We start from the raw sequence: 144179 nt of genomic DNA on the forward strand, positions 1-144179 counted from the left end.
ACCCAAAGCAATGTACACATTCAATGCAATTGCTATCAAATAGCACAAGAATTCTTCACAGAGTTAGAACAAACAATCCTAAAATTTGTATGGAACCAGAAAAGATCCTGTTGGAAAATAAAACCAAAGCTGGAGGGATCACAATTCTAGGCTTCAAGCTATATCACAAATCTGTAATCATCAAGACAGTATAGTACTGGCACAACAACAGACACATAGATCATGGAACAGAATAGAGAACCCAGAAATGGACCCAAAAATGTATGGCTAACTAATCTTTGACAAAGCAGGGAAGAGTATCCAACAGGAAAAAAACAAAACAAAACAAAACAGTCTCTTCAGCAAATGATGTTTGGAAAACTAGACAACGATATGCAAAAGAATGAACCTTGACTACTTTCTTACACCATACACAAAAATAAACTCGAAATGGATAAAAGACCTAAATGTAGGACAGGAAACCATAAAAATCCTAGAGGAGAAAACAGGCATACAACCTCTTTAACATAGGCTGCAGTAACTTCTTACTAGACATGTCTCCAGAGGTAAGGGAAACAAAAGCAAAAATGAACTATTGGGACCTCATCAAGATAAAAAGCTTCTGCACAGCGAAGGAAACAATCAACAAAACTAAAAAGCAACAGACAGAATGGGAGAAGATATTTGCAAATGACATATCAGATAAAGGCTTAGTATCCAAAAGCTATAAAGAACTTATCAAACTCAACACCCAAAAAATGAATAACCCAGTAAAAAAAAATGGGCAAAAGACATGAATAGACCCTTCTCCAAAGAAGACATCCAGATGGCTAACAGACACATGAAAAAATGCTCACCATCACTCATCATCCGGGAAATACAAATCAAAACAACAATGAGATACCACCTCACACCTGTCAAAACCTGCTAAAATTAACAACTCACTAAACATGAGATATTGGTGAGGATGCAGAGAGAGGGGATCAATTTTACACTGTTGTGGGAATGCAAACTGGTGCAGCCACTCTGGAAAACAGTGTGGAAATTCCTCAAAAAATTAAAAATAGAGTTACCCTATGACCCAGCAATTGCACAACTAGGTATTTATCCAAAGGATATAAAAATGCTGATTCCAAGGGGCACATGCCCTGCAATGTTTATAGCAGTGCTATCAACAGTAGCGAAATTATGGAAAGAGCCCAAATGTCCATTGACTGACAAATAAAGAAGATATGGTATATATACACAATGAAATATTACTCGGGGATCAAAAAGAATGAAGTCTTGCCATTTGCAACAACATGGATGGAACTAGAGTGTATTATGCTAAATGAAATTAGTTAATCAGAGAAAGATAAATATATGATTTCACTCATATGTGGAATTAAGGAAACAAATGAACACAGGGAAGGGAAGGAAAAATAAGGTAAAAACAGGGAGGAAAACCATAAGAGATGTTTAAATACAGAGAGGAAACTGAGGGTTGCTGGAGGGGTGTTGGGTGGGGGATGGGCTAAATGAGTGATGGGCACTAAGGAGAGTACAAGTTGAGATAAGCACTTGGTATTATATGTAAGTGATGAATCACTAAATCCTACTCCTGAAACCATTAAAAAAAAGATTAAAATAAACATAAGTGGTTGGTATAAATAAGAGGTTCTAGATTGGTTAATAATCAACATCTGCCATGGATAGGTGAAGGTGAATTGACCAATAGAGCTGAATTTTATGCTGATTATCAGTTTTTATTCTTTTGTGAAGTTTGACTTTTCAGCTCTCTCAATTTTTTTTAACTTCTTCATATATTAATATGATAAATTTCTATTATCTGAATTAGGTTTTAGATGACCTGGCAACCCAATGGAACTTTAAAATGCATGCACAGATCATATAAGGTGCAATTATCTGTTTTTTAAAGGCTAGAAAGATATCAATGTTATTTTATTCCATATCCTTATTTGGATGTAATTTTTGAATTTTTCAACATTTTTTATAGTTTTCGATTTATTCATAGTTTCTCTTTCTTCAGTCAATTTTGTCTTTTATATTTAGGAAAATCATTATCTTTTTGAGATTTCAAATTAATTAGCCTGTATGTAGACATAGTATTTCCTTAAGATGTTACAAATCTCCTTTACATATGTTGGAAATGTTCATACATGTACTTTTTTTTAAGTTAAAGCACTGTAAGATTTGGAGAAAAAAAAGACCAAGGTAATGTCAGACTAGACTCTTAACAGCACAGGTATCAAAACCTCCCCAAAATAGGCCAAAGGGGTTATGGCAACTGACTGTACTGAAGCCATACGGGTTCAATCACAACAATAGGGTGCACAAAACACACAATACACACACCTGAAGGCCTAGTTCTGGTGAACATGGGACATTGCACTACAGGACCTCTTCTTCATAAGGCCACTAATTACAGGATCACGAGATGTAGCTCACTTTCCTAATATATACAAATAAAGAGGGTTATACAAAATGAGACCAATGTATATGTCCCAAATGAAGAATAGGACAAAATCACAGCAAGGAGTTAAATGAAATGAAGATAAGCAGTATGCCTTATAAAGAATTCAAAATAAATAGCCACAAAAATGCTCAATGAACTTGAGAAAATAGTGGAAAATCTCAGTGAAAACTTCAATAAAGAGACAATATTAAAAAATAACCAATCATAGATGAAAAACTCAATAACTGAAATTAAAAATACACTAGAGAAAATAAATATTTGACTAGAGAAAGCAGAATAATGCATCAGTATCCTGGGAGACAAAGTAATGGAAACCAAGCTGAAAAAGCAAAAAGAACAACAAAAAAATGAGAATAGGTTAAGGGAACTCAAGAACATCATCATGCATAATAATTTTTTGTATCATAAGAATGCCAGAGGGAGAAGAAAGAGAAAGAGGGGCAGAAAAGTTATTTGAAGAAATAATAGCTACAACATCCTTAATCTGATATAGGAAACAACACCAGATCTAGGAGGCACAGAGAATCCCGAACAAAATCAACCCAAGGAGGTCAACAATGAGACACATAATATTTAAAATTTAAAAAGTACTGATAAAGAGAGAAATTTAAAAGTAGCAATAGAAAAGAAAACAGTTATGTATAAGGGAAATCACATAAGGCTCTCAGGGAATTTTTCAGCAGAAACTTTGCAGGCCAGAAGACAGTAGCATGAGATATTAGTCAAAGTGCTAAAAAGAAAAAATCTGCAGCCAAAAATACTTTATCCAGCAAGGCTATCATTCAGAATAGAAGGAGAGACAGAGTTTCTCAGATAAACAAAAGCTAAAGGAGTTCATGACTACTAAAAAAACCATACAAGAAATGGTAAAGGGTAATCTTAGAGTGGAAAAGAAAAACCATAAGTAAAAGAAAAGTAGGAAGCACAAAAGCAGTAAAATTAAGTATATCTGTAACAATAAATCAAGAAACTAGCAAAATCAAAGGATGTGAAATATGACACCATATACTTAAAACATGGGGAGGAGAAGAGTAAAGAATGGGTTCAAACTTAAGTGACCATCAACTTAATATAGACTGCTATATGCTGAAGTTGTTATATACAAACCATAGTAATGATGACCATAAGTCAAAACCAGTTATAGAGATATAAAAAATAAAGAGAAAGGACTACAAGTATATCACTAAACAAAGCCAACCTATGATGAAAGAAGAGAGCAAAGGAAGAAAGAACAGAGAAGAACTACAAAACCAACCAAAACCAAATCAAATAGCAATAAATACACACCTATCAATAATTACTTAGAATGTAAAAGGACTAAATGTTTCAATAAAAGACATAGGTTGACTGATTGGATAAAAAAAAAAAAAACTATGTACTGTCTAAAGAGATTAATTTCTGACTTAAAGACACATGTAGATTGAAAGTGAGGGGATGCAGAAACATTTATAATGCAAATGGATGTGAAAAGAAAGCCAGATACCAATATTTATATCAAACAAAATATACTTTACAGCAAACTATATTTTAAAACAAGAGTTTTAGGGGCACCTGGGTGGCTCAGTCAGTTAAGCATCTGATTTTGGTTAGGGTCATGATCTTGCAGTCTGTGGGTTGGGGCCTCACGTCAGGCTCTGTGCTGATGGCTCAGAACCTGGAACCTGTTTCGGATTCTGTGTTTCCCCTTCTCTCTCTTCCCTTCCCCCACTCATGCTCTGTCTCTCTTGCTCTCACAAATAAATAAAACATAAAAAAATTTTAAACAAGAGTTTTAAATCATATTTTAAATTAAGATTTTGTATCAAGAGACAAAGAAGGAAACTAATAATAATAAAGGAAACAATCCAAGAAGATATAACAATTGTAAATATTTATGCACACAACATGAAAGCACCCAAATACATAAAACAGTTAATAACAAACATAGAGGAACTAACTAACAGTAATATAATAATAGTTGGGGACTTTAACATCCAACTTACATCGGTGGACAGATCATCTAAACAGAAAATCAGCAAGGAAACAGTGGCTTTGAATGACACACTGGACCAGATGGACGTAACCAATATATTCAGAACATTCCATCCTAAATCAGCAGAATGCACATTTTTTTTACAAGTGCACACAGAACATTGTCCAGAATATATCATATATTATCCCACAAAACAAGTCTCAACAAATTCAGAATATCACTAAACAATGAATGTTTCAACCAGAAAATCAAAGAAGAAGAAAAAGAAAAACAAGGAGACAAATGAAAATGAAAACAAAAATGTCCAAAATCTTTGGGATGCAGCAAAAGCTGTTCAAAGAAGGAAATTTACAGAAATACAGACCTGCCTCAAGAACCATGAAAAATCTCAAATAAACATCATAATATTACACCTAAAGGAGATAGAAAAATAAACAAAACCCCAACCAGCAGAAGGAAGGAAATAATAAAGATTAGAGTAGAAATAAATGATATAGAAACTAAAAAAATTAAAATAAGAGATCAATGAAACCAGAAGCTGGTTCTTTGAAAAGACAAACAAAACTGATAAACATCTAGAAAGATTCATAAAAAAATGAGAGAGGACTCGAATAAACAAAATCAGAAATTATGAGGAGAAATAACAACTGACAACACATAAAAACAAAAGATTTTAAGAGAATATTATGAAAAAGTATATGCCAAAAAATTAGACAACCTAGAAGAAATAGATAATTTACTAGAAACATACAACATACCAAAACTGAAGCAGGAAGAAAGAGAAAATTTTAAGGGACAGATTACCAGCAATGAAATTGAATTAGAAATAAAAAAAAAAAAGAAAGAAAAACTCCCAACAAAGAAAGTCCAGGATCAAACAGCTTCACAGGTGAATTCTAAAAAACATTTAAGGAAGAGTTAATACCAAAAAAATAAATAAAGAAGAGTTAATATGTATTCTTCTCAGACTTTTCCAAAAATTAGAAAAAGGAAAACCTGCAAATTCATTCTATCAGGCCAGCATTACCCTGATACCAAAACCAAATAAAGACACGACAATAAGAGAGAACTCCAGGCCAATATCATTGATGAACACACATGCACAAATCAACATAATATTAGGAAACTGAATCCAACAATACATTAAAAACATTACTCACCATAATCAAGAGGGATTTATTTTCAGGATGTGTGTGTGGTTCAATATTCACAAATCAATCAATGCGATACATCATATCAATAAAGGAGAGGATAAAAAACATATGATCATTTCAATAAATGCAGAAAAGTCTTTTGACAAATACAACATCCATTCATGATAAAAACCCACAATAAAGTAGATTTAGAGGAAACATACCTTGACATAATAAAGGCCATATATGAAAAACCCACAGCTAGCATAAAAATAAATGGTGAAAACTGAGAACATTCTAAGGTCAGGAACAAGACAAAGAACATCACTCTTGGCACTTCTACTTAACATCGTGCTGGAAGTCTTAGCCACACCAAACAGGCAAGAAAAAGAAATAAAAGATATCTAAATTGTTAAGAAAGAAGTAAAATTGTCATTATTTGCAAATGATATAATACTATATTCATAAAAATCCTAAAGGCTCCACCTAAAAACTATTAGAATTAATAAATAAATTCAGTAAAGCCACAAGGTACAAAATCAATATACAGAAAATCACTGTATTTCTATACACTAATAATGAATCAACAGAAAGAGAATTAAGAAACTATCCCTTTTACAATTGCACGAAAAAGAATAATATACCTAGGAATAAGCTTAACCATGGAGGTTAAAGACCTGAACTCTGAAAACTATAAAATATTGATAAAATATATTGAAGATGACACCAACAAATGGAAAGACATTTCATGCTCATGGATTGGAAGAATAAATATTGTTAAAATGTCTATACTATCCAAAGCAATCTACACACTTAATGAAATCCCCATCAAAATACAAACAGCATTTTTCACAGAACTAGAAAAAACAATCCTAAAATTTGTATGGAATCACAAGTACCCCAAATAGCCAGAGCAATCTTGAAAAAGAAAAACACAACTGGAGGTATAATAATTTTAGATTTCAACTTATATAACAAAGCTGTAATAATCAAAAGAATACGGTACTGGCACAAAATAGATTGATAGATCAATGGAATAGAATAGAAATACCAGGAGTAGACCAGTGATTATATGGTTAATTCATCTTCAACAAAGGAGTCAAAAATATGCAATGGGAAAATGACAGTCTTTTCAACAAAAGGTGCTGGGAAAACTGGACAGCAACACACAAAAGAATGAAACTGGACTACTTTCTTATAGCATACACAAAATTAAACTCAAAATGAATCCCACTATGATGGGAATGCAAACTTGTGTGCCACTATAGATAGCAGTATGGAGTCTTCTCAATAAGTTAAAAACCGTATTACCATATGATCCAGTAATTGCATTACTAGATTTTCCACCATATACCTAAAAAGTGGGGGAAGGGGGAAATAAAAATTAAATGCTTTCAGAATGGGTTTAAAATTTAGCAACCATCAATTTAATATAGACTGCTGTATGCATAGGATATTAAAAATAAATCTAATGATAACCATAGATCAAAAACCTGTAATACATATGCAAAAAATAAACAGAAAGAGATCCAAGCATATCACTAAAAAAAACGCATTCAAACCACAAGGGAAGAGATATAGAGAAAAAAGGAACAGAGAAGAGCTACAAAAACATCCATTAAAAATGTAACAAAATGGCAATAAGTACATACTTATCAATAGTTACTTTGAATGTAGCTGAACAAAAAGCCCTAATCAAAAGACACAGCATCACTGAATGGATAAAATGCAGACCCATATTTATGCTGCCTACAAGAAACTCACTTCAGACATAAAGACACATTCTGAAAGTAAAGGAATGGAAAAATATTTATCATGCAAATGGAAGTGAAAAGAAGGTAGGGTGACAATACTTATATCAGACAGAGTAAGCTTTAAAACAAAGACTGCAACAAGAGACAAAGAAGGACACCACATAATGATAAAGGGGACAATCCAAAAAGAAAATGAAACAATTGTATTTATGCACCCAATATGGAACAACAAAATATATAAAGCAACCATTAACAGACATAAAGGAAAACATCAATAGTAATATAATGATAGTAAAGGGCTTTAATACTCCATTTATATAAATGGATAGATCATCCAGACAGAAAATCAACAAGAAAACAGTGACTTTGAATGACACATTGGAACAGATGGATCTAACATATATATTCAGAACACTCCAGCAAAAAACAATGGAATACATTCTTTTCAGGTACACATGGGATATGCTGTAGAATAGATCATGTTAGGACACAAAAGAAGCCTCAATTTTTTTTTAATTTGAAATCATATCCTGTATCTTTCCCAAACACAATGGTATGAAACTAGAAGTCAATACCAAGAAAAAAATCTGGAAAGGACACAAGTACATAGAGGTTAAATAACATGCTACTAAACAATTAATTAGTCAACCAAGAAATTAAAGAAGTTTGTAAACACATGGGAACAAATGAAAATGAAACACAGCAGTCCAAAATCTTTGCAATGCAGCAAAGGCTGTTCTAAGAGAGATTACAGCAATACAGGTCTACCTCAGGAAGCAAGAAAAATATCAAATAAACAACCTAACATTACACTTCAAGGAGCTAGAAAAAGAAGAATGAACAAAACCCAAAGCCAGTAGAAGGAAGGAAATAAGAAAGACTAGAGGAGAAATAAATGAAATAGAGGCAAAAAAAAAATGACAAAAATTCTATCTATTCAGTAGGATAGATCAATGAAACCAGGAGCTGGTCCTTTGAAAAGATCAACAAATTCGATAAACCTTCAGCCAAACTCAACAACAACAAGCAGCAACAACAACAACAACAACAAAGGAGATAGAAAAAGAGAGAGAGTACACTCAAATAAAATAAAAGAGAAATAACAACTGACATGATAGAAATAAAAAGATTATAAGTGAATATTATACAAAATTATATACGAACAAATTGGACAACTTAGAAGGAATGGAGGAATTTGTAGAAACATATAACTTTACAAAACTGAATAAAGGAGAAATACAAAATCTGAACAGACCAATTACTAGCAATGAAGTTGGATCAGTAAAGAAAAACTCCCAATAAACAAAATTTCAGGACCAAACATTTAAAAGAATTAATACCCGTTGTTGTCACACTATTCCAAAAAAATACAAGAGGAAGGAAAGCTCCCAAATTCATTCTATGGGTCCAGCATTGCCCTGATACCAAACCCTGATAAAGATACCACTAAGAAAGAAAACTACACTCCAATATTTCTGATGAACCAAATTCTCAACAAAATATTAACAAACAAAATCCAACAACACATTAAAAAAATCATTCACCATAATCAAGTGTGATTTATTTCCACAATGCAAGGGTAATTCAACATCTGCAAACCAATTAAAGTGATACATCACATTCACAAGAGAAAGGCTACAAACCATATGACCATTTCAATAGATGAAGAAAAAGCATTTGATAAAGTACAATATCCATTCATGATAAACACTCTCAACAATGTAGGTTTAGAGGGAACATATCTCAAAGTAATAAAGGCCATAAATGAAAAACCCACAGCTGACATCATACTTAATGGTGAAAAACAGAGCTTTCCCCTAAGGTCAGGAACAAGACAAGGATGTCCTCTCTCACCACTTTTATTCAACATAATACTGGAAGTCTTAACCATAGCAATTAGACAACCAAAAGAAATAAAAGGTATCCAAATCAGTAAGGAAGAAGTAAAACTTCCACTGTTTGCAGATGACATGATACTCTGTAGAAATCCTAAAAGGCTCCATCAAAAATTGCTAGAACTGATACAGTTCTAAATACGAATTCAGTAAAATTGCAGGATACAAAATCAAAGTACAGAAATCTGTTGCATTTCTGTAACCTAATAATGAAGTAGCAGAAAATAAATTAATAAAGCAATCCCATTTACAACTGCACCAAAGAGAATAAAATACCCAGGAATAAACTTAACAACAAGGAGGTGAAAGACAGGAACTCTGAACGCTATAAAACTTTGATTAAAGAAATTGAAGATGACACAAAGAAATAGAGGGATGTTTAATGTTTATGGGTTGGGGGAAACTATTTTTTAAATGTCCACACTATTCAAAACAATCTACACATTTATCAAATCCCTGTCAAAATAACAACAGCATTATTCAAAGAAGTAGAATAAATAATCCTAAAATTTGTTTGGGACCACATAAGTCCCCAAATAGTCAAAGAAATATTGAAAAAGAACAAAACTGAAAGTATCACAGTTCCAGATTTCAAGATATGCCGCAAAGCTGTAGTAATCAAAACAGTATGGTACTGGAAGAAAATTAGACACATAGATCAATGGAACAGAATACAGAGTTCAGAAATAAACCGATGCTTGTATGGTCAATTAAAATCTAACAAAGAAGGCAAGAATATATAAAGGGAAAAAAGACAGTCTCTTCCAGAAATAGTGTTGGGAAAACTGGATAGCTACATGCAAAAGAATGAAACTGGATCATTTTATTACACCGTACATAAAAATAAACTCAAAATGAATTAAATATCTAAATGTGAGGGGTGGCTGGGTGGCTCAGTTGGTTAAGCGTCCAATTCTTGATTTTGGCTCACATGATCTCATGGTTCATGAGTTTGAGCTCTGCACTGGGCTCTGCACTGACAGTGTGAAGCCTATTTGAGATTCTCTCTTTCCCTCTCTGTCTCTTCCTCTCTTTCTGTCTCTCTCCATCTCTCAAAAATAAGTAAATAAACTTAAAAAAATACCTAAATGTGAGACCTGAAACCATGAAATTCCAAGAAAATATAGGCAGTAATTTTTTGACATCTGCTATAGAAACATTTTTCTAGATATGTTTTATAGATATAAAGGAAACAACAGAATTAAAGTATTGGGACTACACCAAAGTAAAAAGCTTTTGCACAGTGAAGAAAACCATCAAGAAAGCAAAAAGGCAACCTACTGATAGGAGAAGGTATTTGTAAATTACATATTTGATAATGGGTTAATATGCAAAATATATAAAAAGCTTATACAACTTAGAATCAAAAAACAAATAGTCCCATCTTAGCTATAGACAACAGATGGTTACCAGAGCAGAAGGGGGTAAGGGGATGGATGAAATAGGTGAAGGGATTAAGAGTATATTTTTCTTGATGAGCATTGAGTAATATATGAAACTGTTGAATCACTATATTGTACACCCAAAACTAATGTCACAGTGCATGTTAACTACACTGGAATTTAAAAACAAACAAAAGAGCATCATGGCACTAAAAAAAAAATTGACTTGAATAATGCCATTAAAATGGTCAGAGGACATAAACATTTTCCCAAAGATGACATAGAGATAACGAACAGAGACATGAAAAGATGCTCAACAACACTAATCAGGGAAATATAAATCAAAACCAGAGTGAGAAATCACCTCACACCAGTCGCATGGCTAGTATTGAAAAGACAAGAAAAACAAGTCTGGCGAGGATATGGAGAAAAAGGAATCCTCGTGCACATTGGTGAGAATGCAAACTTGTGTATCCATTGTGGAAAACAGTATGGAAATTAATCTAAAAATTAAAAATAAAATTACAATATTATCCAGTAATTTCCCCACTGGATATTTACCCCACCCCCCCCCCATAAAATCATTAATCAAAACAATATATGCACTCCAATGTTTACTGCATTGTTATTTACCACAGCTAAAATATGGAAGCAATCCAAGTGACCATCAATAGATGAGCAGATTAAAAAATGGTATATATATGTGTATATATATATATATATGTGTGTGTGTGTGTGTGTGTGTATGTACACATATACATACACACACACACACAATGGAATATCACTCAGCCATGAAAAAGAATAAAATCTACCCATTTACAATAACATGAATGGGCATAGAGTATAATGCTAAGTGAAATAAGTGAAATAACATATGAATTCATTCGTGGAATTTAAAAAAAAACATGAACAAACAATGAAAAAAAAAAAGAGACAAAGAAAAAGACAGACTCTTAAATAGGGAGAACACACTGGTGGTTGCCAGAGTGGGGGTCGGTGGGGAGATGGGTGAAATAGGTAAATGGGACTAAGAGTACACTTAACTTGATGAGCACTGAGAAATGTATAGAAGTGTTGAATCATTGTGTCATACACCTGAAACTATATAGCACCGAGTATCAATTATACCTCAATAAAATAAAGAGAAATAAGAAAATGGTCCAATTGTACCAAACAGAATAAAATATCTAAGAATAAATTTAACCAAGGAGGTGAGAGAAATTGGGGATGACACAAATGTAAACATACACCACGCTCATAGTTTAGAATAATTAATATTGCTAAAATATTCATATGATGTAAAGCAATCTACAAATTCAATGCAATCCCTTTCAAAATACCAGTACCATTTTTTTCCTTTGCAGAACTAGAACAGAGAATTCTAAAATTTGTATGAAACCACAAAAGACTTTGAATAGTGAAAACAATCTTAAGAAAGAAGAATAAAGCTGGAGGTATCATAATCCTAGATTTCATGATATACTACAAATCTGTAATAATCAAAACAGTATGGTACGGACACAAAAGTAGACACATAGGTCAACAGAATAGAATATAGAGCCCAGAAATAAACCCACATCTATATAGTCAAACCCACATCTTTGTGACAAAGGAGATGAAATTATACAATGAGGAAAAGACAGTTTTTCCATAAAAGAATAAAATTGGTTCACTCTCTTCTATCAAATGCAAAAATAAACCCAAATGGATTAAAGAATTAAATATGAGACCTAAGAGTATAAACATTTTAAAAGAAAACATAGGCAGGAAACTTTTGGCTATCAACCTTAGCAATATATTTATGGATATATTTCCTCAGACCAAAGACAAAAGCAAACATAAACTATTGGGATGACACCATAATAAAAAGCTTTCACACAGCAAAGGAATCCAATAACAAAAAAAGTGTAAGAAAGTGATCTAGTTTCATTCTTTTGCATGTTGCTGTCCAGTTTTCCCAACACAATTTGTTGAAGAGACTTTTTTCCATTGGATATTCTTTCCTGCTTTGTACAAAATTAACTGACCATATAGTTGTGGGTTCATTTCTGGGTTTCCTATTCTGTTCCATTGATCTATGTGTCTATTTTTGTGCCAGTACTATACTGTTTTGATTACTACAGCTTTGCAATATAACTTGAAGTCTGGAATTGTAATGCCTCCAACTTTGTTTTTTCTTTTTCAAGGTTGCTTTGACTCTTTGGGCGTCTTTTGTGGTTCCATAGAAATTTTAGGACTCAAAATGGATTAAAGACTTAAATGTGAGACATGAAAACATAAAAATCCTAGAGGAGAACACAGGCAGTAACCTCTTTGACATCAGCTGTAGCAACTGCTTTCTAGATATGTTACCTGAGTCAAGGGAAACAAAAGGAAATATAAACTATTGGAACTTCATTAAAATTAAAAGCTTCTATACTGCACAACGAAGGAAACAATAAAACGAAAAGGCAACCTACAGAGTGGGAGAAGGTATTTGCAAATGACATATCTGCTAAAGGGTTATTATCCAAAATATGTAAAGAATTTAAAACTCAACACCTCTAAAATGAATAATCCAATTAAAAATGGGTAGAAGACACGAACACACATTTTTTCCAAAGAAGACATACAGATGAAAAGATGCTCAACATCACTCATCATCCCAGAAATACAAATCAAAACTACAGGAAGCTATCACCTCACACCTATCAGAATGGCTAAAAATCAACAGCACAGAAAATAATAGGTGTTGGTGAGGATGTGGAGAAAGGGGATCCCTTGTGTGATGTTGATGGGAATGCAAACTGGCTCAGCCACTGTGGAAAAGAGTATGGAGGTTTCTCAGAAAGTTTAAAAATTAGAACTACCCTACAATCCAGCAATTGCACTACTAGAATTTTACCCAAAGAATACAAAAATACTAATTCAAAGGGATGCATGCATCCTGATGTTTATACCAGCATTATCTGCAATAGCCAAATTATGGAAAGAGCCCAAATGTCCAATGAATGGATAAAGAAGATGTGATATACATATATACACAATGGAGTATTACTCAGCCATAAAAAAGAATGAAATCTAACCATTTGCAATGACTTATATGGAGCTAGAGAGTATTATGCTAAGCAAAATAAGTCAATCAGAAAAAGTAAAATACCATATGATTTCACTCATATGTGGAATTTAAGAAATAAAACAAATGACCAAAGGGCATAAAAAAAGAGAGAGAAACCAAGAAACAGACTCTTAACTAGAGAGAACAAAGTGATGGTTACCAGAGGGGAGGTGGTTGAGGGGATGGGTTAAATAGGTGATGGGGATTAAGGAGTACAGTTGGCTGTGAATAGCATTGTGTGTAGTATGTAAGTTTTGAATCACTAAATTGTACACTTGAAATTAATATTACACTGTATGTTAACTAACTGGAATTTAAATAAAAACTTTAAAAAATTTGCTACCATCTATCCTCATATAATACTATTAAAATATCATTGAATATATTACCTATGCTGTAACTTGTGTGTGTGTGTGTGTGTGTGTGTGTGTGTGTGTGTGTACCACATCTTCCACTTGGATTACTTCCATATCTTGGCTATTATAAACAATGCTGCAATAAACAGAGGGTGTCTATATATCTTTTCAAATTAGTGTTTTAATTTTATTTGGGTAAATACCCAGTAGTGGTATTATTGGATCATATGGTATTTCTATTATTAACTTTTTAAGGAAATTCCATACTGTTTTCCACGGTGGCTGTACTAATTGACATTTCCATTAGGGGTTCTTTTTTTTCTTCGTCCTTGCAACATTATTTCTTGTCTGTTTGATTCTGGACATTCTGGTAGGTATGAGGCAATATCTCATTGTGGTTTTGATTTGCATTTCCCTGATTATTAGTGATGCCGAACATCTTTTCATGTGTCTGTTGGCCATCTGTATGAGGAGGAGATAATAATTATAAACAATTACCCTCCTAATAACCAATCCTCAAAATACATGAAACAAAAATGAACAGAATTGAAGGGAGACACAGACAGTTCTTCAATAAGAAGTGGGAGGCCTCAATACTCTATTTTCTATCATGGATCGAGTAACCAAACAGAAAATAAGTAAAGAAAACGAGGACTTGAACAACTCAATGGACCAAATAAGCCTAAAAGACATATGAAGTACACTCTACTCAAGAATAGGAGAATAAACATTCTCTCACATGTACATGGAACATTCTGCAGGATAGAGTACATATTAAGCCACAAAACAAGTCTCATTTTATATAAAAAGATGGATATTATACAAAATATATTAACTGACCACAACAGGATAAAATTAGAAACCAATAACAGAAGGAACTAGAATATTCACAAATATATTAAAATTAAACAACATGCTTAAATAACCAGTGGATCAAAGAAGGAATCCCAAGGGAAATTAGAAGACACCTAGAGACGAGTGTAAATGAAAACACAACATATCAAAATAATGGGATGAGAGAACACAGTTCTCAGGGAAATTTATAGTTGTAAATGTCTACATCAAAAAAGAATAGAGATCTCAAATCAATAACCTAACTTCAACCCTGAAAGAACCAGAAAAGTAAGAGTGAACTACCCCAAAACTAACAAAAAAGGAAATAATAAAGATTAAAGTGGTGATAAACAAAATAAAGACTAAGCAAACAATAAAGAAAATCAATGAAATAAAAAATTATTCTTTGAAAGAAAAGCAAAATCACCAAATGGTTAGCTAGACTGAGAAAAAGAAGAGAAGACATAAATAATTAAGTGAGAAATGAAAGTGGTAACATTATTACTGACTTTAACAAAGTTATTGTAAGAAAATAGTATGACAAATTGTACACCAATAAATTAGAAAACAGAAAAATGGACAAATTCCTTGAAATACACAACCTACCTAAACTAACTCAAGAAATAGAAAATTTCAATAGACCCATAACAAGTAAAGAGATAGAGTAACTAATATAACCCCCCAACAAAATAAAATCCTGAATTATTACAATTATAATTTACAAATCAATATCCTTTATGAATATAGATGCAAAAGTATTCAACAAAATATTAGCAAACCAAATCCAGTAGCATATTAAAGGATCATTCACTATGACCAAGTGGAATTTATCTCAGATATGCAAGACCCATCTATTTTCTGTCTACAAGAGACTCATTTCAGACCTCAGGACACCTTCGGTTTGAAAGTGAGGGGATGGAGAACTATCTATCATGCTACTGGAAGTCAAAAGAAAGCTGGAGTAACCATGCTTATTTCAGACAAACTAAACTTTAAATTAAAGGCTGTAACAAGAGATGAAGAAGGACATTAAATAATAATTATAGGGTCTATCTATCAGGAAGAGCTAACAGTTATAAATGTCTATGCACCGAATTCGGGAGCACCCAAATATATAAAACAATCACAAACATAAGCAATCTTATTGATAAGAATGTGGTAATTTCAGGGGACTTTAATACTCCACTTACAACAATGGACAGATCATCTAGACAGAAAATCAAAAAGAAACAATGGCCCTGAACGATACATTGGACCAGATGGACTTGACAGATATATTTAGAACTCTACATCCCAAAGCAGCAGAATATACTTTCTTCTCGAGTGCACACAGAGCATTCTCTAAGACAGATCACATACTGGGGTCACAAAACAGCCCTCAATAAATATAAAAGAATTGAGATCATACCATGTACACTTTCAGACCACAATGTTATGAAACTTGAAATCAACCACAGGAAAAAGTTTGGAAAACCTCCAAAAGCATGGAGGTTAAAGAACATCCTACTAAAGAACGAATGGGTCAACCAGGCAATTAGAGAAGAAATTTAAAAATATATGGAAACAAATGAAAAGGAAAATACAACAACCCAAACTCTTTGGGATGCAGCAAAGGCAGTCCTAAGAGGAAAATACATTGCAATCCAGGCCTATCTCAAGAAACAAGAAAAATCCCAAATACAAAATCTAACAGCACACGCAAAGAAACTAGAAGCAGAACAGCAAAGATACCCCAAACCCAGCAGAAGAAGAGAAATAATAAAGATCAGAGCAGAAATAAACAATATAGAATTAAAAAAAAGTAGAACAGATCAATGACACCAAGAATTTTTTTTTTGAAAAATTAAACAAAAGTGATAAACCTCTAGCCAGGCTCCTCAGAAAGAAAAGAGAGTGGACGCAAATAGATAAAATCATGAATTAAAATGGATTTATTACAACCAATCCCTCAGAAATACAAGCAATTATCATGGAATACTATGAAAAATTATATGCCAAAAAACTGGACAACCTGGAAGAAATGGACACATTTCTAAACACCCACACACTACCAAAACTCAAATGGGAAGAAATGCAAAATTTGAACAGACCCATAACTAGTGAAGAAATTGAATCAGTTATCAAAAATCTCCCAACAAATAAGAGTCCAGGACCAGATGGCTTCCCAGGGGAGTTCTACCAGATGTTTAAAGCAGAAATAATACCTACCCTTCTCAAGCTGTTCCAAAAAATAGAAATGGAAGGAAAACTTCCAGACTCATTCTATGAAGCCAGCATTACTTCGATTCCCAAACCAGACAGAGACCCAGCAATAAAAGAGAATTACAGGGCAATATCCCTTATGAATATGGATGCAAAAATTCTCAACAAGATACTAGCAAATTGAATTCAACAGCATATAAAAAGAATTATTCACCATGATCAAGTGGGATTCATTCCTGGGCTGCAGAGTTGGTTCAGTATTTGCAAATCAATCAATGTGATATCAGTATTTGCAAATCAATCAATGTGATACAATAACATTTAAAAAAGAAAGGATAAGAACTATAGGATCCTGTCAATCGATGCAGAAAAAGCATTTGACAAAATACAGCCTCCTTTCTTAATAATAGCCCTCAAAAAAGTCTGGATAGAAGGAACATACGTAAACATCATAAAAGCCATTTATGCAAAGCCCACAGCTAATATCATCCTCAATGGGGAAAAACTGAGAGCTTTCTCCCTGAGATCAGGAACACCACAGGGATGTCCACTGTCACCGCTGTTGTTTAACATAGTTTTTTTTGGAAGTCCTAGCATCAGCAATCAGACAACAAATGAAATCAAAGGCATCAAAATTGGCAAGGAAGAAATCAAACTTTAACTTTTCACAGATGACATGATATTATACATAGAAAACCCGATATTATACATGGAAACCCACCAAAACCCTGCTAGAACTGATATATGAATTCAGCAAAGTCTCAGGGTACAAAATCAATGTACAGAAATTGGTTGCATTTTTATACACCAATAATGAAGCACCAGAAAGAGAAATAAAGAAACTGATCCCATTCACAATTGTACCAAGAAACATAAAATACCTAGGAATAAATCTAACCAGAGATGTAAAAGATCTGTATGCTGAAAACTATAGAAAGCTTATGAAGGAAATTGAAGAAGACACAAAGAAATGGAAAAACATTCCATGCTCATGGATTGGAAGAATAGATATTGTTAAAATGTCTATACTACCCAAAGCAATCTACACATTCAATGCAATCCCAATCAAAATTGCACCAGCATTCTTCTCAAAGCTAGAACAAACAATCCTAAAATTTGTATGGAACCACAAAAGACCCCGAATAATCAAAGTAATATTTAAGAAGAAGACCATACAGAAGGCATCACAATCCCAGTCTTCAGCCTGTGTTACAAAGCTGTAATCAAGACAGTATGGTTTTGGCACAAAAACAGACACATAGACCAATGGAATAGAATAGAGAATCCAGAACTGGAACCACAAATGTATGGCCAACTAATCTTTGACAAAGCAGGAAAGAGTATCCAATGGAAAAAAGACCGTCTCTTTAACAAATGGTGTTGGGAGAACTGGACAGCAACATGCAGAAGAATGAAACTAGATCACTTTCTTACACCATACACAAAAATAAACTCAAAATGGATGAAAGACCTGAATGTGAGACAGGAAACCATCAAAACCCTAGAGGAGAAAGCAGGCAACAACCTCTTTGACCTCAGCCGCAGCAATTTCTTACTTGACACATCTCCAAAGGCAAGGGATAAAATCTATAAAGAACTCACCAAACTCCACACCCCCCCAAAAAATAACCCAGTGAAGAAATGGGCAGAAGACATGAATAGACACTTCTGCAAAGAAGACATCCAGATGACCAACAGACACATGAAAAGATGCTCAACGTCACTCATCATCAGGGAAATACAAATCAAAGCCACACTGAGATACCACCTCACGCCAGTCAGAGTGGCTAAAATGAACAAATCAGGAGACTATAGATGCTGGCGAGGATGCGGAGAAATGGGAACCCTCTTGCACTGTTGATGGGAATGCTAACTGGTGCAGCCACTCTGGAAACCAGTGTGGAGTTTCCTCAAAAATTTAAAAACAGAACTACCCTATGATCCAGCAATAGGTCTGCTAGGAATTTATCCCAGGGATACAGGAGTGCTGGTGCATAGGGGCACATATACCCCAATGTTTGTAGCAGCACTTTCAATGATAACCAAATTATGGAAAGAGCCTAAATGTCCATCAACTGATCAATGAAGAAAGAAGATGTGGTTTTTATATACAATGGAATACTACTTGGCAACGAGAAAGAATGAAATCTGGCCATTTGCAGCAATGTGGATGGAACTGGAGGGTATTATGCTAAGTGAAATAAGTCAGTCAGAGAAAGACAGATACCATATGTTTTCACTCATATGTGGATCTTGAGAAACTTAAGACCATGGGTGGGGGGGGGGGGAAGTTACAAACAGGGTTGATTGGGATTGGGGGAGAGGTGAAAGTGGGTGATGGGCATCGAGGATGGCACTTGTTGGGATGAGCACTGGATGTTGTATGGAAACCAATTTGAGGATAAATTATGTTAAAATAAATTCTAGTTAGTTAACATATAGTGTATATTGGTTTCAGGAATAGAATTTAATGATTCATCACTTATACATATAACATCCAGTGCTTATCACAAATGACCTCCTCAATACCCATCACCCATTTGGCTCATCCCTGCCCACCTCCCCTCCAGGAACCTGCAGTTTGTTCTCTAGAGTTAATAGTCATTTATGTTTTGTTTTCTTCTTTTTTCCTTCTATGTTCATCTGTTTTGTTTCTTAAATTTCCATATGAGTGAAATCATATGGTGTTTGTCTTTCTCTTACTGACTTATTTCCTGTAGCATAATTCTAACTCCATCTGAATCATTGCAAATGGTAATATTCCATTCTGTTTGATGGCTGAGTAATAGTCCAGTGTGTGTGTGTGTGTGTGTGTGTGTGTGTGTGTGTGTGTGTGTGTATTATATCTTCATCCATTCATCAACTGATAGACATTTGGGGTCTTTCTATAATTTGGCTATTGATAATACAGTTATAAACATTGTGGTGCATGTGCCCCTTTGGATCAGTATTTTTGTATCCTTTGGATAAATACCTAGTAGTGCAATTGCTGGATCATAGGGTAGTTCTATTTTTAGTTTCTTGAGGAACCTCCATACTGTTCACCAGAGTGGCCACACTAGCTTGCATTCCCAACAATATTGCAAGAGGGTTCCCCTTTCTCTGCATCCTCACCAACACCTGTTGTTTCTTGTGTTGTTAATATTTGCCATTCTGACAGGTGTGAGGTGGTATCTCATTGTCGTTTTGATTTGTATTTCCCTGATGATGAATGATGTTGAGCATTTTTGCATGTGTCTGTTAGCCGTCTCTATGTCTTCTTTGGGAAAAAGTCTATTCATGTCTTATGCCCCTTTTTAAAACTAGATTATTTGGGGAGGTGTTGAGTTTGGTAAATTCTTCATGGATTTGGGGTACTAACTCTTTATCTGATACGTCATTTGCATATATCTTCTCACATTCTATAACTTGCCTTTTTCATTTTGTTAATTGTTTCCTTCACTGTGCAGAAGCTTTTTATCTTGATGAGGTCCCAATAGTACATATTTTGTTGTGTTTCCCTTGTCTCAGGAGACATATCTAGTAAGAAGTTGCTATGGCCAAGGTCAAAGAGGTTGCTTTTTGTGTTCTCCTCTAGGATTTTATTGGTGTTTTGTTTCAAATTTAGGTCTTTCATCCATTTTGAATTTATTTTTGTGTATGGTATAAGAAAGTGGTCCAGCTAAGTAGGTTTTGAGGGTTCAAAGTCCTTTTTTTTTCCTTTTTTGTGGTGTTTCTGTCCTTGTTAGTAAATTTGGTGATATGTCTGGAAACATAATTCTTTCAAAATTATTTTTGATATTCTATGAAGAAACACCAATCCCCGAAATCTCTTTCATTAAGCCCCGTTTCACCCTGGTCTTCTTTTGGGAGTTTTGTATAATAGTCTTTACATTTCTTAAAAGCCCTATTGTGTGATGAAGATACTCTCCCAGGCACACCCTTAAACTTTTTAAAGTGCCTTTGTCCAGCTTAATATTCTGAGGCACAACATTTTGTCTTTCTCATACTTTAACAAAGAATTTTAGCACCATAGCTTCAGCTTCACCTTGAGACCATATTTTCCTGGCAGGATCTTGGATTTTCTCTTTACTTGGAAGACATAACTTAAACATAGTTGACCTTCAGGAGATGCTAAAACATTTCTAAACCATTAATTAGGTCTAAACTCCTTTATGATTAATACTCCTTTTAGTTTCTCTTTTCACATTTCATTATAAGCATCAAAACACCAGGCAACAACTTTAGCACCTTACACATTTTCTTCTTTCTTTGTTATTTCAGTCACCAATGTTGATAAATTGTTATTTTAATTAGGATACAAGTTCTTGACATTTTTTTCCCTTTAGTGGTGCTTTCTTTAATGCCAGAATTTGCATAGGTATTAACATAATTGACAGGTAGAATTGACATAGAACAAAATGTACATGTTCAAAATGTACAATTTGATAAGTTTTTACATATGCAAGACTATCACATTCAAGATAATAAGCACATCTATTATCAGGAAAAGTGTTCTCTTGTGCATTTGTAATGCCTTCAACAACACCCCCACATATCCACTGGTAACCATTGACCCATTTCTGATCAGTATAGAATAGTTCTCATTTAAATAATTATATGATTAGAAAACAATGTACCCAAAGAAAATAAAAACTCTAATTTGAAAAGATATATGCAGTCCTATGTTTCTTGCAGCATTATTTATAATAGCCAAGATATGGTAGCAACCTAGGTTAAGATGTGGTGTGTATATATATATATATATATATATATATATATATATATATATAATGGAATATTAGTCATAAGAAAGAATGAATATCTTGCCATTTGTAACAACACGGATGGATCTGCAGGGTACAATGCTAAGTGATATAAGTCAGTCAGAAAGACAAATACCATATGATTTCACTCACAAGTGGAGTTTAAGAAAAAACACAAATGAACAAAGGAAAAAAAGAGAGAAACAGGGGCGCCTGGGTTAATCAGTTGGTTGAGCGTCCGACTCTTGATCTCAGGGTCATGGGTTCACCCTGCTTTGGGGTGATTGATGGTCATGAAGCCTAATTAAAAAGACAGAGAGAGAGACAGAGAGAGACAGAGAAAGAAAGAGGAGAAACAAAATACCAGACTCTTATATATAGAATAAATTGGTGGTTGCCCAAGGGGAGGTGGTTGGGTCAATAGGTCAAGAGGATTAAGAGAACACTTACGATGAGCACTAAGTAATCTGTAGAATTGTTGAATCATTATATTGTACACCTGAAACTGATATAACATTGTATGTTAATTATGAATGAATGAATGAATGAATGAATAAATGGAATAGTACAGATATATTCATTTTTCATTCGGCTCTTTTTAAAAATTCTTTTCTTAAACATTTAAATCCAAGTTAGTTAACATATAGTATAATAATGATTTTAGGAATAGAATTTAGTGGTTCATGGGGCGCCTGGGTGGCGCAGTCGGTTAAGCGTCCGACTTCAGCCAGGTCACGATCTCGCGGTCCGTGAGTTCGAGCCCCGCGTCAGGCTCTGGGCTGACGGCTCGGAGCCTGGAGCCTGTTTCCGATTCTGTGTCTCCCTCTCTCTGCCCCTCCCCCGTTCATGCTCTGTCTCTCTCTGTACCAAAAATAAATTTAAAAAAAGTTGAAAAAAAAATTAAAAAAAAAAAAAAAGAATTTAGTGGTTCATCACTTAAATATAACACTCAGTGCTCATTGCAACAAATGTCCTCCTTAATGCCCCTTGCCCATTTATCTCATCCCCCCCACCTAACACCCATCCAGCAACCCTCAATTTGTTCTCTGTATTTAAGAGACTCTTATGGTTGACCTCTCTCTCTGTTTTGTATTATTTTTACTTCTCTTCCCTTATGTTAATCTGTTTCATATCTTAAATTCCATATGAGTGACATCATATGCTATTTGTCTTTCTCTGACTTATTTCGCTTAGCACAATACACTCTAGTTCTATCCATGTAGTTGCAATTGTCAAGATTTTATTCTTTTTGATTGCTGAGTAATATTCCATTGTGCATACATACCAACTTCTTCTTTATCCATTCATCAGTCGATGGACATTTGGGCACTTTCCATACTTTGGCGATTGTTGATAGTGCTGCCATAAACATTGGGGTGCATGTGTCCCTTCGAAACAGCACACCTGTATCCCTTGGATAAATACCTAGTAATGCAATTGTTGGGTCATAGGGTAGTTCTATTTGTAGTTTCTTGAGGAACCTCCTGACTGTTCTCCAGAGTAGCTGCATCAGTTTGCATTCCCACTAGCAGTGTAAAAGGGTTCCCTTTCTCCACATCCTCACCAACATCTGTTGTTGCCTGAGTTGTTAATTTTAGTCACTCTGACAGGTGTGAGGTGGTATCTCATAGTGGTTTTGCTTTGTATTTCCCTAAAGATGAATGATGTTGAGCATTTTTTTCATGTGTCTGTTAGTCATCTGGATGTTTTCTTTAGAGAAGTGTCTATTCATGTCGTTACCCATTTCTTCAGTGGAGTATTTGTTTTTTGGATGTTGAGCTTGGTAAGTTTATTTTTAGATTTTGGATACTAACCCTTTATCTGATATGTCATTTGCAAATGTCTTCTCCCGTTCTGTTGGTTGCCTTTTAGTTTTGCTAATTGTATCCTTCACTGTGCAGAAGCTTTTTATCTAGATGAGGCCCCAATAGTTCATTTTTGCTTTTGTTTCCCTTGCCTCTAAAGACACGTCAAGTACGAAGTTGATGTGGCTGAGGTCAAAGAGGTTGTTGCCTGTTTTCTCTAGGATTTTAATGGCTTCTTGTCTCATGTTTGGGTCTGTCATCCATTTTGAGTTTATTTTTGTGTATGTTTTAAGAAAGTGGTCCAGGTTCTTTCCTCTAAATGTCACTGTCCAGTTTTCCCAGAACCATTTCCTGAAGAGACTGTTATTTCCATTGGATATTCTTTCCCAATTTATCAAAGATTAGTTGGTCTTACATTTGTGGGTCCATTTCTGGGTTCCCTATTCTGTTCCACTGGTCTGTCTGTTTTGTGTTAATACCATACTGTCTTGATGGTTACAGCTTTGTAATACAGCTTGAAGTCCGGAATTATGATGCCTCCAGCTTTGGTTTTCTTTTTCAGGATTTCTTTGGCCATTCAACGTCTTTTCTGGTTCCATATAAATTTTAGAATTATTTGTTCTAGCTCTGTGAAGAATTCTACTGTTATTTTAATAGGAATTCATTGAATACATAGATTGCTTTGAGTAGTATCTACATTTTAACAATATTTGTTCTTCCAATCCATAAGCATGGAATATTTTTCCATTTTTTGGTGTCTTCACTTCTTTCATAACCTTTCTATAGTTTTCAGCATATAGCTTTTTTACCTCTTCAATTAGGTTTATTTCTAGGTATTTTATGGGTTTTGGTGCAACTGTAAATGGGATCAATTCCTTGATTTCCCTCTCTGTTGCTTCATTATTGGTGTATAGAAATGCACCTGATTTCTCTACATTGATTTTATATCCTGCAACCTTGCTGAATTCATGTATCTGTTCTAGCAAGTTTTTGGTGGAGTCTTTTGTGTTTTCCATATAGAGTATCATGTCATCTGCGAAGAATGAAAGTTTGACTTCCTCCTTGTTGATTTGGATGCCTTTTATTTCTTTGTGTTGTCTGCTCAGGATAGGACTTCCAACACTATGTTGAATAGCAGTGAGCATGGACATCCCTGTCATGTTCCTGACCTTAATGGAAAGCTCTCAACTTTTCCCCATTGAGGATGATACTAGCTCCAGGTCTTTTGTATATGGTTTTTTTGTATATGGCTTTTATGATCTTGGGGTATGATCCCTCTATCTCTACTTTCTTGAGGGTTTTTGTTAATAAAGGATGCTGTATTTTGTCAATTGCTTTCTCTGCAACTGTTGAGAGGATCATGTGGTTCTTATCCTTTCTTTTATTCATGTGATGTATCACATTGATTTGCAGATATTGAAACAGCTCTGCATTACAGGAATAAATCCCACTGGATCATGGTGAATAATTCTTTTAATGTATTGTTGGATCCGGTTTGCTAGTATCTTGTTGAGCATTTTTTCATCCATGTTCATCAGGGAAATTGTTCTGTAGTTCTCCTTTTTAGTGGGGTCTTTGGTTTTGGAACCAAAGTAATACTGGACTCATAGAATGAGTTTGGCAGTTTTCCTTCCATTTCTATATTTTGGAACAGCTGCAAAAGAGTAGGTGTTACTCTTTCTTAAATGTTTGGTAGAAATCCCCTGGAAAGTCACCTGGCTCTGGTCTCCTATTTTTTGGGAGATTTTTGATTACTGATTCAATTTCTTTACTGATTATGGGTCTGTTCAAATTTTCTATTTCTTCCTGTTTCAATTTTGGTAGTTTATATGTTCTAGGAATTTGTGCATTTCTTCCAGATTCCCCAACTTCTTGGCATATAATTTCTCCTAATATTCTCTTATTGTTGTTTGTATTTCTGTGGTGTTTGTTGTGATCTCTCCTCTTTCATTTGTGATTTTATTACTTTGGGTCCTTTCCTTTTTCTTTTTGATCAATCTGGCCAGGGCTTTGTCCATTTGGTTAATTCTTTCAAAAAACCAGCTCCTAGTTTCATTGATCTGTTCTGTTTTTGTGATTTTGATATCATTGATTTCTGCTCTTATCCTTATTATTTCCCTTCTTCTGTTGGTTTTGGGCTTTATTTGCTGTTCTTTACCCAGCTCTTTTAGGTCTAAGGTTAGGTTATGTATTTGAGACTTTTCTTCCTTCTTTAGGAAGGGCTGGATTGCTATATACTTCCCTCTTCTGACCACCTTTGCCACATCCCTGAGCTTTTGGGCTGTCGTGGTTTCCTTTTCATTGGCTTCCATGTACTTTTTAATGTCCTCTTTAATTTATTGGTTGATCCATTCATTCTTTAGTAGGATGTTCTTTAATCTACAAGTATTCATTGTCTTTCCAAATTTTTTCTTGTGGTTGATTTCAAGTTTCATAGTGTTGTGGTCTGAAAATATGCATGGTATGACCTCGACCTTTTTTGTATTATTGAGGGCTGATTTGTGTCCCAGTATGTGATCTATTCTGGAGAATGTCCCATGTGCACTCGAGTAAAATTTGTATTCTGCTTCTTTAGGATGAAGTGTTCTGAATTTATCTGTTAAGTCCATCGAGTCCAGCATGTCATTCAAAGCCATGTCTCCTTGTTGATTTTCTGCTTAGATGATTTGTTCATTGTTCCAAATGGGGTGTTGAAGTCTCTTACTAATGATGGTATTATTATCAATGAGTTTCTTTATGTTTGTAATTAATGATTTATATATTCAGGGGCTTTCAGTTGAGGGCATAAATATTTACCATTGTTAGGTCTTCTTGGTGGATACACCCCATGATTATGATATAATGCCCTTCTTCATCACTTGTTACAGCCTTTATTTTAAAATATTTTGTCTGATATAGGTATGGCTACTCCAGCTTTCTTCTGACAATCATTAGCATGATAGATGGTTCTCCACCCCCTTACTTTCAATCTACAGGTGTCTTTAGGTTTAAAATGGGTCTATTGTAAGCAGCATATAGATGGGCCTTGTTTTCTTATCCATGCTGATACCCTATGTCTTTTGATTGGAGCGTTTAGTACATTGACATTTAGAGCGAGTACTGAAAGTTATGAATTTAGTGCCATTGTGTTGTCTGTAGTGCTTTTGACTTTTTTGTTTTGTCTTTTCTCCACTCAAAGAGTCCTCCTTAAAATTTTTTGCAGGGCTAGTTAAGTGATCATGAACTCCTTTAGTTTTTGTTTATCTGGGAAACACTTTATCTCCTATTTTGAATGACAGCCCTGCTGTATAAAGAATTCTTGGCTGCACATTTTCCTGATTCAGCATGTTGAATATATCCTGCCACTCCTTTCTGGCCTGCCAAGTTTCTATGGATAGGTCTGCTGCGAACGTGAACTGTCTTCGCTTATAGGTTAAGGATTTTTTTCCCTTGTTGTTTTTAATTTGTAGTTGTTTATTTACTTTTGAGAGCGAGAAAGAGACATAGAGTGCGACTGGTGGAGGGGCAGAGAGAGAGGCAGATACAGAATCCAAAGCAGGATCCAGGCTCTGAGCTGTCAGCACAGAGCCCGATGCAGGGTTTGAACTCATAGACCAGAAGATCATGATCTGAGCTGAAGTCGGATGCTTACTGACTGAGCCACCCAGGCACCCTTCCCTTGTTGGTTTTATAATTCTTTCCTTGTCTATGTATTTTGTGAATTTGACTATGATATGCCTTTTTGATGGTTGGTTTTGTTTAATCTAATGGGAGTTCTCTGTGATTCTTGGATTTTGATGTCTGTGTCCTTTCCCAGATTAGGAAAGGTTTCTGCTATAATTTGCTCACTGACCCTTTTTCTTTCTTTTCAACTCCTATGTTCCTATGATTTGGATGTTATTCCTTTTTAATAAGTCACTGAGTTCTCTAAGTCTTGTATTGTGCTCTTTGCCTTTGTTTCCCTCTTTTTCCTGCTTCATTATTTTCCACAATTTTTTTCTTTATAGCGGATTCGCTGCTCTGCTTCATCCATTATTGTCATCTTGGCATACACTCAAGATTGCATCTCGTTTATAGCAATTTTATTTTCGTCCTGACTAGATTTACTTCTTTTATCTCCACAGAAAAGGTTTCTAGGCTTTCTTCAACTCCAGCTACTATTCTTAGTATCGTGGTTCTAAATTCTAGTTCAGACATCTTGCTTACATCTGTGTTGATTAAGCTGCTGGCTGTCATTTCTTCCTGTTCTTTCTTTTGGGGTGAATTCCTTCATTTTGTCACTTTGGAGGAAGAAAAATATTAATAAAATTAAAACTTAAAATTAAAAAATTAAAAGCCAAACAAAAAATCAAATAAAGGAAGCTAGAATCTAGGTGTGTTTTTGTCTGATTGTTGAAAGAGGTTTGATAGAGTAGAGAAAAATGGGAAAGAAAAGAAAAAGAAAAAAAGTAAGAAAAAATAAAAAAATATTTATATAATAATATAGAATAAAATGTAATAAAATGAAATAGAAGAAAAAATTTAAGAGAAACAAAGAATAAAGTAAAAAATAATAGAAAAAAAATTTAAAAATTAAAAAAAGAAAATTAAAAATTTCCCTTTCTGTATCCATGAAAAAGAAAAGAAAAAAAAAAACAACAAAAACAATGTAAAAATAGAAGCAAAAAAACATGGAATGGGGGCGCCTGGGTGGCTCAGTCAGTTGAGTGTCTGACTTCAGGTCATGGTCTCACAGTTCATGGGTTCGAGCCCCATGTCGGGCTCTGTGCTGGCAGCTCAGAGCCTGGAGTCTGCTTCAGATTCTGTGTCTCCCTCTCTCTGTCCCTCTCCCACTCATACTCTGTCTCAAAAATAAACATTAAAACAATTTTTAAAAAATGGAATAAATGAACCAGCAAACAGAATGAAATCCAAATGAAGTTACATACAGTTTCCCCTTGAACTCAAACTATGAAGCACTCTGTACACTAAGCAGGTGGAGGGACTCATGCTGGTCTTCTAGGGGATGTGCCTGGAGGGCACAATTGGGTGGGGCTTGGTATAATGGCTCTATTCTCCACTAGGTGGCGCTGCTTACCTTACTGGGGTGGATCAGTCTGGTGTGCATGCACGTGCGTGGGAGAGGTGGAAGTGGCTTCACCCAACTCCCTAGTCTGACACAGGAACTTTGGGTTTTTAGCGACCCACAATCAATCACCCCTCTGTCTCAGGCATCCATTTACTCCCTGCCTCTACCCTGTCCCTGTCCAAGCCGTCCACCACCCTGGCAGCACCTCCCTCCAGAGTTTTATGTCAGATGGGGTTGTGTTTCAAGACCCCACACTTCAGAGACCCCTGTGGCTTGGACCTGTGATGACTCTCTGGGGAAGGGTCTCATTGAGCAATGGTTGGTTGCCAGCTTGTCACAGAAAATCTTCACGCTATCACATAGCAGCAGAGGTTCAGAGATTATGCCAAATCACAACTCACAGCCAGTGCCAGGGTTCACTGTCCTCTAGTGTCCTTGTCCCATTATCAGCAAACTTGGCTGCTTTCCGTGGTCCACTTAGATCTTTGCCTATGGGGAGGCCATATGGCCTCTACCAAATGCTCTCCAATAAGGGGAATCTCTTCTCCCCGTGTGGCACTCAGACCCTCAGACTCCGCTGCCTGCTCATGGGGATTCACCCTATTTCTTCACCAAAGCACTGCCAGGCATTGAGCTCTGGAACTTCAGACTCTGCACTCCCTGTTTATAGAATCCTGGTGGTAGTGAAACCCTCTCCTTTCTTCCTGTCACTGGTTTTGGGGAATAGATTTCTTGTTCAGTCCCCTGTGAGTGTTTTCACTCTTTCTATCTCTTTCTTTCCAGCTACTTTCAGGGGAGTGTTTTTCCTGCACTCTCCCGATATGCCCTACTCTCTTCCTTTCTTTGTTCTCTCCGCAAAAACAGCTCCCTACCCTCTGAGGCTTTTCTCTCCCCCAGTTAACCTCTCTGCACTGCATACCTGCTGAGTTCTGTGGCTCAAGTTATGCAAATTGTTGTATTAATCCTCAGATTAATTTTCTAGGTGTGCAAAATGGTTTGGTGCTGATCTAGCTGCATTTCAGGGACAAGACAAGCTGAGGGTCTCCATGCTGCTCCACCACCTTCTCTTCTCCTTCATTCAGCTCTTTTACTTTTTATTTTCATAGATTTTATTTAAATTAGTTAGTTAACATACAGTGTACCATTTAGTCATTCAACACTTACATAGGACACTTGGTCCTCATCACAATAAGGACCCACATCGCCTATTTAACATCTTCCCATCCACCTCTCCAGCAGTTTGTTCTCTATAGTTAAGAGTCTGTTTCATGGTTTCTCTCCCTCCCCTATGATTGATTTTTTAAAAAATTCCAGGTATTAGTGAAATCATATATTTGTCTTTCTCTGACTTATTTCACTTAGCATAATACTCTCTAGCTCCATCTTTATCATTCCAAAAGGCAAGATTTCATTTTTTTCATGGGTAATATTCCATTGTATAACACATCTTCTTTATCCATTCATCAATCAGTGGACATTTAGGCTCTTTCCATAATTTGGCTATCGTTGATAATGCTGCTGTAAACATCAGGGTGCATGTATCCCTTCAAATTAGTATTTTTGTATCCTTTAGGTAAATATCTAGCAGTGTAATTGCTGGATCATAGTGTGTCGCTCTATTTTTAACTTTTTGAGGAACCTCCATACTATTTTCCACAGTGGCTGCACCAGTCTTTATTCCCAAAAGTGCAAGAGGGTTCCCCTTTCTTTCTTTGGGGGGGTTCCCCTTTCTTTAAATCCTCACAAACACCTGTTGTGTCTTTTGTTGTTGATTTTAGCCATTATGACTACTGTGAGGTGATATCTCCTTGTAGTTTTGATTTGTCCTACCCTGATGATGAGTGATGTTGAGCATCTTTTCATGTATCTGTTAGCCATCTCTATGTCTTTGGGAAAATGTCTGTTCATGTCTTCTGACCATTTTAAACTCGATTCTTTGTTTTTTGGGTGTTGAGTTTGATAAGTTCTTTATATTTTTTGGGTACTTACACTTTATCAGATATTTCATTTGCAGATACCTACTCCCATTCCATAGGTTGACTTTTAGTTTTGTTGTTTTTTTTCACTGTGCAGATGCTTTTTGATATTGTCTCAATAGTTTATTTTTGTTTTTATTTTCCTTGCCTCAGGATACATGTCAAGTAAGAAGTTGCTGTAGGCAGTGTCAAAGAGGTTACTGCCTATGTTCTCCTTTTGGATTTTAACGGTTTCCTGTCTCACATTTAGGTCTTTAATCCATCTTGAATTTATTTTTGTGTATGGTGTAAGAGAGTGATCCAGTTTCATTCTTTTAAATGTTGCTGTCCAGTTTTCCCAATACCATTTATTGAAGGGACTGTCTTTTTTCCATTGGATATTCTTTTCTGCTTTGTGGAAGATTAATTGACCATATAGTTGTGGGTTCATTTTGGGGTTTTCTATTCTGTTCTATTGATCAATGTGTCTATTTTTGTGCCAGTACAATATTGTTTTGGTCACCTCAGCTTTGTAATATAACTTGAGGTTCAGAATTGTGTTGCCTCCAGCTTTGTTTTCCAAGTTTGCTTTGGCTATTTGGTGTCTTTTGTGATTTCATACAAATTTTAGAGTTGTTTGTTCTAGCTCTGTGGAAATTGCTGTTGGTATTTTCAGAGGGACTGCATTAAATGTATAGATTGCTTTGGGTAATATAGACATTTTTAACACTTTTTTCTTCCAATCCATGAGCATAGAATGTTTTTTCCATTTCTTTGTGTCATCTTCAATTCCTTTCATGAATGTTTTATAGTTTTCAGAGTACAGATCTTTCACCTATTTGGTTAGGTTTATTCCTAGGTATTTTTTGGTGCAATTATAAATGGTATTGATTCCTTGATTTATCTTTCTGCTGCTTAATTATTGGTGTATAGAAACACAACAGAATTTTTAAAAATATTTTTATTTACTTATTTTGAGAGACAGTGTGTGTCTGTGCCTGAGAGGCAGAGAGAGGGAGAGAGAGAGAATCTCATGCAGGCTCCATACTGTCAGAGAGGAGCTTGACATGGGGCTCAAACTCAAGAATTGTGAAATCATGACCTGAGCCAAAACCAGGAGTTCGATACTTAACTGACCAAACCACCCAGGCACCCCATAATGATGCAATAGATTTCTGTGCGTTTATTTTGTATCCTGTGACTTTACTGAATTCATTTATAAGTTCTAGAAGTTTTTTGATGGAGTCTTTCAGGTTTTCTATGTATAGTATCATGTCATCTGCAAATAGTGCAAGTTTTACTTCTTCCTTGCTAATTTGGATGTATTTTATTTCTTTTTGTTGTCTGATTGCTGAGACTAGGTCTTCCAGTACTATGTTGAATAAAAGTGGTGAGAGTGGACAACCTCATCTTGTTCCTGACCATGGAGGAAAAGCTTTCAGTTTTTCCCCATTTAGGATGATATTAGCTGTGAGTTTTTCATATATGGTCTTCATTATGTTGAAGTAATTTCCCTCTAAAATCTACTTTGTTGAGGCTTTTTATCATGAATGGATGTTGTACTTTGTTAAATGCTTTTTCTGCATCTATTGAAGTGATCATATGGTTCTTATCCTTTGCTGTGATATATCATGTTGATTGATTCATGAATACTAAACCACCCTTGTGACCCAGACATAAATCCCACTTGATTGTGGTGAATGATTTTTTAATGTATTGCTATATTTGGTTTTCTAGTATTTTACTAAGAAATTTTGCATTCATATTCATCAGAGACATTGGCCTGTCTTTCTCTTTCTGGTCTCTCTGCCTGGTTTTGGCCTCATAGAAAGAATTTGGAAGTTTTCCTTCCTTTTCTATTTTTTGGAATAGTTTGAGAAGAATAGACAATAACTTTTATTGTTTTGTAGAATTTGCCTGTGAAGCCATTTGGTCATGGACTTTTGTTTGTTGGGAGTTTTTAGATTACTGATGCAATTTCTTTGCTTGTTTTTGGTCTGTTCAAATTTTCTATTTCTTCTTATTTCAGTTTTGTCAGGTTATATGTTTCTAGGAATTTATCCATTTCTTCTAGGCTGTCCAATTTGTTGGCATCTAGTTTTTCATAATATTCTCTCCTTCCTATATTTCTTTAAGCAGTTTCCTTTAGTACTTGGAAATAAATTTCTTTGAACTAATGGTTACTTTGAAGTCTTTGTCTCTTAAACATGACATCTGCTCTCTTTCACAGGCAGTTTTTGTTGCCTACTTTTTTTTTCCTGCTTATGGATTACATGTTCTTGTTTCTTTGAATATCTCACAATTTTTGTGAAAACTAGACATCTCAGGTAATATGTTAAACATTGGATCTTAACCTCTAGCCCTCTGCAAGACTTTTTATTCTTCTTTACTTGGTTGTTGCTGTTGTTGTTTTGCACCTAAGATGATTTAGCGAAGTCTATTTCTTTGTGGTGTGAAGCATGTGATATTGTTCTTCAGAGGGTGGAGACTTGAGTATATGCATAGTTATCTTGGGATCTCAGAAAGTTTAGCAGTGCTCTCTTTGACTATCTCTTTTTCTTTTTAACATTTTTAAAGATTTATTTTGAGAGAGGGTGAGCAGAGGAGGGGCTGAGAGAGTGAGAGGGAGAGAGAAAATTCTGAGCAGGCTCTGCACTGTCAGCGTGAAGCCTGATGTGGGGCTTGAACTCCTGAATCGTGAGATCATGACCTGAACCGAAACCAAAAGTTGATGCTTAACGGACTGAGCCACCCAGGCGCCCCTGACTACCTTTTTCTGATTTATCTTTTCAGATGTTTGCTATATATGTTATTATACTTCACCTATTAGTATCCACTAATTACTAGCTGACTGTTACAATGTTTTCAACAATGCTGTGAAGCATAGATTGCTTAGCAGTCTGATTTAATTAGATTCACAAAGGTAGAGTTTGAAACTATCTTTGTAGTTTGTTCTACTTCCAGAAAAGTTCTTTTTAGCTCTGTCTTTCCCTGGTTTCTCTGGCAAATTAGCTGGCCTATGGTATATCCTCTTCTCTTAAATGGGAGAAAATAATTATTTCAAGAGTGCCCTTAGACTTGAGCTTCCTACACTCTGTTTCAAATAGTCATTTGCCTTGGGTATAGCTTTAGAGTTCATTTTTCTTATGGACTGTCTCTACCTCCGGGAAAACTCTCTGAAAAACTACTATGGGTACTGGGTGGAGTGGCAGTCTCTTAACTTCTAGGCTTTTTCTCTCCGTGTTGAACCTCCACCCCATGAAACAGCTGGGGCAAGGGTGAGAAGCCAGAGTTGCAGTGTTCTAGTCCTGACACATCTGGAGTAGAATCTCCATCCTATAAACAGGGACTGGATAAAGGAAAAGAACCCTTACACTCTGGGCTGCACTCACCAGGAATTTGATCTTTTTGACTTGGAATTGGAGGGCAGAAGAAATGTAGGCAGCCAGGTGAGATATGGTAAGCCTTGATGGAGAGCTAAACACAGACTTACATGCCCCACAAAACTTTATTCAAAATGGATCATAGACCCATATGTGAAATGCAAAAGTATAAAACTTCTAGAAGATAAGAGAAGAAAATCTAGATAGCCTTCGTTTGACAATGGCTTTTTAGATATAATGGCAAAGGCATAATTCATGAAAGAAAGAAGTGATAAATTGGACTTTATTAAGATTAAAAATTTCTTCCCTGCAAAGGACACTGTCAAGAAAATGTGTAGATAAGCCATAAACTGGGAGAAAATATTTGCAAAAGATATACCTGATAAATAACTGTTGTCCAGAATGTACAAAGAACTCTTAAATCTCAACAATAAGAAAATGAACAACTTGATTTTAAAGTGGGAAAAAAATCTGAACAGACATCTTACCATAGAAAATATACGTATGGAAAATAAGCATATGAAAAGATGCTCAGCATTATGTCATTAGGGAATTGCAAATCAAAACAACTAGATATTATTACACATCTGCTAGAATGGCTAAAATCCTAAATACTGGCAATACCAGCTATCATCAAGGATTTGGAGCAAGAGGAACTCATTCTGGGGGGAATATAAAATGGTATCGTCACTTTGGAAGATGGTTTGGCAGTTTCTTATAAAAGTAAACATAGACTTACCATGTCATACAGAAATTGCCCTTCTAGGCATTTATCCAAATGAGTGAAAACATATGATTACACAAAATGCACATATGAATGCTTATAGCAGCTTTTTAAATAATGGCCCCAAATTGGAAACAATCAAGATGTCCCATAACAGGTGAATGGTTAAACTGAGATTCATCCAAGAAATGGAACGTTATTCAGGGATAAAAAGAAATGAGGTATCAAACCACGAAGAGACATGGAAGAAATTTAAATTTATATTGCTAAATAAAAGAAGCTAGTCTGTTAATTTATTTTATGAATTAGGATATAGTTTATCATGGTGAGCATCCCATGTGAAATTGCAACAATATGAATTCTACTTCTGATTGGTATAGTGTCATACAAATGTCAGTTATAAGTTGATTCTGGTGTTGTTTAGATCTATTCTTTTTTTTAATTCTTTTTTTTTAATCTTAGAGAGAGCACCTTTGAGCAGGGGAGAGGGGCAGAGGGAGAGAGAGAATCTCAAGCAGGCTACACACCCAGTGTGGGGCTTGATTCCACAACCCTGGGATCATGACCCTAGCCAAAATCAAGAGTCACCGAGGTATCCCTAGATCTATTCTTACTAACTTTTTAGCTAATTGTTCTGTTAATTCTTAAAAGTATTGGAATCTCCAAACATAATTGTGGATTTGCCTGTGTTTCCTTGCAGTTCTGTCAGATTTTGCTTCAGGTATTGTTATGTCTTCTTGGTAAATTGTCCTCATCACTATGTAATGTCCTTCTTTATCCTGAGAACATTCCCTCTTCTGAAGTCTACTTTTTGATGTCAATATAGCTTTCAAACTTTCTTTTGAATAATGGTTGCATAGTATAACTTATCTATGCATTTTTATCTAAATAGAGTTTCTGGTAGAAAGCATATAGTTGGGTCTTGAGGAAGATTTGAGCAACTACTTAATATTTTATGTGACTATACAAACTTTCTAATTTTTATTGTCAGTTTTGTTAAGTTACATTTTTGTAGGAATTTGCCTATTTCCTCTAGATTTTCAATACTATTGGCATGAATTGTTAGTACTGTTCCCCGATCTTTCAAATCTTTAAGTTCCCCCCTTTTTTCATATTACTTCTATATATCTTTTTTAAATATTGATGAGTCAGCCAAACATTTGTTGATTTTGTTTAAAGATTTTGTTATTTCTTAAAAGTAATCTCTACACCCAACATGGGGCTTAACTCACAACCCTGAGATCAAGAGTCACATGCTCCACCGACTGAGCCAGCCAGGCACCTTGTATTTTATTAGTTTTATAAAAGAAACAAATGTAGGGTTTTGTTGATCTTCTTTAATGTAGCTTTGTTTCCTATTTCATGAATTGATGCTTTTACTTTTAATACCTCTTTTTTTCCCTAATGTTCTTACTATATTCTTAGCTTGAATACTAAGCTAATTTTCACCCTCTTTTCTCTTCTGATAGAAGTAGTTAAGGCTATAAATTTCCCTTGAAACGTGCTTTCACCACGTCTCACACGTTTTTAATGTGTTTTCATTATCATTATATTTTAAGATGTACCTCATGATTTCTTATTTGATATACAGAAGGAACTGTGATGCACTTTTGGCAGGAAAACTAGCTGGTGCAACAATAGTGGAAAACAGTATAAATGCTCCTCAAAAAATTAAAAATAGAATTACCACATAATCCAGTAATTCCACTACTGGATATTTACCCAAATAAAATGAGAACACCAATTCAAAAAGATATGTGCACCCCTGTTTATCACAGCATTATTTGCAATAGCTAAGATATGGAAGCAACACAAGTGTCCATCCACACATGAATGGACAAAGAAAATATGGTATATATACACAACAGAATATTATTCAGCCATTAAAAAGAATGAAATCTTGCCATTTGCAACATGGATGGAGCTAGAGAGTATAATGCTAAATGAAATAAGCCAATCAGAGAAAGACAAATACCATATTTAGAAATGTGCTTTAAATTATGAAATACATGTAAATGACTTATTTACCTTTTTTGTTAATATAGAACTTAATTGCAGTGTGGGAAGACAACATGAATCTTATAATGCCAATATCAATGCCAATTATTAGTGAATAATTTTTGTCTGATCTAATACAGAATCAATTCTTGTAACTATTGCAAATATGCTTCAGATGAATTATTTCTGTAATTCTTCAAAGCAGAGTGCATATATTTCCATTTGGTGAGGCTTGTGAGTTGGGTTGTTTAAATCTTTGTATGCTGTTGATTTGTAGATGTGATTTCTCATAATAGAAAGGGTGTTGAATTTCACTCACTTGGAGTTTTTCAATTTCTCCATGGACTTCTATTACTATTTTGTATATTTTGAGGCTATTTTTAAGTGTATGTGTAATATTATGTAACATTTTCACGGAAGCAGCATCCCATCAACTTTGCCATTCCCTATTGGTTAGAAGCAAGACAGATCTTGCCCACAGTTAAGGGGAGATTACACAGTGTAAGGATCATGACAGATCTTTTAGATCTACCAGTTTTTAAAAATGTTTCTTATTTAGAGAGAGAGCACAAGTGGGTGGGAAGAGCAGAAAGAGAGAAAGCGAGAGAATCCCAAGCAGGCTCCACAATGTCAGTGTGGAGTCCAATATGGGGCTCGATCTCACAAACTGAGATCATGACCTGAGCCAAAATCAAGAGTCAGATGCTCAAATGACTGAGTCACCCAGGCGCCCCTACATCTACCTTTAGAATCATACTTTTACAATAAATATTTATTATTAAAAAACCTCCTGGATAATATAAGTGGTTTAGAATGCTTCAGCTCCATTTATGCCCATTACTACTTATATTGTCATATATTTGACAAGGTGGGACTCATTGAATTAAAAACTGTTGCTCTGAAAAAGGCATTGTTAATGGTAAAACAAGCCACAAACTCAGAAAACCCATTTCCAAATAACATATCTGGCAAAGGACTTGTATCAAGAATATGAAGATTTCACTCACATGTGGAATTTAAGAAACAAAACAAAGGAGAAAATAACAGAGGAAGACAAAGCAAGAAACAGACTCTTAATTATGGAGGACAATATGATGTTTATGAGGGGTGGAGGGATGGGTGAAACGGGTGATGGAGATTAAAGGCACTTGAGAAGAGCACTGGGCATTGTATGGAAGTGTTGAATCACTACATTGCATACCTGAAACTAATAGAACACTGTATGTTAACTGGAATTAAAATAAAAAATTTTAAAAAGTTTATATATATGGAAATCTAAACACGTAAAAGTAAGAAAAGGAACAACCCAGTAAAGGTCAGGGGGCAAAAGATTTGAACAGACACTTCACTAAAGATAGCAAATAAGCATATGAAGACATGCTCAACTTCATTATGCCATTACGGAACTGCAAATTAAAACTACAGTGAGATAACACTATATTCCTAGTAGAACGGCTAAACGTTAAAAAAATATATACAGGCACCTGGGTGGCTTGGTTGGTTGAGTGTCCAACTCTTGATTTTGGCTCGGGTCATGACCTCAGAGTTGTAGGATCGAGTCCTGGTTCAGGCTCTGTGCTGGGCACGGAGCCTCCTTGGGATTCTCTCTCTCTCTTCCCTCCTCTGCCCCTCTCCACAGCTCATGCTCTCTAAAATAAAATAAATAAAACATAAATAATAATGCAAAATTCTGGGAAGATGCGGAGCAACTGGAACTCCTATATTTGTGGTGGGAATGCAAAATGATACAGAAAGTTTGGAAAAGTTTGGTACTCATTCCCACTCCTAGGCATTTACTCTATATACCCTATAGAAATGGAACATTTATGTTCACACAAAACCAGTACCTGAATATTTATAGCAACTTTATTCATAATCACCCAAAGTGGAAACATCTCACATGTCCATCAATTAGTTAATGGATAAAAAACTGTGGTACATTCATACAATGGTGTACAACAATAAAAAGGGATAAACTAATGATTCTCATAAAATTTTATTTATTTATTATTTATTTGAGAGAGTGTGCATGCACACACACACACGGGGGAGGGACAGAGAGTGGGAGAGAGATTTCCAAGCAGGCTCAGCACTGTCAGCACGGAGCCCAATGCGGGGCTCAAACCCACAAACTGTGAGATCATGACCTGAGCCAAAACCAAGAGCTGGGAGCCACCAGGCACCCCACACGGATGAATCTTTAAATGCACTTTACTAAGTGAAAGAAACCAGACCAAAATATCTATATATTGCATAATTCCAATCATACAACCTCTGGAAAAGGCAAAAACCAAAGAGATGGACAACAAATCAGTGGTTTTGGGGGACTGGGAATGGGGACTTTTGTTTACAACAAAAAGGACAATTGAGTGGGCTCCGCGCTGACAGTGAGGACCCTGCTTGGGATTCTTGCTCTCCTCTGAGTGTGTGTGCAAACTCTCTCTCAAAATAAATAAACTTTTTTTAAAAAAGAACAATTGAGAGAAATTATTAGTGATAAAACTCTTTGGAATGGTACTGGAGTAGTATACCTGACTATATTTGTCAAAACCCACCCAACTATAAATCATGAGTGAATTTTACTGTATGTAAATTACAAATAAAAAGCTCTAATAGAAAAGATGTATACTTTTGCCTGTCAAATGAGCAGGGATTTATAAAGACAGAATGGCCATATTTTGATGAATGTGTGGAGAAATATGCACGTTTATACACCACTGATGGAAATGTAATTTGTACAACTATATTGAAGACAATGCAACAATACCTTTCAGATGCCTTAATAATACTCTCATTCAAACTCAGTGAGTCCAATTCTGGAAATTTATTGCAAAGAAATAATTAGAAATGCACATAATAATTAACATACAATGATGTTTATTATATTTTATAGGCAAAATTGGTAATATCCAACATGTCCAGTAGCATGTGATTTTCTTACATAAATTCTGTTAGATTCATATGAAATATTATGTAACACCTAATACTGTGTTTTAGAGGTTAGAGTGGAGAAGAGCCAAAGCATAAGAGACTCTTAAAAACTGAGAACAAACTGAAGGTTGATGGGGGGTGGGAGGGAGCGGAGGGTGGGTGATGGGTATTGAGGAGGGCACCTTTTGGGATGAGCACTGGGTGTTGTACGGAAGCCAATTTGACAATAAACTTCATATATTGAAAAAAAATAACACAACAGCCCTGTAAAAAAAAATGCTGTGTTTTCAAAGAATGTCAATGATGTAGAAATATGTTTATTTTCAAATGAAAAAAGTTAGAGAACAACATATACAATATGTCAATTTTGTTTTTAAGTCATACTCCTGAAACTAATAGAGTGCTGTATGTTAACTAACTGGAATTAAAAAAAAAACTTTAAAAATTGTGTTCCACACATTCTTTTTTACAAGAACAAAGGGAAACACTCAAATGTTGAGTTGTTTTCTTGGTTATATTATAGGTGTTCTTTACTTTTTAATTTATACCTTTCGTTTCATTTTTCAACAATGATCATGTTACTTTTATGGTCAAGAAAAAAAGTATTTTTAAAATTTTGAACAAACAAACAAGCCCAGCTCAATCCAGCCAAGTCTGTGATCTCTTCTGTTGCTATCTTCACTTAGAAGACTACACTGTTGTCCCCTGGAGGCTTGTTGCCCTCTTTGCTTCTTCAAGCACTGGACTTGTATTGCAGCTGAACACCTGTCAAAGCAAGAGAGTGGCAAGATCTCTCCAAGAGCACGATACTTCTATGTTAATACTGGCCTATGCAGCCATAGGCTGATACTAGTGTCAGCTTCCATGATCTAGGTAGGGAACAGAAGTCTTTATTTTTTTTATATGAAATTTATTGTCAAATTGGTTTCCATACAATACCCAGTGCTCATCCCAACAGGTGCCCTCCTCAATGCCCATCACCCACTTTCCTCTCCCTCCCACCGCCCCCCCATCAACCCTCAGTTTATTCTGTTTTTAAGAGTCTCTTATGGTTTGGCTCCCTCCTTTTTTTTTTCTCCCCTCCCCCATGGTCTTCTGTTAAGTTTCTCCATATCCACATAAGAGTGAAAACATATGGTATCTGTCTTTCTCTGTGTGACTTACTTCACTTAACATAACACTCTTCAGTTCCACCCACGTTGCTACAAAAGGCCATTATTTCATTCTTTCTCATTGCCAAGTAGTATTCCATTGTGTATATAAACCACAATCTCTTTCTCCATTCATCAGCTGATGGACATTTAGGTGCTTTCCATAATTTGGCTATTTGGAACAGAAGTCTTTAAAAGCTGTAATGCCCATATTACATAACAGGAAGCTCCCCATCTTTTAAATCTGTTCTCTGAAAGAATCATTTAGAACTTTTCTCCAAAGCAGCTCTCCTTGTTCTTTTAGATAATCTATCACGCTCTGGGGAATGACAAATCACTAGGTCTAAGGGCTAACCTTTCATTATATTGTTTCCTAATGCCATACCAGGGGTTTGGAGTTGCCTAGAATCATTGTGCCCTCTGCCTCTACCTTGCCCATCCAATAAGAAAAACTAGGCTATCTGGTACTATTTGTGCTCTTTCCTCTGTCCTCGACCTCTTTAAAACTCTGTCACCGAACCAGAGAGTTCTAAGTCGCAAACCTTGTTCTGGGTTGTTTCTCATTAGGGGTCAACAGAAACCTCCACAAAGGCAGCTCTACCTGAGGACAGTGCCTGGCAGTGACTTCACACAAACAGCAAAAGAAATAGTACAGTGCAACAATTCTTCTCCAATCCATCTTAATAAGTTACTGGTTTATGAAGCAAGTCTCAGCACGCCCTCCACTGAAGTGAAGGACTGTATGACCTCCCTCACTTTTCTCCCCTCTCTTCTTCCATTACTAACAGCAGTAAGGAGTTCACTGCTATCTTCACTCACAAACATCAGAATCTCAGGTTTGCTTCCTTCATTCATGTAGGCTTCTAGGTCCAATATCCACTAAAATGTCAAATTTTTGTTACTCCATGATGGCATTTCATAGCCTCCTTCTTTCTCCTTATATCCATAGAAAAACATGGGTGTCACTGTAAACACTCACTGAAACTTCATTCACTCATTCACAACAAGGCTCCTCCCAGATGAAAGGCTGTTACAGATGGCCTGAGGAAGGAAAAGAAAAATCACCTGCTGAAATCCATCAGGATGGGGCAGGAAATAAAAGGTGGTTAGTGAGAGCAAGGAACACACTAGGAAAGCTTTGAAGAGGCGAGACCCAGGATTAGGCACCAGATGGTGTGACCAAGGGTGTCCTGAGGAATCACTGGGAATATATTTGAAAGGCACAAGACTTACCACTTATCCTTATGCCCTATCCTGCCCATCCCCAAGAGAGATAAAAGGTAACCAGGACTCCTGATACTGTTTATCAGATATCTGTTCTTATGTAACATAGGCCCTAAGACAAGTCCTGATCTCTGATGACCAACTCAGAAGGGGGCTGGGGTGGGGCAAGCCCTCCTACTAGTTTTTCACAATCAGTTGAGACATCAGGAGTGAGTCCTGGGGCTGGGGTCCATATGGTTGCTGGCCTTGGCTACAGCTTCTCCAGTGGCTGCCATGATTATCAGGTGGAAGTGGGTATCAGGCTGATTAACATTAGTATTCCCCAACTGCAGGAGGTAGGTGTGACAAGTTCAACCCCAACTCTAGCATTCATGACTCTCTGGGTCTTAAGAGATGGGAAGAAGGAAGTGCTGATAAAGAGAGAGTGACTCCTAAAGGCATATACGTAGGCCAGAAAAGTGCCAGTGGAAGGGGAAAGTATGGCTTTGTTTGCTTTCATCAGTGGTATCTTAGTCAAGGGGCTGAAGGAAAAAGAAATAATAAGAATGCAGGGATAGGGGTTACTTTCAAGTCAACTGACTGCCTTCCTTCCAGGATGCTGGGGTCCTTTGTTTCCGAAACCCAAACTCATCTCTGGTGGCCTGTATTACAGCAGTGGAGATCCAGCAATTTGTGACTATTGGAAACCTAACAGAACAAGCATTATACCTTATTTTAGGGATTTTTTTTTTTTTTTTTTTGCTGTGAACACGGAGTAGTCTTTATGGGAAATGATAGTTCATACATGCACATACAGTACAATTTCTGAATGTAGGAAGTAGCTGAGAGGGCCAAATGTGCAATTGAAAAGAGCAACCTGTGGTCTGGAGTCTCAAGAGAGTAAGCCCTCTGTTGAGTCGTGCTTTGTGAAGCCGATATGAAGACAGGCTGTAGTCATTCTCTGCTTCTTTCTTTTTCTTCTTCCTCACACGAAGTCTTCTACCAGATCCTCCTGAGGAATAAATATAAAGCAGCCCCAAAGGAGGGGATGCACCGTCTGAGGGCCTGGGAACTCTGTCTCAAGGGCTCTACCCCTTCATTGAAATATTGACTCATTCAAAGACTATAACAGAGGAAAAATGATGACATGCAATGTCACAGGATTCACGGAGATTCTCTTCTCCTAAACTTTACATTCCAAGTCCTAAGGGACATCTCTCTGCATCAATTTCCAGCCCTTCTTCCCAACAACACAGGGAATATGTACAATATGGCCACTAAACTAGATGTATCCTGACCTTAGAGTGGCTGTCACAAAGTGCTGTTGTTACACACCGATGGGAGCTTTCTTTTGTCTATCCTTTATCTTAAAAGCTCAATTAGGTAACAGGGCCCCCTTGTTCTAGTTAATTAATCTGTGTTTTTAATGTGATGTGCCTGTTGTTTTTTAAAGGACAGTTCTAGCATACTCCTCAAGTCAGAGACTCAGAAGTCAAAGTACATTATGGAACAGCCAACACAAACTTATACCATGTGGATAAAGTTAGGTCAAGGTCAAGGAAAAATTTGGGTCCAAAAGAAATCTTTTGATGCCACTTCAAGCTGACCAGTCTGTAGAGATGGCCACAGCATTCCATCAATTCAAAGGGCCAGCAGCTCCCCTAGCTGTCCTTGCTTGGGAATGCTGCTCATTTTCTCATACCTGATATGTGACAGACCCAGAAGGGGTAAATGGTTAGCACACAGCAAGGTGCTGGGTATAGAGCAAGCACCCGATAGAGGAGGGGATCACTTTAGCTGGGCATTCTGCAAGCCAACACCTCGGAGCAATGTGCAGATCATGGTTTTGGTAACTTCTAATGATCCCTACCGCTCCTCCATGGCTCCTCCATGGCTCGTACAACTATCCCACTACATCCTTTCTTCTCTTACACCTGCACAGTTGCCATGTGCCAACCTCTAAATCACTCCTCAGGCATCAAGGCCTATTACACCTGGCCTCCAGAGTTCATTCCCAGCTTGGCTTTTGCTATAGTCCCAGGTCACTTCAGTATTTATGTAACTGACCATCTGACAACCTCACTTCACAAGTTACCTTGACCACTCCAGTTTTGCAATCTTAATGTTTCAAAATCCACTCTCTGATTACAGGTTCTATTATTCCAATTTCCAACTACCCAACACCCATCTTGATCACACTAGGGCCTTTTTTCATTCAAGACTTTCAGCTCACTTCTGATCTAACTTCCTTCCACATATAGTCTGGAGTTTCAAATTCATTTCTGTGTAGCCCCTCTCTTGCTAGCTGTCCATCCCTCAACCAATAAAGGTCAGTCCCAGGCAATCAAGTTACTTGTGACGGGTGGCCTAAAACCACTTTAAAGTTTCTTGAGTTTCTGGTTTCTTACTTTAATTTAGTATATAATTTAATATAATAGTATCTCACTTTAATAGACCGAAAGGCCCCACTCTAGTCTTTTGGCCCAAATATCCCTTGGACTCTGGTTTGTCCCATAATCCTGTCCCTGGATTTGTCCCCATAATCCTGTCCCTGGATTATTTGTCCCCATAATTCTGTCCCATAATCCCTGTCCCATAATCCTGTCAGCTTCCTCTCCATCATCCACCTCAACAATTACAGATCTTCAACACTCTTGTCACATGTTTCTCCTAACTCCTATCCCTATGCTCCAGCGAGGAGGTAATTCCTTTCATCTGAGGTGCTCTCTCTCCCTATATTTTAGAGTCATAGGTTTCACCCTCCCTTCTGCCATCATTTTTCAGGAACTTATTCCATCTGTTAGTGTCTTTCTTTCCCCCATCAACAATGATTTCCTTCTCTGTCCTTCCTGCCCCGAAGTCTGCAAGCATACTCCATTTTCTCCCACATTAAAGGGCAGCTTATACGACTCACTGTAGCGCCCTGACGGAATCATTTAACTTGTACTCTATTTGTCACATCTTCTACCAGAAAGAAGGCTTCTCATGGAACAAGAGTCATTAATCAGACTAAAGAAGGAAAAGGAAATAGGAGCCTGTTGAGTGGTGAACGGAAAGTGGAGGCCTACCTGTCACTGTAGGTAAGGGGATAGCTGAGGTAAAGTTGAAAGGGAAACTGTGAATACCAGCCACAGGAGCAACCCCCAGACTGTGAGGATGAAGTTTCTGATCAATGATCACTTTGGTCCTACCCAAGGAGCAATCAGCAGCAACTGTAGTAGTAGTAGTAGCAGCAGCAGCAGCAGCAGCAGCAGGCATGCAACATCTGCAAGTAGCCAAGACTAAAATACAGGCATAGAAACAGAATATTTCACGGAAAACATATTAAATATGATATATATGCGGCACTTAGGCTGCTATTCCCCCTTCTCCCACCTTCAGTAAACATAGCTACTTAGTTATAACTCTCTTTCACACTGAACTGAGTGAGACCTGGCTTCAGCATCCTTTTTGTGAAACATAATCGAGGCAGGTACTATTGACCGATTGGAGATGGTACTTGAGATCTTTGGTACTTGCTATCTTTGTACTACACAGAAAAGTCCTCAGCAAAAGAGTGAGAAGATAGGAGTAAGCTCCAGGAGAAAGCATATTGAAGACAGCTTGGACGTTGTAGGCAACTGGCGGGGAAAAGCTGAGCCCATGGAGATCACAGAGCAGGCGCCCAATTAATGTCTGTTGATGATTCATTTTTTCATTCAACAAACATTTAATGAGGCCTACAATGTGCACGGGATTAGGCACCGAATACAAAGATGAACAAGGCACTGTCCTTGCCTGTAAGGAATTTAGAGTCTGGTAGACGAGAGCCATAGACACGGACAATGATAATACAACCTGATAAGTGCGAGGACACTTAGCAGGTTGTATTATATCCATCCGAGTAGGATTTCTTCAGAAGAGCACAACTCCAGGTTGAGGTTGGATCCATGCAGTCCTCCCAGCCACCAGGGCCCGCTGTTGTTTCTGTCACGTGGTGAGTATCCCAAGAACTAACAATGACAGCTATGACTTAGTGCTTATGACATACACTTCACAAATATCCTCAGAGAAACCCTGCAAATTAATTATTATATTCGATGAAAAAACTGAGGTTCAGTGAGGTTAAGTAACATGTCTTAGATCACACAGCTAGTAAGCAGTTGAGTCAGGTTTCAAGTCCAGTTTTGACCAACTCCAAAGCACTTTTCTACATTTTTAGGATAACCTTTATTCAGGTGTAACACAACTTTTCAACAGGTTTCTATTTGGAAATAAGAGCAAAGGCAACAGATTAGTGATCAGGGCATGGACAAAATTCATCTGGTTTCCCAACCTATTTGGCAGAGAAGAAAAAGAAAGTAGAGAGTTGACTTCATACTAACATACCATTGAAAACCTTCAGGCCAGTTAGTTTCCCTTTCTTTCTCACACCCAAAGAGCCTCATTGACAATGTAAAACATAAGCACCTCTGGTTAACTATCTCCTTTTAATCCCAGACATGGTCAACATCATTATTAGTGGCAATGACAGTTGATAATAGCATTTGGCACATTCCAGACTTGTTCTAAGAAATGTACAATAATCCCATTAAATCCTTACACCTACCCCCATCCCCATCCAAATCATCACAGAAAAGGCCATTACCCCCATTTTACATGCAGAAAAGACCATTACCCCTATTTTACATAAGAGAAAGGCAAGTCCCAGAGAGGTGAAAAACCATGCTCAATACCACACTAGTGAGTTTAAGAGCAGATTTGAGCCTAGGCTATTTAGTCCCAAGGCCCGCTTTGCTGTCCTACTCAGAGCTTCCTCTCCCAATCCTTCTTCCCCCTACTGCCCTCTAGGATGGCTACTTACATAAGGTCCACTGAAAATACATAAGGTCTACTTAAATATAATCTCCTATTAATCATTCTAGTCACAGAATCCATTCTCTGAATCCCTAAGGTCACTACTCTGAGCCTTAGGTGGAGAACTGTCCACAGAACATTTTTATATTGCTTTGAGAAAACAGGAAATGAATACTGAATATGTTTAGATTTTTGATTACTGGATATATTTTACTTAGACATGTAACCACAAACGTTGTAAAATCCCTAAGCTGAGTCCATGGAGATTACAGAGCAGGTGCCCAATTAATGTCTGTTGATGATTCAGTTTTTCATTCAACAAACAATAAAACAATTGAGACAGTCACAACTAGGGCCATTTCTCCCCTGAGTGGGTTTTAGAGGGAAAAGCTTCCTCTCTGACTTTGGGAGACAATGTGATGGTGAGGGAAACCTGCTACTGATGAGAAGGGCAAGGAACTAAGTAATACTATTAGAGGTCTACAGCTGTTCAGACGTCTTTCTGAGAATCAACATTTCATATAACAGCTGCCATCCCAGAACAAAACTTATCAAATCTGTACAGACAAGCTCTGGTCCAAAAGAAATCAATAGCAATGCCCATCTAAAAAACATGAGAGGATGGGGTCTCTGGGTGGCTCAGTCAGAAAAACCTCTGACTCTTGATTTGGGCTCAGGTCATGATCTCACGGCTTGTGAGATGGAGCCCCACGTTGGGCTCTGCACTGACAGCATAGAGCCTGCTGGGAATTTTCTCCCGCTCTCTCTGCCTCCCCCCCACTCCCACTTTCTCATTCTCAAAATAAATAAATAAACATTCATAAAAATAATAAAAGTAAACACGAGAGGATCTCAACAAGGCCAGGAATGGAAGTAGGTGGATGCACATTTGCCAACGTCTGAGAGCCCTAATTTTTCCCTCTTTACCACCTTAATTTTTCCATGTTCTAGAACTGTCCATGTTTTTATAGCCTCTTATTTAAGAGTCTATCCCCTCTTCTCCACTCCCAATCCTTTTGGCCTTCGATCATTTATCATCTTCTCTACTATGGTGTATTTCTAACTAACCTCCCTGTCCAGGTTTGAAAATCTTCCAGAACATACTCTATAGTACTGCCAAAGTGACCTTCAAAAGCATCCCCTACTTAAACGCTCCAAATGAAATCCAATGTTCATGGAATACTTATTAGGATCTATTCTCAGCTTACATTTCTAACCTAATTTCAGGAACTACTTGCAGTTCCCCCATTTCATCATTCTATTTCCAGTGTCCATGCCTTTGCTTAAAAGGTCCTTCTCTGTTTTCTGCCTGGCCAACCTTTACTTCCTTTAAGAATCCACTTAAGCATCAGTTCCTCCAACCTCAGGCATTTCCCCACTCAATCAAATGATTTCTCTTCTGAACCCCATAGTATCTTGTACATACCTCCATTGTAGAGCATACCATACTGTTGTAATTATCTGTGTACATGTCGAACTCTCTCACTAGACTGAGAACTCCTGAGGGCAGAACTGTGTCTAATTCGTCTCCATATCCCCATCACCCAGCACAGTGCCTGGCAGCTCAAAAGGCAGCAGAGAAGAAACTGAAGATGCAGGAGACAGAATAAAGCAATATTCTTGAGTTGGGGTACAATACAAATATGCTGATTAAGTTGAAGCTGCGGAAAAATATATTTTAGCTCAATACTGCAGAGGTCTTGAAAGAGACAAACTGACTTAGGAAGGACTTCCCCATAACTGTCACTGATTATAGTTACCTACAGGCTAAAAGGCCATTTGTTGGGTATATTTTATTTATTTATTAATTTGTCTATTTTTTAAGAAGAGTTTATTTTTAATTTATCTTATTTTAGAGAGAGAGAAAGAGAGAGAGAGTATGTGAGTGGGGCAGAGGGAGTGAGAGAATCTTTTTTTAAAATATTTATTTTTGAGGGGGGGTGCACAAGCAGGAGAGGGGCAGGGGGGGCAGATAATCCAAAGTGGGATCCGTGTTGACAGCACAGAGCCCAACGTGGGGCCGGAACCCATGAACTGTGAGATGATAACCTGAGCTGAAGTCAGATGCTTAACGGACTGAGCCACCCGGGCATCCCTTATTGGGTATATTGTAAAAGAACTCAAATTAGGATCAAACTGAAATAAGCTGGTTTGGATAGGAGACTTTTAAGGTCCTTCCATTCTTGAGGTGCTAAATCTGCAACCCATGCTATATTCAAGAGAGCCATCACTCTTGAGCCTATGTCACAGACCCATGAGTGAGAGACTAGTTGGCTCCCAGAATCATGGGCAAGGGCTGGGGCTTCATTCCCAACCATACTAGAACGACTGCAAATGGACAACATAAACCATTCTCTCCTGCCCTGCTTCCCAGGTGTCCCTTGAACCTGGAGCAGGAAATACTTAATGCTTTCAGGGCTACCAAGAAGGACCTCATGACCCAAAATATCTTCCATAGCCTGCTCCCTAAAGCCTCAAATTTTCTCCTTAAACCTTTAGTGCCTTTGAACAATGTTTATTAAAACGCCACTTAATCTGTAATGTGGTGGGTTGGCATTAATCAAGCGTACACTAAAGGATGGATAAAAGCAACATAACCCTTCTGTACCCCCAGGAAATCAACTAGCCTGACCTTCCCCTTCCCCCAACACAAATCAAAGAATACCTACAAAATACCCTGATTTTTACTTCTGGTACTCAGTTTCCTCAACTGCAAAATATGGTAGTTATATTGAACGTTCTCCTAGATTCCTCTTGCTCCAGAGAAACTCAAGGAGTTTCTAAACCTGGGGCACCTGGGTAGTTCTGTCAGTTAAGCATCTGACTCTTGATTTCAGCTGACAGTGTGGAGCCTTCTTGGGATTCTCTCTCCCTCTCTCTCTGCCCCTCCCCCGCTCTTGCTCTCTCTTTCAAAATAAAAGAAGTAAACTTTAAAAAAAAAGTTTCTAAACCTATGTTTTTCCACTTATAAAACAGACATGTGACATCTGTTCTTCCGATTTTACCAAAGGGTCAAATAAAACCATGCTTGTGAAAGGTTTCTAAATGATAAAGCGCTATACAAACTTAAGGAATCACTACTATAAATTAAGATACACTAGAAGAGAGAGGTAAAAGAAGTATACTCTGCCATTAATTAGATTAGTTGCCTTAAATTTATTCTACCTCTCTGAGATGCTCAGAAAGTTGTAGTAATTATTAAACGGGAACATGTGAAGTAGGCACACAATAATAGTTGCATTTGTCCTTACTGAGATAGTCAGAATCTCAGAAATAAATGTGACTTTTAAGTGCATGTAATCCAATATCTCATTACATGCAGGGAAATTCTCAAATTCTATTCCAAGTGGTCATAGAAACCACTAGGTTATCACTTCCAAGAATGTTTTCATCTTTGGACAGTTCTTAAATTTGTTTATTCATTGAAGGCATTAATTAGAACTGCCTTGAAAAGCAGCAAAAATCAACCATTCCTGACTCCATAAAAGATCTGGAAACAGATCATCAAACTCCTTATTACAGAGGAATTGTCTCCCACCATCTAAACAGCTCTAATTCCTATGATGCTTCTCATAGGATCTAAGTTCAAATCCCTCTCAGAATCCTGGATGTTCTCTAGCTTCCCTCTCAGAGAGATGCTCTTAAAATGGAAACAGAACCAACCATCAAGTGGGAACAGGACTCTTACCGTTCTGATTCTACACTTTTGTAGTGATAACACAAATAGTTAGCCTTATATTGGAGGCCATGGAGGTCTTCAATGGGTGCATATCCTGTAAACAATAAGCACTGAGTTCCCAGAAGCAGGATGGAGGAAGCACTTCTAAATGGGAAAGGAGAGGGTCAAAGGGATGCTGATGGCACTAAAAAACAAAGGGCTTACTACATAGTTTTCCTAATATTAGAAACCACCTCTGTACAAAACAAGGATATGGAACATTATAAATAATGCAGACTTCTAGGGCCATGTGGAAGAAATAGTACCATTATATCGAAAAGAAATGTTTTGTATGACCTTTTATACTGAAGAATCTAGTCTATGTAGATGACATCTTCTCTACTTTGCCCAACAGAATCTCAGCTCCTAAGACATCTGCCTATTTCTTTCAGAAACCAGGAAAAAATATTGAAGGTAATAAGTGGAACAGACATACACAATACTTAAGATCTGAATAAAAGGAGAAACATACCACATTCATATAGGAGAAGATTATAAAGATGATCGCTCTCCAAAAATTAATCTACATGTTTAATGCCATTCCAACTGCAATTCCAATGGTATTCATGGTGAGAACTCAACAAGTTGTTTCTAAGGTCTCCTGGAAGAATAAGCACATGAAAATAAAGATATTTTTTAAAAAGAATGAGGCACTTGCTTTAAGGAAGTTATTAAGAACTCGGTATGTACAAAAGGATAGTAACCACACTAATCACAATGCAATAAAACAATATGTATATTGTATATGTAATTATATATGTAATAAAAACACATAAGTTTATATATTATATACTTATATACATAATTATATAACACATATCATGTATGTATAAGGCAGTTCAAACCAGAAATTCTCAATAGGAAGCATCACAGTAAACAATGGAGTCAAAAAAGAAATGTAATTATGATCGGGGAGCCTGGGTGGCTCAGTCAGTTAAGTGGCCGACTTCGGCTCAGGTCATGATCTCACCGTCCGTGAGTTCGAACCCCGCGTCGGGCTCTGTGCTGACAGCTCAGAGCCTGGAGCCTGTTTCAGATTCTGTGTCTCCCTCTCTCTGACCCTCCCCCGTTCATGCTCTGTCTCTCTCTGTCTCAAAAATAAATAAACGTTAAAAAAAAAAAAAGAAATGTAATTATGATCAAACATATTTAACAAACAACAAACAATACTACTTATGAGATTCAGCCAGTACTACACGGAACCTTAAGTTCTCTTATAAGATAATGAAAAAGAATTAGTAAAGATAACAAACATAATGGGAGTCAAACAAAGGAGAAGAGGACAGAAAGAATATGTGAATGAATAATGGCCAAAACTTGCCAAATCTGATGAAAATATTAATCTATACATCATGTAAGAAGATCAATATATGCCACAAGGATAAACTCAAAGATATTCAAATCAAACCTAGACTCATAATAAATCATCAAAGTAACTTCAGAATCTTGAATGCAGCAAGAGAAAAACAACTCATCGTATGTAATGGATCCTAAGAAAGTTAAAGCTGACTTTTCATAAACCATAGAGACCAGAAAATAGTGGGGGTGATATATTCAAACTCCTGAAGGAAAAAGAATGTTAACTGAGAACTCGGTATCCAGCAAAACTATCCTTGAGAAATGGAGAAATTATAACATTCCCAGATAAACAAAAGTTAAAAGAATTCAGTGCTAACAGATGTGCCCTATAAGAGATACAAAAGAGTCCATTAGGCAGAAATGAAAGGACACTAGACGGTAACTCACATATAAATGAAAAATAAAGAACATGAATAAAGGTAACTTCATAAATAAATTTAAGAGACAAAAAAACCTATTTTTATATGTAATATGTTTTTTCTCATTTCTGACTTAAAGATAATAGCATAAAGGAGTAACTAGAAGATTGTGTTGATATGTTTAGATTGCATACAGAAGTAATTTGTATAATAACAGCACCAAGAAGAGGGGAGGGAACAAACATATAGTGGAGCAAATTTTGTACACAATTGAAATTAATCTGAAAACAATTATTTTAAGGTAAGATGTTAACTGAAATAGCAGAGCAATCATGAAAAAAGTAAGCTAAAAAATACAGTAAAAGAAAAAAGGAATTAAAACAAAAAGACATAAGACACATGGAAAACAAATAGGAAAACAAGAGACATCAGTCCTACTTTATCAGTATGTTTTACTTCATTAAACATAAATAAAAATAATCTAATAAAAAGGCAGAGTTTGGCAAAAATAGATAAAAAAAATATAACCCACCTATATGTTATCTGCAAGACATGTATTTTAGATTCAAAGACACAAAATGTTTGCGAGTAAAAGGATATAAAAAGATCTACCAAGCAAACAGTAACCAAGAGAGCTGGATAACTATACTAATAAAAAATAGAATTAAATAATCTCCAGGTAGACCATATGCTAAGACATAAAACAAGTCTCAATAAACTTAAAGAATTGAAATCATACAAAGTATGTTCTCCCACCAAGAAATGAAATCAGAAATCCATAACAGAATAAAATTTGGGAAATTTGCAAATTTGGGAAAATTAAACAACAAACTCTTAAATAACCAATGGGTCAAAAAAATAATCATAAAGAGAATGAGAAAATACTTTCAAAATGTAAACAAAACATATAAAATTTATAGAATGCAACAAAAAAATTGCTTACAGGGAGAATTGTAGCTGTAGTTACCTATATTAAAAATGAAGATCTCGGGGCGCCTGGGTGGCTCAGTAGGTTGAGCGACCGACTTCGGCTCAAGTCATGACCTCACGGTTTGTGAGTTCGAGCCCCGTGTCGGACTCTGTGCTGACAGCTCAGAGCCTGGAGCCTGCTTCTGATTGTGTCTCCTTCTCTCTCTGTCCCTCCTCTGCTCATGCTCTGTCTCTGTCTCAGAAATAAATAAATATAAAAAAAATTTTTTAAAATAATAATAAAAATGAAGATCTCAGAATGCCTGGGTGGCTCGGTCAGTTAAGCATCTGACTTTGGCTCAGGTCATGATCTCATGGTCCGTGAGTTTGAGCCCTGCATCAGGCTCTACGCTGATAGCGCGGAACCTGCTTCAGATCCTGTGTCTCCCTTTCTCTCTGCCCCTCCCCTGCTCATGCTCTCTCTCAAAAATAAGTAAACATTAAAAAAAATGAAGATCTCAAGTCAATAAACAAACAATCTTAAGAAATTTAAAAAAGGGCAAGCTAAACCAAATGAGTCAGGAAGAAGGAAATAATACAGGTTGGAATAGGAATAAGTAAAGAATAGAAAAAACAGAAAATCAAGGAAACTGAATTTGGTTTTTTTGAAACAATAATAATAAAAGACAAACCTATAGCTAGAGTGACCATGAAAAAGAGAGAAAATTCAAATAAATATGATCAGGAATAAGAGAAGGGACATTACCAACCTTATAGGGAAAAAAAAGAATCACAAAGAAGAACTATCAAAAAGTGTGTGCCAACTAGGTGAAATGGACACATTCCTTGAAAGACACAACCAAATCTGACTCAAGAAGAAAACTGTGAACAGACCTAGAAAAATAAATTTGATAATTAATCTATAAAAGTCCCCAAAAGAAGAGTCCATGAAAAGATGACTTCATGGTAATTCGGTGAAATGTTTAAAAAGAATTAATACCAATCCTTTGTTTAATGTTCAAAAAAAGAGAGAGGGAAATGCTTCCCAAATCATTCTCTGGGGCCATTTGTAGTCTGATACCAAAGCCAGACAAAGATAAAATGAGAAAACTACAGAGCAAAATGCCTCATGAATAGAGAGTTCCAAAAAAGTCCAACATAATACTAGCAAACCAAATCCAGAAATGAAATGATTATATACCATGACCAAATTGGATTTACCTCAATAAAGTTGGTTTAGTATCTGAAAATGAATGAATCTAACACACTACACAAAATAAAGATAACCTCATGATCATATCAACAAATGTAGAAATTTCATGACAATCATTCATGATTAAAAAAAATGAAAACCTCAACAAGCTAGGAACAGAAGGGAACTTTCCATACTTGACAAAGGGGATCTAGAAAAATTGTACAGCTATCATTGCAATTAGGGGTAAGTATACTTCCCCTAAGGCCAGGAAGACTGCTCTTGCCAATAATGTATAGGAGATTCTAGTTAGGGTAATTAGGCAGAAAAAAGAAATAAAAATCAATGAGATTAAAAAGAAAGAAGTAAAATGATCTGTATTTGTAGGAAATATAATCTTATACATAAAAATCCTAAGGAATCTACCAAAAAGAAACTCACCCCACCTAACATTAAATCTATTAGAATAAAAAGAAGCAATTCTAATGAGTTCAGAAACCTTAGAATATACAGTACCAATAAAAAATAATTTTACTTGTATATACTAGCAATTAATAATCAAAATGAAATAAGAGAATAATTCTGTTACCAATATCATGAGTAAAAGTGGAGCATATAGAATAATTTTTTAAAGGTTTATTTTAGAGAGAGAGAGAAAGAGAGCTTATATGTGCAGGTGGGGGATGGGGTAGAGAGAGGGAGAGAGTGGGAGACAGAGAATCCCAAGCAGGCTCTGCACTGTCATTGCAGATCCCCATGGGGCACGATCTTACCAACTGTGAGATCATGACCTGAGCTGAAATTAAGAGATTCTTAACTGACTGAGCCACCCATATACCCTTAGAATAGTTTTAAACAGAAATACAAGACTTTCTATACTGAAAATTACAATGTTGAAGAAAATTAAAGACTAAATTAATGGAAAGACATCCCATATTAATGAACTGAGAGAACAGTTAATGTGGCAATACTCCACAAAGCGATCTACACGTTAAATGTGATCTTCATCAAAATTCCAGATCTTAATTTATAGCAATTGACAAAATGATCCTAAAATTCATATGGAAACTCAGGGTCCAACAATCTTGAAACAAGTCGAAGGATTCATAATTCCAGATTTCAAAATTTACTACAAAACTAAAATAATAAAGACAGTATTGCCTGGATATAAGGATACATAGAGAAGTGAAAAATAATTTATAGGCCCCAAATACACCTTTGAATTTAGAATCAATGGATTTTCAATACAGGTGTCAAGATAATTCAATAGGATAGTCTTTTCAATAAATGGTAGTAGGAAAACTGTATATCTACATGCAAAAGGATAAGGTTGAACTTATACTTCATACCATATATAAAAATAAATGCCAAATGGAGCAGACCTCAGTGTAAAATAATAGTGTCTTTGTTATGGCAGCAAAATCAAAAGTGACCAAAAAATAGAGAAATTAGATTTCATCCATGTTAAAAACTTACGTACTGCAAACAAGAAAGTTAAAAGACAACCCAGAGAATAGAACAAAAAAATATTTACAAATCACATACCCAATAGGGGTCTATTATCCAGTTGTATAAAGAATTCTCACAATAAAATGACAAAAAACATATAACCCAATTCTAACGAACAAAGGATTTGAATAAGCATTTCTCCAAAGAAATATAAATAGCGAATAAGCACATAAAAAATTGCTCAACACAGAAATACTGGTCAAAGCCACAATGAGACACTCCACATCCACTAGGATGGCTATTTTTATAGAAGACCAAAAGTAACAAGTGAGACTAGGGAAGAGCTGAAATCCTCATACATTGCTGGTGATACTGTAAAATGGTGCAGGCACTTTCATAAACTGTTTCAAAATTACAACATTAAAAATAAAGTTGCCATATTACAAAGCAATTCCAATGTTAAATGTAGGTATACTCAAGGAAATGAAAATATGTCCATGTAAAAACTTGTATATGAATGTTTATAGCACCTATTCTTAACAGACAGAAAGTGGAAACCCAAATGTCCTTCAACAGATGAATAAACAAAATGAAGCTAATCCATAAACTGGAATGTTAATCAGACATAAAAATGGATGAAACACTGAGATATACTATAATATGGACAAACCACCAAAACATGCTAAGTGATAGAAGCCAGATATAAAAGACACATTGAATGATTCCATTCAAATGAATGTCTAGAATAGACAAATCCACAGGGACAAAAGTTAGATTAGTGGTAGCAGGGTTGGCAAAAGAGGAAAATGAGGAATTACTGCTAACAGGTATAGGGCTTCTTTCTGGGGTGACAAAAATGTTTTACAGCAATACAGAAACGATGATTGCACAATTCTATGAACATACTAAAAGCCACTGAAAAGTAAAAGGGTGAATTTCAGGGTATATGAATGATGTCATGATTATTATTTTTTTTAAGTTAATTGCCTTATTCAGAGTCAATCTGATTAGCAGGGTTGCTAAGATAGGTGTTTAATCTTTTAAAGCATTTAACCTTATTACAAAATTGAGAGGACACTTGTTAGCTATAAGTCCGTTGACAGGTTGCCCCCAAATAGTGGTTACTGGTATCTTGGCCATGTGTGAAGGTAAAGGATTTGTAAAGGCATCAAACTGCCCAGTAAGTGTAGGTATAACACATAAACATGTAAGCAAAGATTAGAGACAAAGGAATACCAACTACATGGAGATTAGCCCTACCACTGAAATATTTTCATCCACTAGGAGATATAAGTTTTCCAGTAACACCATGGAGTCAAAACAAGATCCCATATTATAGTTGGGCTAAATAATGATCTAGTAGTGAAGTAGCGGAGGCAAGACTCGACACAGAACCGTCACTACAGAACTTCAAAAACAGAAGGTACTCCTACATTTAACCACAGGTGGTAAAAAAAAAAAATCTTTGCAGGACCATATCTACAGTACAAAGGAACTGCTGAGTCAACAACTAGACAACATATATTTTCTGGCAACAGACAGGAAAATATGATAACTCACAACCAAACAAGACAGTGGAATAGCAAAATTGTCTTTTTTTTTTTTTTAAGTTTATTTATTTATTTTGAGAGAGAGAGAATCCCAAGCCCCGAGCTGACAGTGTGGAGCCCGACACAGGGCTTGAACCCAAAATTGTCTTAATGTGGAAAAAGTCTAAGACTTTCCAAATAGATTTGAATCATCATGGTGACTATGGTTTAGATTAATACTATTCAACAAATAATGACAGCACACCATGATAAAATTGTGGGTACATTTTATTAAGTCAACAATGGCAGTATAACAACTCATGGACTTATGGTTTCATAATATGGCAAATAACAGTACTTCCAAAACTACTCACCCCATGGTTGGCAGATCCTAATACTTAATATTTTGGTAACAGACAAAATTCCAGGCGGTCAACTGAACTGAAGGGGCAAAAGGCAGTTAAATAGCTAATACTATTAGAATATACCCAATCTAAATAGCAACACTGAACTAAAACTAAACAATGAACAGTTACACATGTAAAGCACTGTAATGTGCTGAGCCACACAGGTAACAACACTAAAGCACAATAATTTGCAGCAAATTCTTCAAAGCCTCGTTGTATTGGCATAGAATTGAGGGATCCTAATGAAATGCAACTGGAAAATACCCTGAGAAGTGGGTATGTAATGACATCTTTAAAGGGGCAATGCAGAATAGACCATTAGGAACTCCATAAACCCGTACTGTTGTTTGTAAGCCTCTAGGCAGTGTTGTCAAATGAAGGGAAGATGACTGAAGCTATAAGTATAGGACATTAGTAACATGAGCTAATGTGAATACATAAATATTTAGAAGTATAGCTATCCAGGTTTTCAGTATTATCATAGCGTCTGATTACAATATCAAATTTCCCACAGAAAATTGTTATCTGATAGCAAAAGACTACATTATTGCACTATAGAGCACAGTTAATGCCTCAGTATTTCGAAAATGGGTGTTCAGTCTATAATCTTTTTTTTAATGTTTATTTATTTTGAGAGAGAGAGAGAGATAGTGAGTGAGCAGGTAAGGGGCAGAGAGAGGAGACAGAATCCTCCTAAGAAGGCTCTGCACCATCAGTGCAAAGCCCGATGCAGGGCTCAAACTCATGAACCGCGAGATCATGACCTGAGCAGAAATAAACACTTAACTGACTGAGCCACCCAGGCACTCCCAGTCTGTAATCCTATTGGGCAACTTGATTGTACTATTTGCACAGGATGGAAGTAGCCCAACTAGGAAATAGGCTTTCTAACTAATATTAAACATTACACCTAAAACATAGTGGCTGATGTGTATCCCTGTGTGTTTATATGTATATGAATGAATACATAATTCCAAAAATCAAAAGCCCTTAAGATGCAGTATTTTTTAATAAGCAGCAAAATTTTACTAGGTCTAAACTTGGAACAGAGCTCTGCACTAGAAGGACAAGGTTGCAGTTACATATAAAAGATTTATTTGCTTCTCATTTGTCCATACAGAAACCAAAATTGGAAATTCATTACAACCATACACATGGCAAGATAATCGTTTGCTGAGTTTAGCTGCTGACTGGATGTTAAGTCCCATGTAAAGAATCAGTTAAGCTAGAAAAATAAAAGCAGCACCATGTCTGAGATCTTTATTCTACTTCAGGACAGCAATTCTCCAGCGGTGGCTGTCAGCAATACAATACAGGGTCTACAAGAGCATACTTAGGAAGGGCAGATGGATAGTCAGAGAAGTATGACATTAGCACACTTATAAGAAAACAAAATATCCCAAAAGCGTTTATTAAAAAATTGCTAAGCTTAGCTACACTACCAATGTAGGAAATTATCTGTATAATCTTAACTTTATGAAAATTTAAGTAATATGTCTTAGGCAGTAGAATGCTTGAAATGAACAATAATGGCTACCAATAGTAATAGACATTAACTAGAAAAACACAACCCAGCCCATCAGGGGATAGTTGAGAACCCCAGTGTTTTTAGAAGAATGCCAGTTGGCTAGGGGCACCTGGTTAACTCAGTAGGTTAAGCATTCAACTCTTGATTTTGGTTCAGGTAATGATCTCCTGGTTTGTGAGTTTGAGCCCCATGTTGGGCTCTGGGATGACAGTGCGAAGCCTGCTTGGGATTCTCTCTCTCCCTCCCTCGCTCATGCACACGTGCACATGCGGGCTCTCTCTCTCTCTCAAAATAAATAAACTTAAAAAAAAAAAAAAAGAACACCAGTTGGCTAAGACAAAAAGTGCTAGCACTACACTAAAACAACTTCTTGTCTGCTTGCAGGAAAACTGGCCTTAAAACCAATGGGTGGAAATGCTATTGCAATCATATGGTTCCCAAAGAGCAGGGGCACTACAGGCAAAAAAATCATATTAGAACATTTTCAGACAGCAAACATGTTGAAGATAGGAACTAAGACTAATTAGGCATTAAAGAATTCCACCACTTCAGGAGTCCCTGGAGACGGAGTACAGCCTGACTTTCAAGAAAGCTGCAGTCAACACCAGAGACACAAAATCTGACACCCAAAGCCCACTGTCCTTCTACCCTGCCAAAGCAAGTCTCTGTCAGGGCAGTGAGCGCTAACAGCCCCAACCACTGCCACAGGTATCTTTGAAGAACACAGTGTTCAAATCTCCCTCTGTGCACAGCTGTTTTCTTTCCTATTGAAAAAAAAAAACTTACTGGAGGGTATTATGCTAAGTGAAATCAGTCAGAGAAAGACATATCATATGATTTCACTCATATGTGGAATTTAAGAAACAACAAATAAGTGTAGGAGAAGGGAAGGAAAAATAATATAAAAACAGAGGGAGGCAAACTATAAGGGACTCAAATACAGAAAACAAACTGAGGGTTGATGGGGGTGGCAGGGTGGGGAAAATGAGTGATGGGCATTGAGGAGGGCACTTACTGGGATGAGTACTGTGTATTGTATGTAAGTGACGAATCATGGGAATCTACTCCTGAAGCCAAGACTATACTGTATATTAGCTAACTTGAGAATAAAATTAAAATGTCATATAAAAAAAAAACTTACTTAGAAAAACTGTCTTGTTGGGGGAGGCCAACTGCACTTTCACTGAATCAAAAGCGCAACTGCTAAGGAACCCTATGTCTCTCTTAGACAAGGACATGAGTGCATACAGCTCATCTGTGGCCAGGATGATATTGGGAAATTTTCATGTGTGAAGGTTAGCCATGCTTACCATTCTGTGATATAACTGAGTTAACTGAATCCTAAATAATTCAAAGCTTTCCTTGGAATGTGAAATGCCATAAATTGAGCCTTCAAATTCAAACTATAACTTAAAAACATTCTGATCTCATTTAAATTCTCTCTCCCCATTCACACTTTCATGATACGTATAATTTAGATGATATTAACACCAATTAATTATAACTCATTAGAGAATGTGGGGAAGAGAATATCTGCAATGCCCATGGTACATAATAATCAATAGGAATAGTGGTACCTGCATGGCTCAGTAGGTTGAGTGTCTGACTCTTGATTTTGGCTCAGGTCATGATCTCATGGTTCATGGATGGAGGTGACAGCTTGGAGTCTGCTTGGGATTCTCTCTATGTCCCTCTCTGCCCCTCCCCTGTTTGCATGCACTCTTTCTTTCAAAATAAATAAATAAACTTCAAAAAATAATCAATAGGAATATAGACATAAGATATTCAGTTAGGACATAGTAAAGCTATGTTGTTAATGGGTTTTCTGTAAAGTTTTTTTTGTTTGTTTATTTTTGAGACAAGAGAGACAGAGTGCAAGCAGATGAGAGGTAGAGAGAAAGGGAGACACAGAATCTGAAGCAGGCTCCAGGCTCTGAGCTGTCAGCACAAAGCTTGACATGGGGCTCAAACCCACGAACCATGAGATCATGGCCTGAGCTGAAGTTGGACACTTAACCAACTGAGCCACCCAGGTGTTAATGAGTTTTCTTTAAAATCAATCAATTGGGTAATGCATATAGTTCATAATTTATTCTGTAGTTTAAATGAATAAAAAATTTTCCCCTCTGACAGAAAGACAGCCCTCTTCCCAAATGGGATAGTATGACTCCTCACCTGAGACTTAATTCCACAATCCTCAGTGAACATGATGGGGAGTCAAATGGAGGCTGAAGACCTGAAGGTAGAGGGACTTGAATTTCCAAAACTGAAGCTGGAAAGAAACACCTGGGGCAAAACAATTGACTTGATGATGCATTGGCTCCTAGGAATCTCTGTCCCAGCAGCCAGATAAAAGAACCAAAAGGCATATATCTACTTGGGAAGCCAATGGAGTACTTTGGAACAAGTCTCATTTTAAAGGGCTTCCCCCCTGGAGTGTGGCTAAGTTGCAAAAACATGTGCATAAAAGATTGGCAGGGTGGAGACATCACAAGAGGAAACACCAGAGATGTCAAGGGTATCAGCAAAGCCCAAAGAGGACACTGTAGTATCCCAGGGCAATTAAGAATTTAAGCCCTTGCACCATAAGACATGGGTTCAAAAAAGGAGTTTACAATTTACTGGCTGGACATTCATGGCCAAGTTCTGAACTTCTCTTGGGTTGAAAACTTGTCTCTGAAATTTACTAAAAACCATACTAGCATGAGTGTTGGTGAGATTATTATATCAAGTAGAAATGATCAAAACAATCATGTTTGGCTATCTTTAAAACAAACCAACCTTGGGAGGAAATGGCCTTTATTAAAGGTCATTTCTGAGGCACATTGTGCCTGCCATGTTTGAAAACCAGATGTGGGGACATGGATCACATCCAGGTGCTCTGCTAGAGAGGTGCCCCAGTTAATCCTGACACTCCTATCCTCTAAACTCTTCTAACTGTATCTACTATGCTGGACCAGCATTTAAACTTAAAAAAAAAATACTCTTAAAGAGTTCCTAATCCTTGCAGGAACACAGTCACCATCGGACACTGAAACGGACCTCATTTTTTCTTTTTTGAACCACAACTAAAGCATCATTGATAAAGAAGAGAGAGAGCCTATAGAGTAGAGACTGGGGGGCCAAACTGCCTGCTCTGTGACATTTGGGGGCAATGTTACTGAGTGTAGCTGACCTCAATTACCTCATCTGAAAAAATAAAGGATAATATTAGAATGTACTTCCTGAGCATTAAAACTGAGTTAATGCACATGTAGAACAGTGTGTAATGCTTACTGTGTGTGCTCAGCTAACGTGAACTATTGTTATCAAAAGACTAGTATAAAAAAAGAATACTGTATAAAATGGAATGCTGCCTGAAATAGAACAAATAGGTAAGAGATAATTAAGAGGTACTGAAATGAAAAAAAAAAATAGATGTATTTGGTAGAACGTGCCAGGAAAACCAATTAAAATGGTAAAATAATCTTATGACCATTCAAAGTATATCATTTTGTGAAAGAGAAAGAACAATCTCATAACAGAGGGCTGAGAGAGGAAAGCAAAGAATAGTGGATGATAGCAGGGCACGAGATGATTATGTTTGTCAGAGGTGAGAATGAATTAAGTGTGAAGAGATGTAGGGGATATACGAACAATATTTGCTCTAATTACTTTACACTTGACTTTGTTCACATTAGCTAGTCAAGAGATGCAAAACGGACAAAAATAATCAGTGTCTAACAAGATTATAGTAAAACAAATAATGAAGGAGATATGCACAGAAAAATGTTTCTACAAGTACGTTAACTACGTTAGGTTCAAATGTTGTTTAAAAAAACTTAAAATAATACTAATGTTTAAAAAAAGATGTAAGTATTATATAAAAAATCATGGCCCAAATAAAAGACTTGTGTGTATTCCTAAAGATATTCCTAAAGATAGGAAAATGTTCTTGGTAACTCAAGAGCCATCTAATCACTAAGTTGTATACCTGAAACTAATTTAACATTTTATGTTGACTACACTCGAGTATCTAAAAACCTTATTAATACACATATACTAATTATTTATGTAATATACATACATACTAGAAAGAAACCAACAATCTGTTTCTGTGTATTTTTTATTTTTTAAAGATTTTTTTTAAATGTTTATTTATTTTGAGGTAGAGAGAGTATGCGTGTGTGAGCACAAGTGGGGGAGGGGCAGAGAGAATGAGGGAGGGGGGAGAGAGGGGGGGAGGGAGGGAGGGAGGGAGGGAGGGAGGGAGAGAGAGAGAGAGAGAGAGAGAGAGAGAGAGAGAGAGAAAATATCCCAAGCAGGCTCCAACGTGGGGCTCAATCTCACGACCATTAGATCATGACGTGAGCCAAAATCGAGATTCGGATGCTTAACGACTAAGCCATCCAGGTGCCCCTCTGTGCATTCTTTAAAAAAAAAATTTTAATGTTTATTTATTTCTGAGACAGAGAGAGACAGAGCATGAGGGGGGGGAGGGGCAGAGAGAGAGGGAGACAGAATCCGAAGCAGGCTCTGAGCTGTCAGCACAGAGCCCGACGCGGGGCTTGAACTCACAAACTGTGAGATCATGACCTGAGGCGAAGTCAGACGCTCAACCGACTGAGCCACCCAGGCGCCCCTGTGCATTCTTTTTTAATTGTGCTATGGTTCTTTCAAATTTTTTACAATGAATATCTATGCCTTTTATACTTTAATACAATATATAATGGAGGAAAGAAAACAATTTTTTGAGTGATAGGTATAGATTTGAACTTATTCTTCCCTAGAGAAACTGACTAAAGGCCCTGAGAAAGTATGAAGAGAATAAGAAAGAAAAAAGGAAAGCAAAGAGATGTTTGGAAAGTGGATAATAATACAATTCTACCTAGCATACGCTATAGCCTACATTAAAAATAATGGCTAAAAGAAAAATACTTTTTAAATCACAAAACTACTCGCCCAGTGTTACTGTTTCATTTTAACTGAGGAAAATATACAATGATGCCAAAGGTATCACACCTAGAATAAGAAAACATTTTTGTTAATTTTTGGATGGCTTGTGCTAATATTGATACGGATGCTTCCTAATTCCAGTGGGCTGAAGTTTTATCTTGATACTCCAGAGACATTTTCAAGATTTTATTGCAAGAGTTAAATAATTTCCTATTGCATAGTTTACTATGACCAATTTAATCAGACTAATGAAATGTGATAACAATTAACCAAAAATATGTTCTAGAGCAGTGCTATCCATTAGCTAGATGGTAGATAAATAAAATATTTATATAAATAAATATATACTAATATATGAAACAAAATATGTATATAAATAAATATATACTAATGTATGTATCTATAAACAAAACATGGCACATATACAAACTGAATGGCTAAACAAAATGTGGTATATACATACAATGGTGTATCATTCAGCCATAAAAAACATGAAGTTCTGGCACATGCAACAACACAGATGATGAACCCTGTGGATTTGTTAAGTGATGCAAGCCCTACACAAAAGGACAAATATTGCACTGCTCCAATTCTGTGAGGTACCCTGAACTGACAAATTTACAGAGACTGAAAGTAGATTAGAGTTTAACAAGGGCTGGGGAGAGGGGGAATATGACAAATGTGCCATAGTAATATAAGATGTTAATATAAGGGAAACTGAGTGTGGGGTATATGAGAACTCTTTGTAACTTCTTTGTAAATCTAAAACTTTTCTGAAAACAGAAAGCTTATTTAATACTAAACAGAATGGTGGCATCCACCCCAAAAAATGTTTACTTCTATAAAGAGGTTATCACACATTTTGATACTTTGTGTGTGTTAAAAATTAGACTTAATACAAATTCAATAAAGCAAATTGAATCAAGTTTATGATATCCTTGTGGGGCCCCCCTAGTGTTCAAGGAAAGTTTTGGAAAACCTGTTTTGTGATATAGTCCTAAATTACAGGTTAAGCAGTCCATAGTCTTGTATATTTTGAAGAAAGTTACTTAAGCAACTATAAAATACTTAAATAAAAGCACTATGGATTATATTAAAATAGTTTTGGATAGGCAATTTGGGAGGAACTTTAATAAACAAAAACTTCATATTTTTTTATCAACTTTTACAAGGATACCACCATACTGTCATATAGAAATAAGGACACATGGACCAACTTTTCACTGCCGCATTATTTATTAAAGAGACAACCAAAAGCCTTATTAATAAGTAAACTGTTCAATAAGTAAATTATGGTATACATGAATTTTCATTTTAAACTAAGAGCCAGGTTTTCTGATGCACAGCCCATAGTCTCGTTAAATGCCAAAACCAATGATTTTTAGAATGTAAAATTGAATGGCTTATGTATGACAAAGGGTCTTGTTTAAGACATGCAAAGACACATGGCAAAGGAAAGGACTCTTTACGAGTATGACAGTCATGAAACATCCCATAAAAATTACTTTTCACTCAACCAAGAACACAAGCAATGTGCAGCAACAGGCATGCAAGAAAGCATATATTATGAAACATTGTCTATACTGTTTCTGATATAGCTCTATTATGTTACATGCATTCTGATTAAAATCACCCTACATATTAATTTTAACTTGTAAATTTTTTCTGTTATAAAGTCTCTCTTTCTCTTCCTCCCTCCCCAACACATGCACCCTATGTGACATCTTTATGGGACATCTGGCAGAAAAAAAATGTAATAGCAGCTGAGGAAAACAAACAAAACCCTGGACAGAACTGACACCAAATAGAATAATGAAAAATCTCAAGACAGAGCCTATTCTAGTAAATTGTTGAAGTGAGGAAGTCAGGAGCCATAATGAATAGTCACTGATGCAAAAATTATCATGTAGAACCAAGAAATTTAGAGTATATAGAATGGCATCACAAATGAATCTAAATGTGGACAGGCAGCAAATGGGACACCAAACAGTAACATTTATTATACTTATATAATCAAAATAATTCCATACTGTCATAGGAAAAGAAAGTTAATGACAGAAACCAGTGAGCCCAGAAGCAGACCCAAATAACGAGAATTCAATATCTGACAGATATAATTTTAATTAAGTAAGCAAAAGATGGATTTTCAATAAATGATACTGGCCCTTTAAAATAAATTGTGAGATTATATGATGACTGACATCAATTTTAATTAAATCATAAAAATACTAAAAGGAAGTTCAACTTGTAGAGCTACTCATATGATGGTTTTTCCTTTGACCTACAACGTCCTAAATTGTATTCACAGATTTCCTAAAATTGAACCATCCTTGCATGGTTGGCATGAATACCACTTGTTTTCATATTACTCATGAATCTGTTTCTGGGTTCTTTTTACCAAATCTATACTTAGGTTATTTGCTTATATATCACTATCAGACACTGGTCTACAGATTTCTTTCATTTTTCAGTTTTTATCAGGCTACTGTCTCTACAATATGCTGACTTTATAACAAGACTACTGACTTATATATGCAGAGATCTCTGAAAGGTTACACATGAAGTTAATAATAATACTTGTATCTGGAAAGAAGGAAGATTGAGGACTAGAAAACCAGGGGTGGAAAGGAAACTTTGAACTCAATTAACTTTAGTACAAATTGAATTTTATACTATTTGCCATTTGCATGTATTATTATTTTTGAAAAAAATTATAATCTATGAGTGTAAAACTGGAACATTTTCAAAGGGTAATCTAGAAACCTAATGAATCAAATTATTAAAACTGCATACTCTTTACTCAAACTATGACATAGTATTACCAGTGCAAGTACTTAAAGACAATTTGTAAGACACATAAAAATATGAATAAACGTGTAATACATTGTTTGCATTTAGGGGATGATATATATAGTACCATTTATACATGTGATTCAATGTTTATTCAACATTTAATGAGCATCTACTATGTGCCAGGCAGTTTTAAAGAATTGGAATCATAACATTCTAAAAGGATAAAACTTCTCTGTCTACAAATGCACAAATCCTTGTATATATCAGCAAGAGGCTTATATATCAGGAACAGCTATCAAACTGCCACTAGGCTCCCAAACCAATCAGAGGTTATAGGAAAATATACCAAAGCAAGATGGCAGGCCACCTTATATAATTGCAACCTAACCTGAGTCTCAAGTGTTAATGCTTAGTAAACTCCTACAAATTCTAAAATATATGTTTGACCTCCATGACTCTGGTAGAAATTCACTGGTTTTAAGAGATTCATACAACTTGTTGAAAATGGGTAAGTCTACAGCTTACATTACAGCAATGTAATTTCAGATCCAGTGTGCAATGCTTATATAATATACCAATTATTTGATCCCAGGTACTGACAGACATATTGTGTAGTCTCTTAACTAGAAAATAATCAATCCCAAAGTATCAAATTACCAATCAGAGATCAGTCACTAAAATTACAAGATATACTGACCCCTTGGGATTACTACACAGTAAAACCTTGGTTTATGAGCGTAATTCCTTCTGGAAACATGCTTGTAATCCAAAGCATTCATATATCAAACTGAATTTCAAGAACCATTGGCTTAGTTCTGATCATGTGATGTCTGGTGTCACGTACTACTCATATTGCAAGATGTTGCTCGTTAAGTTAAAATTTATTGGAAATGTTTGTCTTGTGGAACACTTGCAGAACAACTTACAATCCAAGGTTTCACTGTGTGGTCTAATGTCAGAGGGACCATAGTGGGACAAAGACATGCCCAAGCAGAACCTAAATCAGACATTTAACATTACTTCAACAGATTTTTAAGTTTTTATGAAATGAACATAATCTGGAAATTACTTCAGGCTACCAAAGTACTATGACTCTAAGAGAAAAGAATGGATGATGACCAACAATTTAACATGAAATAAAAATGGACAAAATTTTATCTGAGGACATCATGAAAAAGGCTGCATTTATGACTGATGTGATTCCTTACCCCAAATTATAGTTATTTTATTTTAAAGTTTATTTTTGAGAGTGTGTGCATGAGCATGAGCAGGGGAGGGGCACAGGCAGAGAGAAAGGAGACAGAGAATCCCAAGCAGGCTCCTCGCTGTCAGCACAGAGCCAGATGCGGGGCTCAAACTAATGAACTACGAGAGATAATGACCTGAGCCGAAGTTAAGAGTTGGACAGACGCTTAAGCAACTGAGCCACCCAGGCACCCCCAAATTATAGTAATTTTAGAACACCTAATGCAGAAAATCAGATCCCTTGGAACCTCCAATAGTTGAAATTTAAGCCCTAAAAATATTATTTAGTGGCAATATATACATATATGGTGCTAAGTCTATTCCGACAATACCAAAAGTCCTTCAGGGAACAAGATCCAAGATCTACCAATGTCAGCCTGGTTAGTTGTTCCCAAAGTGGGATTCTGCCTTAGGATATCACTTGGTAAAAATTCCCCTGAGGTCCAATGTTACAAAGTCTTCCTCTCCCTTCCTATCTTGGCTTCATATCTTCTATACTATTAAGTAACCTTCCTACATACCCTATTCTTAACTCTATTATACTTCCCTTAGCTTACTGAACTTGCTGAGAAAACCTAGAAATTACTACATGCACAACTGTATGTCCAGTATCCATGGCATAGGAGGCATTTAATTCATACAAGTTGAACAAAAAGCTAAGCAACATGGTATACTTTTATTATGAAAAAAAATCAAGGAAACCAAAACACTCCCCCAAAATAACAACTACTAATCTACACCTGTCTCAAAAGATAACCAATGTGAACATTTTGGTGTGTAGATTTCAACATTTTTAACTTTACCAGGAAAATGCATCAACGACTTTACAGCAATTCCTTTAATTTCTCATAATGGGTAAAAATAGTTATTACCTAAATTGAATTATGCCCAGATAGCACAGTTCATCTGTTTTTAAATTTTAGTCAAATGGAAAAGTTTATTTTAAACCGACTTTCAGTTTTCTAACTAAATTCATGCGAGGCCACAGAACAAAAATTTCACATTCCCTTAAGACTTTTCTTTCTTTCTTTCAAAAGAGAGCATGCGAGTGGGGAAGAGAGGCAAAGGGAGAGAGAGAGGGAGAATCTCAAGCAGATTCCACACTCAGCACGGAGCCCAAAGTTGGGCTCAATCCCATGACCCTGGGATCATCGCCTGAGCTGAAATCAACAGCTGGAGGCTCAACTGACTAAGCCACCCAGGAGCCCCTAGACTTCTTTTTCTTTCTTCTTTTTTTTAAATGTTTCTTCTTGAGAGAGAGAGAGAGAGAGAGAGAGAGAGAGAGAGAGAGAGCGCATGAATGGGGGAGGGACAGAGAAAGAGAGGGGGGACACAATCCGAAACAGGCTCCAGGCTCTGAGCTGTGAGCACAGAGCCTGACACGGGGCTTGAACTCACGAACTGCGAGATCATGACCTGGGCTGAAGTCAGATGCTTAACCAACTGACCCACCCAAGCGCCCCTTGACTTATTTCTTAAAGAACAGTTTCTTGAAGGTCAAATTCCAAATTCATGTGTGGGGAAGGAATGACGCACAAAGTTTAAAAATTATCACACTTTTCACAGTTAACTTTTGCAACAGTACGAGAAAAAAAAGGAAGCAAAAAGTAGTGAATATATCAAAGATTTTGTTAAAAAAAAGTTTACAAATAAGCTTAGATCACTCTTTGACATAAAAAAGTCCCAAATAGGCACTCTCAATTTTTTCACATGTCCCCAACAAAATGGAAATCATGTATTTAAACTTATTCCTATCGAAGTGGCCCACCCTCTTCCCTTAAACAGGGTCTGGATGTGGTCAATTATAGAATGCTCTTATTTTGATCTTTTATTATACATCCAATGCATGTACACAGAGAAAAGTTAACGTAAGCAACCCTAAGACTACTATCTCAGAAAGGCCTGCTTCTCAAGGTTAGCTTTGGCTGGCATCTGGGAACTTTATGGGTAAACAGGTCCCTACGCTGGTAGAAAACTTTCCCTAACTAGTAAGAGTGGCTCACTGTATCTAGGTTACTGGTATAAATAATGTGGATCATGCTGAACACCTACTTTCCTTCTGGAAAGTGGAATTTTGGTATCTGCTAAACAAGACAGTACCTATGTGACCAGTCCACAATAAAAACCTTTCCTGTTTCTTCCCTGGCAGAAACATCGCACACAAGTTGCTGCATTTCTATTGCTGGAGGATGTACTCTGTGTGACTGCTCACGGGAGGGAGAGCAGAAAGAGGGCTGCATAGGGATTCCTCCACACCCTCCTGCACCTTCTTCCCTTTCGATAACCTTAGAAAGGCTGTATACTGCGGCACCTTGGTGGCTCAGTCAGTTAAGCGTCTGACTCTTGGTTTCAGTTCAGTTCATGATCTCGTGGTTCATGAATTCGAGCCCTGCATGGGGCTCTGCGCTGACAGAGCAGAACCTGCTTGGGATTCTCTCTCTCTCCCTCTCTGCCCCTCCCCTGCTCACTTGCTCTCAATATAAACAAATCAACTTAAAAAATTAAAAAAAATAAAGGCTGTATATCCTTACTATGTCGTTATAATAAATCTCAGCTGTGAGTACAACTGTATGCTGAGACCTGTGATCTAGTGACCCCCAACATCCCACCTATTTTGTGATATTGAGATGCCAAATCATGTATTTTCCTCCATGTTTCAAAATTGCATTTTCAACCACAATTATATATAACACATATTTACATTAATAACAATTGGATGTTTTGGGGTGTTATTGTCAAGATTTGTAAAAATCACTGGATTAGAGCTATCAATAAATGAGGTTACATCTATAGAACATAAACAGAGCTTAGTAACTAGTTTTGACTTAGAACAAAATGTCAAGCTGGTCTTTAAGGGAAAAAAATGCATCTTCCTAGCTAAGCAAGTCATTTTGTTTTGTTTTTGAGGGTACCTTTCAATCAATCAATCAATCAATCAATAAGGTAGGGAGGTGGTACAATAGTTTCCTTAGCTTGTTCCCGGCAAGACATTTTTCTTCTTTAGTGATGCAGAAGTTCTTTTTGGGTATTAAGGTGTTGGCCTCAGTTAAAATATATCATATATCCTATTTTTAATTAGTGACATTACTATCAAGTTCCAGATGAAAACAGTCACTCATATTTTAAATTTAAAAAGTTCAAGCAATTCTCTCTACTTGGATGACTTCGAGGAATGTAAAGAACTTTTGGTGGCCCACTGTAGCTAACTTCTAGCAACCGTGCCTCAGGGATATACGTGCTATCTCTAAAGTGACTAAAGTAATTCTCTAGGTTCAATTAGAAAAAGAGGGAGTTTCTCCTAACAAACTATAACCATTGACTTTTATTATCACATTGTCTTCTCTTAACACTTCCAAATGCATACTTACCCTCATGCCTGAAGCCAGAAACATGTCCACATTACCAATCTCTCATTTGGTTCTTTTCTTTAAAAATTTTTAATGTTTATTTTTGAGAGAGAGACAGAGCGTGAGCAGGGGAGGGACAGAGAGAGAGGGAGATACAGAATCTGAAGCAGGCTCCAGGCTCTGAGCTGTCAGCACAAGCAGGCTCCAGGCTCTGAGCTGTCAGCACAGAGCCCGACGTGGGGCTTGAACTCACGAGCTGTGAGATCATGACCTGAGCCAGAGTCAGCGCTTAGCCGACTGAGCCACCCAGGCGCCCCTAGTTAGGTTATTTTCTACGAGAACAAACAATACTTCACGGCCCTGAGAGAATTCACTGCAGCTTCTGTGACTAAAAATTATGGGTTGGTAAGGAAATGACAAGTCAAGTGCAAATATAAATTGCAAGGGCATTCACCATAGCTGATATATAATAAGGAGTAAATAATCTTCAACATGCCAATTTCTTAATTTACAAGAATGTGAATATACTCATCAATGCAACCAGGAAACTTGTTTCCACATCAAGAGCATATTCTTTCCCTGTAGCCAAATTATATCATAAAATTGCTTAATCGGCATGGAATTTGAACAGGTGTCATAATTAGACAAAATAAATGCTCAATAACATTAAACAAAGACAGCCTGACATTCAAGAAGTCTATACACCAAAAGTTTAATAGCGGTTTTAGTTGAATGATGGGATTATAGCTTATCTTGACTGTATTCTTTATAACCTGTGTTATCTGAATTGTTTACAATAAGCACCTCTTTATCACCAGGAAAAATAGTACTTCCATTTTGAAATAAGCTATGAAAAATAACTACTTATTAAAATTAACAGAAAACAATCTAATTACTTTTAGCTATATATGGCATAATATAACTAAGGAGTATCATAATACTGGGGATTCACATGGTGAAAATTATGATTATTAGAATTTAAAGAGTTTAATAAATGCTTTTAGAAGGGGAGAAAAATGTTGCCAACATGTTAATTCTGACCAAACAAATGTACAAATAAAAGGCTATTATTACAATATCCCCAAGTGAAGTTCTTTAAACAAGGCAGAATTTTACAAAAGAATTCCTAAATTCAGTTAAAAACGAATTATGGAACAGTAGGAAAATAGGAATAGTAGGGAAAATATTGAGAAAGAATAAATAAGAAGTTTTACTATAAGCAAGAAGGGAATAGACCAGGGGTCAGCAAACTACAGCCAATGGGTCAAACCTGCCGACAGATTTTGCATTCATTGTCTACGGTTGATTCCCCAAGTGAACAGTTGCAAAAAAGACCGTGTGGCTCACAAACCCAAAGTATTAACTATCTGGGACTTTTACATAAAATGTTTTGCCAACCTTTGGAGCAGACACTTCCATTCTGCTTGTCATACCCACAGCCTCTTCTCTAAGGGAGTTCAAGGCCAAGAGAAGGCAAATTTATGAGGTACTACAATCTGATCCACGAGTACCACAAGTAAGCAGAAGCTAAAAGGTAAAGAAATATCAGCTGGGAAGCCTGATAGCAAAAGAAGCACTAAGAGTGGGAAGGAGGTTTTAAAATGCAGATGGCTGGGGCCATTTGAGGCTATTTAAATCACAATAATCTTGCTCTGGTTTATTTTTAAAGTTCCCCAGTTAATTCTAAAGTACAACCCTGACAGAGAACCACTAAGCCAGGAGAAATAGCAAATGCAGAGTGGCTGAGTGATGTCAATGGTGTAGTACAAGCATAATGACCCAAAGGTACTGCTGTTAAGGTACCCAGGGCTGCTTGAATCTAGTTCCCATACTCAGTATTGTTCATTTCCAGTCCCACTAACTCCCCATCTTCCCACTGTTCCACATATTTAATATAATAAACCCCTATTAATGAGGTAAGTTGAGTGATTCATTTCTTGACACCAAAAGAACCAAATTAATATAGAAGTTAGTATCAAGTATATAGTTGCATGAAACAAACCCTCAGCAGAAAAGGAACATTTGAAATTGTTAGGGAATGATTGCAGAGTGAAAATCACACACAATCCAGGATGAAAGTTTCAGAAGTTTGGCAAAGCCACTACTTATACAATTGCCTTTGTGACTCAAATGTGCACACATTTAGGGTGAAGGTCTGAGGAAATCAGTAGTGGCTGTGTATTATAGCAACTTCAAAGAAATAAGCAAAGTAGGGTTTGACAGTTTCTATTCTGACACTGATGTACAAATTCTTGATATAACCATGAGGTGCTGACCCTGGAAAGCATGGTTTTGTCTCTATTATATCTAGGCATGGTTCTCAGTTGCCATTCCAACAGGCATGGAATAACATGGATAGGTCATAGATTCACAAATTTGATAATCACTGAACTAAACATGTCAGTTCTGGTTCCTACCAAACTACTCCTTTTCAACTATAGAATCAGTGTTACTGCTTTCTAGCCCAGCCCCTGCAAACCCTTCCCAATCCTTTCCCCGTAGGTAATTTTCCTCTGCCCCCTGTGCCCCTCCCCTTAACTCCTAAATAAATAAAGGAATCATGAAAAAAAAAAAACAAAAAAAACAAAAAAAAAAACGCCTATTGGCATCCCTCGAGCAGGGGGAAGCCCAACTGGTGGCTTACAATCAGGTTTTGTTTCACAAAACAGTATTATATTCTCTCCATGGAGTACAGCTGATGGGACCAACCCATACACTGACAGCAGCCTATGACCTGTCTAAGCATGAAAAAGCACTGCACAAATAAAGATAAACCAAGCCAATTAGGACCAGACAGGTAATTAATGGTGAAATCTAAAGCTGAAAGCCTCACCAAAGACAAGACAATGGAAAAGCCAGGCATAAGAAAGACAAGTGAAGAAAAGTGTAGACAAGCCAAGAGAATAGAATGCTGAATCAAGTCAGTGACACAGTGGAAAAGGTCCACTAATTCCATGTGCTTAAGTCCCTCGAGCCACCATAGATGCATTTCCATGCCACACTGTTCTTGCAATTCCTATGAAATCCCTATTTTCCTTACTATTATCTTACTATGTGTATCTATGTGATAAACACTTGTTTCTTGACCTAAACCTGTGTCTTACTTCTTGAAACCAGAAATCCCATATAATTTAGAAAACAGTATACAGTTGGGGTACATGAACAGGACTTCTGCAGGAATGTGAAATATTTAGACCTGCTTATTACTTGGTGGTAGGGTGGAGAGAACATACACCCACCACAATCCAGGTTGGAATGTTAAGAGCCTCCAGGAACTGTGGCAAAGTTATTGTCACAGGAGCACACATCCAGTGAATGTAACTTGTGACACAATCACAACAACAAACAAAATTCAAGTGGCCAAGGAAGATCACAGATAGGTGAGTGATTCTGAAATTGGAGAGTAAATTTCTAAAGTGGCTTTATGACATTACTTCAGACTACAGAATCTCGCTGTGACTTAGTTACTCTCCAACATTTACACTTAAGTAAGTGTTGGAAAAGTATAGGCAGAGCATCTTTAGAAATGAACATATGAGGCCGTCTGGGTGGCTCAGTCAGTTAAGCATCCGACTTCGGCTCAGGTCATGATCTCACGTTTTGTGAGTTTGAGCCTCGTGTTGGGCTCTGTGCTGACAGCTTGGAGCCTGGAGTCTGCTTCAGATTCTGTGCCTCCCTCTCTCTCTGCCCCTCCCCCACTCATGCACACGTGTGTGCTCTCTCTCTCAAAAATAAATAAACATTAAAAAAATTAGAAATGAATATATGCAATGAGGAGCCTATGTGCTTAGAGGTCAAGATGTAGAAATGCAATACAAACACATCTGAATTAAATGGTGGCCACACTCATTGGGACTAAGGTAAAGTCCCAACCATAGTTCTGGAGAAAAGGCAGTCCTAGACAGCAATGGATTTTAGAATATGACCTGCCCTGGCAGCCAAAGTAGAATGTACCAGGTGTAGGATACACTACCCAAAAGCTGTTATCGCATGACTCAAAAAGTGACTACCCAAAGAGGCATGAGCTAAGCCACTGGAATTCTTGCACTGAACAATGAAGTTTGTAAAATGAAAACGAATGAGTCCCATAGCAAAGGGAGCTGAACCTTAAAAGACAGAGTTGGGAAACATGAGATACAGCTAAAGACATTGGAGGAACAAGTGAGATTTAATGATGACTAATTGAAAATTTACGAGGAAGTAGAATACAAAACTAGGAAGTAAACTAAAGCTTGAGTAGATATGAGGAAGTAGAGACCAAAAAAGGTGGACACAAAGAGTAGTTAAAATGTGACGTATGAAATGGTGTCTATAATCAATACTGTATTGACTACTGAAAATTTGCTAAGAGAGTAGATTTCAGGTGCTCTCATCACACACACAAAAAACTGTAACTGAGAAGATTAAGTTAGTAGGGGCATCTGACTACAGTAATCATTTCACTATATATATCAAATCATTGTGTTGAATACATTTAATATGTACAATTTTTATTTTAAAAAAAGATGCTAAAGGTGACATACTAGACGGATGATACAAACCTGTTGTCAACATTCCCAGATATGTCTTGGAACCACTTCTAATCCTCAAACCATTTTCCACAGAGGGGAAACTGAATTTTATTTTTTAAATTGTCTTTGTTCAAATACAGGGTTTTTTTTTTTTAAGTTTATTTTTGAGAGAGGCAGAGACAGCATGAGCGGGGGAAGGGAAGAGAGAGAGAGAGAGAGGGAGAGAGGGAGAGAGGGAGAGAGGGAGAGAGGGAGAGAGGGAGAGAGGGAGAGAGGGAGAGAGGGAGAGAGGGAGAGAGGGAATCCCAACCAGGCTCCACACTGTCTGCACAGAGCCTAATGTGGGGCTCAAACCCACAAAACTGTGAGATCATGACCTGAGCCAAAACTGACTGAGCCACCCACGGGCCTGTCAAATACAGGGTTTTCTGTATCTGAATTCTTATGAGATCCCTGTCTATCTTAGGAGGCTGGCTATGCAGAGCTGGGTGGTCCAAATTGTTTGGATGGCGCAAGAGAAGTCTGTTTCTTGAAAATGAAGGAGGCTACAATACCAGAAACTGCTAACAGGATTACAACCACAACTGAAGCTCACCAAGAATGTGAGTTTTCTGGACGTGGTTAGGGTGTCACATTAGGGAATAAAGAAGTGAGAATCTCTCCACATAGTAGAATGATAACAGCCACTAGTAGTCCATGACAAAGCTGTTAATTTGGCATTTAAAGCCATCAGAGATGATGCTTGTGAGGGATCTGGCAACTTCTGCAACAGAGCAACCTCAAAGTTTTTCTGTTGATAGCCAGGTAGTAAATAATTTAAGTTTTGCAGGCCATATGGTTTCTGTCACAACTACTCTATTCTGCCACTGTAGCATAAAACAGGCATAGGCAATACATACATGAATGTGGTGCTATGTTCCAATAAAACTGAAATTTGATTTTTGAATTATTTTCACGTCATGAAATATTTTGATTTTTCCCAACTATTAAAAAATTAAACATCATCTTCACTCACAGGCTGTAGAAAAAGTAGTGGGTCACTGTTTATGAACAGACCCTTGATAAACAGACATTGAAGGATGGTCATGAAACTCTTAAATTTGAAGATGTTATATTTAACATACCAAGGAAATTCTGATGACTGTGTAAACTTTCTGTTTAATGGGTTATTCTTGTTCTGTTTTTTTTTTTTACCACCTTAACTGTTTTTAAGCCTACAGTTTAATAGTGTTAAGCATATTCACACTGTTCAGCAGCCAATCTCCAGAACTTTTCATTTTGCAAAATTGAAACTCTATACCCATTAAACAATTCCCCATTTGGCCCCTCCCCCTAGCTCTTGGCAACCATCCAATTTTCAAGAAACATTCTGTGGGTCTAGAGGGGGGATCCAGACCAGAGGATACCAGCTTGCTCACGTTTCATTCAGTGTCTTATAAAGTTGTTTAATCCACAGTAAGAAATACAGTTACATTGGACCAAAGATAACACATATACAAACATATAGCTGGAACAAAAATTTCACAAAGTACTTACGCTTTGTCAGATGGAAGCCAGTATTTTCTTATTTTGTGTTCTGTCCTAATCTATTCTATTCTAAGCTATACAATTCCATTCAAAACTGCGACCCAGTTTTAAACAGTACCCAAGGGAAACTGCCAACTCCCAGGTTAAGTTGAATGGGTAGTGCTACACACCATTTTTCATACGACATGGGGAAAAGGGAACACTATGAATAAGCCAAAATTATGAAGAAGCAAAGATATTAGGTCATAAAAGCATTTACAAACACATTGTGTTTTGGTCTGTGACATTTGTTTAAAAAGTAAGCTAACAGGGGTGCCTGGGTGGCTCAGTCAGTTAAGCATCCAACTTTGGCTCAGGTCATGATCTCATGGCTTGTGAGTTTGAGCCCTGTGTCGGGCTCTGTGCTGACAGCTCAGAGCCTTGAGCCCGCTTCAGATTCTGTGTCTCCCTCTCTCTCTGCCCCTCCCCTGCTTGTGCTCTGCCTCTCTCTCTCTCTCTCTCCCCAAAATAAATAAACATTAAAAAAGTAAGTTAACAGCTCAAAATCAGGCTCCTTGTAGAGCTGAAAATCCTGTCAATATTGGGCTATTTTCCTACTGGGCAACAATCAAGAGCCAGAGTATTAGCCTTCTCCTTTGTATCAAAGGTGCATGTTCCAGGGAACCACAATCCCAAACACTCTTTACTAATACTCTTGGAAGCATCAGCTGCTCTTTACCATCTAATCTGCTCTCTTGTTTTTTAAGAGTAATCTCTTTTCCACTGTCTCCATCAAAAGTAGATAAACAAGAGAAGAGCTCCCCAAAAAATCCCCCAAGCAGCATTTGAAGAAGAAGAAAAAGGAAGAAAATAAAAATCGGGATGGTGCTATACAGATACCCCATCTGGAGCCTGCAAGCATTTGCAATTGCAACCCCTGAAATAGAAGATGGAGAGGCCAGTTGTTTAATGGATGCATTAGAAGCTGGAAGGAATGAAGCAAAGTAAAAAAAAACAGAGACCAAGTGTAATAATCATACTAATTGGAGAACATGACAGGAAGACCCATAAACTACTGCTCTTGGCATATAAATATCGAACTAAACGGAGGTAAGTCGGGCCTAGTAATTTGTGTTCTCAGTATTAGAACTGGGCTATTAAATGTAATCACAGTAGCAAAGAGAACTGAAACTCAGAGGATACACAGCAAGCCAACACAATGCAGAGGTGAGGCCATGAGGGCCACAAGCAAGCAAAACCTACGATGAAAGTGAAGGCCGAAGAAGAACTGATGAACAAGCTAACAATATGAGGTGGGTTGAAAAAGATAAAGTGAACACACAAGCCAATATGTAATGGGAGAAATTATTCTAACAGTTTTTTGGTGAAAACTTTAGGTTTTTTTTTTCTATGTCATAGTATCGTGGCATCTGCAAATTGTGACAGTTTAACTTCTCTACCAATTTGGATGCTTTTTATTTCTTTCTCTCGGATGATTGCTTGGATGATGGCTAGGACTTCCAGCCAGCTAGTAAGAGTGGACCAACAAAACAACACTAAACACTCTTAAAAATATAGAGAACTGGTGGTTGCCAAAGGGGAGATGCGTGAGGGGATACAGGTGAAATGGGTAAAGGAGATTAAGAGAACACTTATCATAATGAGCACAGAGTAATGTACAGAACTGCTAAATCATTCTACTGTACACCTGAAACTAGTAACACTGTATGTTTAATTATGCCTGAATAAAAATAAAATAAAATAAAACAAAACAATTTCCACACCAAATTGGAGAAAATATCTACAACATATGGTAGCTTCAAAATATGTGTGAAGAAACTCAAAAAGAAGTCTCAAGGAAGATTTTTAACTGTTCTTTCTCATTAGGAATCAAAGACATAAAAACTAAAACATCAAGGAACACCACTTTTTACCTTTGTAATTGACAGATTTTTTAGAAACTGTAATGTCATGTACTGGTGAGGATATGAAAAACTGGACATTTTCATACACTACTAGGGGGATGGTACATTTAATTCAATCTTAGGAAACAAACATGAATATGTGCAAAGATTTATCTAAAGAGATGTTCACATCAGTATTATTTATACAATATTAAAAGAGCAGTAATTAGAGAAAGACAGATACCATATGGTTTCACTCTTATGTGGATCCTGAGAAACTTAACAGAAGTCCATGGGGGAGGGGAAGGAAAAAAAAAAGAGGTTAGAGAGGGAGAGAGCCAAAGCATAAGAGACTCTTAAAAACTGAGAACAAACTGAGGGTTGATGGGGGGTGGGAGGGAGGGGAGGGTGGGTGATGGGTATTGAGGAGGGCACCTTTTGGGATGAGCACTGGGTGTTGTATGGAAACCAATTTGATAATAAATTTCATATTAAAAAAAGCAGTAATTGAACAAGAGCCCAAATATTGGATAAGAATTAAAATTTTACATTAATGCATATTATTAAATTAAATTAAAATTTTACATTAATGGCATATTATGCGCCACTTTAAAAGAGATGTCATTAAAGCATATTTAAAAATTTTTTTCTGTTTATTTTTGAGAGAGAGAGACAGAGACAGAGACACGAGACAGAGCATGAGCTGGGGAGGGGCAGAGAGGGAAACACAGAATCCAAAGCAGGCTCCAGGCTCTGAACTGTCAGCACAGAGCCCGACGCAGGGCCTGAACTCATGAATCGTGAGATCATGACCTAAGCTGAAGTAGGACACTTAACCGACTGAACTACCCAGGTGCCCCTAAACCATATCTAAACCATATTTAATGGCATGGAACATGTTTGAGATCTGCTAAATTTAAAAGATCAGGAAACAAGATTTCATTAATGACCCTAACTTCAACACCTGACAAAGACTGCCACCCTAACCAAAAACTCACTTTTAAACAGAAATAAAATAGTAAAAAATAAAACAGAAAATAACATTAAAAATAGCAAATTTAGGAAACCTAATTCAAAATCATTAAAAAGTAAAAAGTTTTCTTCTAGAAAAGCAAGGTAGGTTCATTATTAAGAAAGCTATTAAATAGAACACATACAACAAAAGGTCAAAGAAAAATATTTACTTCCATGTCAAAATAATCACTTACTTGACTGAGATGGCTGTTCCTTTGTCCAGATCTCATTTTTACATAGCAATGGAAGGATTAATTCCTCCTATCCTGAATGAGAAATTTAGGTTTTGACACAGCAAATTCCCAAAACCACTGCCTCCTACCTTGACTAAGGACAGTGTTTCCATCTAAGGTAACCTCTATATTAGACTCACTTATGGGCCTAAGTAGCAGAGAATACATATGCTGGTGAAGAACATAAACACTAGAACGGATAAAGTAAGGATAAGAAAAAATGACATAAATATTCCAAGTCATGCAAAGAAAAACCTATCGTACCAAACCCAGACAAAGATGCTACAAAAAAAGAGAACTATAGGGCAACAGCAAACCGCATTCAATAATAGATTAAAGGAACATTAATCATGATCAAGTGGGATGTATTCCAGGGATACAAGGATGGTTCAATATTCACAAATCAATCAACGTAATACACATTAACTAAACAAAGGATAAAAATTATAACAGCATCTCAATAAATGCAGAAAAAGCACTTAACAAAATTTAACATCTGTTCATGATAAAAACTCTCAACAAAGTGGGTTTAAAGAGAATATATCTAGGGGCGCCTGGGTGGCTCAGTCGGGTAAGCGTCCGACTTCAGCTCAGGTCATGACCTTACAGTCCGTGAGGTTCAAGCCCCGCATCGGGCTCTGTGTTGCCAGCTCAGAGCCTGGAGCCTACTTCAGATTCTGTGTCTCCCTCTCTCTCTGCCCCTCCCCTGCTCATGCTCTGTCTCTCTCTGTCTCAAAAATAAGTAAAAACATTAGAAAAATTTTTAAAGAGAATATATCTCAACATAAATAAGGTCACATACGAAAAACCCACAGCTAGCATCATATTCAATGGTGAAAAACTGGGAGCTTTTCCTCTAAGAACAGGAACAAGACAAGGATGTCCACTGTCACCACTTGTATTCAACACAACAACAGCAATCAGATAAAAAGAAATATGGGGTTCCTGGGTGGCTCAGTCAGTTAACTGCCCAACTTCGGCTCAGGTCATGATCCTGTAGTTCATGGGTTTGAGCCCTGTGTCAGGCTCTGTGCTGATAGCTTGGAGCCTGCAGCCTGGAGCCTGCTTTGGATTCTGTGTCTCCCTCTCTCTCTGCCCTTCCTCTGCTTATGCTCTCTCTCTCAAAAATGAATAAACATTTAAAAAATTAAAAAGAAAAGAAAAAGAAATAAAAGGAATCCAAATTGGTAAGGAAGAATTTAAACTTTGGCTATTTGCAGATGACATGATACCTTACATAGAAAATCCTAAAGTTTTCACCAAAAAACTATCAGAATAAATGAATTCAGTAAAGTTGCAGGGTACAAAATTAATACACAGAAATTGGTTCTGTTTCTATACACTAATAATGAAATAGCAGTAAGAGAAATTAAAAACAATCCCTTTACAATGCTACGCAAAATAATAAAATAGGATTAAACATAACCAAGGAGGTGAAAGACCTGTACTTTAAAAACTATAAAACACTGATAAAAAATATTGAAGGTGACACAAGCAAATGGAAGCATGTTCCATGCTCATGTGGTGAAGAATAGTTCAAATGTCCATGCTATCCAAAGAAATCTACAGATTCAATGTGATCCCTATCAAAGCAGCAATGGCATTTTTCACAGAGCCAGAACAAATAATACTAAAATCTGCATGGAACCCCAAAGGACCCAAATAGTCAAAGCAATCTTGAGAAAGAACAAAGCTGGAGGTATCACAATCCCAGATTTCAAGATACTACTACAAAGCTGTAGTAATCAAAACAGTATAGTACTGGCACAAAAATAGACACATAGACCAAGGGAATAGTATAGAGAAGCTAGAAATAAATCCACGATTATACAGTAAATTAATCTATGAGAAAAAAGGCAAAAATATACCATGGGAAAAAGCTAGTGTCTTCAATAAATGGTGCTGGGAAAACTGGACAGCTACATGTAAAAGAATGATACAGGACCACTTTCTTACATCATACACAAAAATAAACTTGAAATGGATTAAAGACCTAAATGTGAGACCTGAAACCATAAAAATCCTAGAGGAAACCACAGGCAGTAATTTCTTTCACATCAGCCTTATCAAAACTTTTCTAGACATGTCTCCTCAGGTAGGGAGAGAGAGGGAGAGAGAGAAGTGGGGCTCACCCAAAGTGGGGCATAAGCTTCACCTGATGTAGGACTTTAACTCACTTACTGTGAGATCATGACCTCAGCTGAAGTCAGACACTTAACGAATGAGCCACTCAGGTGCCCCAGGAATTGGCAAATTTTCAGTGAAGGGCCAGATGATAATGCTTCAGGCTGTGGACCATACAGTCCGTCGCAAATACTCAACTCTACTGTAGCACAAAAGGCAACCACAGACAATAGAGAATCAGCATGATTCTTTGTTCCAACAAAATTATATTTACAAAAACAGGCAGCCAGCAAGTGGGCCACACCTTGCCAAACCTTAGCCTATGCCAACTATCTGGACACCTCACCAGCAATAAAATTTACATAAGTATTAATTGATAGGTATCCCTACTATTTTCCACTTGATACAAATAGAGTAATTTTATCAGTATTGTCTGCTAACAGAATGCACTGTTTATGCTGAATTCCAGCTGGGACATCCTGACATGCACAGCAAGCTGCTCCAGCCCCTGATGAGCCTGTGCCTGAGTTAATTCTGCAAGCAATGGATTTTCAGTTGTGACTCTGACTCTTGCAATTCCTTTTTGTTTGGTGTAGAAGAAAGTATAACCTCATGGAAATAATCCAACATAAACATTATGCAGTAAGGTGGGGGTTATAATAAAAAGTAAAAAGACAAAGATAAGCACACGGTGAATAGCTGTGATGCTAGTTCATCTAAAGTGGTCATCTTTAGAAACTAAAGGGATCCACACATCCCTCACACCATCCCTCTTGCACATCTGAATCTCCCTTTGAAAACAAACTCTTCACAGGACACCTGGGTGGCTCAGTCGGTTGAGCGTCTGACTTTGGCTCAGGTCATGATCTCATAGTTCGTGAGTTCGAGCCCCACACTGGGCTTGCTGCTGTCAGCCTATCAGTGCAGGGCCCACTACGGATCCTCTGTCTCCCTCTTGTCCCTCCCCCACTTGCGTTCTCCCAAAAATAAATAAATATTTGATAACAAACCCTTCACATATGCCCCTATGTCCTGGAAGAAGACAGTGACAAGGACCCCATAAGGAGGCAGGAGGTCCCAAAAACTAAGAATATGCTTGTCATATTCTACCACTTCAAGTAGAGTAAGGTAGTCAAGATCTTTAGAGTAAGACACAATACAGCTCCACCACTGGCTCCTGGTGGCATGCTAGTGGCCATCACCTCTCTGATCCTCAGTTTTATTATCTGTAAAGTAGGAACAAATCATACATCCCAGAATTACTATTAAGTTAAAATGAGACAACAAATATGTGTAAAGCACTTGCCTAGAACATAAAAGACACTGATAACTAACTGAATAATCATTGTTATTGATATTACATGACCTCAGAAAGAAAATTTTCAAAAATTGTGCATGGGTGTTACTATGGGAGTGATGACTAGCCTAAACAGAAAGACAAAAGAAAAAAAAAAAACACAACAGACCCAGCTGTCACAAAAGTAAAGAATGGATAATGAGGATAGGGAAATCCCAGGGAAAAAACTGGGATTCAGAGAGCAAAAGCCAGATTTATACAACCCATTTTGGCCCATATAAAGAAAGAGACAGGAAGACCTTTTTTTTTTTGGACAGCATACTAACATTCCTATCCTTATACAAGACCAATGTTAGGTAGGTAGGTAGTTAAGTACAAGTGGGAGAGGGGCAGAGAGACAGAGGGAGAGAGATAATCCCAAGCAGGCTCCACACTGTCAGCCCAGAGCCCAATGTGGGGCTCGATCCCACGAACTGTGAGATCATGACCTGAGTCAAAATCAAGAGTTGGATGCTTATCGACTGAGCCATCCAGACACCCAAAGACCAATGTCATTTTAATGTAAGCTGTAATATACACGGAATGTGGGAAATCCCTTTGTACTATCCCAGGCTTCTCCTTAGTGAAAAGACAATTTTCCTATCATTCAGGTTCCTCATGCAGGCTAATTATCGAATTCTGTCAATAGAATTATCCAAATATTCCAGAGGAACATTATGCTATGAAAGCACCATCTCAAAACCATCCTCATGGGAAAAGGTGACCTTTATTACTTTTATGAAAAATGGCAGATTACTTTTGTGAAAAATGGCAGATACTGGCATTCTGGTTATTAACTCTCGATGGAGGCATTACTAGCTTAAAGTAGGGATGGCCTCTGTAGAGATCTCCCAGGAATGGCCATATTATAGATGCCTCCTACTTTAACTATGGACCTTTTTGTTTCCGTTGTAGAAAAGATTTAATAGTTTAAAGTCAATTTTAAAATAAGTGATTAAATTTGAATTGTGATCATGGTATAAGGTGACAGAGAACTGGCCAGTCACGGTGAATTCTTCTAGTCCTATTTTACCTTTCTGGAACCTTATTTACCGCTCCTCCCCCATCAACTTTTTGCCCTGATTCCTGTGTGAACTCCTTAGACTACCTACCCCACCTATAGGTGAAATGATGAAGGGGACGTTCTGTACTTGTTTATGTCTTGGCTTGTACAGGCTCAGGCTCTTCAGAAAGGCGTGTGCTCTGCCAAGGTTTGTGGCAGAGATCTGCTTACCAGCAGTGTTGTGTTTTCATTCCCTGCCTCCCTCTTCTCTGATGAGATGGGTTGTGACCTTCTGGTCTTTCCCTGTCCATGAGGGCAAAAGCTACCTCTCAGGATGACCCTGATCATGGTGGCAGCCACAGGTCAAGCCGTGTGACTGGCTCTCCTAGGCCAGCTGGTCCCACCAGGCTGGCCCGCAGCCTGAGTCTGCTGTATGGCAGTCACTCCTGCCCGTTCTCAGCCCCTCCTACCAGTGATGCAGCAGAAAGACCTGACCTCCCCTAGTGTCTGAGTGTTGGTTCCCAGATGGTCCATATACACATGGGGCAAAAGAAACTGCTGAAAGAGGTAGACCACTCCAGATTGGTAGGCAGTGGTTTTAATAAGCAAGGGAACTTATGAGGCTTGTCTCGGGCAGCCAGAGACTAGCAGATGTCTGCACCCCTCTGCCAGAGTCTTAAAGGTTTGTAGGTATAGAGGCCTTAACGTGGTTCAGTCACATGTGCCATCCAGACGGTCTATACCACACCTTACCTTTTCAAGGCTCCATCCTTGAAACAGTTCCTAGTGCAGAAACTGTACACTCCAAGGACAGGGAAAGAGTGAGGAGCCTCCATTTGCCTGGGTCAAGCTCAAGGGTCAACCAGTGGTCACGTCGTGTCAATAATCTCCTCCAACACTGGGGTCAGCAGGCCAATTCTGACAAAGGCACTTTCTTACTGAAGCCTTTGTTAACTGCGGTGCTGCACGTGTGAAGGGGTTATTTACTGGGTGTCTAGCTCTGTGTTCAGAAGGAGGAGGAAAATGAATGAAAGGAGAGGACCTGGTGCCTGTGCTCCACTGAGGGCAAAAGTCTTTCTGCGTTGTAGGTATTCCATGTGGGTTGGCTTGTCTGTGCCATGACTGCAGATTCTGAGGTTCAGACAAAGTGAGTGAAAGCGGTCTACCAAGATTTGGACCCACTGACCCGGACATCTGAGGTAATGAGTTCAAGGGTGATGCCAGAAGAGCACTTTTCAGTGGTGTATCAGACTCAAAGTGGTGTCCAAAACACAGGGGCTTTATTGGCCCCAGACTAGACCAGTGTCAGCAAAGAACCTGATTTTGTGCCTCTCTTCTCTTAACTATGGACCATTTAAATGCTCCCTGGAGCCCATCAGGGGGCTGATCCCTTAGGAGTCCAAAATGAACACTAGTCCAATTGGTTTAAGTGAAATCCAGAAGACACTGCTATCTCTGAAATTACTAACTTGGCTGCCGCTGAAATATGGAACCTCTGCTATGAGCTGACTTTTGACAAGATGTATGTAGCTCCACTGTCGGATAAAAACTCTCAACAAGTCTGGTTAAAAAGACACTCTCTCCTTAAGAGGAGTATAATTAGTGTCCTACTGCCATTATTTGTGTCTGTAGCTTATGCTGCCTAGTTTACTTGGCAACCATTTTAGTTCTTCTGATCCTCTGCAGGGGTGATTACAGACTGGGTAAACAAGATAATTTACCCCAATTGTTTCAAGAAAAATGTATTACAGAATAAACTACAGGCTTTAAAGGCATGTGAGATATATATATATATATATATATATATATATACACACACACACACACACACACACACACACACACATGTAAAATGGAATATCACTCGGTGATGAAAAAGAATGAAATCTTGCCATTTGCAGAAACATGGATAGAAGTGGAGGGTATTATGCTAAGCAAGACAAGTCAGAGAATGACGTATCATATAATTTTACTCATATGTGGAATTTCAGAAACTGAACAGATGAACATAGGGGAAGAGAAGGAAAAATAAGATAAAAACAGAGAGGGAGACAAACCATAAGAGACTCTTAAATACAGAGAACAAACTGAGGCTTGATGTGGTTGGGGGGGGTGTGGGTTATACATGGGTGATGGACATTAAGAAGGGCATTTTTCAGGATGAGCATTGGGTGTCATATGCAAGAGATGAATCACTGGGTTCTACTCCTGAAACCGTAATTGCCCTGTATGTTAACTAACTTGAATGTAAATAAATAAATAAATAAATAAATAAATAAATAAATAAATAAATAAAATTTAAAAAGAAAGTAAAAGTATTGGCACCCAGAAATGACATTTCTAAGAGCCTCCCTGATAGGAGTTAGGGCAAAGTCATCCTTTCCTCCCCTATTTACCTTAATCACTGAGAGGATCCTCTCTTCTGCTACACGTTCACTCATGTGGGAAAATCAGTAGACTCTCTAGAACACTTTTCAAAAGACATCCTTCACAATTTAGCCTAGTGAGGGTAACAAAAAGGAAAAAGATTGCTTTCATCACCTATAACCCTCTCATACTCAGCTTGGTCAGCCTCCACTGCACTGAAAGACAGGGGCAGGTATTAAAAGGAAGAATGGGAAGTGGGGAAAATACACAAGGTGTTGCTTAGCCTAACCCACCCATTTTTAACACAATTTTCATACCATAATGGAAAACTTCTGATGTAACATGTATGATACTTTATGCTTTCCCTGGTTCTTTGTTCCTCTGTCTACTCTCATAAGAATGAAAGTTCCATGATGGCAGAACTTTGTTAATATCTAGAATAGTCTCTGGCAACTAGTAAGCACTTAGTAACTGTCTGTTTAAGGAAGCGGGGGAAGTGTCCATCACAACCATCTCTTCTCTACTACCAATGGGGGAGCCCCACCCAAACCACTGGCAGCTTACCAAGACTTCCCAGCTGCCTCACAAGGATCCACACACAGCAATGGTGATTCATTCTGGCTTGCTGATGAACCCACCGGGCAGGAAGCCTCAATATAAATGACAGGTGGGTCTTAGTGTTGCTCTTGACTAGTGCAAGGTTTCTGGCTGCCCAGAAATCTGCATTTTTAACAAGCATTCCAGATGATTTTCTGCATAAAAAAAATTTACACCATGAAAATTTCCTTCATTGGGAAAGAACAGTATCAGAGGCTATTATAAAAATCTTTCAATGTGAGGGGCGCCCAAGGTAGCTCAGTCAGTTAAACGTCCGACTCTTGATTTTGGCTCAGGTCACGATCCTACAGTTTTGAGTTTGAGCTCTGCGTCGGGCTCTGTGCTGGTAGAATACAGGCTGCTTGGGATCTTCTCTCTCCCCCTCTTTCTGCCTCTCCCCGACTTGCGATGTCTCTGTCTCTCTCAAAATAAATAAATAAACTTAAGAAAAAATTTCAGTGAGAAATAAAGACAGTTCTCTCTCATATGGCCTCCTTACACTTAGATGGAACCTAGAGGAAGCACTGGGTAAAAAGACACAGTACTGGCTTAAATTCAAATCCATTTCCTACACTAACTAGCTATAATCTTGGGCAAGATACACAAAATGAGAGGATGAAAAAATGAAAGGTTGGGGGCACCTGGGTGGCTCAGTCAGTTAAGCATCTCTTGATTTTGGTTCAGGTCATGATCTCAGGGTTCGTGAGTTCGAGCCCCACACTGGACTTTGAGCTTGCTTGGGATTCTCTCTCCCTCTCTCTCTCTGCCCCTCCCCAACTCATGCTCATGTTCTCTCTCAAAAAAATTTTAAAAAGAAACAAAAAATGAAAGGTTAGGCTCATTGCTTTCTGTGTAGTCCGAATATTTTAAGATGCTTTTTATTCATACCATGATGGGGAAAATACCAAGTAATTGCCTAATATCTATTAAGACTACCTTCCCTGTCCCTTCCCAGTAACTGGGCTAGCCTACTAAAGCCGCTAACCACTTACCAAGACTTTGCAATGATTTGATAACCATGTGCAGGATACTTATTTAAGCCTTTCCCAATTCTCTAGTAACCTCACTGGGCCAGGCCAGGTTCAGTACACCTCTTCACCAGGGGCATGGCTTCTGATCACATTTGGTGTCACCTGTAGGATAGAGGGAAGGAAGAAGAAACAAATGTAACACAGGATAGCCAAGTTTTGAGATATAGCTTTAATTTACTTTTACCACCTCAGTCAAGTCATCCAGCCCACACCATAGATCTCAGATTTTGCTCTTGGTAAGCATAACTATTAGCGTCAATTATATTCTCTATCTGGAAGACTGTTCCAATATCTACAATTATTATTTAATAAGAATTCTTGCATCCATTTTAAATGAGATAACTTGCATTTACAGGCACCAAGCAAATAGATGTATCCAAGTGTTAGAACTCAGATATGAAGTGTGATGCTTAATCTTCCTAGCTGCCTCCAAGCCTTTACCCTCTTTAGACCTCAATATCCTTACCTTTGAATGGGAGTAAACTTGATTTCTTAGGGGTCCTTCTATGTCTGGCAGATATGACCCTCCATTCTGTATTCCTGGCTAAAAGAGCTCCCTAAAAGTGAATGAAACCTCCATCTAGCTAGTCATTGGATGGCATTTGGTTCACACTAATGAGAAAAGGTAACAAAACCCTGGGCTCTGGGCTATCATTTACAATCCCAACTTCCACCAGGACTCACCTTACCTGTACATGAAAAGGAATTGAACATAACTATCCCCTTATCAGCTGCCTGGGTTACCAAAATGATTAAAGGGAGGGAGCTAGGTAGGCCAATGCCTACTCCCCTATCTCCAAGACTCAACCACTAGGAAGAATGGAGCTCTGAGACCTAAGACCCACACAGGATAAGTTAAGATCCCCAAGTGTCCTTTCTCTCTAAGGAAGCAGCCTATTGCCTTTAAGTTTCCCAGTCCCTAGCTGCTTAGCATGAAAAACAACCCACCCCAGGTTATTAATAGCATCAGATGCTGGTAGCACAAGCTAACGCAACTAGGTTTCCTGTCACCCAGTGAGATGCAGACAACCCTCAAACCCCAGAAAAACCCAAGGGGCAGTTTCTCAGGGCTCATTTTTAACTGTGTCATTACCCACCAGCAAAAATGTCTTATAATCTACTAATAATCATGAGAGCCAGGCAGAAAGCTCTCCCACCATAAATGGGGAAGATTTCATGCTGGCCAAGCCCTGGGGGAGGGGAGCAGGAGTCTTGATGAGTTTGAGCCATCTCTTTATTGGATAAATCAATGCAGATATTACTAGAGTAAGATCTGGACACCTACAAGCAGCTGCTGCCACTAGTAATTATTTTTAGCTTGTTACATACAGACCAGAGGGACAAGAACGGGAAAGAAATGTGTAAAGGGCAGAATTGGGAAATAAATGGTAAATGTAAACCCTGATGCATGAAATGCCTTCACTAAGGAGTCAAGAAAAGAGTAGCTGGCAGTTATGGACTTTCTCTGAAGACAGAGATTTTCTTTCCACCACTCCCTTCCCCCACTCCATCTAGCTCTTTTCCAAACGAAATTGCTCCAGTTTCCGGCCCCCTTACCACCCAATTTATTCCGCTTCTGTTTAGGTCAACAAATTTCAAAATGGAAATAGCTTCAGTGTTCGTCTAACTTTGAAAGTCATAAATGTACACTGTGAGAAAAAAATTCCAGGAATGTATTAAAGATAGAAAGTAAAAATCATAGAATCCCAGCAAGTTTAACACTGAGTATGTTCTTCCAACTACTTATTGTACACAAACATTAATTTTTATTTTACAAACATTAGATGAGAACTGTATTATTGCTCTCTAGCCTTTTTTTCAATTAATACACTTGATACACCTTTCCAAGTAAAATATTCATCTGTAAGACTATTTTTATTTAAGGTTTTTATTTTAATGCCATATTATAATATTGCATGAATACATCAAAATTTATTTACCCAAATTATTCATCAACAGGCAATTTTTCCATTTTTTATTGCTATGAACATTGTGAACAGTCCCATACCTACATCTTTTAGAATAGCCTTAGAATATTTCTTTTAGAATATTTTGGGGTATAGCCCTAGAAATGAAATTGCATGGTCAAAAGTCAGACAATATTTCTTCTTCCCACTAATATATACTGCCAAACTGCCCCTACAAAGAATTATACTGAAACTGGGTAACCCCACTAACACTAGTGTAACATTTTTTAATATTTGCCCATGTGATGGGTATTAAATGCAATAACACAGTTTCTTATGAATACAAACATTTATTACTAAGAGAATTACAAAGATGAGTAAGATACAGTCTCTGCTCTTGAGCTTAAATGAAGGGAGACAGACACAAACTGGAAACATTTACCATTATCATGTTCATAATGAGGATAAATTAAGATTTCAGTTCATGGTGATTCCTAAATGGACTCTGCAGCTGTTGCTAATAGAAAAGGTCCACAAGAATATTATTTGACAGCACTCCAAATTAAAAATCCATCTGCTAAAATTGCAAGGAATTGTGCTAATGCTAAATCACGTCAGTGGCATTTTGATGTGACTTCGTTGTTTTTCTTTCATCAAGTCTAAAAGGTAAGAACCAAGTAGAAGCTGCTCAGAAAACCACCTGCTCCCCTACCCCCGACCCCCGCAAGGCAGTGAAGTGAATGGAGTGTAGAACAATATACAATTAGAAGATTCACTGACACTGGAACCTGGACTTCCATCCTTCCTTCTCCTACCATTTTCACTAAACAGTGAGCAGCAACCATTTTCTTTCAGAAAGCAAATGGCTTCTCTCCCTGGAATCTCACTGCCAGGCAGATCAGCCCACATATTTAGGCTGCAGTAGTATTCCCCAACTTGGGAAATACAGAGAAGAATCCAAAGAAACTATTTTTTCAGTACCATGCGGGTCAGATACAGATGAGATCAAAATGGATGACAACACAAACATTTTAAAAACCTATCTGACAGGGGTGCCTGGGTGGCTCAGTTGGTTAAGCGGCCGACTTCGGCTCAGGTCATGATCTTGTCTGTGAGTTCGAGCCCCGCGCCGGGCTCGGTGCTGACAGCTCAGAGCCTGGAGCCTGTTTCAGATTCTGTGTCTCCCTCTCTCTGACCCTCCCCCATTCATGCTCTGTCTCTCTCTGTCTCAAAAATAAACGTTAAAAAAAAAATTAAAAAATAAAAAATAAAAAAAAATAAAACCTATCTGACAAAGATGGATGAATATGCAATAAAGCAAATATGGCAAGATGTTAGTTGTAACATCTAGTTGGTAGATAGATGGGCTTTCAATGTACAACTCTTTAGCTTTTCTATATGTATATTTAAAATTTTTCATAACAGAATGCTGGGAAAAATCCAGCAAGCAGCTTGAAAAATAATGCTGTAAGTAAGGCCTTTCTCTCCATTTCACTCCTGAAATGAAACTATCCTATATTCTTTCCATTTTATTTTTTTTAGATCTAGCTTTCTTGAATTGGACTTGGGAGCTCTCAACTTTTAAATGACCTGAAATGAATCACAATATATCCACAGGCAGGTAACCAAGACAACAGTGTGGGAGGTTAGGGATGGTAAAGGGGAAGGTCCTAAGCTCTTGGAAGTCCAGGCTCCTTAACTGTATTAAGTCTAAGCAAGTGAATATTTCAGAAACCCCATTTCTTTGTGCATTAGCATTCAGACCCTGTAAACATTTGCCTCAGCCTACCTGTCTGCCTTATCTCACATTAATTTGTTATTTTCCATATTCTCATTGCAAAGAGCTGTGTAGGAAGGAGGGGGTCAAGGCATAAGGCACCAAGGTATGATATGGCCACATTCTTCAGGTTAGGATATAACAAAAGGAATTTCTAGAGATGAAGCTCAAAACTTGATGTTGAAGTACATGGTATAACTGACTGACTGTAGGACTCTGGTGGAGGCCTTATAAGCATCTAGTTTGATGCGTTCTAGCTGGCCCATCTGTAAAACAGGAAAAAGACTTGTTATAAGCAGTAACGAATGAGGTAAATAAATGAGTTTCTGAGATACCAGAAGTATCTTTGGTGAATGGAGAGGGAAATTAAACCATCACTGTTAGGTAATGATCCAAAGTAAGGTAGGCAATCATTTTCTGTAAAGGGTAGGCTTTATGGGCCACTGGATCTTTGATGGAGCTACTCAACACTGCCTTTGCAGGCCAAAAGGGCCACAGACCAAATATCAACAAATAACACGTGATCCAATAGAACTTTATTTGCAAAACCAGGCAGTCCATGGGCTGTATTTCTCTACCTATATCTAGAATGTGGAGCCCTACCTAGGAACACCATTTGAAGGATGATCTGAGGAGGGGTGAAAAGGGGATGATTCTACAAACAGGAACCATTGAGCAAACACTGGGCAGTGAGGATGAGGCTCATGATCTGGCAGCTATCACCCAGGTCCCACCAAGGAAGAGGCTGTCAGCAGCAACAACAGTAGCAACATCTGTAAATACCAAGGACTGAAATCCAAACACACAAAAAAAAATAGCATTATCTCAGAAAAACTCTTACGATAGATACATAATCAGAAAGAAACACCAAGTTTCTGACCACATGCATTTTGAATAAACAGTTGACAGTCCAGAGCCTGTGGAGATCACCTTAGCAGGCACACGATAAATGTTTGTTGATGAGTCATTCATTTATTCATCCAATAAACATTTACTGAAGCCTACTAATGTGCCAGGCTGGGCTCTGGAGAAGACTCTGTCCCTGCCCTCAAGGAGCTCACAGTCTAACTGATAACATAGGAAAGGAGACAGGCATATACACAGACAATTACAATACAACCTGGTAAGTGCTGTAACACTTATCAGGTTGTATTATAATGGCCGATGTAAAATTTCTTTCCAGGGGCGCTGCTCCAGGCTGCTGCTGGCTGTAACATCAACAGAGGGGAGGAACAAATTGTGGAAATCAAAGGTTAAATGCTTTTAGGCTATTTCAAATATCCAGGCTCTCCCTAACTCCCAATCAGAGATGGGTTCAGGAACTAGATATTGGCATGATAGGATTCTTATGCTTAAGATAGGCATAGACCTCTAGAAAGGAACTTCTCCACCACCTCCTCTACAATGCAGGCTCTGTTCTTGTTTTGTTTTGCTTATTATACATCTGTCAACCTCCCCACCCCCATACCTAAGCCTGGTTTAACATCTGCAACTAACAAAATGCTGAAAAATGGGAGCTTATGACTAACTAGATTAACCCAGTGTAACTGGATAGCAAAAAGCAATATGTAACAAATGACTTGGCACTTCTAAATCCTATAATCCCCCCCCCCATTAACTGAAAATATAAAAATTAGAATGTTTTTAAATACATATATGAGATAGTATATAGCTCATGTATTGGGAATAATAATTTAGAAAGATTTACTTAATATAATTAAAGATTCTCTAAATTACCTACCTCATAATAAATAAGAAAAATGAAATGAGGTAATATACTCTTCCCAACCACTTTTCAAAACTGAGTTACAGTAACAGACTTCTTGTGAAGAGATTACTAGTCACTTGGCTCAGATGGTTTTATACAAAGACAGGATGGAATTTTTCTGCAACCCATACTGTTCTTAATAGGGCCTATGTTTTTAATGGCTCTTTTGTGTCTGCACCAGCAAATTGAGCTGATGACATCAATAAACTGTTGCCATTTACACTGGGATCCCTATCTTGGGATTCAATGTCTCTGAGGCCACTATTTTATACGCTTAACACATTAGTCTCCCCTGAAGTCATTATATTGCTCTTGCCTACACTGTTCTATTCTACCACGGTCAGCCCACACTCACAATGCCTTCTCAGGTGTTACAGTTTGTTCCTACCAGCATTTTACACCCTCAAAGTGCTTAGTGTTCTCTCTATATGTGGGCATTGCACTATGTCCATACCGTCTCCCACATCACTAGTGAATATTCAAAATAAGATCAGTCCCAGAATGGATGGGGGCGAGGGTACTACTGTTTTGTGTGTTGTATAAGTTGGTTTCTTATTAGGGACAAAATGTTGCCATGTCTTCTTCCCACATCCATAGCCAGGGTGCAATAATGCTATGCAGCATTCAAGACTGCTCTCCTTTAGATAAAAAGAAATAGCTATCTATTTAAAGGACAAAGAAACATTATCTCAAAATGGCTACCAAGAATCTGACAGGTATTCCACAAAGCAGTTGTCTTTGGAATCACAAACATTTTTTAAGACTCAAAGGCAACATATGCTAGGAGTATATGTGCAACAAATCACATGTATCCTTTGCAATAAATGACAAGGATAATAGATCCTTATACAGAACACATAATACACAGCTCTTACAAATATTTAACATTCATACCCAAATTGAATAGTTCACAAAGGGAAGAGTTAATAATTAACATTTGAGAATTCAGCCTCACCAATAATCAGAGAAATGGATCATAAAACAAAGATACCGTTCTTTTACATATAAAGTTAGCAAAAAAAATATTCTAAATACCTGGGCACAAAAAAATGACATATTTTTTTGGAATGTTACTGTAGCAAATCTCTATAATGTTCAAACTTTTTGATGAACCATTCTAATTCTGGAACTCTATAAAGAAATAACTCAAAATAGATAAACAATAAAAACTAAATGAAAATGAAAAGACATTCATTGTAATACTTTACTGAAAATCCTAAAATATTTCCATACAACAATATATCATGAAACCATTACATGACAACTGCAAACAATGTTTAGCATGGAAAAATGCATGCTATAATGTTAAACACAAAACAGAACATAAAACAGTACAAATACATGATCAACTGTAGAAAAATGCAGGGAATGAAAAGATGTGAACACATTTATAAACACTGGTTATCTCTGGGTGGTAAAATTACAGATCCTTCTTCCCTATACCTGATGGTTATCCTCAGACAAAGCTACAATGAATATTTACCAAATTTCTAGATTGAGGGAACTATTCAAACTTAATGGAAAAAAAATCACAAAATAGAAGATAGACAAAGTTACTACTTGCTTTCAAATCTCTACGAACCAAACATTTGAAAACAAAAATTAAAAGGTAAACAATAACCTGGAGTATATAACAAGGCAGAAATCTGAGTAATAGCCTTTATTTGAAAAACACTTTCAAACAGATAATAATAACACTAAACTAAAAACTCCAACAGATGAATCAGTGTAAGACATGAACTAACATCACATGAAAGAAAATTAAACTGCTAAGAAATATATGGAGGAAGGAGTCCAAACTCACTAATAACCAAAGAAATGCAAAATTAAAATAATACTTGTTTTTATCCATAACATCTTTTTAAAAAACAAACACCACTTAATACTTGTATGAGTAAAATTTGGTACGACCTTTTCGGAATGAACTTTATCAGTACATATTGAATGTTAAAAACGCATTGATACAGTAATTCCACTTCAGTGAATCTATCCTAACCAATAATAAAAGAAACGCATGTATTTTCAGTCTTCTATTATAAGGGGGAAAAAAGGCAATAACCTGACTTTACTATTGGACATTTGTATTAACACACCATAATATTAATAACGGGTAAGAAAAAAATCTCTACCGCAGCAAAAGACTGCTTTCTCAAAGCATTTGACCAGATCTCCAATCAGGCAAAACAAGATGGGTGTGTCCAGCCTGCCGCAGTCGGCCATTTTAAACCCTCTGCAGAACAAAAAGCATAGAAGACAAGGGTAGATAAGGATGGCCGCCCCGGTAGGCTGCAAATCAACAATTTTTACTTTTTGTCTTCTACATATGTAACCCTGTAGGATGCACCGAGTAAAAAGTAGCCAAGAGCAAACAGGTCTCCTTTCTTAAACAGCACAGGTAAGTTACAAAAAATTTTTTGAAATCATAAAAGAAGGGTCCCTTAAATTTGCCCCCTCATTTTAGGGAATTAAAGCATAATAGTTAAGAACACAACATTATGGACCCATACAACCTGGACAAAAATCCAGTTTCAGCCATTCAAATGGATGTAAAGCCTTGGGCAAATTACTTAATCTGTGTCCCCCACATTTCTCATTTGTAAAATCTGAATAACGGTACTGCTATTTCATAAGATTGTCGAAAGTACTAAATGAGTTGAGGCACGTGTGAAAGCAGGTAGATCAGTACCTGACACATAGTTTTAAGTGCTACAGACGTTTGAATACAATTATTATTATAAATAGAGAAATAGGCCCAGAGAAGGAAAAGGACCACTAGGAGATCACAACTAGGATTACTGGAAAAGACCTGTCTCTTCAATTTTGAATCCTGTGCCCTTTCTGCTACATATTTAAATGCTAAACTGTTAGTTTTAGTGATTTACAATAGATCCTCGTTGACAGCCCTCTTGAGATCCACGACAGTAGGGCTACCTAAAAAAGTCTTCCCCCTAGGCTAAAATTTTGCAGAAAAAAATAATTTCGAGGAAACAGTATGAACCTAGGTCACCTTCACACCACCATTTCCATTTGCCCAAATCCTGGGTTTAAAGTGTAACAAGCACTTGGAAACAGCCAAATCCTCAGCCCTATGTTCTGCAAGTGAGAAAAGCAAGGGCTTCCGACCAACGTAACAGTAGACTCTCAAAATACTGCAATCACCGTGTTCTGCAAATCTGAAGGGATGAGAGAATGTGTCGAGTGCCAAGTACAGCGGCCCAAAGTCTGACAGAAAGCCCTCCAACTGTGTATTGCCAGAATGTGGCCTGTCCCCAAGGCTCCCGTTTTACGCATTTCTTACACACACCAGCTGCCGAAACCTTTCATAGAGTCATCATCGCCTCGGCATTTTCAAACCCACATTTATCAGTGGACCACTGAAGGGCTAAGATTCTAGGTTAATTTCTGGTAAATTTGGCCACAGCCTAGGGCAACTCCAACTCGGCAGATCCTTTCACCCAACCAGAAAGGCAGCTGTACTTCTCTGCAGGGCCCCCCAGCCCAAAATGGCCTAGCAAAGACAACTTACCTCCCCCCTCGCCATTTTGCAATCGTAACCACACCTACAGTGCGCGCCTCCCCTCCCCGTCATTCCGTCTGAAATACGCATGCGCCCCTCTCCCCTCCTAAAGCCAACCGTCACAATGTCGTCTCAAATACGCATGCGCGCCTTCACTTTCCCTTGCAACCGCGGCTGCCAACTGTGTACTGGGAATTCCGCTCTCTTAAATACGCATTCGATGCTCCCCTCCACCCAAGCTTGCGCGTGCTTACCTCCCACTCTCCCCAGCTGGGACCCCTTCCCCTCACATCAGGTCTTCTCAAATATGTGTGCGCGATCCCGCGCCTCCCCCAACCTCCCAAATACACATGCGCACCAAGACCGTCCTCCCCTATTCCCTGCCCTCCTTCCTCCTTGGTTTCTTATATGTACATGCCTGATGCTATCTGGATGTGTTTCTCGCCATACTGGTGCCCCAGTGCTCAAGGAGGGCCACTACCAGCGTTTCCTAATGGAGGTAGGTGTGATAAACTAGGGAAGTGGAATATGGGAAAGACGGCATTGCAGGTGACGGCAGAGAGCAAATCTAGATGGACTCTGAACCGGCCCCCAGGGAGGAGATGGCGTGCCCTCAGATTCCTTAATAAGACCCACCACCCTTAACAAAGGCCAAAACAAACAAACAAACAAACCTCTCATAATTGGATGAGCCTAGTCCTAAGGCCCACCCTTTAAACACACCTTCGGCTACGTAAGAGGAACTCCCAAAATATTTAAACAGAGAACGTCATGGGAAATAACAACGCTCCTGTGCCTCAACCCTGATTAGAAGAAAGGAGTCTGTATCCTTTCCCAATGGAAAGTAAATGTTCAATATCCTTTTGTAGGCCTGAGGCCCATGCTGTCCCCCACTTATTCCTCTCGTGAACCGCGAGAATACACAAATCAAGGGTCTCCCCGGCCCGAATTCCCTCCTCCCTCCTCCGTGTTCTTCTACGACGTTATTTTACCTCTTGGCTGAATCGAGTGTCTTAGCATGAATTCTTAGCGCTCGCCGCCGCAAGATATGGTGGACGGAGCAGCTGCACAGAGTTCGCGGATCCAGGGTGGTTGAACAAGCCAAGGTGGAACTGATAACCAGCCGAGCCTCCGGCCGCAGCGCTGATGCCAGTTAAGAACTGCCTCTCCGGGATCGCCGCAGTGTACTTCTGGCGCATGCGCTAAGTACGCCCTCTTCTCCCCACCCCCACCCACTACTGCCTTCTGGCTTTCACGTTTTCCCTAGGGCCCTATCCCATTCGTTTTCTTCACCTATCTTCCCCTTGTTCCCACCGGCTTCCACCACCATCCCTTCTTCAGCCCATCCTTCTTTCGTCAATCCCTCTCCTATTCTTAGTTACACTGTTTCACTTCCAAATCTCCTAGTTGCTCTTTGTGTTCTTTTTTGTTGCTATAGCAGTTTTATTGAGATGTAATTTCGTGTCATACAATGCACCAACTTAAAGTGTACAATGCAATGGATTTTAGTGTATTCACAGAGTTGTACAACCGTCACCACCATTTTAGAATTTTTCATTACTCCAAAAAGAAACCTCATCCCTATTAGTGTATCTTTGTGTTCTTTAAATTTTTGTTTAAATATGTAATGTTTTAACATCACCATTCTTATTTTTATACATGTAACAATGTGTCTTTTAACTATTTTTCCATGTTTCTAATTGTCTTTATCTTTTTAAATAAATGGACAGCCCTCATTTTTTTAAGTATTGTTAAAATTGAGGTCAGCACTTAATAATTCTTACAGATGGAGTTACTTGCTCTTTCCACTTCTCTTCCTTTTGACAAAACTTCTCTAATCTACAATGGTCCCATCTGAAGAGAAATTCAAAAAGGAGGCACAAGTTGTCAATTTTGAACCCTATAAAATACTTAGATTCCTGGGCCTACCTATTTGTCTGAGCTTCCCTGTTCATACGCAGGTTCTTGGGAGCAGTAAAGGAGAAATTTGGAGAACTCTACTGTATCTACCCATTTTAGGCTAACATTCTATTTCCCTCTTTTCCCTCACCTTATACCCTTTCTTAGAGGATGTGATGGTTAATTTTATGGGCCAACTTGGCTGGGCCATGGTGCCCAGATACGTGGTCAAATATTATTCTGGATGTTTCTGTGATGGTGTTTTTGGATGAGATTAACATTTAAATCCGTGGACTTTGAGTAAAGTAGATTGCCTCCCATACTGGGGGTGGCCTCATCCTTCAGTTGAAGCGCTGAATTAGAACAAAAGACTAACCTTTTCTAAGCAAGAGAGAATTCTGCCGACAGATAGCCTGTAGACTTGAACTGCAACACCATCTATTCCCAGATTTTGGACTTCACAGATAGATATAGATACATAATTATAATTATAGATATATAATTATAACCATGTTGGAGATATATATATCATATTGGTATGGTCATATATATTCAGATATAGATAGAGATATCAGTTGGTTCTGCTTCTCTGAAGAATCTTGACTCACATGGGGGGGTTTCCTGAAACCTGTGAATACCCTGAATTGAGGTTGGGGTGCAGGGAGGAGTGGTAGTCAAAAAGAATATTCTATTAAACCCTCGAATACAGCTTTGCCTTGTCAAATTGTACATCAGCTAAATCTGACATAGAACTGGACTTAACTTTGCAAAAGCTGTCATTACAAGTATGTAAAACAACTGAGGAAATGAGTACCCTTGTCTTCTCAGAGTCGAATAATTTTTCCATGATGGCACAAGAACTCGTCTGTTCTTTGTGATTTTGAGGAATGAGGGAACAGGATAGCAGAGACTGGCAAGATGGTACAGTAACAAACTTATGTTAATAAAGGCCTTAATTTCATTGCTAAAAGTTAATTAGTTTGAATATGTGAACAAGATGGCTAAGAGACCAAGTAACAGGATTGATTTGTTTATTGACTCCTGATAAATTACTTGGAGAATGATCGGTTGCAACAAAATCCAGGCAGGGGGCAAATATAAGTTATACTAGGGCCTAGAATCCATCCACCCACTCTTGTGTATGGGCAATATTCCCATAATCTTACTGGTTATAAAGCAAAAGTGTGTCACTTAAGAGGATGTGTATGTTTTTAAGGAGGTCATAATTATAAATTTGGGAGATGTTTGTATCAATCAGGATTCATTTCAAGGAGCAGAAAACCCATCTTTATTTTAGATGTAGGAAGGAATTTAATATAGAAAATCACATGTTTACAAACTATTTGGAAGGAAAAGAGGAACAGGTTCTAGGCGGAGTCCAAGGAATAACTCCTAGAAAAATATGGAACTGACCAACCAGAGTTCTCTCACCACTGCTACTGCTATCTCAGTCTTGCAAGCACATTCCCCAGGCCCCACCCCAGGCCCCTGTCTCCCCTGAAGCCACCACCTTTCAAAAAATGACCTAACAGAGAACATGACTAAGACTTAGGATTCCTGAGGGGGAAAAGGGGTGAGGTGGCCACTTTGCCCCTGAGCCCATCCCCTCCCCACAGAATATGCATTTCTGGCAGCTGGACATTGAGGAATAATATGAGGCCTTCTGGTGGGGACCTGTCCTCTGGCTGGGGCTTGAAGGTGCCATTCTTGAGGGCTTGAAGTCCCCTCCCAATTCAATACATCCCCTTCTGGCTTGAGGGGCCCTGGACTGAGTCTATGCATATGCAACATTAAAGGTAGGGGTCCTGGTCTGATGGGTTCTCTAGATGGGGGCTTCAAGTTGGTGTAAGCCATCTTCAGTGTGTCTCTGTGCTTGAATCTGAGATCCAGAGTCCCAGAACTGGACTTAGGGGTCTTGGGAAAGCCAGGGGCTCGGATCAGAGATTCTCAGACTACAGGCCCTTAGGACAGTGTTTAGGAAATCCAGAATGTGGGCTTGAAGGTTTAAGTACTCCCAGAAGAGGGATTACAGTGTTGCCACTGGGTCTATAGGCTGCGGTCTAAGATAGTGTGAACCCTGAGGCCCAGGGTAATGGGGTCCCCATTAGAATTGGGAGAATGGATCATGGTTCTGGTGGCCCCACCTAGGGCAGAATTTACACAGTACCTCTCAAAACAAACAAAAACAAAAATAAAAAACAGACTCACCAGAGTTGCTATTATCTATGAGGCTATGACTGCATCTATGAACTCCAGAATATACCAAAGCCAAAATGAAAAACCATCTGCTGTCACCACCATAACTGATTATTGGCAAACAGTGCTGGTGAATGAACATCGAAATGTTATTTGTGCAGCAAGTCTGCACAATTTGCTTGCCAGCAGGAATGGGCAAAATGTAACTGGAAGATGCCACATTTGTCTTCCAAATCTTGAGGAGTTGATTCTGATTGATAGACCCTATTTTACATACAGAACTATGGCTGCAAGTGAGTATAGAAAGTGGAGTTTTTGACTTTCCAACTTCTCAAATGAGAAGGATAATTAAATGAAGATTGAATGAGCCAATCCAAAGTACCCAGCTCAGTGGTACATACAGTAAAGGGAGTATTCAACTGGGAGTTTGGAAGCCTAGGATGTAGTCTTAGCTCTGTCACTATATTAATTTGATCTTGGGAAGATTACTTCCTCTCTTGGACCTAACAGAGTTTATCTAATAATTATTGAGGAGAAATATTTTAAGCAAGAGAATGATGTGGTCAACTTTTCATTTTAGAAAATCACTTGGTCAAGAGATGATGTAGACCTGCTTTAGAGTAGTAGTGTGATGGAGGTAAATGTGACACCTTGGAGAAATATTTAAAAGGTTAAAGCATTTTATAATGATAAAAGGGATGATTCATCAAGAAACTGTAACAACCAAAAACACATATGCACCTAACAAAAGATCCCCAAAGTGCTGGGGAAAAAACAGACAAAATTGAATAGATAAATGAATAATCCAACAATAATAGTTGGACACTTCAATATCCTATTCTCAATAAGGGATACTACAAGTAGACAGAAAATCAGCAATCAGAAAACTGGAACAATACTATCAGTCAAATTGACCTAATTGACATCTAGAGAATGCACCAACCAATAGCAGCAGAATAAACATTCTTCTCAAGCACTCATGAAACATTTTCCAAGAGAGACCATTTGCTAGGTCATAAAACAAGCTTCAATAAATGTAAAATGATTGAAATTATACAAAGTATATTCTCCAATCATAATGGAATGAAATTACAATCAATAACAGAAGGAAATTTGGGGAATTCACAAAAGTGTGGAAGTTAAATACTGCACTCCTGAATAACCAGTGCCTTAAAGAAGTAATCACAAGGAAATTAATAAAACCTTGAGAAAAAGAAAGCACAACATACTTTAAAGAAGCTTAAAGAAGTAATCACAAGGAAAATTAGTAAACACCTTGAGAAAAAGAAAACAACATACAAAATTTATGGGATGCAGCTAAGGTAGTGTTCAGAGGGAAATAAATAGCTGTGAATACCCATATTATAAAAACAGAAGGGATCTCAAATCGATAACCTTAAGAAACTGAACAAAGAGCAAACTAAGCATGAAGCAAGCAGAAGGAAAGAATAAAGATTGGAGTGAAAATAAGTGAAATAAAGAGTTAAAAAAAAAAACACTAGAGAAAACTGACAAAGCCAAAAGTGGCTTTTTCAAAGAGCAAGAAAGTTGAAAGAAAAAACATGGCTGAACTGGCCAAGAAAAAAGAAAAGACTCAAATTTCTAAAACCAGGAGTGAAAGAGAATGCATCATTACTGACCTTACAGAACTAAAAGGAATACTATGAACAACTGTATGCCAATAAATTAGGTAATCTAGATGAATTAAACAAATTCCCAGAAGACACAACTGCCAATGCTGCCTCAAAAAGAAATAGAAAACCTGAATAGAGCTACAACAAACTAAATTAGTATTTTACAGAATTCCCACAAAAAAATCCCAGGCTGAGATGGCTTAACTAGTGAAAATTTCCAAACATTTAAAAGAGAAATAGTATCAATTCTTTACAAACTATTCCAAAAAGTAGAAGATGTGGAAAGTCCTCAAAAATCATTCTTTGATATCAATATTACCTTGAAATGACAACCAGAGATATCATTATCATCATCATCATCATCATCAAAATGCTACATATCAACATTTTTTTAAAAAATTGTTTTTAACGTTTATTTATTTTTGAGACAGAGAGAGACAGAGCATGAACGGGGGAGGGTCAGAGAGAGGGAGACACAGAATCCGAAGCAGGCTCCAGGCTCTGAGCTGTCAGCACAGAGCCCGAAGCGGGGCTCGAACTCATGGACCGCGAGATCATGACCTGAGCCGAAGTCGGCCGCTTAACCGACTGAGCCACCCAGGCGCCCCACATATCGACATTTAAAGATACAAAAATACTCAAGAAAATACTAGCATACCAAATCCAGCAGCATAAAGAAAGGATTATACACCTTGATCAAGTAATATTTATCTGACGAATGTAGGGTTAGATGAACATAAAAATCAACATAATACACCACGTTAATGGAATAAAAGACAAAACTACATGATCATCTCAATAGCCACGAAGACATTGACAAGATCCAATGAACTTTTATGATAAAAAGTGCTTATCAAACTTTCCTATTTGCTTAGCAAAACTATTCCTATAGGAGGGAACTTTCTCAATCAGATAAAGGGCATCTACCAAGAACTCACAGCTAACATCATACTTAATGGTGAGACTACATCCCTTAAGGTCAGGAACAAGACAATAATGCCCACTTTCACAACTTCTGTTCAACTGGTGGTTCTAGCAAATGCAAAAAGTCAAGACAAACTCAAGAGATGCAGAAAAAGCTTTTGACAAAATTCAACACCCCTTGATGATAAGAACATTCAACAAAGTAGGAATTGAAAAGAACTTCTTCACCTGATAAAGAATGTGTATAAAATAACCATAGCTAACACCATACTTAATGGTCTTAAAGACTGAAAGTTTTCCCCCTAAGATCAGGAATAAGACAAGGATGTTGGTTCTCACCACTTCTATAACATTGTACTGAAAGTTCTAGTCAGGGCAACTAGGCAAGAAAATGGAATAAAGGACACCCCGATTGGAAAGGAAGAATTCAAACTATCTCCACTTGCAGATGACATAATCTTGTCTATCGAATCCTAAGGAATCCACTAAAAAACTATTGGTACTCTAAATCAGTTCAGTTTATCAAGGTAGCAGGATAAAAGATCAATATACAAAAATAATTGTATTTTTATATACTAGCAATGAACAACTCAAAAATGAAATTAGGAAAATAATCCCATTTACAATAGCATCAAAAAGAATGAAATACTTAGAAAAAATTTAACAAAAGATGTGTAAGACTTATACACTGAAAACCACAAAATATTATTGAGTGAAAATAAAAATCTAAATAAATGACACAACATCCTGTGCTCATGAACTGGATGACTCAATATTGTTAACACTCTCCAATTCTATCTATAGGTTCCACAATATATATCAAAATCTAATTTGCCTTTTTTTTTGCAGAAATTGACAAACTGATACTAAAATTCATAAGGAAATGCAAGAGACTCAGAATAGTCACAACATTGTGGAAAAGAGGGGCAAAGTTGGAGGCCTCTAACTAATTTCAAAACAAAATATAAAACTACAGTAATGAAGACTGTGTGGTATTGGTATAAAAGTAGCCATATAGATCTGTAAAATAGAAATGAGGTAAACGTATGAGAAACTAAGGAAATGAAGAATGACAATAACTAACTCCAGGAAACAAAAAGCTGTGCAGGTAGTGAAAATTGATCAGAGTATTCATGGCTGAGCCATGAGTAGCATTTACATACTTATAGTTATGTAAATGTTGGATATTCTCCTAATATTAGGAGAAAGGTGAAACAGTGGGGGGTGGGTTGGGGGTGGAGAACTTGAAATGTGTAAGTGTATGATGTGGACCAAAAGATGGTGTAGGTAACAGAGGGCTAAATGTTCATTCTCTGAAATGGAAAATCATAGATAATTTGAAACATCTAAAATTGAAACATCAAGAACTCAAGCATTATCTAAAGTTATGACTCTTTAATTCAGTGTGTTTTGAAACTGTCGGTTATAATCATGTAATGTATTTAAGAGATCAATGTAATGGGTCACCACCAGCATTTATTACAACATGAATAGAAAACATCATAGCCAAACTATGGAAAAAGCCCAAACATCCATCAACTGATGAGTGGATAAAGAAGAGGTCATACATATACATGAATATACAATGAAATATTACTCAGCCAAAAAAAAGAATGAAATCTTGCCATTTGCAATGACGTGGATGGAGCTACAGAGTATTATGCTAAGTGAAATAAGTCAGTCAGAGTAAGACAAATACCATATGATTTCACTCACATGTGGAATTTAAGAAACAAAACAGATGAACATAGGGGAAAGAAAAGAGAGAAGCAAACTAGGAAACAGACTCTTAACTATACAGGACAAGCTGAGGGTTACTGGAGAGGAGGGGAGGATGGGTTAAATAGGTAATGTGTATTAAGGAGGGCACTTGTGATGAGTACCAGTTGTTGTATGTAAGTGATGAATCACTAAATTCTACAACTGAAACTAAAATTACACTGGATGTTAATATTAACTGGAATTTAATAAAACCTTGAAAAAGAAAAAATATAAAACTAGGGTGTTTGCCTGATGGGGGAAAAAAAGAGTGGCAGGTGCTCACAAATTCATCACTTATCTTTGAAATTCCATGTTGCCTTCCCATATATTAAACTGAATTAGATTTTTAGGATTTTAAGCCTCAAGAAAAACAGGGAAGAAAATATTTCCTTATAGAAATCATTTGCCCTCCTAATTCAAAATTTATACCATAGTGTCTACTGTACTATACATATCAAATTAATCTTAATTTCCTCTTTCCCCTTGTCTTACCCAACAGTCCCAGGCTAGGCAAATACAGCTGGTGGTGTAATGAACCTAAGGTATATAGATATAGACATATAAATTTCACTGTTACTTCATCATTTTAAGTTCCCTTTTGCCATGTACAACTTTTAATACATTCCAGTGTGTAGTTTACATTACATATGATCCTACTTTTTATGTGGGCTCTTTCTTAAATATATTGGAAGTTTCTAAATTAAAAAAAAATTAATTGGATAGAGAACTTGTTAGATTTTCTACTTGTATCAGTTATATAAGAAATTCATAGAAATTTTATAAGAAACTCTATAAGAAATTTATCCATTATATTAGGTTATCAAATTTATTGGCGTAGTAAATTATTCTTTTAATATCTAAAATGAAAACATCAAAGTGAATTGCACACATTAAAGGTATTTTTTTCTTAAACTCATTTGAGTTATAACACACACACATATCCTCTGTTGTGATGTAAAATGCAAGTCTTACTTCATGTCCCAATTAAAGCTATTTGAAAATCAATTCTCTTAACTATGGGCATGTATTACTTTAATAAAAGTATAAACCTTAAGGGGGGTTTAAACATGATAATAAGGTTAATTTAATAAGCATATATCAAATTTTGAACAAGGGAGAGAATTTTTGCTTTTTGAAACCATTTATGCAGAATCATTTAATTGTTTAGGAATAAAACTCATTTCATTACTCTATATATGGTGATTGCCCATGCTCTTTGGCTCTAAACATATTAATTTTTGAAAATATTTATCTTTGTCATTGCATTTATGGAATCAGTTGTACATTCCAATCAAGTCACATTCAAAATAAAGACCAACTGCTACATTTACTATTCTCATGCCTATGCTTTACCAAATACATTTGTATTGGCTGCCTGGAAAAAATTCATAAGCAAAACATATAGTTAACTAGTAGCTGAAGGAAAAATATTTATTGTGCAGTTTAAAAATTACCAACAAGCTAAATTCATTTCAAAAATTGTAAAGTATAGAAAAGAAAAATAAGGAGAAAAAATTGTATTCAATCATATAGCCCCAAAATAGCTATGGTGGATATTTCAGTATCTACTTTTCCATACTTATTTGTATAGCTATATAAATGAACATGTCCATAAATCTTTATATGGTTTATGTAAGATATAAACAATTTGGAAAACAACAGAGAGGAAATCTGTCCAATATTTAAATTACAGTTTTGTAATTTATTTTCCAAGTAATAGTGTATTCTTTATACTGAATGCTTCAATTGGGTTATGTTTCATAACTTAAATGCTGGTGATTATATTGAAAACTAACATTCCTGCAATAAAATATGGAAGAATGTGAGTAAATCTCACTGTGGCATTTTAAAGATTTTTTTTCTGCTTTATGTATCTCATATCTTTGTGGACATTTGTATTTTATTTTTTAAAACAAAAAAGGAAGTTAGTCTACTTTGCTATAATTTGTTTCTTTCATGTACTGGATTAGATACATCTCATACATATTTTTCCTATGTCCATAGGGCATATATAAAAACTGGTCATCTACTAGATCACGGAGAAGACCTAATTCTTTTTTTTTTTTTTTCAATATATGAAGTTTATTGTCAAATTGGTTTCCATATGACACCCAGTGCTCATCCCAAAAGGTGCCCTCCTCAATACCCATCACCCACCCTCCCCTCCCTCCCACCCCCCATCAACCCTCAGTTTGTTCTCAGTTTTTAAGAGTCTCTTATGCTTTGGCTCTCTTCCACTCTAACCTCTTTTTTTTTTTCCTTCCCTCCCCCATGGGTTTCTGTTAAGTTTCTCAGGATCCACATAAGAGTGAAACCATATGGTATCTGTCTTTCTCCGTATGGCTTATTTCACTTGGCATAACACTCTCCAGTTCCATCCATGTTGCTACAAAAGGCCATATTTCATTCTTTCTCATTGCCATGTACTTTTCCATTGTGTATATACAGCACAATTTCTTTATCCATTCATCAGTTGATGGACATTTAGGCTCTTTCCATAATTTGGCTATTGCTGAGAGTGCTGCTATAAACATTGGGGTACAACTGCCCCTATGCATCAGCACTCCTGTATCCCTTGGGTAAATTCCTAGCAGTGCTATTGCTGGGTCATAGGGTAGAAGACCTAATTCTTAATATAAGAAATCCTACAGGGTACATTGTCTGAGCAGGGAGGGATTCAAACAAACTTGAAGACCCAAGTATTTTTTTTTTTTTTTAAATCAGGAAATACCACCACTTAGCCATGCTTTTCACTTCAAGAATGGAAGGAAAAGTCAGGCGGGAAGGGCAGCTGGAATGCCTGTGACACATGAGTGGGGTCGTGCGCAAACCATGTGTGATGTCACTGAGGCGCCTAGAGAAAAACGGCCACTTGTTTCTAAGCCGCCCTAAGGAGAGGTGCGTCGGAGCCTCAGGGGCAGTGGTGGGCCCGCTCGCCCTAAGATCTCACCATCGCCATGAGCAATAAGGAATGTTTCAAGTGTGGACGCTCTGGCCACTGGGCCCGGGGATGCCCTAGAGGAGGAGGAAGTCGAGGGCGTGGAGCTAGAGGCCGTGGCAGAGGTTCCCAGTGCAGTTCCACCAACCCGTCTGACATCTGTTACCGCTGTGGTGAGTCTGGTCATCATGCTAAGAATTGTGATCTTCTCGAGGACATCTGCTACAACTGTGGGAGAAGTGGCCACATCGCCAAAGACTGTATTGAGCCTAAGCGAGAGAGAGAGCAGTGTTGTTACACTTGTGGCAGACCAGGCCATCTGGCTCGTGATTGTGACCGTCAGGAAGAGCAGAAGTGCTACTCTTGTGGTGAATATGGCCACATTCAGAAAGACTGCACCCAAGTCAAATGCTACCGGTGCGGTGAGACTGGCCACATGGCCATCAACTGCAGCAAGACGAGTGAAGTCAACTGCTACCGCTGTGGCGAGTCTGGACATCTGGCCCGAGAATGCCCCATTGAGGCTACCGCTTAATTTTTTTTCCTTTGTCCCTCCCTCCTTTTGTTGATAGATAATTGTATTATTTTCTCTGAAACTATTTCACTGACCAAAAGTTGATAGATGGAGGCTCTATCTATCTGATAGATAGATGGATCTAGCCTGGGAGATGGATAGCTCCCAGGCTAGGAGGAAAGGGCTGGAAAAAAAATCTCCAAATAATTTGTTCACTTTTAGATGTCTTACACTGTAATGTGTTTCTGCGCCATTGGTGAATCTGATTATTGGACAGTCATTCTGGGTATCAGGCAATTTCTAGGTTCTTTGTGTTTTGCTTTAGCATTTGATTAAGGGCTACTACTGTGTGCCAGCCCCTGTTGGAGGAATTGGGGATATATCAGTGAACAAATAAGATCGAGTTTGGGAACATAGGCCTAGAATCTATTGAAAAAATAATATAATGTGTCAGTGAAGATAAATTGCTGTAGAGAAAAAGAACACCAGGTAAAAGAATGGAATGTGCATGGGGAGGGGACATGTGGTTCTGTCTTAGATACACAAAGTACCCTGAGATGACATTTCCTCAGAGATTCATTGCATAAATAAAGCTGATTCTGAAAATGTGTATGACCTTGCTAAATAACTTTAACTTTATTATATATTGATTGCTTTGAATTTTCTGATCTCATTAGCTTTTAAATAACATTGAAAGACATCTTTACCTGGCCCTACAAAGAGTGTATAGTTTAGTGAAAATAAACCAGAAAAATATGTATAATGTATGTAAGTAGCTTTGAGACAGAGAGCAATGACAAAAAAACAAAAAAAAAACCTTCAGAAAAAATTGTTGACATAAACCTACTTATGGGAAAGTTTGGACTTACATATTTTTTTAAAATCTAAGAAGTGTAGACATTAAGATTGGAACTTTGGCGATTAAAAAAATACTCATTTTCATAGATAGGAAAGTTATATTTATATTTAAGAGTTTCTGAAAAATGTATTGTCACAGTTATAAAAAAATGTTCAGTTTCATATACTGAAATCTATTTTTAAAAATCAAATCTGAAAAGCAATTGAAGTTCAATAAAATAGAAAAGACACTTTTAAGGGGCGCCTGGGTGGCTCAGTTGGCTAAGCATTCAACTTCATCTCAGGTCATGATCTCATGGTTCCTGAGTTCAAGCCCCATGTCAGGCTCTGTGCTGACAGCTCAGAGCCTGGAGCCTGCTTTGGATTTTGTGTCTCCCTCCCTCTCTCTTTCTCTCTCCCTCTCTCTCTGCCCCTTCCCTGCTCGTGCTCTGTCTCTCAAAAATAAACATTTAAAAAAATTTTTTTTAATTAAAAAAAAAAGAAAAGGCACTTTTCAATTCTAAATAAAGGGGCGCCAGAGTGGCTCAGTTCGTTAAGCGTCTGACTCTTGGTTTTGGCTCAGGTCATGATCTCATGGTTCATGAGTCCAAGCCTGCATCAAGCTCTTCGCTGATAGTGCAGAGCTTACTTGGGATTCTCTCTCTCTCTCTCTTTCTCTCTCTCTCTCTGCCCTCCTGCACTCTATCTTTGAAAATAAACAAACATACAAAAATAAAAATAAATTCTAAATAAAACCTGGGATGGTGGAGGTAACTATTGTGTCAAGAAAAAAATTGAAGTTGTAATGAAAAAATGATTTGAAAATAATAACTACACATTAAATCCCAAGGATCTGATGGAATTTATACTAGAAAAGATAGTGTAAGGGCGTCTGGGTCGCTCCGTCAGTTAGGTGTCTGACTCTTGATTTTGACTCAGTTTATGATCTCTCGGTTCGTGGGTTCAAGCCCCACATTAAGCTCTGTGCTAGGAGTGAGGAGCTTGCTTGGGATTCTCTCTCTCTGTCCCTCTCCCATTTGCATGCATACTTGTGTATGTGTGTGTGCTCTCTCAACAAAAATAAACCTAAAAAGAAAAAGATAGTGTAGAAGGTACAATTTTTGCTCCATAAATTCATGAGGTCAAGGAAATGTAACTGATTTTATAACTGAAGCCACAACCTTTTATGAACCTTTATAAAACCTGATGTATAATCCTTCATTCCCATCTAAAAGATTCCTTCAATGCAGCTGAATTTCAACTTCTGTGACCCTCTTGGCCTCCTAGAAATTGATTCTGTTACTCTGTGCTGTCACAACAAAATAAACTCAGGCACACTCCCAGCCCCTATGTGAGGCAATCTCAGTTCAATCTGCCAATTCACAACATGAAACCCCTGCATCACACTGAGCCAAACAAATTCTCATTTGTGATGTGGGTCTGAGCTCTAGGAAAGAATTAATACAGATTTCTGCATTTGAATCCCCCCCAAACCATCTGGAATTTCTTTTACTATGTCCTCAGAAGTTTGTCCCAGAGCTGGAGGGGGAAGATAAGCTATCTTCCTTTATAAAGGACACACTCAGCTTTTAAGTCCTCTTTACATTCCCCCTAGGCAATCTGTTTCTAGTTTAAGAGGAAAGGAAGCCTTATTTTGACTCATTAGTATCCCTGTTTCAGAAGTTACAAAATGCCAGCCATTTACTGAATCAGGTCCATAGTATGTTTAGTCTGACCCATATATTAACAATATTCATGAATTAGATGTCAACATTTAAAAATTGGAACATTTTCCATAGAAATTCTTATTTTTTTGGTCTCTCTGGAACAAAAAACAAAGATCAGGAAGCAATAGGCACCCATTTCTGTGAATCTTGGAAAAACCCTGGAAAGCATTTCTCGTTAACTTTACCTGCCAGGCCCCTCCAGTTGCTTCAGTCTATAACCTTTGCTGTATGCTTGGGGATAGGGGTAAACAACTACATAACACTCACCACACAAGCTTATTATTATTATTTTTTTTTTAAATGTTTATTTATTTTTGAGAGAGAGAAAGAGACAGAATGCAAGCAGGGGAGGAGCAGAGAGAGAAGGAGATACAGAATCCAAAGCAGGTTTCAGCTGCCATCTCAGAGCCCAATGTGGGGCTTGAACTCACAGACTGCAAGATCATGACCTGAGCTGAAGTCGGATGCTTAACTGACTAAGCCACCCAGGTGCCCCTCACTACACAAGTTTAAATAAAGCTGTTTATATTCTCATATTTGTAGATACAATCAGGAAAGCACATTATATCAACAGAGGCTAAAAAGACATTTTATCTAATTCAAGTTTCTTTCTAATTTAAAAACAAAATAAAACATCTCCTAGAAAGTAACTTACAGTAAGGTTTCATGGGACTTCTGCTTCTAAGAAGATTAAATAGATATACTTTTACCTATTCTTCCCATTCAGTTCAATAAAAACCTTGAACATTATAAAACAAACATAAAAAGACTCTGAAAGGTAGAGAGAAAAAGATGGGCAAGTGCTTCCAGATCAAAGGAACTACATAGCAGTGAGTTCCCAGAACAGTGGGTTTTCTTTTTGCCTCATATATCCTGGACTTGAAGCTGAAGAAGCTAGCAACCCAGGAATTTTAACAGGCCCAAAAATAAAAAGCCCCAACAAAAGCCTACTTTGATGAGCCAAAGGGCCAGGAGAGAGGCAACCTAGAAAGGTAGAAAACTTTTAGACAGTAACTGCTCTACTTTAGCCAAACATCACAAGTAAAACTATGGCTCCAGGGGCGCCTGGGTGGCTCAGTTGGTTAAGTGTCTGACTCTTGATTTTGGCTCAGATTATGATCTCGCGGTCTGTGAGTTTGAATCCCTTGTAGGGCTCTGCACTGACAGTATGAAGCCTGCTTGGAATTCTGTCTCTGCCCCTCCCCCACTAGCACTCTCTGTCTCTCTCAAAATAAATAAAGTTAAAAAAAAACACCTATGGCTGCATCCCCACCAGCAAAGGCCTAATTAGGATCCAAGACTTACATCCTGATATAATTGCAACAAAGTGCCCCAGCACCTCAGTTGGAGTACTGTCCACAGAAAGCCCAGTGGTAATGAAGTGACTTTTTGAAAATATTTTACAAATTGATAAACCTCTAGCAAGACTAACAAAGAGAAAAAAAGAGGAGATATAAATTACCAATGTCAGGAATGAAATAAGGGATATCACTATCAAGCCTGCAGACATCAAAGGAATAATAAAGGATCACGGTGAACAACTCTATATACATAAATTACACAACTTAGATAAAATGGACCAATTCTTTGAAAAACACAAACTATTACAACTCACCCAATATAAAATGGATAGTGTGACTAGCTCTATAACTACTAAGGAAATTGAATTAGTAATTAAATATTCCCCCCCAAAAATCCCCAGGCCTATGTGATTTCACTGTAAAATTCCACCAAACTTTTGAGAAAAAATTCATACCAATAAAAAGCTTCAAGAAAAGCTTACTTTTACTATCTAAGGATAGGCAGCCTAGAAGGATAGAAAATAGAAGATGAAGGAACATCTTTTGATACATTTTATAAAACTAGAATTACCTTAATAGCAAAATTAGACAGTGACCATGAAAAAGAAAACTACAGATCAATATCCTTTATGAATATAAATGCAAAAATCCTTAACAAAATATTAGCAATTAAAATTCAGCAATATATTAAAGGAATTATATACATCATAACCAAATGAGATTTTTTCCAAGTATGCAAGGCTGGTTCAATATTCAAAAATCAATAAATGTAAGCCAACATATTAATAAGCTAAAGAAGAAAAACCACATAGTCATGTAAAATTAATGCAGGAAAGGCCTTTGATAAAATCCAACATTCATTCATTATATAAACTCTCAGAAAAATGGGAGTAGAGGGAACTTCCTCGACATGATAAAAAACATCTACAAAAACTATGGTTAACATTATATTTAATAGTGAAAGACAGAATACATTTCTTTGGAGGTCAGGAAAAAGGCACGGCTATAGGCTGTCACCACTCTTATCACAAGTTGAAGTTAGTGCTATAAGATAATAATGGGAAATGGAAGGCATACAAAGTGAACAGGAAGAGTTAAAGTTATTCCTTTTGGCAAGCGACATGAGTGTCTACTTAGAAAACCCCAAGTAATCACAAAAAAAACCCTCCTAAAAGTAATAATTTCAACAAGGTTGCAGGGTACACAAAAAACACAAAACTCTATTGTATTTTCATATCCTAGCAATGAATACATGAATACTGAAACTAAAAATTCAATACCAGTTATAATCACTCAAAAAAGAGAAATACTTAAGTGTCAATTTAATAAAACATGTACAATAATTGTATACTGAAAGGTACAAAATGCTGATGAAAGAAATCAAAGATCTAAATAAACAGACAGACATGTTAATGCAAATCCTATCAAAATCTCAGCAAGAGTTGGGGTGCTTGGGCGGCTCAGTTGGTTAAGCACCCGGCTTGATTTCAGCTAAGGTCATGATCTCATGATTGTGAGATCAAGCCCTGCATCAGGCTCCATGGAGCCTGCTTAGGGTTCTCTCTCTCCCCTTTCTCGGCCTCTCTCCTGCTCTCTCTCTCTCTCTTTCTCTCTCAAAAGAAAGAAATGAACTTTAAAAAAATTCTCAGCAAGATTTTTTTTGTATATATAGATTATTCACTTATAGGCAGAGGCAAAGTAGAATAGTTAAAGCAATTTTGAAAAACAAGAATAACATGGGAGGAATTGGTCTATCTAATTTCAAGACTTATTTTATTGCCATAGTTATCAAGACTGAGTGGTATAGGTGGAGATATAGACATGTGTAGATCAATGTAACAAAATAGAAAACATAGGAGTAAATTCTTATAAATATGCACAACTGAACTGTGATAAAGGTGTACAATCAATTCAATGGAGTAAAAAAAAAGAATCTTAAGTCTCACATCATACACAAAAATCAACTAAAAAATCAATCACAGACTTAATTGTAAAATTTAAACTATAAAAGTTTTAGGGAAAAGAAAAAAAATTTGGGGAATCTACAGGTAAGTGATAAGTTCCTAGGCATGACCACAAAACAAGACCATTAAAGGAACAATTGGTAAATTGGACATCATCAAATTTCAAAACTTTTCCTCTGAAATACCACACTGACAGAATGAAAAGACAAACTGAAGAATTGAAGAAAATATTTATAAACAACATATCCAACAAAGGATTAGTATGTAGAATATATCAAGCAACTCTCAAAACTCAACACTTGCAATTTCAAATAATCCAATTAGAAAATGGATAAAACACATGAAGAGACATTTCACTAAAGAAAATACACAGAGCTCAAATAAAGAAACATTAAAATGTTCAACATCATTATCCACTAGAGAAATGCAAGTTAAAGCCACAGTAAGATACCATAATATATTTATCAGGATTGCTAAAATAAAAAATAGTGACAACATCAAATGTTGGCAAGAATGTAGAGAAATTAGATTATTCATACATTGCTGGTAGGAATATAACATGGTACAGCCACTCTTGAAAATAGTTTGGCAGATTCTTTAAAAAGTACACATGTGGGGCACCTGGGTGGCTCAGTCAGTTAAGCGTCTGACTTCAGCTCAGGTCATGATCTCGCGGTCAGTGAGTTCGAGCCCCGCGTCAGGCTCTGTGCTGACAGCTCAGAGCCTGGAGCCTGTTTCAGATTCTGTGTCTCCCTCTCTCTCTGGCCCTCCCCCGTTCACGCTCTGTCTCTCTCTGTCTCAAAAATAAAATAAACGTTAAAAAAAAAGTACACATGCAATCACCATACAACCCAGCAATTGCACTCTTAGGCATCTAACCAGAATAATGAAGACTAATATTCACATAAAAGCATGTACACAAATGTTCTTAGCAGCTTTATTTGCCAAAAACTTGAAACAATGCAGCTGTAGTTCAATAAGTGTATGGTTAAACTGTGATTATATCCATAATGGAACATTACTCAACAATAAAAAAGAATAAACTATCAATTGATAAACATATGAAGATGAATCTCCAGAGAAATAACATTGAGTGAAAAAGCCAATACCAAAAGGTCATATACTGTTGCGCCACTTATGTAATATTTGTGAAATCATACAGTTATAGAAATGGAGAACAAACTAGTGATCATTGGGAGTTAGGGAGGGAGAGTGATGTTATAAGATGTTACCATTGGAGAAAACTTGGTACATGAGATATTTATGTATTACTTCCAACAATTATATATAAACCTGTGATTGTCTTAAAATAAAAAGTTTAATTAAAATCTAAAAAAATTTTTTTTTCATTTATTTATTTTTGAGAGACAGAGAAACAGAGTGCAAGTGGGGGAAGGGCACAGAGAGAGGGAGACACAGAATCCGAAGCAGGCTCCAGGGTCTGAGCCATCAGCACAGAGCCTGATGCAGGGCTTGAACTCACGAACCGTGAGATCATGACCTGAGCCCAAGTCGGACGCTCAACTGACTGAGCCACCCAGGCGCCCCTTAATTAAAATTTTTTAAATATTTATTTATTTTTGAGAGAGACAGAGCATGAGTGGGGGAGGGTCAGAGAGAGACACACACACAGAATCGGAAGCAGGCTCCAGGCTCTGAGCTGTCAGCACAGAGCCCTACATGGGTCTCAAACTCGTGGACTGCAAGATCATGACCTGAGCTGAAGTTGGATGCTTAACTGACTGAGCCACCAAAGTGCCCTTGAAAGTTTAATTTTAAAATATAGGGCTTCACAGTAGAAAAACCTGACAAACACTGACCAAAGCAGGTGATCAAGTTCAACATGCACAGTCACAAATAATGTTGATAGTATGTACTCATTTTTTTAATTTAGTTTTTAATTCTTGTATAGTTAACATACAGTATTACATTAGTTTCAGGTGTACAATATACTGATTCAACAATTGTGTACATTGCTCAGTGCTCATCATGATAAATGTTTTCTTTAATCCCCATCACCTACTTCATCCATCTCCCCACCCACCTCCCCTCTGGTAACTATAAGTTTGTTCCCTAGAGTTAAGAGTATATTTCTTGGTTTGTCTCTCTCTCTTTTCTTTTTCTTTTCCTCATTTTTTTTGTTTCTTAAGTTCCACATATGAGTGAAATAATATGGTATTTGTTTCTTTGACTTATTATGCTTAACATTATACTTCGTAGCTCCATCTATGTTGTTGCAAATGGCAAAATCTCGTTCTTTTTTATGGCTGAGTAATATTCCATTATGTATATATACCACATTTTCTTTATCCATTTGTCTATTGATGGACACTGGGACTGTTTCCATACAAATAATGTTGCAATAAACATAGGGGTACGTGTATCCTTTTGAATTAGTGAGTTTGTAATTGGGGGTAAATGCCCAGTAGTGTGATTACTGGATTGTAGGGTAGTTCTATTTTTAACTTTTTGAGGAATCTCCATGCTATTTTCCATAGTGGCTCCACCAGTTTGCATTCCCACAAACAGTGTGAGAGGGTTCCTTTCTCCACATCCTTGCCAATGCTTGTTGTTTTTTTGTGTTTTTGATTTTAGCCATTCTGACATGTGTGAGGTGATAACTCATTGTAGTTTTGATTTGTATTTCCCTGATGATGAGTGATGTTGAGGTATGTACCCTTGATAAATTGTTATTAAAATGATACTTCATCTTGCAATCTTTCTCCTCCAAACATGTAACCCTAGTCTAATCATGAGAAAAAACATCAGACAAACTCTGAGAGAAAGGATTTCTGCAAAATACGTGACAAATACTCCTCAAAACTGTCAAGGTCATCAAAGTTAAGAGCAGCATCAAAATTATCACAGCCAAGATGTGTCTAAGGAGACATGACAACTAAATGTAATGAGATGTCCTGGATGGAATCCTGGAACAGAAAAAAGGAAATTAGTTATACACCAAGGAAATCTGAATGAATTATGAATCTTAGTTAATAGTTAGGTGTCAATATTGGTTCATTAATTATAACAAATACGCTATACTGATAAAAACTGTTAATAGGGGAAACTGGATGCAAGGTATATGGTAATTCCTTATACTATCTTCTCAATTTTTTTTGTAAATCTAAACTGTTCTAAGAAATAAAGCGTATTAAAAATTAGGGATCTGGGGCACCTTGGTGTCTCAGTTGGTTAAGCATCCGGCTTCAGCTCAGGTCATGATCTTGCAGTTTGTGAGTTTGAGCCCCACATCAGGCTCTGTGCTGACGCCTCAGAGCCTGGAATCTGCTTTGGATTCTGTGTTTCCCTCTCTCTGCCCTTCCCCTGCTCACACACTCTCTCTCTGTCTCAAAAACAAATAAACATTAAAAAAATTTACAAAAAATTAGGGCTCTTGAGTGAGAGGATTCTGGGAAGATGGTGGGGTAGGAAGCAATAGGAATCTGTCTTCCCTCTTAGACAACTGCACTCGCAGAAACTGTCTTATGTAACTATTTTGGAATTCTGGAGTGTATTGAAAGATCAAAACTTTCAGGGGAAGGCTTGGATGGCAAATTATAGTCAATTTTGGTCAATTTCAGCTCTTAACACAGTAGTAGCCACAGGCAGACAACTGTGCATGTGTTCCTGGAGCAGCTTGCACACAGCTTGCCAGGGTAAGCGAAAAGGACCCTGTCCTCCAAATATCAGGGATATGCCTTATGATCACCAAATACTGCTTCTAGTCACAGAGGTACAGACAAAAAAGCAGTGCCTATTGTTGCATCTTCCTGCATTTTTGCAAACCCAGTTCTCTTTGGCTAAAATGACACCCAGTGGATTTAAAAGGCAGGTGCCCTTTACCTCCTCCCCTCTTGGTTTCTCTCTTTTTCCCCTTTTGACAGCTAGACATTAGAGATAAGGACATTTTTAAAAAGTTACATATATGGGTAAATTAGAAAGTGATTATGCATGCCCACAGAAAGACTCGAAAAAGACCTGAGAAGATCTTAAGTTTCTCCCATGGAATGAATATCAGCATAAAGACAGCCTAAAACACTATAATAATAATAATATAGCAAAAAACAGAAAACTCTGTGGAATGGGGAGAATCTAATTTCCAGAATTACCACATTATTAGATTCAAATATCCAGTTACAAAATAATCATGAGGCTACAAAGAGAAAGGAAGTATGACCCATTCAAAAAAAAAATCAACAGAAATTGTCCCTGAAAAAGACTTGATGACAAATCTACTAGAAAAATACTTTAAAAAACAGTCTTAAAGATGTTCAATTACTTGGAGGAAGATGTGGATAAAGTCATGAAAATAATGTATGGACAAAATGGAAATATCAATAAGGAGATAGAAAATCTAAAAAGAAACCAAAAAGAAACTTTGGAGCTAAAAAGCACAATAACTAAAATAAAAAATTCACCAGAGGGAATCAAAGAGAGATTTGAACAGGCCTAAAAATTAATCAGCAAACTACAAGATGGGGCCAAGGAAGGTACTGGGTTTGAAGAACAGAAATATTGATGAAAAGTGAACAGAGCCTAAGGGACCTGTGGGACACTATTAAGAAGCTCAACATACACATTGTGGGAGTCCTAGAGGGAGAAGACAGAAGATAGAGGCAGAGAAAGCATTTGAAGAAATCAGGGCTGGAAACTTTCCAAATTTGATGAAATACATGAGTACAAACATCTGAAATGCTCAATGAATTCCAAGTAAGATGAACTCAAAGGGATCAAATTTTCAAGGGCCAAAGAAAAAGAGAATGTTGAAAGCAGCAAGAGAGAAACAAGGGAATCTTCAATAAGATCATCAGCAGGCCTCTCATCAAAAACTTTGGAGGTCAGAGGTGGTGGGCTGATACATTCAAAGTGATAAAGGAAAAAAAACATCAACCAACAATTCTATATTCAGAAAAACTATCCTTCAAAAATGAGGGAGAAAAGCATAGGAGACTTAAAAACTGAGAACAAACTGAGGGTTGATGGGGGGTGGGAGGGAGGGGAGAGTAGGTGATGCGTATTGAAGAGGGCATCTTTTGGGATGAGCACTGGGTGTTGTATGGAAACCAATTTGACAATAAATTTCATATATTAAAAAAAGAGGGAGAAATTAACACATTCCTAGATACACAAAAGCTGAGGGAGTTTGTTACCACTAGATCAGTCCTGTAAAAAGTCCTCAAGGGAGTCCTCTAAAACACTAGGCAGTAACTTGAAGCCATATGGAGAAATAAAGATTTCAATAAAGGTAAAAAGTAAGCATTTATAAAAGTTAGAATTATTGTAACTTTGGTTTGTAACTCCAAATTTTGTTTTCTACATAATTTAAGAACACATTTAAAAAGATAATTAGTTTATGTTTTATGACACAGACTGTATAAAGATGAAATTTTGTGACATCAAGAACTGAAAGGGGTGGAGACAGAGTTGTGAAGGAGCAGAGTTTTTCTATGTTATCAAAGTTAAGCTGTTATAAGTAGAAATTAGTGTTATAACATTAAGATGTTAAATATAGTCCCCTTGGAAACCACAAAGAAAATAGCTATATATACATAAAAGTAAATGAGGAAGGAAATTAAACGTTTCACTACAAAAATCAACTAAACACAAAAAAAGACAGTAATGCAGGAAATGAGGACAAAAAAGCTAAAAGACATATAGAAAACAGATTGCAAAATGACAGAAGTCCCTCCTTATCAGTAATTATCTTAAATGTAAATGGTTTAAACTCTCCAGTCAAAAGACAGAGACTGAAAGAATGGATAAAAACACACGATCCAACTATATTCTGTCTACAAGAGACTCAATTTTATTCTTTATGTATGTATGTAAGTATGGAGGTATATATTTATTTATTTTAACGTTTTTAATTTAACTCCAGTTATATTAACAGTGTTATATTAGTTTAGGTGTACAATATGATGATTCAATAATTCCATACACCACCCAATGCTCATAATGACAAGTGAATTCTTAATCCCCATCACATATTTAACCCATAACCCCCCCTCCACCTCTGGTAACCTTTGGTTTGTTCTTACAAGAGACTAATTTTAGATATAAAGACACAAATACACTGAAAGTGAAATCATGGAAAAAGATATTCCATGCAAATTGTTTTTTTCAATATATGAAGTTTATTGTCAAATTGGTTTCCATGCAACACCCAGTGCTCATCCCAAAAGGTGCCCTCCTCAATACCCATCACCCACCCTCCCCACATTCCCACCACCCATCAGCCCTCAGTTTGTTCTCAGTTTTTAAGAGTCTCTTATGCTTTGGCTCTCTCCCACTCTAACCTCTTTTTTTTTTCTTTCCTTCCCCTCTTCCATGGGTTTCTGTTAAGTTTCTCAGGATCCACATAAGAGTGAAACCATATGGTATCTGTCTTTCTCTGTATGGCTTATTTCACTTAGCATACCACTTTCCAGTGCCATCCACGTTGCTACAAAGGGCCATATTTCATTCTTATTGCCACGTAGTACTCCATTGTGTATATAAACCACAATTTTTTTATCCATTCATCAGTTGATGGACATTTAGGCTCTTTCCATAATTTGGCTATTGTTGAGAGTGCTGCTATAAACATTGGGGTACAAGTGCCCCTATGCATCAGTACTCCTGTATCCCTTGGGTAAATTCCTAGCAGTGCTATTGCTGGGTCATAGGGTAGGTCTATTTTTAATTTTTCGAGGAACCTCCACACTGTTTTCCAGAGCGGCTGCACCAATTTGCATTCCCACCAACAGTGCAAGAGGGTTCCCGTTTCTCCACATCCTCTCCAGCATCTATAGTCTCTTGATTTGTTCATTTTGGCCACTCTGGCTGGCGTGAGGTGATATCTGAGTGTGGTTTTGCTTTGTATTTCCCTGATGAGGAGCGACGTTGACCATCTTTTCATGTGCCTGTTGGCCATCCGGATGTCTTCTCTAGAGAAGTGTCTATTCATGTTTTCTGCCCATTTCTTCACTGGGTTATTTGTTTTTTGGGTGTGGAGTTTGGTGAGCTCTTTATAGATTTTGGATACTAGCCCTTTGTCTGATATGTCATTTGCAAATATCTTTTCCCATTCCGTTGGTTGCCTTTTAGTTTTGTTGGTTGTTTCCTTTGCTGTGCTGAAGCTTTTTATCTTCATAAGGTCCCAATAGTTCATTTTTGCTTTTAATTCCCTTGCCTTTGGGGATGTGTCAAGTAAGAAATTGCTATGGCTGAGGTCAGAGAGGTCTTTCCCTGCTTTCTCCTCTAGGGTTTGGATGGTTTCCTGTCTCACATTCAGGTCCTTTATCCATTTTGAGTTTATTTTTGTGAATGGTGTGAGAAAGTGGTCTAGTTTCAACCTTCTGCATGTTGCTGTCCAGTTCTGCCAGCACCATTTGTTAAAGACACTGTCTTTTTTCCATTGGATATTCTTTCCTGCTTTGTCAAAGATTAGTTGGCCATATGTTTGTGGGTCTAGTTCTGGGGTTTCTATTCTAGTCCATTGGTCTATATGTCTGTTTTTGTGCCAATACCATGCTGTCTTGATGATTACAGCTTTGTAGTAGAGGCTAAAGTCTGGGATTGTGATGCCTCCTGCTTTGGTCTTCTTCTTCAAAATTACTTTGGCTATTCGGGCCTTTTGTGGTTCCATATGAATTTTAGGATTGCTTGTTCTAGCTTCGAGAAGTATGCTGGTGCAATTTTGGTTGGGATTGCATTGAATGTGTAGATAGCTTTGGGTAGTATTGACATTTTGACAATATTTATTCTTCCAACCCATGAGCACGGAATGTTTTTCCATTTCTTTATATCTTCTTCAATTTCCTTCATAAGCTTTCTATAGTTTTCAGCATACAGATCTTTTACATCTCTGGTTAGATTTATTCCTAGGTATTTTATGCTTCTTGGTGCAATTGTGAATGGGATCAGTTTCTTTATTTATCTTTCTGTTGCTTCATTATTAGTGTATAAGAATGCAACTGATTTCTGTACATTGATTTTGTATCCTGCAACTTGGCTAAATTCATGTATCAGTTCTAGCAGACTTTTGGTGGAGTCTAATGGGTTTTCCACCTATAATATGTCATCTGCAAAAAGTGACAGCTTAACTTCCTCTTTGCCAATTTTGATGCCTTTGATTTCCTTTTGTTGTCTGATTGCTGATGCTAGCACTTCCAACCCTATGTGAAACAACAGCGGTGAGAGTGGACATACCTGTCGTGTTCCTGATCTCAGGGAAAAAGCTCTCAGTTTTCCCCCATTGAGAATGATGTTAGCTGTGTGCTTTTCATAAATGGCTTTGATGATGTTTAAGTATGTTCCTTCTATCCCGACTTACTCGAGGGTTTTTATTAAGAAATGATGCTGAATTTTGTGAAATGCTTATTCTGCATCCATTAACAGGATCATATGGTTCTTATCTTTTCTTTTATCAATGTGATGTATCACGTTGATCGATTTGCGAATGTTGAACCAGCTCTGCATCGCAGGAATGAATCCTACTTGATCATGGTGAATAATTATTTTTATATGCTGTTGAATTCGATTTGCTAGTATCTTATTGAGAATTTTTGCATCCATATTCATCAGGGATATTGGCCTGTAGTTCTCTTTATTTCCTGGGTCTCTGTCTGGTTTAGGAATCAAAGGAATGCTGGCTTCATAGAACGAGTCTGGAAGTTTTCCTTCCCTTTCTATTTTTTGGAATAGCTTCAGAAGGATAGGTATTATCTCTGCTTTAAAAGTCTGGTAGAACTCCCCTGGGAAGCCATCTGGTCCTGGACTCTTGTTTGTTGGGAGATTTTTGATGACTGATTCAATGTTGTCGCTGGTTATGGGTCTGTTCAACCTTTCTATTTCCTCCTGATTGAGTTTTGGAAGTGTGTGGGTGTTTAGGAATTTGTCCATTTCTTCCAGGTTGTCCAGTTTGTTGGCATATAATTTTTCATAGTATTCCCTGATAATTGCTTATATTTCTCAGGGATTGGTTGTAATAAGTCTGTTTTCATTCATGATTTTATCTATTTGGGTCATCTCCCTTTTCTTTTTGAGAAGCCTGGCTAGAGGTTTATCAATTGTGTTTATTTTTTTAAAAAACCAACTCTTGGTTTCATTGATCTGCTCTACAGTTTTTTTAGATTCTATATTGTTTATTTCTGCTCTAATCTTTATTATTTCTCTTCTTCTGCTGGGTTTGGGGTGTCTTTGCTTTTCTGCTTCCATTTCCTTTAGGTGTGCTGTTAGATTTTGTATTTGGGATTTTTTTTTGTTTTTTGTTTTTATCCATTCTGATACCCTATGTATTTTGGTTGGTGCATTTAGTCCATTTACATTCAGTGTTATTATTGGAAGATATGGGTTTAGAGTCATTGTGATGTCTGTAGGTTTCATGCTTGTAGCGATGTCTCTGGTACTTTGTCTCACAGGATCCCCCTTAGGATCTCTTGTAGGGCTGGTTTAGTGGTGATGAATTCCGTCAGTTTTCATTTGTTTGGGAAGACCTTTATCTCCCCTTCTATTCTAAATGACAGACTTGGATAAAGGATTCTCGGCTGCATATTTTTTCTGTTCATCACATTGAAGATTTCCTACCATTCCTTTCTTGCCTGCCAAGTTTCAGTAGAGAGATCCGTTACGAGTCATATCGGTCTCCCTTTATATGTTAGAGCACGTTTATCCCTAGCTGCTTTCAGAATTTTCTCTTTATCCTTGTAGTTTGCCAGTTTCACTATGATATGTTGTGCAGATCGATTCAAGTTACATCTGAAGGGAGTTCTCTGTGCCTCTTGGATTTCAATGCCTTTTTCCTTCCCCAGATCAGGGAAGTTCTCAGCTATGATTTCTTCAAGTACACCTTCAGCAACTTTCCCTCTCTCTTCCTCCTCTGGAATACCAATTTTGCATAGATTATTTCTCTTTAGTGCATCACTTAGTTCTCTAATTTTCCCCTCATACTCCTGGATTTTTTTATCTTTTTCTCAGCTTCCTTTTTCCATAATTTTATCTTCCAGTTCACCTATTCTCTCCTCTGCCTCTTCAATCTGAGCTGTGGTTGTCTCCATTTTATTTTGCAGCTCATTTATTGCATTTTTTACCTCCTCCTGGCTGTTCCTTAGTTCCTTGAACTCTGTAGCAATAGATTCTCTGCTGTTCTTTATACTGTTTTCAAGTCCAGCGATTAATTTTATGACCATTATACTAAATTCACTTTCTGTTATATTGTTTAAATCATTTTTGATCAGTTAGTTAGCTGTCGTTATTTCCTGGAGATTCTTTTGAGGGGAATTTTTCCGTTTCATCATTTTGGATAGTCCCTGGAGTGGTGTGGAACTGCGGGGCACTTCCCCTGTGCTGTCTTTAATGAATTGTGTTGGTGGGCGGGGCCACAGTCAGACCTGATATCTGTCCCCAGCCCACAGCTGGGGCCACAGTCAGACTGGTGTGTACCTTCTCTTCCCCTCTCCTAGGGGTGGGATTCACTGTGGGGGGGCGTGGCCTCTCTGGGCTACCTGCACACTGCCAGGCTTGTGGTGCTGGGTATCTGGCATATTAGCTGGGGTGGATCAGCAAGGTGCACAGGGGCGGGAGGGGCAGGCTCAGCTCTCTTTTCCATTGGTGATCCACTTCAGGAGGGGCCCTGCGGCACCGGGAGGGAGTCAGACCCACCGCTGGAGGGATGGATCGAAGAAGCACAGTGTTTGCACGGTGCAAGAAAGTTCCCTGACAGGAACTGGTTCCCTTTGGGATTTTGGCTGGAGGATGGGCAAGGGAGATGGTGCTGGCTAGCGCCTTTGTTCCCGGCCAAGCTGATCTCTCATCCGGGGCTCAACTGTCCCTCCCATTGTCCTCCAGCCCTCCTGCTCTTGGAGCAGAGCTGTTAGCTGATAACCTTCCAGATGTTAAGTCCTGGTTGCTGTCTGAACACACTCTGTCTCACCCCTCCACTTTTGCAAGCCAGACTCAGGGGCTCTGCTTTGCTGGTGGGATGCCCCTCCGCCCTGGCTCCCTCCCACCAGTCCTGTAGCATGCACCGCCTCTCCACCCACAAGAGACTAATTTTAGATGTAGAGACCTGAAGTTTGATAGGGAGGGGATGAAGAACCATCTCTCATGCTAATGGACACCAAAAGAAAGCCAGCATGGCCATACTTATAATAGACAAACTAGATTTTAAAACAAAGACTCTAACGAGATGAAGAAGGGCATTATATCATAATTAAGGGGTCTATCCATCAAGAAGATCTAACGACCATAAATACTTATGCCCCCAACATGAAAACACCCAAATATATAAATCAATTAACCACAAACGTAAGCAGACTTATTGACAATAACACCATAATAGTAGGGGATTTCAATGCCCTGCTTACAGCAATGGACAGATCATCTAAACAGAAAATCAACAAGGAAAAATTGGCTTTGAGTAACACACTGTATCAGATGGACTTAACAAATATATTCAGAACATTCCATTCTAAAACATCAGAATACACATTCTTTTCAAGTGCACATGGGACATTCTCATGAGCAGATCACATAATAGGTCACAAACCAAACCTCAATAAATACAAAAATATTGAGATCGTATCGTGTATTTTTTTATGACCAAATGCTAGGAAACCAGAGGAAAAAATTTGGAAAAACACAAATACATGGAAGTTAATCAACATGCTACTAAATAATAAATGGGTCAACTGGGAAATCAAAGGAAAAATTAAAAAATATGTGAAAACAAATGAAAATGAAAACACACGGTCCAAAACCTTTGTGATGCAGCAAAAGTGGTCCACAGAGGGAAGTATATAGCAATACAGGCATATCTTAAGAAACAAGAAAAATCTCACCAAAAACCTAGCCTAACCTTACACCTTAAGGAGCTACAAAAAAAAAAAACAACAACAAAAGAAGCCTAAAGCCAGAGAAGGAAGGAAATAATAAAGATGAGAGCAGAAATAAATGATATAGAAGCTTCAAAAAACCAATAGGACAAATTAATTAAACTATGAGCTAGATCATTGAAAAACTTAGTAAAATTGATAAACCCATAGCCAGGCTTATCAAAAAGAAAAGAGAAAGGACCCGAATACATGAAATCACAAATGAGAGAGGAGAAAGAACAACCAACACCACAGAAATACAAACAATTATAAGAGAAATTAAAAAAAAAGTATATGTTAACAAATTGAACAACCTGGAAGTAATGGATAAATTCCTGGAAACATATAAACTACCAAAACAGAAACAAGACAAATAGAAAAACTTGAACAGACTGATAACCTTCAAAAAATTGAATCAATAATCAAAAATCACCTAACAAACAAAAGTCCAGGGCCAGATGGCTTCATAGGGGAATTCTATCAAACATTCAAAGAAGAGTTAATAACCTATTCTTCTCAAACTATTTCAAAAAATAGAAATGAAAAGAAAATTTACAAATTAATTCTATGAGGCCAGCATTACCTTCACACCAAAACCAGATAAAGACTCCACTAAAAAAGAAAAAAAGAACTCCAGGCCAATATCCCTGATGAAGATTGATGCAAAAATTCTTAGTAAAATAAAAAGCAGATCAAATCCAAGAGTACATTAAAAGAATCATTCACCACAATCAAGTGGGATTCATTCCTGGTTTGCAAGGGGATTCAATATTTGCAAATCAGTCAACATGATACACCACATTAATAAAAGAAGAGAACCACATGATCCTTTCAATAGATGCAGAAAAAACATTTGACAAAGTACAACATCCACTCATGATAAAAACCCTCAACAAAGTAGGATTAGAGGGAACATAACTCAGCATATTAAGAGCCATCTATAGGGGCGCCTGGGTGGCTCAGTCGGTTAAGCATTCGACTTTGGCTCAGGTCATGACCTCGCAGTCTGTGGGTTCGAGCCCCGCATCGGGCTCTGTGCTGACAGCTCAGAGCCTGGAGCGTGTTTCAGATTCTGTGTCTCCCTCTTTCTCTGACCCTCCCCTGTTCATGCTCTCTGTCTCTCTCTGTCTCAAAAATAAATTAAAAAATTTAAAAAAATTAAAAAAAAAAGAGCCATCTATGAAAAACCCACAGGTATCATCCTCAATGGGGAAAAACTGAGAGCTTTTCCTCTATGGCCAGGAACAAGGCAGGGATGTCCACTCTCACTACTGTTATTTAACATAGTATTGGAAGTCCTAGTCACAGCAATCAGACAACAAAAAGAAAAAAAGAATCCAAATCAGCAAGGAAGAAGTCAAACTTTCACTATTTGCAGAAGACACAATATTCTACACAGAAAACGCAAAAGACTTCACAAAAAAATTGCTAGAACTGATACACAAATTCAGTTAAATTTCAGGATTCAAAGTCAATGCACAGAACTCTGTTGCATTTCTGTACACCAATAATGAAGCAGCAGAAAGAGAAACCAAGGAATCAATTTCATTTAAAGTTACATCAAAAACCATAAGATACCTAGGAATAAACCTAACCAAAGAGGTGAAATACCTGTACTCTGAAAACTGTAGAATGCTGATGAAAGAAATTGAGGAGGGCACAAAGAAATGGAAAGACATCCCATGCTCATGGATTGGAAGAACAAATATTGTTAAAATGTCTGTACTACCCAAAGCAATCTACACATTTAATGCAACGCTTATCAAAATACCAACAGCATCTTTCACAGAGCTAGAATAAACAATTCTAAAATTTTTATGGAAACACAAAGTCCCTGAATAGCCAAAGCAACCTTGAAAAAGAAAAACAAAGCTGAAGGCATGACAATTCCAGACTTCAAGTTATATTACAAGGCTATATATCACAAAGTAGTAATCAAAACAGTATGGTACTGGTACAAAAATAGGCACATAGATCAATAGAACAGAAAACAAAATCCAGAAATGAAGGGTGCCTGGGTGGCTCAGTCAGTTAAGCGTCCAACTCTTGATTTCTGCTCAGGTCATGATCTCATGGTTTGTGAGATCAAGCCTCTTGTCAGGCTCTGTGCTGACAATGTAGAGACTGCTTGGGATTCTCTCCTTCCCACTCTCTCTGCCCCTCCCCTGCTCACACTCTTTCTCTCTCTAAAATATAAATAAATAAACATTAAAAAAAGAAAATCCAGAAATGAACCCACAATTATATGGTCAAAGCATTATTATATGCTTTGAAAAGCAGGGAAGTATATCCAATGGGAAAAAAATAGTCTTCAACAAATGGTGCTGGGAAAACTGGACAGCAACATACAGAAGAACGAAACTGGATCACTTTCTTACACCACACACAAAAATAGATTAAAAATGGATAAAACACCTAAATGTGAGACAGGAAACCATTAAAATCCTAGAGAACAGCAGCAGTAACCTCTTTGACATTTGCCATAGCAACTTCTTACTAGATATGTCTCCTGAGGCAAGGGAAATAAAAGCAAAATAAACTTTTCGGACTTATATATATATACACACACACACACACACACACATATATATATATATATATATATATATATATATATATATATACTATTGGGACTAATATATTTCATATAGTTATATTTATATTATACTAATATTATACATATATATATATGTATATTCCAGGAATGAAATTCCAGGAATGAAATCTTGCCATGTGCAACAACGTGGATGGAACTAGAGAGTATTATACTAAGCCAAATAAGTCAGCCAGAGTAAGACAAATACCATATGATTTCACTAATGTGGAATTTAAGAAACAAAATAAACGAGCATAAGGAAAAGAAGACAGAGAGAGGCAAACCAAGAAACTGACTCTAAACTATAGAGAACAAACTGGTAGCAGAGAGGACATAGGTGGGGGAATGGGCTAAATAGGTGATGGAGATTATGTAGTGCACTTGTTGTGATGAGCGGCAGGTGTTGTATGGAAGTGTTGAATCAGTATATTTTATACCTGAAGCTAATATTACACTGTATGTTAACTAACTGGAATTTAAATAAAAACTTTTTAAAAAAGAAAAAAAATATGGTCCCTTAAATGACGAATTCTTCTTGAATGTTCCTGGAAGATCAGGATTATGTAATGCTATTTGATACTGTTCTAAATTCTATTCATGGATGAAGCAAACCTTACTTCTAGCTCATGGCTTACCTGTTAAAATTATTCAAATTTTTGTTGATTTTGAAATGTGTTTGATGATAGTATTATGGTTATGTTTAAAAAGAAGAATCCTTGCTTTTAGAAGTACATATGGTTACATAACAAAATTTTTACAGGTAAAATTATATGTTTGTAATTGTTTCAAAATATTCCAAAGGTTGGAGTGGGGAAGAGATGAGGAGGAGGATGAGTGGAGATATAGAAGAATCAAGATTGGCCATGATTTGATAATTGCTGAAGCTAGGCGATTGGGTTCATTTTGATATTCTGTGTTTTATTTGTGTTTTGTGAGTAAACACTGGTATCAAAGTTTTCTTTTTTAAAAATTTTATTTAGTTTTTTTTTTGAGAGAGAGAAAGGGGGAGGGGTAGAGAGAGAGGGAGAGAGAGAATCCCAAGAAGGCACCACGCTATCAGCATGAAGTCCAATGTGGGGATTGATCCCACAAACCGTGAGATCATGACTTGAGCCAAAATCTAGAGTTCGATGCTTAACCGACTGAACCACCCAGGCACCCCTGATATCAAAATTTTCTAAACACAGTCTCTGTCAGGCTTTCCTCACCTCTTCTTCCAACAGCCTCCTGGTTGGGCAGATTAGAAACTGCCTCATGCTAGCTATGGTATATACTAATTAACTCATGGAAAATGTATGTAAAATGTAACTAAATGTAGCTCTGAAGGTGCTGGTGTCAATAATGAACCAAAACTTTAAAGAGCTTGAATATGTCCCTAGCGAATGCAGTACATCCTGCTCAACCCGTGGAGCCTGAGCTGCCCACTAGAGAAATGTCTACTTGTTCTCCCCTCCATAACCCCTTCTAAACTTTAACCCCAAGTTATCTTCACTTATGTCACAACCTCCCAATTTTAGTTGGTCTTGAAGGGGACAAATGTCACCCAGAACAATTGAAAAATGATAGAATCTAGAAATTTTAGTTAGAAGTGGCGAACCAGATATTCCAGAAAACTCACAAAAATGACAGTAATGGGATATTATGAAGGTATAAGTGTACCAAGATCTAGGTAGAGGGAGACAAATAAAAGCAACATAATTTTGGGAGAAGGAAACAATGAAATTGACTTTGCACACCTGAGGAAGCTGAAACCCAAGCAATGGAAAAAACTGAAAAATAACCCAATTCACCCTGAGAAACCCTCAAAAGGGTCAGGAATTGGCAATACTGGGTACTTCTGAAAATGGGAATGAAGATGATGATAAAAACTGATGGTTGATTGTCTAAATTTTATCTAAAATCAGTTAGATCCCTGGATCCCCACCCCACTGAACACAGCTAGTCAACTTCCTTTCTTCCATCTTGGCTAAAGATTAGGGATTTATTCTTTAGAAAGGGTAAAACAATTTCTGGAGCAGGGAACCCAGCCACAATTGAAGTGAGAAGTACTACACTTAAAATAGTATAATTCATTTAAATGAAAGTTTACATACTTAATATTGATACCTACCTCATCCCAGTCTCTGAGATTACTGCTATTTAGATTTACTCCAGGGGAATGATTGGATGACTGTGAGGTATCTGATCACCTCAACAGAAAAGATTAAAGATATTGACATGGGGAGTTGCCCCAAAAAAGGAGCAATCAGAACACCCCACAGAGTAAGTTAGTCTCTAAATCCCACCCACATGCACAGCACTTCTAATCAGCTTCCTACTATTCAAATCTTAAGTAGTCAACCAAGAATCACCACACATTTGAGGAAACATGAATATAAATAATATGAAAGACAGAGGACCAAAATCAACAAACAGAGAGAGTACTTTGGAAAAAATAGAGGCCATACACAGAAAGGAAAACTTAAGGAAATCTAAACGTTCCATTTATCTAACATTTCCTTAGCATTTTTATTCCATGGTTTAGTCTTCCTTGTCTGGAACCTATTTTATTACCTCGGCAAAACCCTGAGCCACTTTCAGATCTGGTGTGTGCTAGGTCTTCCTACCTCTAGTAAATTGCTCATGTTTGTGCCTTACCTCTGTAGAAACAATTGAACTTTCTTTTAAAATTTTGCATCATAATTAAATATTTAGGAATAAAGGGCTTTGACATCTACCATTTATTCTCAAATAGTTTAACAACAACAACAGCAGCAGCAACAGCAGCAGAAGGTATATGGGAATTCCCTATACTATTACTGCAACTTTTCTACAGAAAACTTTTGCAAGTTTTACATTTACATTATATGAACATTTTCATTTACAAAAACACAATTTTTACATTTTTGAAAAGCAAAAGGTAAACAACACTGTGTTAGACAACACATGTATATATACAGCCCTATGTTGGCCACCTTCCCTTGAGATTTATCACGGGAAATTTTATTTAGAAACAGCTCAGCAAGCACAGTTCCAATTTTCCATTTTAAATACTGCCTCTTGAAGGTCACTGCATCCAGTGACTCTAAGGTAAATAATTCAGCTCTCTATCATATCCCTCTCCCTTTAAGAGAATATTTCAAACACCGTTGCATCTCATGAGTTCATCTTAATTTCTTTGTGTGATTTTTGTAACAATCTGAATGCCAGAAATGGACATCTCTTGGCTCAAATTTAAGGCATGCTTAGATTTAAGTAGAGTTGAATATGACTCTATAGTTCCATTGTCATGGAAAAGTCCCCCAAAGATAATCATTATAAATACTGCACCCATGAGGTCCAATTGTTGCAAGGAGTTGTATTCAAGGAAGCACATTCAAAAGATCTTAAATAAATTAAAAACATTTTACATGTTTATCTTATGTTCCTTTCAGAATATGAAATAGAATCCAATTTATACATACCAACAATATTTAAAAATTTTTAAGTTTATTTATTTATTTTGAGAGAGAGAGAAAGCACGAGTGGGATGGGGCAGAGAGAGAAGGAGAGAGAATTCCAAGCAGGGTCCATGCTGTCAGCGCAGAGCCCAGGGCGGGGCTCAAACTCACTAACCCTGAGATCATGACCTAAGCCAAAATCAAAAGTTGGATGCTTAACTGACTGAACCACCCAGGTATCTCACCTGCGATACTTTTTATATACTCTCTCTTCTTTTCAATTTTATTACATACCCCACCTTAACATGTCTGGCGCCTCTCATCTGCAAAAATGCCTTCAAATACTCTCGTTTTTTCTTGCCAGTAGTTTCTCATTCTTTATTATGTAGGTTAATTTAGCTTCTCTCTATTTACATCCTTTATCTTTTTGTCGACCTTTGAGATATTGTTTTCCTCAGTTTATTTTTCTATTTCTACATTGCAAAACGTTTAAGAACTTACTTGGTAGGGAATTGGTCTCCTGATTGGGGCTTCTAAACCTGGAAAGATTCCATTTGTTTACTTCCTTGAGGGGCAGAGCAGAAATTGAGAAACTTGACACCTTAATAATTTTTGCCCCTTACATAGGCAAGAAGAGAAACAACATCCAAGGACCAACTCCTAGGGCAATCCAAATAATTCCATCTGACAATCTCTTTCCCCCATGGGGCTGCTTTTAACAGATCAAACTTGTAGAAAAATTTGCCTATATTACTCTTTAAAAAATTATTTGTTAGGTTTTGAAATGCAGAAAAATATTAATAAGAAAAAAAGACCGATAACTCAATGCCCAATAAATTTCCAATGACAGTATTTTTTTTTTTTACGGGGAAAATAACTTTGTTTTGTTTTGAGGTGTGGGCAGATGCCTAATCTCAGAACTTCTGGAACTGCTTTTTGATGCCAGAAGCCTTGGTGACCTTGAGTGTGTTGAAGCTCACAGTTTCTCTCAAGGGCTGGCACTAACCCACTGTGACAATGTTTTCAATATTGACATTCCAGAAACAGGGGGGCAGGTGCACAGACATGTTCTTGGGGATTTCTCGAAGCAGTTGTACTTTTGGATGTAGTGGAGGTAACCTTGGCAGATTACAATGGTCCTCTGCATCTTCACTCTGGTCACCATGCCAGACAGAATGTGCCATTGGGTGGAGACATTATGAGGAAAGGAGCATTTCTGGCATCTTGAATCCCAGACCAATGGTTTTGTAGTATTGTGAGAGCCTCTTCTTGCAAGTTTCTCCAAGCAGACCCCCTCCTTATTTTGATAGGTTATTAGTTGGTTTTGTTGGGCATGATAACTGTGAATGTATGCCATCTTCCTGGACACCCAAAGATAGTATTTTTAATAATAAAATAAACACATGTGTATGGAGAGAAAATTCAAACAAAATAGAAGGATAAAAAGAAATGTTTTCCTTCACCATCTTGCTCCCAAGCTTTTCTCCTCAAAGGTAAAGGAACTGACAATAATTTCTTATTTATTCTTCCAGAAACACGTTAATGCATATGCTACCATGTGTGTACTCCATAGTATTATCTGAAAAGCTCTAGAGAATATTACAGTCTGAAAATTATTTTCCTAAATCAAGATGATAGAATAAAACTAGTGACATATAGCTAAACATATAGCTAAATGTTTAGTTATATCTGAACCTTGTGCTCTTGGTGATCAGAGGTGGTTGAATAATGCCCCTATCCTTTTGTGATCTGAGAAATGGCTAACCACAAAGGGTCATTCTGCCCTCATGTATTTCCCTCCGCTCTTCCTCATAACTTAGACAAAGTTTGCTGTCCACCTTTCCTCATAGCTTTCTTGTTTATCTGTCTCAATAAAACCCAGGTCCCTTTCCTTTTCTTTGAGACATTCTTCCACAGAAATGAACACTTTCCCTATTGCAATAGGGTGTGTCTTTCCAGCACACCCACCCTCCAGACAGCCCCTGACTCAGGCAGTCAGTGAGTAGGCCCTCCATTTGGGGAGCATCTTCCAAATGCCTCTGGGTGAGCCTCAGGTGGGGCGGGTCACCAATATCCAGAGCCAAGTTCCTTGCACTCAGGGAGTTCTGAGTGAGTGGGAGACTGAGGCACATGCACCCAAAGGCAGATACTTGGGAGGAAAGAAATGGTCCAGAGCAGTCAGAAGAGGTGGGATTGCATGGGTCTTTCACAGATGTTGGGTAGGACCCGGACTAAGAGGTGGTCAGAAGAGGCCTTCCCTGACTCCTTCTTAAAGCCTTCTTTTGGAGGCTTTGGAGGCAGGACAGGTTGGGGGGGTGGCGTGGGCAGAGTATGGTTGCCAGGACTCACACAGTTAGGAGTTTGGACTCCTGACATGAGTTACTGGCCTGGCCCAGAGCCTCATTAGCTGGGGGACCTTGAGCTGTTCATTTCACCACTTTGAATCTCAGTCTCCTCATCTTAAGATTTGGGAACTAATAATGCCTCGCACAGCTCACAGCAGAGCTCACAGGAAGTCTATGAAGAGCCCAGGGGTCAATGGTTTCCAGGGTAATTTCAATTCCTTGTTATGTCACTATATTATGGGCACCCACTTGGAACCCTAGAGTTGCTATAAAGATTAGTTTAAGCTGAAGACGTATGCAATTAAACAGATAACAAGGGGGAAAAAAGCCTTCTTGGGGCTTCCCTTATCTGACTAAAAGCAGCAACTTCTGGGAAATGAGGTGGTTATAAATTCCTTCTCAGGCCATCTACTCCCAGAAGGTAGACCGTGAGTAAAATTTACCTCAAATCTCTTCTCCAGGAGGGTTTTGTGGCCCTGAAAGAGACAGAAAGACCACTCACACCTGTAGAGACAAACATTATCACAAACTTTCCTATCAACTGTTTGTTCTCCTGAAAACCCATTTATCTTTGCAAAAAGGCATTTGTTTTCCAAGAAGTGCCTTTCTCTCTCAGCCCTCACCCATTAAGATGGTATATAAGCCCCAAAAGCCAATCACTCCTTTGAGTTATCATCACTGAGTTCTGCCATGTATATGGAGGTTGCACATTTAAAGAAATGCTGGTTTTCCCCTCCTGTTAGTCTGTGTTTTATCAGCTCAATTTACACATCTCAGTTACTGAGCTTAAGAGACTAGAGGAAAAGTTTTCCCTCTCTTACAATATTCAGGAAGTGGAATCCATAAATTAATGTGTAGACTTCATTTAGATCCTGACCCAAATAAACTGTTAAAAAAAAAAAAGACCAACCTTTCATGATACTGATGAGACATTTAAAATTTGAACACCAACTGGGTATTTGACGATATTATGGAACTACTGTTAATTACTTAAAATAACATTGTAGTTCCATACAAATTTTAGGATTGCTTGTTCTAGCTTCGAGAAGAATGCTGGTGAAATTTTGATTTGGATTGCATTGAATGTGTAGATTGCCTTGGGTAGTATTGACATTTTGACAATATTTATTCTTCCAATCCAGGAGCATGGAATGCTTTTCCATTTCTTTATATCTTCTTCAATTTCCTTCATAAGCTTTCTATAGTTTTCAGCATACAGATCTTTTATATCCTTGGTTACATTTATTCCTAGGTACTTTATGATTCTTGGTGCAATTGTGAATGGGATCAGTTTCTTTATTTGTCTTTCTGTTGCTTCATTATTAGTGTATAAAAATGCAACTGATTTCTGTACACTAATTTTGTATCCTGCGACTTTGCTGAATTCATGTATCAGTTCTAGCAGACTTTTGGTGGAGTCTATCGGGTTTTCCATGTATAGTATCATGCCATCTGCAAAAAGTGACAGCTTGACTTCATCTTTGTCAATTTTGATGCCTTTGATTTACTTTTGTTGTCTGATTGCTGATGCTAACACTTCCAACACTATGTGAAACAACAGCGGTGAGAGTGGACATCCCTGCCGTGTTCATGATTTCAGGGGGAAAGCTCTCAGTTTTTCCCCATTGAGGATGATGTTAGCTGTGGGCTTTTCATAAATGGCTTTGATGATGTTTAAGTATGTTCCTTCTATCCCGGCTTTCTTGAGGGTTTTTATTAAGAAAGGATGCTGAAGCCAAAGTAATATTGAAGAAGAACACCAAAGCGGGAGGCATCACAATCCCAGACCTTAGCCTCTACTACAAAACTGCAATCATCAAGACAGCATAGTATTGGCACAAAAACAGACACATAGACCAATGGAATACAATAGAGAACCCAGAATTGACCCACAAATGTATGGCCAACTAATCTTTGACAAAGCAGGAAAGAGTATCCAATGGAAAAAGGACAGTCTCTTTAACAAATGCTGCTGGCAGAACTGGACAGCAACATGAAGAAGAATGAAACTAAACCACTTTCTGACACCATTCACAAAAATAAACTCAAAATGGATAAAGGACCTGAATGTGAGACAGGAAACAATCAAAAGTCTAGAGGAGAAAGCAGGAAAAAAACCTCTCTGACTTCAGCTGCAGCAATTTCTTACTTGACACATCTCCAAAGGCAAGGGAATTAAAAGCAAAAATGAACTATTGGGACCTCATGAAGATAAAAAGCTTCTGCACTGCAAAGGAAACAATCAACAGCCGACAGAATGGGAAAAGACAACCGACAGAATGGGAAAAGATATTTGCAAATGACATATCAGACAAAGGGCTAGTATCCAAAATCTATAAAGAACTCACCAAACTCCATACTCGAAAAACAAATAATCCAGTGAAGAAATGGGCAGAAAACATGAATAGACACTTCTCTAAAGAAGACATCCAGATGGCCAATAGGCACATGACAAGATGCTCAACGTCACTGCTTATCAGGGAAATACAAATCAAAACCATACTGAGATATCACCTCACACCAGTCAGAGTAGCTAAAATGAACAAATCAGGAAACTATAGATGCTGGAGAGGATGTGGAGAAACGGGAACCCTCTTGCACTGTTGGTGGGAATGCAAACTGGTGCAGCCACTCTGGAAAACAGTGTGGAGGTTCCTCAAAAAATTAAAAATAGACCTACCCTATGACCCAGCAATAGCACTGCTAGGAATTTACCCAAGGGATACAAGAGTGCTGGTGCATAGGGGCACATGTACCCAATGTTTATAGCAGCACTTTCAACAATAGCCAAATTATGGAAAGAGCCTAAATGTCCATCAACTGATGAATGGATAAAGAAGGTGTGGTTTATACATACAATGGAATACTACTTGGCAATGAGAAAAAATGAAATATGGCCCTTTGTAGCAACATGGATGGAACTGGAGAGTGTTATGCTAAGTGAAATAAATCATACAGAGCAAGACAGATACCATATGTTTTCACTCTTATGTGGATCCTGAGAAAGTTGACAGAAGACCATGGGGGAGGGGAAGGGGAAAAAAAAGTTAGAGAGGGAGGGAGCCAAAGCATAAGAGACTTTTAAAAACTGAGAACAAACTGAGGGTTGATGGGGGGTGGGTGATGGGCATTGAGGAGGGCACCTGTTGGGATGAGCACTGGGTGTTGTATGGAAACCAATTTGACAATAAATTTCATTAAAAAATAAATAAAATAAAAAACTTTTTAGTTATGTTACAAAGATAATTCTAATGTTCCAGAGCCAGAGCCACATACTGAATACTTGCAGATACAATGATGTGGTATCTGACCAGGAGTTAATAATTGCTGATGCTGGGCGGTGTGCACAGGAGGGCTTATTATGCCATCCTACTTTGTGTGTGGGCTTGAAATTTTTCATAACGAAAGTTTTTAAATATGAAATAGAGAAGGGTGGATCAAGGAGGTATTTATCCATATGTGGGTTATTTGTCTGATTTTGAAAGGCTTTTCATCATAGAGCACAGTGATTGAAAGTTTAAGAAGATGTGTAATTTGTGAGCACCAGCAGCATTGCTGGCAGAGGCTTATGACTGGAGACAGAGATTTTGCCCCTCATTTCATCCCCCTCATTAGGCAGCATCTGTGCTGCTCTTCCCAGCCTGTGGCAGTCCTTTGGTTGCCAGGCAATGGAAGCCAGAAGCCCTTTTCTTGGGAGGGAGAAAGGAGGAAAGGGAGGGAGAAGCAAGAAGCTGGGAGTGGGGGGAGGGGTAGAGAGAAGTTGCCCAGGGAAAGGCTTGTCCCTGCCTAGGGTCCTGACTCAGGGTGAGAGATGGGGATGGGGTCGCTTGTTAGATGTCAGTTTCCCACAGCCCCCACTTTCCATGGTTTATTTCTAGGGGGCAGCCCTGTTGTCAGAGCTCGAGGCCCTACAGAAGAGGTGGAGGAATGCACCCACGTGCACCTCCTGTGAAATCCAGTGAGATCTGAGATTAAGGTACCAGCAGCCCCCATTCATAGAGTCAGAATTCTGATCCAGCCTCTCCTGGGGGACACTCCTGAACTCTTATTAAGTTAAAAAAAATCTAGGAAAGCAGCTCATCAAATGTGAAGTCTGCACCAATGATCACCCTGAGCTGGGGCCATGCCAAAACGCAGGAGGGCAGAAGGCTTCTTCTTTGTGGTGCAGAACCCCGTGCTCACTGTCTTTTGGGGAGTGGAAGCAGAAGCCTCTGGAACTGCACAGTGGCCTGGCAGTGTCATGGATGCTGACTGTGTTGGGTTCAGACCCAGCTGTCACTGAAATGTTGTGTGGGTCTGAGCCCATCTGACTCTCAGTTTTTTGACCTGTAGAAGTGGGGAGTTATCCCTTGCCTCCCTTCAGGCTCAGGTGGACTGGGATTATAATGCACAGTCCCCTACATCCAGGGCAGGAATTGCTCTCACCCAGAGTTAAAGGAGCCTGGCCCACCCACCAGTCAGACTGGAGGAGCCTATACAGCCAGTGATCTCTGTCACTGGTCACTGGAAGGTGAGGGCACTGCCTAGAGCCACCCTGCTGTGATCATGAGCTCCTTCTGCTGGTCTTGGAGGTAAGATTCAGAGAGGCTCCAGGCAGGAAGAATGGGTGGGGGTTGAAATCAAGGCAGCTTCCCCAGAGATCAGGCTTTCAAGACCTGGCATCTGAGAAAGGAAGGGTGTGTGTACTCGATGAGAAAAACATCAGGGAGGCCAGCAGTCAGGAGCTGAGTGAGAGGAGGGCCCAGACAACCCCCTCTTTCTGCAGCATCTTTGTGGCTTCTGGTTGCTAGGAGCAGGCCTTTCTGTTGCTAAGCAACTGGAGCCTGGTGGATTAAAACCAATTTTCTGAGCTCACTGGAAGGGGGAGGGAGAGAAAGTGCAATGCAAATGCCCTGGAGAAGCTCATTCCAGCCTCCAGGCTTTGATGGGGGATGTGGGTAGTGGGTGAAAGGAAGGTGAGGTGCAACTCTTAGCTGATCCCTAGAGAGAAAGAGGGTGGGAGGGATAGGGAGAGGAGTCTGCACCAGGTACTCACTGTAAAAACTAAAAGGCAGACAGTGAGACTGGTAATTAAAATGCCGCTTAGAGCACTAATGAATGCTAATGCTGCTCCTTTTTTGAAACTTCAGGAAAAGGCTGCAGTCCCTGGGGTGCTTCTGAACCACCTGACTGGGCCAGACAGGACTGGGCAGGGTTTGTCCTTCAAAGATGGAGCATATTAGGGTCCATGGACCCTCAAGGGTCCTGGGGTCCAACCCCTTGCTGATTGCCAGAGGCTCCTCTGCATGTGGCCCTCTGCTCTCTGCTTAGATAATAACCTCGGGATGACAGGGAGCTTACTTCTTCCTGGGGAAGCCCTTTCTGTACTTTACCCTTAGAAAGTGCTTTGTCCCTTTGTAGCCCAAGTCAGTCTCACTGTGGCTCTTTCCCTCAAGGGCTAAGGGAGCTAGTCCAATCTGCCTTGCTATAGGGACCTGTAGTGTCTCTCTTTTGTGAGCCCTGCACCCCCACCTCTTGCCACTTCTTGGGGGACAGCGTTGGTGGAAGCCTTACCATGACTGGTGCCCTCTGGTCCTCCCCCTCAGCCTGATTTTTAGCCTCCTTAAGGGGTAGGCCACTAGGGTGGACAAATTTACAGAGGTCCTGGATCCAATTTCTGCCCCAGAGTCCAGGCTTTTTGCAGTGACCTGCTCAGGTGGAGACATCCTGGCCCAGGATCCTCTCAGTGGGCAGATGTTTATCTTTCTGGTGGGATTTGTGTTTTACACGAGACAGATAGGGTCAGTGGAGGAGGCCAATGAACCCTCTCCCTGCTGGGTATCTGTGTCCTGATCCTGAATGTCTTTAGGCCTTAACTCCTGTTTCCTGCACAGGAGTGGTCTTTGTGCTTTGGACTGCATGAGCTTTGGCTAGCTCAGTCTGACTGTCTTCTTCATGCCTTTAAGTGATCAACCTGTAAGTGATCAAGGCCATATTTAGCTAGGCTAAACACTTTTTTAAATGTTTATTTATTTTTGAGAGAGAGAGAGAGAGAAATCACAAGTGGCAGGGTGGCAGAGAAAGAGGGAGAGAGGATCCCAAGCAGGCTCCATGCTGTCAGTGCAGAACCGGCTGTGAGTGCTTGATCCCACGAACTGTGAGATCATGACCTGAGCCAAAACCAAGAGTCAGACGCTTAACTGACTGAGCTACTCAGGCGCCCCAGGCTGAACATTCTCTTTTTCTGTATTAACACTTGCCATCATGTAATATATATTTTCAATATTATGTTGTTTTTCTGTTTCTCTGCCCTGTTATATAAATTCCATGAGGGTTGAGATTTTTCTGTGTTTATTGCTTTATCTTTGTGCGTAGAGTAGGCCTGACACCAAGTAGTTACTCACCAATTTTATGCTGAATAATGAATATATTCTTACATATACAGATAAGCTATTTACATAATCATGTATCATGATATCCAAGCTAAATTCAGACTGAAAAGAAGCAGGGTACAGAACAGTATGCATAATATGGTACTTTTTGTGTGGGAGGCCAAAAGAAAAATATATAAAAGAGAAATTTACTTTTGTAAATGCTCAGAAAGTCATTGAGAGGATAAAGAAGAAATTTGACTCAGGGCAGAAGACTTTGATGACTGAAAGAACAGGCATAGTCTACATAGTTTTCATGATGCATCTCTGCACATTTTGAATTTTGCACCGTTACCTATTACTTAGGGGCATGTGGGTGGCTCAGTCAGTTAAGCATCTGATGCTTGATTTTGGCTCAGGTCATGATGTCAGAGTTTGTGAGTTCAAGCCCTGCATCAGGCCCCCCGCTGACAGTGTGAAACCTGCTTGGGATTCCCTCTCTCTCTCTCTCTCTCTCTTTCTTTGCCCCTCCCGCGTATTCTTTCTTTCTTAAAATAAATAAATAAACTTTACATGAAAAAAACCCCAGGTATTACTTAAATATTTTCATTAAGAATTTAAAGCTTAGAAGAATTTTACCCTCCCCCCCAATAAAAGCCAACTCATTGGATCATTTCCAATAATCTCAGGTACTACTGTTTGTCAGATTGCCAGACCCAATTCACATGGGCCTATGTCATGTGATCCCATAATTGCTGTTCTTTTAGGCAATGTATACTTATTTATAAATTATAACTGATAACTTGCCCATGTCAAATTGTTATGTTTAAACAGACTAGTTCATATTAGAGGTATATGCCAAACACTTTCAGCTTCAGTAGTTGCAATAGGACCTCATGCTTTCCTACCAAAAGCTTACCAGTCTTTTCCTTTTCTGCAACATGAGGATATGGATGTCTTTGGTGAGATGAACCCTCTAATTCATTGCCTTTGGGAGCACAAATTAGTATGGTTTTTCCTGAAGTTGGTGTATCGATATGTACTAAAGCTTAAAAATATTCATTTTCATGAGCATCCACTTGTAGATACCATAAGGAAAATATTAGAAATTTGCATCATATTTTATACATAAGTATATTTGTCATGGTGTTGTCTACAATGGGAAAATATTTTAAATCATATAAATATCCAGCAAGAGGAAAATGGTATTAAAATAAATTTTGGCAAGGCTGTGTGATAGAATATCATACAGCCATTAAAAACTATGTTTTCTGGAAAACTGAATTTAATATTAATGAAGAATGTTTAAGGATGTGGTTAATTATATGTACCAGATACACGGTCAGGAGCAACTGTAGGAATTATGAAAAACAAAATGTCAGAACAAGCCTGGTAAAGCAGAATGCCAGAGTAAGCCTGAAGAATTATGAAAAATAAGACTTAGAATAAGCTCATTGTAACAAGTGATGTAAACTGAGTATCAGTTCATTATTCGCCAAAAGTAAGATGATGTATAACACCTATGGCTTTAATTCCTTATAAATGCAAATGAAAATCCACTAAACATTGTAGTCACTTGCTTGCTACATGCATGCATTCCAGACATTTGCTTTGTTCCATGACAAAATATGCTAATTCTATATAAACTGGTGTTTTTCTTTGGGTCTTGCTTCCCCTCCCCCAATAATTCAGCAAT

The 144179-nt window shown here is 37.6% G+C and overlaps 1 protein-coding gene and 1 long non-coding RNA gene across 10 annotated transcripts; one reads left to right on the plus strand and one right to left on the minus strand.

Annotated features, from left to right (window-relative positions):
* Positions 1-38351: 38351 nt before the first annotated feature.
* Positions 38352-99385, minus strand: LOC122235408. 9 transcript variants are annotated; one of them, XR_006213478.1, is made up of 8 exons: positions 99219-99385; positions 89219-89359; positions 88194-88381; positions 87659-87762; positions 51052-51180; positions 42903-45306; positions 41802-41863; positions 38352-38389 (listed from the first exon to the last, which is right to left on the minus strand). It is a non-coding gene; the product is annotated as an uncharacterized LOC122235408 (long non-coding RNA). The 9 variants fall into 9 exon arrangements; XR_006213476.1 differs by lacking the exon at positions 38352-38389 and adding an exon at positions 39900-40436; XR_006213474.1 differs by lacking the exon at positions 38352-38389 and having other exon boundaries at positions 40927-41863; positions 42903-43037; positions 45094-45306.
* Positions 99386-109513: 10128 nt separating this feature from the next.
* On the plus strand, positions 109514-110704 carry ZCCHC13 (zinc finger CCHC-type containing 13). The gene has a single exon (XM_042974725.1). The coding sequence runs from the start codon at positions 109598-109600 to the stop codon at positions 110111-110113; it is 516 nt and encodes a 171-aa protein (XP_042830659.1). The 5' UTR covers positions 109514-109597; the 3' UTR covers positions 110114-110704.
* The last annotated feature ends 33475 nt before the right edge of the window (positions 110705-144179 follow it).

The sequence above is a fragment of the Panthera tigris genome, chromosome X, assembly GCF_018350195.1.
Source record: "Panthera tigris isolate Pti1 chromosome X, P.tigris_Pti1_mat1.1, whole genome shotgun sequence".
NCBI lineage: Eukaryota > Metazoa > Chordata > Mammalia > Carnivora > Felidae > Panthera > Panthera tigris.

Excerpts from the sequence above, each read along its gene's own strand:
- ZCCHC13 (XM_042974725.1), top strand. The coding sequence starts at position 109,598 with ATGAGCAATAAGGAATGTTTCAAGTGTGGACGCTCTGGCCACTGGGCC.